General features: G+C 35.9%; 4 protein-coding genes across 5 annotated transcripts; all 4 read left to right on the plus strand.

Moving 5' to 3' along the window:
• Positions 1-10,178: 10,178 nt before the first annotated feature.
• LOC129255845 (filamin-C-like) lies at positions 10,179-52,404 on the plus strand. Its single transcript, XM_064096506.1, has 21 exons — positions 10,179-10,429; positions 11,822-11,919; positions 19,711-19,839; positions 22,685-22,897; positions 23,664-23,826; positions 24,443-24,637; positions 25,459-25,596; positions 29,827-30,093; positions 30,479-30,672; positions 31,028-31,285; positions 31,727-31,844; positions 33,154-33,396; positions 34,300-35,175; positions 37,422-37,598; positions 38,444-38,767; positions 39,575-39,745; positions 40,516-40,639; positions 42,175-42,331; positions 42,865-43,054; positions 47,014-47,118; positions 49,985-52,404. Exons 1-21 carry the CDS (start codon positions 10,255-10,257, stop codon positions 50,329-50,331), a joined length of 4,662 nt encoding a protein of 1,553 aa, XP_063952576.1. The 5' UTR covers positions 10,179-10,254; the 3' UTR covers positions 50,332-52,404.
• A 5,344-nt stretch (positions 52,405-57,748) lies between these two features.
• Positions 57,749-83,028, plus strand: LOC129257738 (filamin-A-like). Of its 2 annotated transcripts, none has more exons than XM_054896131.2 (18): positions 57,749-57,886; positions 65,203-65,350; positions 65,646-65,786; positions 66,291-66,419; positions 66,979-67,152; positions 67,424-67,576; positions 68,308-68,511; positions 69,006-69,158; positions 70,700-70,834; positions 71,337-71,501; positions 72,017-72,118; positions 73,511-73,648; positions 75,096-75,211; positions 75,747-75,879; positions 76,553-76,729; positions 77,517-77,735; positions 78,408-78,608; positions 80,543-83,028. In XM_054896131.2, the coding sequence occupies exons 2-18, from the start codon at positions 65,281-65,283 to the stop codon at positions 80,728-80,730; spliced, it is 2,598 nt and encodes an 865-aa protein (XP_054752106.1). In that variant the 5' UTR covers positions 57,749-57,886; positions 65,203-65,280; the 3' UTR covers positions 80,731-83,028. The 2 variants fall into 2 exon arrangements, with proteins under 2 accessions (XP_054752106.1, XP_054752107.1); XM_054896132.2 differs by having other exon boundaries at positions 57,763-58,069.
• Positions 83,029-86,191: 3,163 nt separating this feature from the next.
• LOC129257737 (uncharacterized) lies at positions 86,192-96,887 on the plus strand. The gene is made up of 5 exons (XM_054896129.2): positions 86,192-86,513; positions 88,585-88,718; positions 89,580-89,716; positions 91,320-91,624; positions 92,729-96,887. Exons 2-5 carry the CDS (start codon positions 88,622-88,624, stop codon positions 94,944-94,946), a joined length of 2,757 nt encoding a protein of 918 aa, XP_054752104.2. The 5' UTR covers positions 86,192-86,513; positions 88,585-88,621; the 3' UTR covers positions 94,947-96,887.
• A 3,749-nt stretch (positions 96,888-100,636) lies between these two features.
• On the plus strand, positions 100,637-111,796 carry LOC129257733 (uncharacterized). Its single transcript, XM_054896125.2, has 6 exons — positions 100,637-101,857; positions 106,058-106,388; positions 107,307-107,455; positions 108,093-108,173; positions 108,657-108,910; positions 109,780-111,796. Exons 1-6 carry the CDS (start codon positions 101,219-101,221, stop codon positions 109,856-109,858), a joined length of 1,533 nt encoding a protein of 510 aa, XP_054752100.2. The 5' UTR covers positions 100,637-101,218; the 3' UTR covers positions 109,859-111,796.
• Positions 111,797-121,328: the final 9,532 nt, after the last annotated feature.

Raw genomic sequence — 121,328 nt, forward strand, 5'->3', positions numbered from 1 at the left:
TTTCGTGCCTTGTGAAAGTTGCTTTTCAAACGGAAAATCACGGAAAACATATTTTTCCTCAAAATGCACAGAACACTCAGCAACAGAAATTACTCCAAAATCTCAACAATATATGAATAGTTACTAGCCACAAAACATCAACCCCTCTTTGCAATAATCATGACGTAGACATCATGACTGCACTCGACTCCATTCGATCGAATCGAAAACATTCACGAGCACAAGCTCAATTTTAGTGAAGTACCAACTAACATAGAAGGCAGCACACGACCGTGTGTTGCTGTCCTCTATGTTCGAAGATGTACAGCAAGATATCAAAATGGTGGATAGGCGAAAGACGCTGACTGCTCAGAACGATGTCCAAAAAGCCCCCAAATTATCGATAAAATTTCATCCAACCCTAAAATAATGCTAATAACGTGAAACGTGAGGATGTGTTTATGCTAAATATGTTTGTTAAAAAGATGTTCTGTAATCGTTTACATCCGATGAATGCGGATTTAAAGCATTCTTGGTAAAGTGGCAGATACAAATTTTGACCAATTAATGCGAGTTTGTGACATCGCTATTATGCATAAAAAATGCGTATTGAGTATGTTCTTTTTTTTATAGTTATCGATATCGGTAAGATATTTTTAGCGATATATCGACAGAGAATTTTCTAACAGCACTAACATAGGCCTACAAGTCTAGTGTCAGTGTTGCATTGTACGTTATATTCAAAGGGTTAAAGATGCATGCCAGACATGCATGGTAGCAATTTCAAAATGAGTTCATACAGATTCCAATAAAATGGCCACCCAAATGTCTCTTTGCATAAATAAAAAAAATCTATGTCAAAGGATTCTGAAAGAAATTGTGTAATTGCTGAGAAATTAGCAGAATAGACATGGATATTTCAAATCAAATATGAAGTATTATTCCAAACAATAATACACTGTCTCACATGTGCTTAGGCCTACATGTATCTGTGTTGTCGATCTACAATGTGATCATTTTTAATCTTTGATTTCAGGATTTCATAATGTGATCTTGATGATATAGACACAATGAATCTTGATTTTATAGACGTTCATGCCTTGGGATATTGGTGTTTCTGCAACTGCTTTCAATTTTCTTTATTAAATGAAATGTACTCGATACATGGTTGCAAATGCCTTGAAAATAATTAGCCTTTCCATAGATTTGAATACGAAATCATTCTACCTGTATGAATAAAAAAAAAAGTGGCATGATGATCAGTACCGAATCAACCTCTCAGTATATGAGTTGAAACGTTTTCAAATTTATTATCATAGATTATGAAAACCTATCATTGTATTGATCATGTTTGAGTCGAGATATTCTCAATGTCTTCAAAACTACAGATCCCTCCAAATGATGTAAAGGGACATTTTGACAAGCCCTTTGGGAAATGGGTATACTCAGGTTCATCTAACCTGTCATAGTACATGTAGGTCTATTCAGTGGCATACAGGGTAACCCGGAGAATGTAATTGGCTTTCATTGGACGAGAGGTGTACTTGGCCCCACCCACCCCTCACACAGGTCAGAGTTAAGGTCAAATATCAATGATACCCTTAGGAATTATGGGTCTGTCAGAAAATAGATCAACTGTGTTCTGAAACTGAACCAATTCCGAGAAAGCATTCCAAATCACAGGGGGGGGGGGGATAAGACTTGAATGGATACTATATGTAGGCTATCATATCAATATTTAATTTTTTTTATGCTTGCTTCAGTATCATATTGTCCGATCTAGATTTTCTTTCCAAGTGTAATCAATTAACATTGACTGTATATTTAGGGCCTATGTTCGGGTATACATCTATATGCTCTCATCATATTGTCTTTCATGTAAAAAGAGGTTCTTGGTCCAAGTTTTTGGTCAGTTTCACTACGAACTAGGGCCTACATGTGTCTTATATTGAATATTACATTCCTCTTTTTTTATAAGTTGTTATCAGTCTCAGGTTGCTTTCATCTCTGCAGAAGAATACATCCAGTAGACATGTTTGTTAGTATGGTTAGCAGGAAAATGAATGACTAATGTTGAACATATTGAATCAGAACATTCCATGCCGGTGTCATTTATCCTTGGGTTTGATGAGTGTACATAATCTAGACAATGGAACGATCAGAAAGTGTGAATGGTCTGGTAGAATGTTGATTAGGGGAAGACTCATCTGTAAGCTGTAATCATAACAAACATATTGGTTTGTAATTACTATGTCTTTCATACGACAATCCTCCTGAGTCCCCCTCCCCCAAAAAAACCTTAATCAAATCAAGGATCCAATCATGTCTTGGTATTGCTTTCTATCCTCAAGTGGTGGTGGTGATGGTGCCCTTGTAGAAAGTGTAGCTTGGGATGGGATTGTACTATTGGGGTAATTGATTTCATTATACTATGTATGATTTCTTCATTCATCATTTCTTCAAGGTATTTGGCCATCAAGATGTCTTATTTGTTATGCTGTTCGATTCTTTCTCTTTATGCTCTTGCTGATATTTGTTTTATTCTGTGCACTTTAAAGTTCTGTTGATAAACAAGGTTCTCTTGCTACTATATCCCCTAACGTGAAACTCTTCTACTCTTCTTATTTTCCTAATTTCCTATGTACCACTTCTAGAAATGATATTTTACTGTGTAGTCTTATTTGGAGTGGACGTAGTATACTCATCATGAATGAAACCAGTCCAAAAGTAGTGCTGTGTTGTGTGTAATTAACATAAGCTTTTCATAGTGCCTCACTGAAACGGTGATAAAGTACAGATTAATACAAATTTCAGTTTCATTTAGGACCTATTAAATCTATCCAGAGATGCAAAGTTCAAAGACTCAGCTATGCATGAGATTTACTGTAACTCTAAAGGCGGTGCTGCACCATCCCGAGTATGCTCAATCTCGAGATTTTAGCCCGATTGGCCCTCTTCGCGATTAATCTCGAGATTCAAGAAACCCCATCTCCACCATCGCAAGAAGAGCGATTCCTGCTCGAGCGAGGCATCGGTGCATTATGGTCTGACGCCGTGAATAAATAATCCCGAGTGCGTCTGCACCTACGAATTAGCGCGATAATTCGTAAAATAGCGCGCTATTTTGCAAATAATCCCAAGTTGACTTGGGATTGCAATCTCGAGATTAATCCTACGAACTAGCGCGATAATTGCGTCTCCATTGCAAATAATCTCGAGATTGTTCAGATCGGGATAATTTGCCAGATCAGAAATAGCGCGCTAATTTGAAAACTCGGGATGGTGCAGACGGCCCTTATGTGAGATCACGTTCATTGTGGTGATATGAGGGGATGAGCAAGAGTGTCCCCTAAGCATAAGACTTGGCATATCTGTCTATTATGAATTTATGGCATAACATTAAAAATGTAGGCCTAATAGTACCGTTGCAGGATCGGACTGTATAAAACCAAAGACCAAAGGTCCATGATTAAAGGCATACATATGTGATGCCACTTTATTCATGTAGGGAGATGAGATGGTGCAATAAATCACCCACCCCCCAACACGAGGCATAACAATATTATGGTACAAACAAATGTAAAAAACAAACAAACCCACAAATAAAACATCTAAATGATGATGTGTTCTAGATACTAATACCCTTCAATTTATCTTTACATGCAATTAATAATAGCATCAAGTTATTGGCCTAGCCCTCGAGACCACTAGAGGATTTATTGCCATCAGTATCCTGCTAATCCTCCAAGGAAGTACTTATTAGGCGGTGCTGCACCAGCCCGAGTTTGCCCAATCTCGAGATTTTAGCCCGATCGGCCCTCTTCGCGATTAATCTCGAGATTCAAGAAACCCCGTCTCCACCATCGCAAGAAGAGCGATTCCTGCTCGAGCGAGGCATCGATGCATTATGGACTGACGCTGTGAATAAATAATCCTGATTGTGTCTGCACGTACGAATTAGTGCGATAGTTCGTAAAATATCGCGCTATTTTGCAAATAATCCCAAGTTGACTTGGGATTGCAATCTCGAGATTAATCCTACGAACTAGCGCGATAATTGCGTCTCCATTGCAAATAATCTGGAGATTGTTCAGATAGGGATAATTTACCGGATCAGAAATAGCGCGCTAATTTGAAAACTCGGGATGGTGCAGACGGCCCTATTTACTCCTCTTTAGATCTAGATACCATTACCTCTATTCATGAGGGGCCAACTTGATTCAAGAAGCTCTGGTTGTATTTCAATATGTACAGATAACCATCAACGCAGATTAGCAGTGACAGCCACAGTTATATGCAAAGTGGTCCCAATGGAATGCTTACAGGATTTACTCCTGTGAAGTATTTAGAAACCATCAAAAGTCTCACCTAAATCCTTCAGCCATAAGTGAGATAACAGGTTTTGAAATTACTGCTATTGTCAGGAATTCTGAAAGGTTCACTACAATATTGTTCTGTTTACAAACAGAGTGTTCGACAGTGTTTACATGAAGATTTAGCATTAATCCAGGGTTATTATTAAAGTTCTGACTGTGTATAGGTCAATGTAGCATTTCTTTTTTTCTTTGGTAGAAGAATTAAAAAGTAGAACTACCAATACCAATTAGAAAACAGAGACTCCATTTTCATTACAATCTTTAAATTAGTTTAGTGGAAACTGGTTCAGGAAATCAGTTTGGAAGATCGCTTTGCTAGCATTCCCGTTTGATTGCCTTAAAGTGGTTTTCAAAACCACCTCATGTGTATATATATAAAGCAGTCCTGTTGCTATGGGAATGCTCTCAGTGGGGGCCGAGGTTTTGCACTAAATTTGAAACCTAGCATTGACATTCTACGCACAGTGTTGAGTAGCACACCTGACATATCCGATCGAGTTCACCGTCCCGAAGTTCGGGTAGGTGGAGCGTAGTGTAGCGGTAGTGAAGTGGAGTGGAGCCTGCACGAACATCGCTCGAGGTACCTCTAAACTAGCTTTAGGACTGTAATGAGAACAGGGTCATTGTTGTTTTAAATGGCAATTTTGGTGATGAAAGCATATTACATCTATAGATATTTTAAAAATTTACTTGAAATTTTTATGAACTTAAGAACCAAATAAAGGTTATTGCATTCTAAAAATAAACACAGATTTTTCAAGATATAAAAGAGGCAAGAATAACTCTTAAAGTTGTTATTATTTCTTTTGAAATGTGTTTGGGTATTCATAAATTGTGATGGGATTTTGTTCCAGAGGGTTTACAGCTACGTAGAGCATGCAGAGTATTTTAAGAGTTCGATGTGATTTAATGTTGTTAAAGCTTGTTGCTGTAGGCCTATATGTATTACAAAGTAATGTGAGTGGTAGTTACGGAAGTATATTCCCAATTTGATCTGTGAACAAGTAATGCAATTTAGAAAATACATTAAACTCCTGCCCTGGTTATTGGTTAATGAGGTGAGAAGTGATACCAAAGCCACAACAAATTTTTGACTTAAAAAGACAAATTAAGAGCAAAACAATAATAAGCTCAAAATATTTTTGTCATCTCCTGTTTACGGCTCCACAACCACCTTTTGACTTCCATTTCATACTTGATTTATTTTGTAAATGAGTATATTGTGGTTTTTTCATGTTATTTGTGAGTTTACTATCAACTGTCACTCTTGAATATTTTTAAGGTTCCAGTTAAACTGATCAAACATTATAATTACTACGTCGAAAATCGTATTTGCATTGATTGCATGGTTTCTTGGGCATCATCAAGTGTTATGTTCATTGATCAACTGAGGTTACAACATGTGAGCTGTTGTCATAAATGAGATATTAACTGAAGTGCTTGATCTAAATGACTTCCTTGCCGACGCACACGTCATGTTATAGACCCCTGACTCATGTACATGTAAACACCATCCATCCATCTTCATTTCTTGTGTTCCTTTCATAAACACAGCAACCATTCTAATATCAGAATCCTGTCAGGGCTCTCAGTCGATATTACTGCTGTGGTCTGTGGAAAATAAGTTCAAGAATTCAAATACATATATACATGTATGCATATACTATAGAGGACCATAGGCTAATAATGCACATGTGCAATATTGGCCTTGACTCAATTTTTGGTAGGCCTATTCCTTTCCGAGCCATCCAATATAATATGACTACGCATTAACATTGTTCCAGGTTCATTTGACCAATGCTTCCCCCCAAAATATAGAATAAAAGGAAGTCAAAGTTTGTGTTTTGGCTAACATTTGTATAAAAAAGTCACAAGCAAGAATAAACAAATGAGCAGAAGTTTTGAAATTTTTTATATGAAAAGTTAATTTTATGACGGATTCTGACAGTATATTTAGAAAACTCTACATTTTTCCACCACTAGATATGCTCAGCTCAAATATGGTTGCGTATCTATCTCAATAATCAAGTCTCACAGGATAGAAAGTGAAAGGTTGAATAAGAGTAGGGCAAATGGAAATAAATCTAAAGAGATATAAACAAAAAGAAGATATGTTTTATTCTGATTGTGGCTATTAAAACTTGACCCAGCCGAATAATACGAACAAAGCAGTGCATACAAGGTAAAAGTTAATGCGAACATAACAAACTAAATGTCAAAGGATATTGATGTTTCTGTAACTTGGGCAAAATATGAAAATGAATACATGAATTATTAATGCTAAAAACACATAAAAATGATTGGAATTTTATGATGACTAAAAACTGAACATATAATTTGATGAGAACTTAATTGATACTACCTAAGAGTCTAGCAGGCACTGTACTTTCATTGCCCTTTATACAGAGATTAAAGGGAAGTCTAGACCTTAGTTACATCCTTGCCTTGATAATCTAGATTAATCCGAGATTACTGAATATGAGGTGGATAGATCCAACTATAAGGCCTTATTTCTCTATTAAAATGACAATCTACTACAGGTGGCTGATTCTACTGCCTGTTTGAACATATAGGAACTAATTTTATGAAATCATGAATTAAAAAATAACCTTGAAAATTCCTTTGTCCCAAGTATAATGTTAAAATAAACATTTTTTTCAATAAATAATGATTTTTTTTCAATACATTGACAATAAATCAACAGTTGTTTCAAGGATTATATTGTGAACATAATACAAAGGATATAAAATCCAATGGTTTTATGAAATTATAAAATTATGGTAGAAAACAAATCGTGACTCTTTTATAACGGTATGTTTCAATATGCATGTGTGTATTGAAGCAAGGTTAAATTGAGTAATATGAAATAAACTTGATTCAGTAATGACATTGCAAAAATGTTAAAGAGAAGACATTGTAAACATACAGGGGAGAAAAAATATGCCTTATTATGAACATAAATATAGTAGGGCCTCGTCTGTTTCATGTATGAGCGAATCATAATTTTCTTACCTACAGAATGCATTAGGGATACCTGTATTAATTTATTTTGGTAGATCTGTCCCTTTTAACCTCTATGATGTGTCCTTGAAGGCAGATTATAATTTCAATGATTTTTTTGTTATGATTCCCCGCACCCTTTTCCTTGAGAGGTAATTTTCCTTTGAGAAGATGAATCCATGTACAAACAACGTGTTTGTATCTTGCTTATTATGGATTACCATTTAGATTGTAATTTTGCTTTGACCTCAAAGAAGATTTCTATTGAATACAGTTTTCTTTAATATAGGCATGCACTTTGGAACCAGGTTCTATTATGCCATTCAATCATGATCCACTTTCTGCCAGCAATCCTTGCGTCTAAATGCAGATCATTTCATTTATGAATAGATGGTGTCTTTGAACAGCTTTGCAAGGGCAGGTCGAGGTATAAGCGAAGGCACTTGCTTTCATATTGGTTGAAAGATCTCCTTTGAATTTAAATCCTGCTAGTATTGCATACTTTCATGGTGGTTGCCTGGTTGGGACACAATTTCACAATGATGCATTATTTACCTTTTCCGTGTTGATCATTTATCTATTTGACACGGAAGTTCATGGCAGAAAAGCAAGATATTGATTTTATAGAGGATTGTACTCTCATTTACAGTTTGTGATTTTGCATAAATTCAACATGAACATGAATGAATAAGGGTAACCACCATCAGATATCTGGTTTGCATGCAATATATGGTACTAAGAACTATGAATTACATGCTTGTAAAATCAGGTAGCCTTAAAATACTGCATACTCTGATGAAATGTCTCAGATTGTCAGTTTGATCTGAATTGTAAAACTAAAAAAAGAAGAAATCCTACTCTTTTATCCATATATGTAATGCATTCATCCATCTATTGCCTCCAGTAAAAGAAAAACGTTCTATTGTATATATACACTAAAGATACATGTATGCTCAGTTAAGTTTTGAGGGCCCAAAAGGGGCAGGGTTGCCGTTAAGGTTACCTGTAAAATCAGGTAGCCTTAAAATCCCACTCTGATGAAATGTCTTAGATTGTCAGTATGATCTGAATTGCACTACTGAAAAAAAAAACCTACTCTTTTATCCATAATGCATTCATCTATATGGTCATATAGTGTTCAATCTTGCATCCAGTAAAAGAAAAACGTTCGATTGTATATACACTGAAGATATGCTCAGCTAAGTTTTGAGGGCCCAAAAGGGGCTGGGTACCATAACCACATTACTCACCAGACATGGAAAAGAGGAAAAAAATACCCGGTAGATATTCCACCATATCATGTCATACATAGTTTTATGAAAATCTATATGCAATAATAAGGGAACAATTTTTAATCTGTGACATCATAATGTGAGCAAATGCCCCATAGGGAATGTTATTCACATTTTGTGATAGCTCTTGATGACTGAAAATACTCTACTTGTGAAAACAGACTGAAATGATATAACTGATGACATAATGAATGCAAAGAGGACTGCCAATTTTCTGTGAAAATGGCATTTTATGGAATTTAAGATCACATAACACATGGGGAGTTGCTCACATGTTTCTTCACATATTAGAAACTTGAAGAATCCCTATACCTCTGATAATCTTTGATGGGATGGACCCAACCTTCAACAATAATACCCCTTTCATAAACCCAATAAAACATATCCTCCAATTAGCCGCCTAAGAGTAATGCGGATAATTCAATAAAAATTGCGTTCACAAACTCCATAAATTATTTTTACGAGCGCCCGTCCTGAAAAAGGCGGATAATCGTCATGACAACTGGACACGCCCCCTCCAATGCGGTTGTGTTGGAAAAGGGTGACCTTGTGACCGCACCATGGCAATTATCCGCATTATTTGGAAATACGTTCATAAACTCAAAATCTTGTCCCGATGCCGCTATTATGCGGATAATAGTAGCATCAGAATAATGCGGATAACTCTTGTCCTCCTCTGATTTTACGACCAAATTATGCTGCTATTAGCCGCATAATTGTGTTTTATTGGGTTTATGAAAGGGGTATAAGTTTCTTTTCTTTTTTTACTTTCATTAAAACCAATTTCAGGGTGATGTTCCTCTTTAATATATGGTGCCCTTAGATGAAAAAGTGCAGTCACTTGAAGAATGAATTACAAACATCTCCACGGGATTCTCTTTCAGATCAATGCTCTAAGGCTTTGGTTGCAATTGACAGGAGCTTCGCATTTCATAGTCACGCATGGCAAACTAGACTAATGAACACATCAATGTCTTCCATGGTACCCATGCTCTGACCAATGTATGTTTTCTGAAGGACTGAAGTACCTTCTAGAAGAAATTTACTCACCTTTACAAGGTGTTAGTTTTATGTTGCAATGTTGAAGATGATTTTCCTTCTATCAATGAACAAAATGAGTGATGCCAAGTTTGTTGTAGGTGTTGAAAGCACTTATCAGACTGCTTACCCTAGCTCTAACACCTAATGGCAGTTTACAGAAATTATTCACATAATGGCACTGATTTGCTTATGTAATCGATGTTAATTCCAGCACCAGCTGCATTTTGAGTTTTGTGCTGTACTGATGTAAAAATTGGGATCTTAGAACACTAAAAACCATTAAGGGCATCACCAAACAACTTGAAATCACCAAAGTGTAAAGTAGAAATCCTTTGACAGAAAAAGGTAGGACAGTTTTACAGGGGTTCAAACTTAAAAAAATAAAACATTCTATTTGTTTGAAAAAAAAACACACACTTGTAAATCCCTACTGATTTTGAATGAACATGTTCTCTATTTCCATCTATCTTTGATTGAACCCAACAGACAGTACTGACATCGTTGATGGCAAGCTGAAGCTGATCCTTGGTCTGATATGGCTCCTCATCCTGCATTACTCCATCTCCATGCCGATGTGGGATGATGAGGGTGATATGGATACTGACAAGAAGAAGCAGTCACCCAAGGAGAAGCTGCTTGGATGGATCAATGGCAAGGTACCTGATAAGCCAATCAACAACTTCAACAAGGATTGGAAAAACGCCCAGGCCATCGGAGCACTTGTTGATGCTGTGGCTCCAGGTATGTCACTTCTTTCTGTTGTAGTCCAGGGGCCCCGTTTCATAAAGGACTTGCAACTGTTGTAACTTTGCCATTATGGCAACTACCATGGTAACCTTGATTCTGATTGGCTGCTGAGCCCTGTTACCATGGTAGTTGCCATTATGGCAAAGTTACAACAGTTGCAAGTGCTTTATGAAACGGGCCCCAGGAGATGGTAGACTTGTGAAGTGATAACTAAAATCCTTCCAGCTGCAAGTCGATGATGTCTTACTCTCTTTTGTCAACCAGAAATTTGGTATTATATATGTCATGTGCTTTGGTGATTTTTTTCTTCAGCAACAAATTCTCAAAATGCACCAACGTCAGTATCCCCCCTATATACAGGTGATGATAATGTGGGAAGAGAACAACTAACAAGGATATTTTTGTCAGAAGTGATATTCGGAGCACTCACACTGAAACGATCCATACCAAAACAATTATATCTCACCTGTACCTCAGCATTCATCTATAGTGGGATATCAACTGACATGTATCTTGCAATAAGGAAATCATCTGGTTGGATGAAATCAGGATGAATACTAATAGATGGGGTGTTAGTTTATCGTGGAGAAATGAAAAAGGTTATATAATTTGAGAGATCCCTTACAGTAATCTGTAAATCTTCTGGAACATATTGCCTAACAGAATTGTTTGGAACTTGAACAAAGCTTGTCGGAATTACAGAATTTGAAAGTCAACATGTTAGCATGATTTATTTCGTCGCTGAATCCACGAAGTGGCACAACGTCCCCAAATCACGTGAAAAGTAAATTTTGAGTATCTTTCTGTTTTAGTATTCAATTTTAAGTATCTTTCAGCTTTAGTATGCCTTGGCTATGGTCTATCATTTCACCGAAATTTTTGAACCAAATTCTCTGTAATTAATGAGATAATTAAAGTGAAAAAACGACACTAGCCTCAAAATCCGTTGTAAAATAATCCACGAAATGGCACGCACGTGCGCGCGGTTTCTACGCACGCTGAAGTAATATTTTCCACAAAACGACACTTGTCATGCTTGTGTTTGAATCACTGCTATGTCAAGATTTGATGTTCCTTCGATAAAATTTTTACATGGGAAGAAGGAGTAAATACCTGGCTAGTGGTATGTGCATTCTTTATTCTGTTAAACCTCACAATCCTATAGCAACTGGCAATTGAAAATGTAAAAATCTTTAATTGCGTTTATCTCGAAAAGTGATTTCGCGCCTCAACGGTCGCGTGTGCCACTTTGTGGAATCGGCAACGATTTGTTCAATATTCTTGACACTTAAATTGTATGGCTTTCTTTTATCTGAATATTCTGAATATTCAACAGAACTCTTTTTAGAGGAAGAATCTTAGCAAAGTTTTGTTTTATTCCTAAAGGTCTTTGTCCTGACTGGGAGGATTGGCAACCGAAGGATGCTCTCAAGAATGCCACAGAAGCAATGAAACTGGCTGAAGATTGGCTCGATGTACCTCAGGTAGGTTTATTCATCAAAATCTTCATTAAAAGATGCAACCCCTCCATCCTTTCCCAGTATATTACCAAAGACCTCTCCCAGAGGAGCCTTTCGAAGGAGCGTGGCAGATTGATTAATTTCAATTATGTAAACCATAAAAACAATCATATCATCTAAATATTATAAATATTCCTGCATTGTCCATGGTTCATTAGTATGATCATTCTGGTCAATGAAGGTATCAGTTCTCCTAGATAAAGAATTCAAATGCTGCCTGCTTTCCATAGCTGAGATTGATTGGATCAATAATGATAATACAGCCCAATGTCATTCATACAAGGAACATTACACTTGAGCCATAATTTGCAGGAGTCTAGCTGGATTGGTCAGAATGGCAATACTTCTATTCAACATGCAGGAGAGGATTTCATATTGCTATGATAGATTTTTACATTTTGCTCTGTGACTCCATGATAACAACTGACCATTAGCCATTTTTTTTCTAATCAACGATAATAGTAGTTTCTAATGAATTTAGAAATTTCATTTGAATTAAGAAAAAAAAAGTCAGGAAGCAAGTCTCAGTTACATTGTTTAACAGATCATTAGCCAGCTCTCGACAACATTTCCTGTAAAAAAAAATGGTGTTAGCCAAACAGGATGATAATATCATCTAACATAAATGTCTCCAACAACCATATTCACATACTGCAGTTGATACCAAAGTTAACAAACAATATAATTTTTAAAAACAAATTTTATTTTTCTTTTGGTGGGGGAGGGGATCCCAAAAGTGAGACAAGGCAAAAATTGAGTGATTTTATTTTAATCAAGAGGAACAAGAATCGATATTGGTTCTTACCTGACATGGTGGCTCAGTGGTAAAGCGCCTGCTTCATGGTTGGAAGGTGGTGGGTTTGAACCCCAGCCTAGTCATGCCAAAGACTTATAGAAATAGATCTGACATTTTTTGCCAGGTACTGCGTGTATGAGAGTAGAAATAGGAGAAGGGTAATAATGACATACTAATAGGGCTCAGGGAAGATAAGATCAGCTAATTTGGATGATTAGCTGAAGTGATCACCATGTGTAAATAAGAGTTATTAAAGAAAACAAAAATCTGCCAGTCATGTGGACAAGGATGACGTCTTGTTTTAAAATTAAAGTATATAACATCAATAGGAGATTTCTATGCTCGACTAATATGCATTGCTGTGGGATTTTATTGTTCATAAAATAATAAAGAGAGATATTGAATAAACTTGCCTATGTCAAATATTAATGCTGATTCTAGGGAGCAATTCAACACAATATCTCAATTTTTATATAAAGAATATTCATTTTGCTACTGAAACTTGAGACAAGCTTAAAAATCATTATAATTTTAATACAACATAGTAAAGGGGAATCCAACCCAAATAAAATTTTGTTTTTATAAGGAAAAGAAATATCAGAAAAGTTGATAGGTGAAAGTTTGAAAAATATTGGACAAACAACAAGAAAGTTGTGAATTTTTAAAAGTTGTAAATATTGGTAATCACTATACCCATGGAGACTACAAATTGGCCGCATATGGGATGTCATAGTGATGTAAGGCAAGGACTACTCTTCCATGTACTCCAATACATGTTATGGCTAAAATGTCATTTTTCCCAAAAGTTTTATTTCAAATTATATTTTTCTTTCATGAGGGCATGAAACAATATACTATCTGGGTTATATTTAGATAACTGCTTCAGGGGATTTGGGTACTTAGGAGAAAACCACAAATCCCTGATAATAAAGTACATGGCCTATGGGAAAATTGTCCTTTCCCCTTGTCATAATTAACTTTCCCAGTTGCCAATTTGAAATCTACATAGTATTAGTGATCTCAATTTTAAAGCAGCTATAACTTTCTTATTGCTTGTCTGATTCTTTCACACTTTCACCATTCTGTTTAATTTATTTTTCTACTTCCCTACACAACATTTTATGGCCAAGGCTGGATTCCCCTTTAATGACAAAAAGAGAATTAATCAACATATTTTATTCATTCATGGGGTTTGCAAAGGATGTTTTAGATGATGGCTGTGTAAGTATATTAACAGCGCCTTTTTTATTGAAGATTCTGCTGTTTTTAATTGATCTGTTTTTTGTACCTTTAACCATTTGATATCCTTGTTATGGGTGGGTGTGATCTGTTCTCATAGGAAACCGATTATCTCTTACACCTAGGCAGGATGCAGGCCCGCATCACCATGGCAACGATGAAACATCTGCTTCTCTGATTTCCTTGGAGATACAGAGAATGAAAAGACAGAGTTTGTTTCCTCCCAAGCATTCATGCCTTGTTTGGTCACATCATCTTATTGGTTTACGTTCATTTTTAACGTTGGTTTGCTATGAACTGGCTTCTATTCAATTCCCTGTATCCTCACAAAATATATCATGCAAATGATTGTTTATTCTGTTTGCTAGGGCTGGAATTCCAAAGGTTCACTAAATATTCAAAAACCTATATATTCATCTTAAATAATTTTTTAGTAATAAAAGCTGTCTGTGGTTATAGCAGCAAAGATGTTTAGAAGCACTCAAAAATTGTTTTGAAGACTGGAAAGTTTTTTAAAATCAAGATTGTACACCTATGATTTAGCTGATACCTTTCCAACAAATACAGTCATGCACATTTTGAATTATTTTGCATAACAGGTATTTTACATCAAATTCTTTGCAAAAGACATCATCCATAGCATGATATTGTGGCAAAATCAATAGTAGTAGTAGTGATAAAATGTGGGGGAATGGATTCAATTTGCCTATGTCAAATTCTAGAAACCATCTCTTCAATCTTGGCAAAATTCAACTGAGAAGATGCAAAATAACGTATTGTGTGGTTATTCTGGTCTGAAATATGGCTCTGACTTGGATGATTATTTGACTTATGGAAAGTAGACAAAGGCAGACCTAACTTTAGAAATAATAATCATTTGAGTAGGACTGGTTGTTTCTCCTGATCTTGTCAAGATTCAGTTGTGTGCTTTATCAAACGAGACATAAAATATGGGTTTTATGAGAAAACAAACACGATCAGAACCATAGGAGAACTACTGTGTTGAGCTCTACAAACTCACTTACATTCTTTCCCACCCCATTCAAATATGAAATATGATTCTTAAGGCCAGGTCGCCCTTTGCCTTTTTTATTGGCCTCCATTTTATTGGAAGTGTTATCCCCAGGGCACTGCTAGACGTGAACTCTTATTGTCAAGGTTTGTTAGCTAGTCTCATTCCAAGGGTATGTATGCTCTATATATGCAGAGCTATGACCAAGCAGTGAAAAATTATCAATCAAGACCAGCCTTAAGAGACGATAGGCAAGTGGTCTTTATGAAGTTTCCTGTCAGCACATGCTGAATTACTAAGGGAGAAAACAAAAACTGAACTCTAATCTTGTCGGTCTTAGCTTGGGGCTTCGAAAGAAATAAAAAACTTGAGCACTCTGCGAAATGGATATCCATGGGCACTAAATTCCTATGGACTTACAAACACACAAAATGTCACAGGATGAGTCAGGGGCATTGCTGTGTCAAAGTGTCAGTTGAAATGAAATTGTAAATGATTTTTTGGATTCCTATCATAAAAACACCCCAAATAAATTCATTGTATAGGTCTACAGATGATCCTTAAGATCAGAAAAGCAAGTTTGACTATACTTATTTTCATGCACACGAGTTCTTTAAATTGAAGTGATACTAAGTGATAACTTGCACATTTACATGTAGTTTTGATGACAATTGATCCTTAGACCTTAGGATGTTCGTGCACAATTACTGTAGCTGTGTGGTTATTATTGTAGTCTTCAGAAAGTTATTCAAAAACACGAGCTGGAAGAGAAAAAAAATCCCTGTAAGATAGAAATTATGAGAATAGTTGCCACAAAATGTTTACTTTAGTATGAGTGATTAGATATGGAAGGAATGGAACAGCCGATAATGAAAGTTGAAGTATACTCAAATCTCAATGTACTTTGCTCTTCATGATGTTGCTAACATAAGAACTTTGGGGTGGGCGTTAGGAACGTTTGGGGTCGGACTGTGTAGGTGTGGAAGTATGTTTGGGTACACATACTTTAAACTTTACAGAACCATAATTCACTGCGGGTGAGACAAAAGGTTCTGTCTCATAAAGTTGAAGTATGAAAAAAAAAACATGGCTGCCATGTGAGCCTGGCATGACTCTTGTATCCACTGAGTGGATGCATTTACAAGACAGAGAAGCTTGGATTTGGTCAGGATGTCACACTATATCTCGTCATAAAAATGATATACACATTTGAGACTGATGTTTTAACCCTATATTGTGGTATTAGGAATGTGAGGGTTAGTGTAAAAAGAAATTTTTGTTCATGTTTGAGATGGCAATACACGATATTCAAATTTTTGCAATTTATTTCTTAAAACACTATTCTTTATACCAACAAATTCAACTTCAGGTAAAACTCTATAATAGTAAGTTTATACGCATTGGTTTATCATGTCTCCAAAGTTTACTAGAATATTAATTGGTTATTGGACATTTCTTTCAAAAAATATTTGTTTACTTTCACTGTTGTTGCAGTTATGATTTACATCAAATATTTCACTGTTTATGTTTATATATTATGTTTTTACTTTGTAAATCTTTCTCAATTCAGCCACTGGCTGCGATGAAATGATAATAAAACCTTCAATTCAATTCAATTAAAAAACAATAATATAAGTAGCTTGGTAAAGGGCGTGAAGTTTGACTCAGGAGAAAATTTATATTATTTTTGTTGTGATTCATGTCATTTCATTCAGATAATGAAATGATTTAATAAATATCAGTCATACTCTGGTTTCGGACATTCTTTACTGATATTCATACGCCTTCATGAATGCTTGTCTTAGCATATTTCATAGATTATCATTTGAGTTACATTTAAAACACACAGAAAACACAAATTGTATTTCTAAATCAATACCACATCAGATATGTAAACTCCTACCACAGTTAATTGAATATTACATGTTATTAACCTACTATTAATGTCATAAAGACATAAACAAGTAGGTCTAATATTTATGCTTTCATATCTTCTTTGGAAGCTGTTTGATTTTAGCTGAAAATTCGCAGGTTTTGGGAAGTGCCAATATTATATTTTTCGTTGATAACAGAACCTACTATGCAAGTCAATAATGTGTGTTCATGAAAATTAATATGATATCCAACTTTCCAGTAAATGAATAATGTAAGGACAGTTTGGGTTTTGCCTGAAAACTTTGTTTAGAATTAGGCCCATATATATTCATGAATTATCCAGTTCAATTTGAACATAATCTGTAACAAATATAAAAAAGATTAGACAATTATATCACATTATGAAATTTTATGTGTCTCTATGGGCTGAAATGTTTCATGTTTCATCTGATATAACATTCTCATTTCACTGTGTTGCAGTTTAAAGTTATTAATGTTTGAAAGTCAAGAGGCAATGCTGTATTGTTACATTATATTTCTATATTAAAATTTTATATTCACATGGCCAATTTAGTTCCTTACCCCTATGGTCTGCCAAAGTGAAATAAGGAGGAATACGACAGTAAATACATGATGTCATACTATTCAAGGGGGGGATGGCAGTGGCACAATAGTGTACCCCACCCCAACCCTATAATTGATTAATCTCTAAAGAAAGGAGTTAATTTGTGTGGAAGGTATAGAGTGATGCGCAACATTCCAGAAATCTGATAATCACCTACACATATCAGACCAGGATATCCACACTCTATTTCTATCAAGTTGGGGCCTTACATAAATCAGGTTGGCCATCATCCTGACAAGTTACCATGGCAACATGATCATATCAACCTTGCATCAATCATATATCTTGGTTAGTGTCTTAGTAGCAAGTAAGCCTACAGGATCCTCTGCATGTTAATGTAGGGGATGTTCGGATATGTTAAAGTACTTGAAATACTCCTATATCCTCCTCCTCGTTCACCTATTGCACTGCAAGGTCAAAAGCAACTAGACGAGGATATGTTGTATTGCCATGACAATAACAAATCCAGCTAGACAAGGAACATTACCAATAATCCCAAGACAGCTTATAAAGCTGGCTGTAGGATTATATCCATAAAGGAAATCAAATTACATCTGTTTAAGTAGCGTGTACATTCTGTTTGATTATAACTTAATCTTTTTGACCTCCAATGGACCTATGCTCCGTGGATGTGCTATGAGACATAGCTTGAATGCCTTTCCTTAATGGGAGCACATACACACCAAGTACAATACGGTTGGAACATAACCTATGTAGTAATGGCTGCAGACTGGTACACTGTACTCTCCCATCCTGCAAAATATACATGATTACATTGTGGCAAGAGGAAAATTTAGCCCTCCAATTGGAAGGAAAATCAACCAAAAGTTGTGAAACCACCCCCAGTAAATTACTATTAACTCGCTTCATGGGCAGTTTTTAAATAGCAAAAGTAGAAGAAAGAAAAAAATCCCCATCCGGAAAATGTACCCCACTGCCCTCCCCCCAAGTTCACCCAGGTACTGTCATTTTTTATAACTTAGAAAGTCAAAAGGGGCCTAAGCTTTCGATCCTAGCAGAATCTTCGTCGGAGGCAAATTTTTTTTATAACTGTTAACACGGATAGTCTAGACCAATATAATCCATGCTGTGATATATTGCTTCATAGGATATGGGCAATTTTTATGGAAACCCACCAGGGATGACATCATCATTCCCCCTCTTTATTTTGGATCAAAGTATGTCTTCTTAACCTGTCTCTTGCATACATTCATATATCAGTGTGTGAATATTGTCATTAATAGGTTTAGATATAAAATTCCTCTTATTCCATATCTATACACTTCCTGTCAAAGCATCCAACGACAATATCCTTGGCACCAAGGTCCATGGTGTAGGTCCCCAAATATATTTTAGGCCAGATGGCATAATGAGCAAAACATTTTGAGGGGGCTAGGTATGGTGCATAAGCGAGCAAGCAAAAATTTCAACATTTTTATTACAGAAATCAAATTTTGTGACGGATTTTAATATAATAAATATTCAGAAAATATTAACATATTTCCCTCTTCTCTCTTTCTGTTTCTCTTTTTTTTTCTTGGTCGTGATTTTTTATTTATTAATTTTTTTTTTTTGGGGGGGGCAAGCACCCCAAGCCTCCCCATCTGTATTCCAGTGTTTTATGCCAACAAATTTTGTCCATATTGATTTGCATTTCCACAGAATTTATGAAGAACATACCACTTTGATGAGTATCAATCAGGCTATTAATTGATTGCAAATGTTGATTGCAAATTTTCAACTGGAAATTATTTTTGTGCATTCAGTTGATTTTCTTGGAATTTTGAAACAACACAAACACGATAGACAGTCACTGCATACTAGCGCTCTGATATTATTTCGGTTTTTCCATCAATTTCTGATTTACCCCCCCCCCCCAACACACTAGATAGTTTGACCCAAGAAGTGTAAATGATTGCTCTTTAGAAAAATGCCCTCACATTCCAAATAAAGCCCCCCCCCCAAAAAAAAAAAAAAAATGGCTGAAATGTAGGACCAAAATGCTGAACTCTTGTCTCATACATTTTTCTGTGCAAGGGCATAAATTCTATTTTGGTGATTCCAAAATCTTCCAGCACACAATCTTATTCCTGTGTACATTACAATTTCTTTTAGGCATGTTATCACAGAATTCAACACTATGGGCGTAACTAAACATCAATATCTTTAATGATTTGTTTTTTTATTTCTCATCTATCATATGTGCAGGTGTTGAGACCAGAGGACATGATCAACCCTGCTATTGATGATCTTAGTATGATGACCTACCTATCTGCCTTCCCTAAAGCCAAACTCAAACCAGGAGCACCACTCAGACCCAAGAGTAATGCCAAGAAGGTACAAAATGTATGTAAGAAACCCTTCATTGTTCGCATGAAGGTGTGACGTTTTTTCAGCTATATCAGCAGCATGGTGACGCGACCAGCTGACAGCACACAGGAATGACGAGTCAAAAAGGTTCCATTCTGTCATGTAATCAACTCTTTTGCTTGAGTTGGAGGGATATATAATGAAATCATCTTAAACATTGATTTAAAAGTCTGTCTTTGATGGGGAGGGTGGGGGGCATGAAAAGTGGTGGAATACAGTATTTGAAAGAAAGAAAAAAATTGAGAAAAACTAAATAGGATTTTTTCTTTAACAAATTTTCTTATTCATTTAATGATTTTCTTTTTGTTTGGGACATGAATGCACAGATAGGCAAGTGAAGAATATTCAAAACCCATCTTTGATATGAAATTTTGAATCGACCTTTTTTTTCCAGAAAATTTCAAATAAAATTATTTTAAGATAATGGGGATTACAAAGAATCTTTTTGACTCAAACCAAGCACAAGGATTGAAGCTGATGATGTAGAGATCATTTGAATATCAATAAATCATTCTAGGATTCGATAGTAAGAATGATTGCTGGCTGTAATTAACATAACTAATGCCTTCAGGCCCTCTGCTCAATTTGGTTTTTTGATATTGATGTGATTGGTGGGGATTTTTTCACCTGATTGCTAAGAAAGCATGAATGCTTGTAAGCAAGCAACCAGAGGACCGACGGCTTAAGGTCCTCTCCGAAGGACCTGGTAATGAGGATTAATGCCTATTTGGAAGAAAAAATAGAAAAACTGAAGATATTTGTAGTGTTTAATTTCCAAGGATCAGAGGATGGAATGGTAACATCTATGCAAGTGTAAATAGATGACCAACACATATTGACAGACTGACAGATATACACAGACAGATAAATGAATATCAATGTTTTGAATGACACAGAAAGAAACAAACTGGTAAGGCCATCAGGTTGGGTAACTAAAATGAAGGTCTCCTACCATAGTAGTAGTAGAAATCAAACTTTTCACTTAAGTTCCAATAAATGGTCAGGTCTGAAGTTGATATACACCATGATGTTTAATAACTAAACCTTTGTGGGACACCATTTTTGCTGAAGAGATAATTGGGAAGAAATTTGCCTAGTTTTAAATGAGACATGTTTTTTAGTTCTGGTATGTCACAAAAATGGACCTAAACTGATGGACTGATCCATATAAACGTAGGCAGATGAACAGATACGTTTAGATACATTACAAATGTCAAAATGATAAGATGAAAAAAAAGTGACAGAAAGATACTGTTAGCGACAGTGATGCACAGATAGAAGTAGTATGATAATCGAAGATGAACTGACATATACATGAGCAGATACTGACATACAATTTCACAGACGGCCAGGCAGATGGACGAGTGGTACATTTCAAGAAATTTCAAATCAATTTTTAATCATTTTAAGGTCGTAAAATCAAATAAAACTCGTTAAATTAATTTGCAAATGATTGCTGGTCTTCTTCTCATCAACAAGTAAAAATTGATTAATTATTTAAGTTAAAATCAATTTATCACTCGTGAATATGCTACTAAGATATTCAATTGATTATAAATATTTTCTTGCACACTCACACGTATACATGGCGCTACATGTAATAACAAATATGAACATTTTGTCTTTAAGTCAAATTGTTTTAAACATGAAGTGTCAATGATTTTAGTGGGTTAATAATGGTGTATGAAATTTCTGAAGAAATTATTGATTTAGACAAGTTGATACAAGATGACTACTGTAATTGTCTAATCAAATCTAATACAGTGTAAACTTAAATTAAAACAACCCCCCCCCAAAAAAAGGGCAATGTATCAATTAAAATTCACCTAGCTAGGTATCCTAAATGCCAATGTCTTTTGATGTGTTCCATTTGAAGGGAATGAATTTCACATCACATGGAAAATACGTATGTTATTGTCGTGTACACATTGTATGTGTTTTATATGCACTGCACCTGTTGTTATTGTATCAGTGTTGTATGTGTGTCGTTGCTTGTGTATTGATCTAGGCATGAAAAATTAAGAAAATATTCCAATATAGACATAATATCTCAATTTCATACTATATGACTCCATCTCATATAATTCAATTTAATGTTTCTAAGAGTAAGATATGATTGGATTTGATTGGATTGATTTTAACAGAGTGAGTAGCATGATATAATGTCAATATTTTACTCTCTTGCATTGTGCAGTGTAACACTTAGATACATGTAGAATTAGAGAGTTAGGGCTTAGATTTTTCATACATTACAATTTACATTTGAATTGACCAGAATGTTTTAAGAAATTAAAGAAAAAGATATAACATATTTCTGAAGATATACAACATTGAATTATCATCTAGATGATAGGTGATATTCTTGGTCTTTTTTAAATGTAGTATAGAGTAAGCAAATATTCATGTTGTTTTAGTACACTATAGGGTAGTGAGTGTGGGATATTTGACGCAATCAGCTTTATATTGAGTTTGATAGGAAAATAGATGAAGATGATGATGATTGAAACGTTATTTTTAGATACACAAAACAATGTGAAAACACATTTTTTTCAATTTTTATTCCTTTGTACTTTAAATTCATTTCGACACAGGTAGAAATATTCTAGGAAAATGAATTGATAACTTTATCTACGTAGGGGCATTTTTTCCTCTTTTATGATCAATTAGATTTGTAATTTCCTGAATTAGATATAGCTATGTGTGCTGTGTAGTTTTACCTGTCTTTGGAAATCTTTCTGATTTGGTTCTAACTTATTTCTGTCTATTTTTTCCCCTTTTTTGCGGGGGCTCTTTTTTTAAAAATCTGCTTTAGGTGCGTGCCTATGGCCCCGGTCTTGAGGATGGTAATGTCATTTCTAAGCCTACTGAATTCACCGTTGAAACATTCGGTGCAGGCAGTGGGAACGTGGAAGTGCTCATTAAAGATCCGAAAGGCAACAAAGTAGAAAACGCCATCAGAGCAAACAAGGACAAGAAACAAACATACACCGTAGAATACACTGCCAAAATTCATGGAAAACACACGGTGAGTAAAACACAAAAATGATGTGCTAATTAAAAGAGAAATCTGTCCTTTAATTGATATCCATAAGGATAAAGTGCAGCATTGAAGTTGAAGTTTCTGCTGAAGTAACTCCTGTAGGAACTCAGTTGCTGAGAGCTTTTCGCTGCATAACACCAAGCTAGTATAACCAATTACGTAGGAAAATTTTTACTAAGTCTAAGTTAATAGTCATAGTGGCTGACCTTACAGACAACAGAAATTACTCGGAGAGTCTTTCTTGGTTCAAGTGGAGAAAATGGCCAAGTGGGGATTCAAACTCAGGACCTCATGATCATGATTCCAACACTCTATCCACTGAAGTAACAATTAGCATTTATCCTTTTTGAAATTCATAAAGTATTCCTCATAAGATTTTACAGTAATTGCCAAACTTGGTTCCCTAGTCACATATTCATAGTAGTCATAGTATATATTGTCAAACTGACGATGGCGTATTATAGAACTAGAAAAGAAAAACTATCCATTTTAATGGAGAAATAAACATTTCTTTAGACTGGTATTTTGTTCCCTTTCTTGAAGTCAATCATGTTAAGAAGACCACTGCGGCAATCCAACTGTGTCTCATTCAGTGATTCCTTTTACAATTAAACACCTTGAGATATTTCATCTTTTATTTTTTTTTAAACTTTCCTTCAAATTTTTCATAATCAGATGAATGTCTGTCAAAGTTCAAACTCTCAATCAGAGGATCGGGTCTAAAGATCATTGATATCATTCTCTTTGTTAGATCACAATCACCTTCAAAGGAGTTGATATACCTAAGAGTCCTTACACTGTCAACATTGGTAATATCACATCTGATGCCAGTAAGTGCTCTGCTAAAGGACCTGGTCTGGAAGTAACCGGTGTCATCCTCAACCAGAAGACATATTTTGAGATCTTCACTGCTGGTAACCATTACCTTTTTAATTATCAATGTATCTATTTATCCATTGCTTTTTGCAATTTCTCTTTATGAATTGAATTATACATCTATTCATTGATTTACTTATATAGTGAATTATAATCTTATTTATTATTTGTTGATGTATGTATTAAGATTTTACTCATTCATTTTATTCTGTTGATTTCATAACCATTCATTTAGCATTTATTTGATTGTTTTTTCATTCATAAATTCATTCTTTATTTACTTAGATATAAAAAAATGACAGTGATTTGAATTTATCCATCAGTATAATCTGTGGATATTTAGAGGTCAAATTAACCAATTCCAATTATAAAACGGTCCACTGCTGTCCAGTAACTGACCCCCCCCCCATAACAAACAAGAAATAGCCTAGTATTTTGAAGACTTATTAGTGTAGATAACAAGTCATTGTTTTATGAGGAATACTATGAAATTAGATAGTTTGGATTCAGAAATTATGGGAAATTACACATTTTTGATATGTGTCATCTGTACCAGCGATACACAGTCAGATCAGGAGGGTCATATGAAATTCAAAGTCAGTTTATTTTACAGATCAGTATTTTAAAAGAAGATTCCTGATGTTACTTTTCTAGGTGCTGGAGCCGGAACACCAACAGTGATGATCTTGGGACCTGACGGTAAGGAAGTGAAAGCTACAATGACGGATAAAGGCAAGGGTGTGTATTACGTTGAATACACACCAACTACCGTGGGTAGCTACAAGGTAGAAGTCAAGTTTGCTGGTGCTCAGATCCCCGGAAGTGTCTTCAATGTTAAGATTGCTCATGGTGAGTTCTAGGCGTTACCTTTCACTTGACATTCAGTCTGTTGATAACCAATGAAAATGGTGTTTATTTATATATCAAGCTTCGATAGGATGTGCAAGAAGATTGGTCTTGAAACTGCTCCTAGATCTTTGCAATGTATCCTTCCTGGTTTAGTTCATAGTTTCTATTAGTATAAATTCACTGGAATGTAGAAATAAATACATTTTAATTTTGTATTTATTCATATCAAATAATTTTATTATTAGAGAACAAGTGGAAGTAATGAACATACTGTATGTTGTGTTTTATTTCTATTCTTACAAAGTTACTGTGTATTATAGATTGTTACACTTTTCAATTAGAAACAAAAAATACTATGTATCTTGCATATGTGCATTCCAATGCCTACAATAATAATTGAATAATAATGGTAATGATAATAATATATAATAACATATGCTAGTTACATAGAATATAAATTATGGACCTAGAATAATGTAATCATATATGAACATGGCATACCCATATGACTACCTATAAATTGTAGTATAAATAAAATAGAGACAGTATTGTTGTTAAATTTATGCAATAAGGCTGTAATGAACTAAACTATATAAAGCCTCTTGGAATCGGTATAATTCCATCCCACAACTTCAATTTAATAATTCTTGTATTGATAATGATGATGAAAAATAGTTTATTAAGACCCATAGTGGAAGAGAGCTAGTTTTCATAATGTCCACAGTACTCTGCTACTGCTCTTCAAATTGGCAACAATAATTGATTTTCTATTCAGAGTGAATAACACTTTTCATTTTCTTCTCTCACATTACTCTTTGCAGCCCTGAATTCAAGTAAAGCCTTTGCATATGGACGTGGTCTCCAACCCAAAGGACAGAGAGTCAAGGAGGAATGCATCTTTTTTGTCGACACTAAAGAGGCGGGAGAGGCAGAACTGAAAGTGCAGATCATTGGCCCTGGTGAGCTAGGCATTCTGGGATACCAAAATGGCTGCCAGTCAGGGTGGCTTTGTGATGGGTGTGATATGAATACCTGCATTGCAGTCAGTTAGATTACTTAATGATTAGTCCGGGTAGTACCTGTACAAAATAGTGGAGAAAGAAAGGGGAGAGTTTTTCATATAGATTCAAATCGATAGCAATAAAAATATGAATATACAGCCAATATGTTGGCAAATCTAAGCATTTTCCTGTTAATGTAGAATCCTCTTAAGTAGCAATATCATATACAAAGCCCCCAAATAATCTATATTGTAAATTATTCTGTAGCTTTTAGAGGGATGTAGACAACAGGGGGAAACACATGTGGGCTTGGCAATGGTGAAATTTGCAACACTGGCCCTTGCAATTGCTCAAGAGACTCTATTGCTCTTTAGCTCTATATCTTTTAAGATGAAATGAAAGAGAAAAGAACCCACACCCTGTCCTAATATTTCCCCTTGTAGGTCTACTCTTCCTGAGACTAAACAAAGAGAGAAGATTTTTCTTTCATGTCGCATTATAACTGAATCCTTATGAGTAGAGATGGATATTTAATAAGATAAAGATAGTAAACAATTGGGAATGATTTTTGATGGTGATGATGATATTGATGCTGATAATTATATTGATAATACTGATGGTGATTGTGATATGACAATGAAGATTATAATGGTGGTGATGATGATGATATGACGCTGCTAATGTGAGTGATAGTTGTGTGCAATTTTGATAAGATGGCAGTAATAATTAATTTGATATTACAGAATCTGATTTTTGTATCATATTTGCTGTTCTCCCCTATTCTGCAACTTTGCAAATTAAATGTCTGCTTTGACCTTTGGACCTAGTCAACGCATGTTTTTCAGTGATGACATTAATAAAATGTACATCACAATGCAAATAATAAGTGCATTGTGCTTTGTACATCATGGGGCATTGCGCATCTCGAGGCATTGTGTATTGTGAGGCATTGCACTTGATTTAGAGGGGTACTACAGGCCGAAAATGATATGGTTTGAGCAGGTACAGAAAAATCAAACAAAACACTGAAAATTTCATTGAAATCGGCAAGAAATAACAAAGTTATGACATTTTAAAGTTTGCACTCGAATTATAGTTTGATGGGGGTGCATGTGCCTCATGAAACCCTTAAATGGAGACGAGAACTGACTAAAAAACTAAAATAAAGGGGTTTTGGGAACTAAGAGTATACCGAGCAGTGTGAAAAACGGAACAGGATAAACTGAAGTCTTGCAATCGCCGACTCTGTATAGGTACGGTGCACTGTGAGCTAGGGGCGAGATGGAGTGAAGGGATTTGATATTTGTGAAGCCATGGGTGCTGCTAGTTTTGCGGGACAATTTTGGCAAGCCTGGGGAACGGAAGTGTTTCGTAACGGGTCTTAAGCGGGGCAGCGTGGCTACTGAACAGAACTTTTGTCATGCGTGTAATTATATAGAGAACGGGACTTGCCTGAAAAAGGGGCTCATCAAAGCAGCACGTCCTTGTACTACCAATGTTGCCCCCCCCCCCCCCCTCGGGGAGTCAGGGGGTCATTAGTGAATGTTATGTTACTGCCAATTGTGATCTGGAGCACAGACGTGAATGCAAGTGGTTTGGAATGGAGAATATACAGCAAGTGTGATACAAAATATCATGTATTATTAAGGTCCATGCAAGCTATATATATATATACATGTGCATGTGTCGATATTTTACCCCATACATTAGTGGCATTATCTTTTCCTCTCTATGAATGGAGTGTGAATATAAGATTGAGCATGGATTGGAGTGAAACTAATACTATTTCATTTTGTTTGTTAATTTGACAATGAAGATTTATAAAGTGCTTGCTATACTTACTTGTATTCTACATTTTATAAGTATACTGTTGTTGTTGAATAGAGGTTCCTATCTGTTTAGGTGCTACAGTATAAAGAAATCTTTTTTAATTAATGGTGCTTGTTTCACTTACACCTAATGAATATTAATTCAAATATATCATCTCTCACATACATTCTGGGTATATCTCTTTAGGAAGAGTTGTAATACTCATTGAAATGGATTTTGAATTCAAACTCAACGTTTATTGTGTATAGGTAGTTGACCAACTCATTTTTTTACAGGAAATAAGAAATGAATTTTTAAATATTCTCTTAAATGATGAAGACTTTGCCTATTTATACATCATAATTTAATAGATTAAAAAAGATAGTGTCATATTCTTTGTATCCTATAAAAGCATGGTGTGCATAATTCTGTTATCATAATCAGTTTATATGAGATAACAGATCTTACCCCAATGCCATATCATTTTATCAGTGATGAATTGGAGGAATTAAAGGAAAGGATTCTTATCATAAGTATAATGATATCATTGATAACAATTGAATTGAAGCAACTATGACATCAACAGGGATTATGACAATGTTACCACCAAAGAGTTTCTTCAAACCACTGTATCCATTAGGGATATTAAACTCATTCATTCATTTTAGGATACAAATGACTTATCCCTCTCAGTACTTTATAGGTTATTGGCGTCCATTCTCATTTTCGAATCATTAAAATTTTGAAACTTTTTCCTTGAATAAACATGCCAAATTAGTTTAGATTCATATCACATACACCATACAACCAGTTTGATCATGTTTATATTTCCAATGTGTCTTAGTTTACCATTTTTGTTGTCACGACGTACACATTAATTGTAAATTGAAATTAGTGTTCATATTTTATCAGATACTGTAATAAGGATACTTTAGTTTAGCACTGGTCTGTTTCATAGTAAGCTCCAATTATGTTGACTTTAAATGGTAACTAGCGGCGGAACCATTATTATGATTGGCTATTGAGCCCTGTTACCATGGATGTTTCGTTGTTTACCATAATAACAAAGTTACCATAATTGCAAGTTCTTCACGAATCTTAGTTGTATGTGTTCATGTTAGAGTAAATGTACATGTAAATACATTGTAACCAAGGGTTTCTAGTTGCTGACTGCATGTAGTCTTCATTCCAGTCTAACTAAGCCATCCTGTTCCGACTGACGTCCATTTTGTTGTGTTGATCCTGAATGCCCCTGAGACCAGCATCTGATGATCCGCTCTCTCAGTCTTGCTTCTGTGTAATAACTGGGAGAGAGGACCCCCAACTAACACCTCTCTCCCATACTATGTAATGTATAACATATGATACTAACAACATGGCATCGCTTTCTACTCAATAAACACATCTAGATTAATCATATTTTTAATCAGAAGTTGGTTTCAATTTCTAGCAAAGTCTCTCTTTCGGCACAAAATGAATGTGTATGTACATGTAGATATGTCGTTGTTTAGTTGATGACTCTGTTAACTGTTGGCATCAAACTTTGACACTTTTGTTTGTCTTATAAATCAAAAACTTTCCACACATACAAATCAGACGCTACAATCATTAAGATCTTGTAGAATCTTTCTTATACTTATAGTGATTATTAAGAATTTTTTTCAATACAATGATATTCGGCCACAAATTAATACTCAGAAAGTGATGAATTTTTGTTGGAAGGCAATGCCAAGAACGTGTATCAATGACTTGCTTTCGGTGTTTGATATTCTTTGTCACTCTCCATGTTACACGCTTGATGTTGCATGCAGGTGAAAAGGAAATATTATCGTTGAAAACTAGTCCATAAATAGTAGGTACCATTTCAAAGTGATATTGAGTCTATCAGATTGATGTAAAACTTTCTAGAACTACAACCATGGTTCATCTTTAATTTTAGTACAAACCTCTAAAGACATATATATCAATTCATCAAGTAAGTGGAATATTACTCTGCTTTATCTGTTGCTAATAAGTATCTTGTTGATAAAACTACCTTTGCCGGCTACCTGTCCCCCCCCCCCCTGGAAAGCTAATTTCCTAGTTATGATGATATGACCTAGAACATATACGAATGAGAAATGAACAATTATAACCTCTTCAAATTTTGATAATGCATAAAGTCTTTCTTGTTTAAGATATGGCATTCATATCATAAATTTATCATTAACAGATTGACATGTATCTGAATGTGTAGTACTAACCCATTTCTTGCTGTCTTTTTGTATCTCTAACATCACCCTTATATCTATCTTCCTGATCATCTATCTGATTTAAATGGTATGGTACTTGTATGTATACCATGCCTTTGTCCTCATGCTGAAATCACTTGCTATCTAGGTGGCATCGATGAACCTGTCAAGGTCACCTACAACAACGATGGTCTCTACACCTGCAAGTATTCTCCTTACAAACCTGGTCGCTACATTGTAAACATCAAGTATGGAGGACAGCCTATCCCCAAGGCTCCATTCACTGTCAACATTGGGGCTGAGCCTACTGGACCTATTACCTTTGTACGTGCCTTTGGACCTGGCCTTGAGAAGGGTATAGTCGGCAAACCCTGTGACTTCACCGTTGAAACCAATGGTGCTGTTGGAGCTCTTGGTAAGTCTGCTCAACCTGTCAAGGATCATCGGGCTATGGACTATGTTTTTCATAAATTTATCTATTATCAAGATGTTTCTAATTCTATTGAGTTCAGGATGTTTTCGATCTGCAAAGAATGTAATGTCACTTTGTGTACCTCATTCAAATCATAATTTACAGTGTTCATAAACACTTTAAAAGTGTGAATTAAGAAACTGCCGTATTAGTTTTTATGGAGATTCAGGTTTCACCTCAACTTACAATCTTGGTAAAAATAGGTTTATATCCCACCGCTGCCACCATAATGTATGACTGAAGCACCGGGATAAACTTAAGGCACCACTGATGAAGTCATGAGAAGAATATTGTTCACCTGTCGTTTGATTTTGTTGTCTCTCTACAGGATTTGCTATTGAGGGACCTTCGCAAGCTGAGATCAAATGCAAGGACAATGGAGATGGATCATGTGAAGTCTCCTACTTCCCAACTGTTGAAGGAGAGTACGCTATCCATGTTACCTATGAGGAAGAAGATATCCCTAACAGTCCTTTCATTGCCAAGGTTACACCCAATCCTGGTGGATTTGATGCAACGAAGGTATGCAGTGCAACCTATTTTCATGCTGTTAAAAGTGGAAGTTCACCCTGACGATAGTTGGTTTGAATAAAGGCAGAACAATTAGAGAAAATATTGGTTAAACTCTGATGAAAAGAATAAGAGTTATGACTTTTTAATTTTTTTTATTTGTGATGTCATATGTGAGCAACCTCTCTGCCAATCCATTTCATTATACTAGAATACTTAAAGAAATTCTGTCAAGCAAGTGAAATATCTAGCCCTGAAGAATGGGAAGAGTGGATGGTAACCTACCAAAAACTTTAAGACATGACTGTGATGATGTACTTAACAAAATTATTTTTCTCAATCATTTTCTGTGTTCAACTGTTTCTAGGTGAAGGCATTTGGCCCAGGCCTGAAACCAGACGGTATCGAGATCAAGAAGAGGACTGAATTCACTGTGGAAGTCAAGAACGCTGGCAAGGCTGAACTTGTCATCGATATCAAGGACCAATGGGGCAACAAGGTTGAAGCTGAGGTCAAGGACAACAAGAATGGAACCTTCACGGTCTACTACACTCCAGAACATCCTCTAAAACACACTGTGGCTATCACATGGGGAGGTGTTAGTATACCTGAGAGTCCCTTCAAGGTAACCACTTTACCGAATAGAATCCCCTAGAAATCCACCTGCCCAAACACCGGCATTAGCATTTTTGAACATTAATAAAATACATGTAAAACAATTCCACATTTTTGAGAAGCCATAAAATGATTTAGTAAAATAGCAGATTTTCGTTTGGTACCCCCAAGATATGCATCATGTGAGATCTGATCAAATCTGTCTATGGTACAGTGATGTCTTCTATTATTTCCTTTTCTTTTTACTATGTAATTTTAAATTTGCAGAACTGTGTGTAAATGGATAGGGAAAATAGTTCATAGATTTTAGTCAGTCATGAATTTTTAATTCAATATTAAGGTATTCTTTTATTATAGGCATGAAATATGTATTGAAGTAAGTAATGATTCAATTTTTCCTGATGTTTACAAACAGTTCTTTATTTAGTGATACTTATCCTTGTATTGTTAGGTGTCTGTTGGTGGTGGTCCGAGCAAGGTCAAGGTATTCGGACCTGGTGTAGAGCAAGGTATGGTGAAGGCAAAGACACCAACTCACTTCACTGTTGACTGTAAGGAGGCTGGAAAAGGTAATATTCTTTTGGATATTCATCTAAAATAAAAGGATTCTACTTTTTATTTGTATGTGTACTTTGAAATGCAACCAGTGTTCCTTAGCCATATGAACACCTCTCAACCTTTGTGAATTGAGTGGAAAGAATCTTTATTTTTTTTTACCATTCTGCACTCTATTTTAGATAAGCATCGTCGTGTAGCGGTTCTGATTCTTGCCTTGAAATCACGAGGGTCGTTTGTTTGAATCCCACCATGGCCTAGCTTCCTTTGGCAAGGCGTCAATCCACACTTTGCCACACTCACCCAGGTGCTAATTGGGTACCGGTAGGAAACGACCGTCATTGCGGTTGGTTTAGCAAGTGTGCACCTAACACGCTGCTAAAAAGCTATGAATCCAGTGACCTTGTAATAATTGTGAAGCGCTTTGAGTAGTCGTAGATTGATGTTACACTATATAAAAGCGAATTTTTGTTATTATTGTTATTAGATAGGAGTTTCCTCTTTTAACAGATTTTCACTGATGATGATGATCCACAGCATTTGTATTGCGACATATTATGTTAAAATTATTCATAGACACAAGCTCACCCAATTATGTTAATGACTACACATCTGCTGAGGCATGAGTTGAAGAGTTCAGTGCTATTGATTTCACGGCAAGAAGAAGAGAGGTAGTGCACTGCTATGAGTAAAACCATCCCTATTTTTCAATCAGAATGGGTTGGAAATCTGCTCATGTAGCAAAGTTTACCTGGAATAAGTTTGTAATGGTCACCAAGATCCCCTGGTGAATTCAAGAATAGGTGAAGGGGAGAATTTTTACCTAGCACTGTAGCCTGTAATTCACATCTGCTGCACCCAAGTGGTATGTGATGTGGAGACTTTATCTTGAAAAAAACCAAACACCTGGGTAATACTCTCTAGAAATTCATCATCACATATATGAAAGCTAATTGTGACATCACAAGAAATCCTCAGTGTCACAAGGAGTTTGCAGTATTATCTTTTGGAGAGTGTCATACCAGAATTTCGCTTGGGAGTCCATTCAGCAGAATAAAAGCATTCATACATGGGAGTCACTCTGTTAAAATCCTGGTTACACCCAAGAGATAGTTGGTGCTTCCTTTGTTGAAATATATGATTCAAATAATGCAGAGACAGTTCAGCAAACAGTTTTCAACATTCAACTGTCGATAGGGTGACAGCATTCCTAGCCTACATATACAAGATAATATTCTGTGTTGCTATTGCTCTTATGATTGGAATTTAAAAAAATGCTTTTTAAAGTGATTATCTTGATCTTTTCATATCTAAATCTTCCAGCTCCCATCACGGTGGGCATCAAGTCTAAGGCTGGAGTCAACGGTCCTAAAGAGAAGGAGATCCCTGTCCAGATCAAAGACAACAATGATGGAACCTATGCAGCAAACTACACCCCAGAGGCTCCTGGAGAATATGCTGTTGGAGTCAAGTACGGAGGCACCGAGATCCCTCAGAGTCCCATCACTGTCGGTGTCGTTCCTGATGTTGATGTCGGAAAGATCCAGATCACTGATCTTCAAGAAAGTAAGCTGTATGAACATCAGTTAGTTTTGCCGTGGATCTCTTGCATGGGTCATGCATGTGAAAGGTTTCTCAGAAATATTGTACTTCTTATTCAGACCCGAATGGTCACTTGGGCTTTCAAAATCAAAGTTTATAACATTGAAAAGAAGTAATTCTTTTTCTGTCTTCTGTCAAAATCTCAAAATGATGTACTGATGATAGTTTGAAATTGTAAACTTCAAACTCTTTCTTTCTGTGAAAATCTTCAATAATTCTCCTACAATGAATCAAGTAGTTAGATAGGTTTTGATTAATCATTTTAAAAGCATGCCAGATTTTTCAAACTGAACAAAAACTTCAAAATAATTGACCCATTTTGGGTTTTCGGCAGGGTTGACATATGCGACCTTTCCTTGAAATTTAGGAAAAATATAGCAGTTATTCTGGCTTATTTTTCACGTTTACACAGATGTACACATGTATGTTCTCAATGCATTTAGAAGACATCATGCCACTGCATTTATGTGTGTAATCTTACAATATAATCATCCCACTCAGGATCTTTAGAAATGAATTTTATCAAATTCAAATCAGAACATTTGGCTGTTGTCCGTCATATGAAGTTGAGACGAATAGAAGATATAATCATTGCCATACTATTTCCATTTTCATCTGTGCCATACAATGGTTGTTTGATGACATATCTATTTGAATGGAACCCCCTATCCCAACCAGTGTGATCCTCATGATAGAAATACATTGAAATTTTTGTCAGAACCATATATATCATTATATTCCAGAGTGAATTTCATTGAAGTCCCCTCCCCCTTGGTGTAACACGGCATGATGTGTGGCAGTACATGAATGTAGCTCTGACCATGCATGTTTGTTTCCTTAAACCCTTATTGCATGACTCCATTCCAGGCCTAGATGTAGGCAAAGAAAACTCCTTTCATGTCGATACTGGCAATGCTGGTGATGGAGAGCTGGAGGCTTTCCTCACGGGACCCGATGAGCAGATCGTCCCCGTTAAGGTCGTCCCGGTCGAGTCAGGTTTTGACGTCATGTTCACACCCACGGAAGAAGGTCCACACAAGCTGGATATGAAGTACGGCGGAGTCCCCATGCTGGATAAACCAATTTCCTTAGAAGCCGTTCCTAAAGCCGATGCCCAGAGGGTCTTGGCAGACGGCGATGGTCTCAAGAAAGGCTATGTTGGCAAACCCGCAGACTTCGTGATAGACATCCGCAACGCAGGACGCGGAGGATTGGGTGTTACCATTGAAGGACCAAGTGAGGCTGAAATCAATTGCGAAGACAACCGAGATGGAACATGCTCTGTCAACTACACACCAGACTCTCCAGGAATCTACACCATCAATATTCTCTTCGATGGAAATCACATCAAAGATTCTCCATTCTCTGCCAAGGTCGTTGATCCATCACGTGTGAAGACAAGCGGACCCGGTCTAACCAATGGGGCATTCATGGATTTCCCCTGCACCTTTCAGGTGGATTGTAGCGAGGCTGGCCCATACTTTGATGATGAATACGATGATGAACATGCCCTCCCAGTCAACGGTATGGTAGTTGGTCAGGATGGTGATATCCTAAAAGTGGATGTCAAACCGCTGGAAGAAGATGTTTACCAGGTTACATACTTCCCTGAGGAGGAAGGACCAGTCACTGTTGATACTATCTACTGTGATCGACGAATCCCTGATTTCCCCAAGAAAGTAGAGGTTCAGGAACCTATTGATTTTGACAAGATTCTTCTTGATGGAGCTGGATTGGAAAACGGTAAATCTGGTAACTCCAGCTGTTTATCAAGCTATGCTCACTTAATGCTCTTCATTGCATTTATATACTCATCATATATTCACCAATCTTCCTTTTACTTTTCTTGATCATCACTCATATTAAGGTGATCATGACTACTTTATTTTCTGCAGATTCTTCGATGTTTCTTCTGTCTTCAGCTTATTTTCTAAATATTTCAAGACTTATCTGATGATTTTCTTCTCCTTGTGATTTACCTATTCAACACACTCTTTGGATGACATTGTAATAAATCATATCAATGGAGGATTAGATCTTCCAGTCCAGTCATTGTTTTCTTTCGTTTTCAAAGTCTTTTTTAAAAACATCATCTCCTTCATTCATCGCCTTCCATGTCAGAATGTTTGAAGAACGTGTGTTCATTATTCTTCCCCACTCCTTAAATTTAACACTGCAGAATTTTCATAAATTTTCATCTTTGTAAATCACTTCCGAAACAAATATAAAATCATTTTTCCACCTAGCTATGAAGATGAATATTTACTGGGAAATTCTTATCTCTGTGGATGGAGGTTTGGCAAAATGATAGAATTCTTTATAACTTAAATATTGAGCTCAGTGAAGTCTTGGTTCACCATTGTAGTCTCTCTGAATTGGCACCTTTAAAAAATGCACAACACATAATATATTTAATGAAAAATAACTCTTTTTTGTGTGTGCGTGATCAAACTTACAATGAAAATGTGGTTGAAGTATTGAAAAGGCAATTCTGACAAATACATATTAATTGTTTCCAGGCATTAACATATATTGCAAATGTATGATAATTTTAATCAAGGAAGTCCTATATGGCTTAGAAAGAAAACACATTTTCTTTAATTTTAGCAGAAAAAAACATTAAAAAGGACTCACTATATATAAATATTTTAACCTCAGTGGGTTATGATTTTATTTGTTAATTTGGAATAATTCTGTTTGATTACTGTTGCAGAAAATTGTGTCAAATGTAGGTTAACCATCCATATCTGTTTTGTTATTCCTATTTCCTATTTACATAACTACATGTACTAACTCACTGGGTAATTCAAGTGTCTTATATGTATCCTTGTATCCATTTTATGTCTGTTTATGTACCTGCCTGAATTCACTATGAATCCCACTTAGTTGTCGTCATCATTCATCTTTACGGTTTTGTGGGACAAAATAACTGGTGTTTGCATGAAAATTTGTGAGCTTGTTATATTGCTTGGTATAATAAAAAAAATATATAGTTGTATTTGTATTTGTTCATTTATCTCAATAATTCTTCCTAACAATTCTTTCTAATTTTCCATTCATTATCTTATGTATATTACCGTTTAACCTTGTTCTAGATTGATGTTCGTAATTGCACAATGGAATTTTATTTTCAATTCCAAAATTTACACCTTAGTAGAGCAGGAATATTACAGAGCTGTACACAATATGATAATAGTCAAATATTTAATCAGCCATAATACTTAATGTTGTTTATATAAACATGAAACATTCTTGTCAAATAAACTGAGTAAAGCCATGGTGATTCCCATTATCAAAAGAGATTTTTTTCGTAGAGAAATGGAGAAATGAATTATAATGAAAAATGTGTTCCTATATTGAATCCTGCTTCTCAGTAATATGAGAATTCAATTTACATGGCTGTGGCTGTTTCATAAAGCTGTTCGTACGCTAAGAGTCACTTTAAGAACGACTGGTGATCCTTTCTTGAGGTAAATGATGTTCACCATTAAATGTTCATTGGTGATTATTTAGCATGTGAGAAAGGTTTACCAGTCTTTCTTTAAGTCGCTCTTAACATGAACAGCTTTATGAAACACCCACCTGTTCTTTGATTATTTTCAATATCTTGTGATATCAACCATCGATGTGAGGATAGCAGGCCCGCCAACTACTTCTATTTTCCAGGAGTTATCCCGTTATGAGATTTTTTATCAACCAAAATGAGGATCATTCCGTTTCGCCATTTATTCAAGAAAAAAATAAATCAGCCCATATAGTTATTTGTGTGTAGGGGTATGGATGTAAGAGTACTATAGTGTTTCAACACTTGTAATCTCTCAGAGTTTAGATTTAAGAAAGATTAACATGTTTTAATTTAAGAAAAGTGAGGGAGACACACCTGATATCAAGCATTTTCAAATGTTGGGAGGCCTGGGATAGAGAATGATTTTCTTTTTGTCGTCAACTACACCTATCATACAATGTATATTTCTTTATCTTTCTGACAGCTGTATTCCTTGAATGTCCAACTGACTTCAAGGTGGATGCCAAGGCCCTTGATAAACCAATCAACAAGGATCTCTTGAAGACAGAGGTCACCACTCCATCAGGAAAGAAGCTCAAACCAACTATCAAGGACAACCAAGACCAGACACTGACCTGTTCTTATACACCTGTAGAACAAGGTAAGATTATAAGCCATTTTGGAAGTACAATTTGCGCAGGGAGAGATGAAGGTTATTGGTATTTCACCGATATGAGCACGATTACTTATATTGAAATATGCTCGTTATCCCATTTAATGAACTGCAACAAAGTGTTCAGTCAGATTTGGTTATTTGGCAATGGGTCATATATGATGGCCAATTACCGGTTGATTCAAATGAACAGTGTAATCAAACCATTCCCATTTGTAAATTTAAAATACCTAAAAGTCGCTTCACCTGGTTTTCAAAGTGATTTCTTTATTAGAGTTGATTATCAAAGATTGGTATACCAAACAAGCTTACATATCATCTTCTATAGATTAAAAAAAGCAATTAATTGAGTATCTATCCAACTGACAAAGGTAATGTCATTGTGAAAAGTTGCTGGAGAGATCAATTTCAAAATGCCTAATTCAACAAGTCCGTTGAACATCAAGGCAATTTTTTTAAAACTTTAAACCAAACTCTAATCTTTTCATAGATATTTTATGTCTAAAAATTCAGATCTAGTTCTTATTTTGTCTGGACAGATTCCTTATTTTAGTAATGAAAGTTGTCTGGCATGCTATTTATACAAATTAAAAGATTGACGACATCATCACTGTCAGCATACATGTATTCTTACATGATGTAATCTTGTCACCTGAGCTATCGGGTGATCGTCAATGTCAGTATATGTCACTTTATGTTTCATCTGTATGTTTTGCTGTAAACTTCATGTATGGTGTTAATCACAATTTGGACACCCATTCTCTCTGGACATGCACATGTGTTATGAAACACTCAATTCAATGGCTTTCTTATCTCATTGTGTTGATAATAAGGACCTCATAAGGTTGATGTAGCCTTTGCTGGCCAACCCCTTGGTCAGTCACCTTACACTACTGAGGCTGTCCCAGGTCATGATGCTTCTAAGGTTAAAGCCTATGGTCCTGGACTTCAAGCTGGTGTTACCAAGAAGCCCGCTCAGTTCACCGTTGAGACCAAGAACGCTGGCAAAGGTGGATTAGGAATCCTGATTGAAGGACCATCAGAACCTAAGATGACATGTAAAGATAACAAGGATGGTACAGCTTCTGTTGAGTATCTTCCAGTAGAACCTGGTGACTACGCTGTCCATGTTACCTTCGCTGATGAAGCTATCCCAGGTAAAGCTTTCTTTCACAGTTGTGTTTTTGAGTGTGTAACATAATAGATATTTTACACTTTGTCATTTTATGTTATATTCTTTTTTTTTTTAGACTGGGTATTTACCCAGTTTTAAATTCTTTGAATGTTATATTCTGTATTTTTTGTAGCTCATGGTATGCTTTTGCTTATTTGCAATTGATATGTTATGTTAATTTTTAAAAAAAATTAGATTATGTATTATGAATATGTTTCAGGTTATGTATCAGCTAGATTATGTATATGTTTTGGAACTGAGTGATCAATAAAGACAACTAGAAAATATATATATATATTTTCCATCACAATGATTAAGATCAATTATAAATCAGTTATACTACATTTGTTTTTAAGGTCATCTACCACAATGCTCCCCCGATTAGAAAGCTTGTTTCCAAGATACCTCTATCAAAACTTTATTTTTTTTAAGTCCACCATGCTGAGATTAATGAAAAACTTTTGTGCACAAAATAGGACTTATGGGTATTGTAAGAAAAATGCAATCAATTGATTGTCAATGTTAGGTTTTAAAATTTCAGTTCAGTCGTGAAGTTAATTTCTGTTTGTTCATTTTTGAGGTTTTTTGAACACCTTTGACTTTGAAGGTAAAACTTTTACTCATGCGGAGTTGACTTCTGCATGGACTGTTTACAGTTAGTTTCATCTCTTGTCTAAAAATGATCATCTGCATTTTTAATGATGTGATTTAATTTAAAACATGTTTTTCCCCTTTTTCCTTCCAGTTCTATTTCCTTACCTTTTGATTGTATTTTTGTCTCTCTTTCCAGGAAGTCCATTCAGACCATCAATTCAGGACAGTATTGATGCTAGTAAGGTTAAGGCTCATGGACCAGGTCTATCCAAGGATGGTGTTAGGGCTAATGTACCAGCCAAATTCACTGTGGATGCAACCAAGGCTGGCAAAGCTCCACTCGATGTCACAGTCATCCAAGAAAAAGGTGAGACTGTCATCCCATTTTAGGCTTAAAAAATTGTCTGCCTTAACAGAGGGAAAAAATGTAGTTTCGATTGATCAGTATTTTTTTTAAAATTCAAGCTCAAATATTTTTGTTGGCCATGTGGTGGGACTTCTCACATCATGGAGACTTGTGGGCACATAACGATGCAATAATAATAATAATAATAATAATAATAGGCCTTTGTGTGGTGCCATCTATCTAGAAATAATCTACTCCGCGGCATACTATTATTACCCTTGGCTTTAGCTTTCAAGCGCTCAGTGCATTCAAGGAAGTATTCCTTCTGAATACCTATTCACCTCACCTGGGTTGAGTGCAGCACAAAGATGAGAATCATCATCACTAGATCAACCGATGGTTGGTCAAACCTAAGTGTCCTCTACCTAGGATATATGGACAATAATCTTTGGCACTATTCACCAGTTTGAATAACTTGTTTCTTCTTTTTTTAATTTAAAAACATGAGAATAAAAATGTGAAAACCAAGGACAGTCAGCACATTTTTATGTTTAATTTTTTATATGCTTTTTTTTTTTTTTTTTTTGGGGGGGGGAGATGAAGGATTTCCCTGGTTGGTCTGATTCCACCAAATAGAGAGTTTTTTTTTTTTTTTTGGGGGGGGGGGCTCAGATATTTGTGTTATCTAAGGATGTCCCAACCTTCATAAATGATCCCTAATGGCATAAAACCTGTAGTCAAATTGGCAGTATGAACTATCATCCAGTTTCATGTGTTTTCTAACATTGCAGGTGGTCCTGAGAAGGCTAAGATCGTAGACAACAAAGATGGAACCTTTGATGTCACCTATGTTCCAAAGACAGAGGGACGTTGTCAAGTTGACATCAAATATGATAACAAGAACATCCCAGACAGGTGAGGGAGAAACAGAGAGATGAAGGAAAGAGAAAAGACAAAATCAGTCTGAATGGAGGGAGATAAGGGGGTTATTTCATGAAGTTCGGAGTCTAACATCCAGTATACCTCGGCTTTCTGATATTATTTTTTGTAGTTCATATGAAGAGTTGTAATGCTCTCAAATTATCATGGCTAGAGTAGATTGTTATTAGTGAAATTAAATTGAAGTAGAATGGGGTCAGACATAAAAAAAAAGTTTATGATTATGGATTTTCCAAAAGGAGATTAAAAGAAGATGAGTAGATGACATTAGTGTCGAAAGATGACAGGAGGGCTGAGGGAAGAAAATAGAAAAGATGAAAGGAGAATGGGACAAAATAACTTTACAATGAGGAGAGAGATATTGATGATAATAATAATAATAGCCAATTTTTATAAAGCGCTTTTCCCAGAATGGCTCAAAGCGCGTTACAGCATATTATTACCCCGGTCATTGGATTCATTTCGATCCCGCATGAAAAGTGCACAATTTCCACTCCCTGGGGAGCATTCCTTGCATTCATCGCAGCCTCATTATGGAGCTGGCAAAATCAAACATACAATATCTTTCGCATCCTACTGGGTACCCATTTAGCACCTGGGTCGAGAGTGGCAAAGTGTGGATTAACGCCTTGCCAAAGGACGCTAGACCGCGGTGGGATTCGAACACACGACCCTCTGTTTACAAGGCGAGAGTCAGAACCACTACACCACGGCTCTTCCACATATTGATATGTGGAAGATATTGATATTAAATGATAGGAACTGAGGTTAGGGAAAGAGAAATATCAAGACAAGATGAGAATAGGTAAGATGAGATCAGAGGACAGAAAGAGGTTATGAAAGATAGTAAGGAGAGATAGATGGATAGACAGACAGACAGACAGTTTTAGTCTGTCTTGTTTATTTCCAAATCATTAATGGCAAAAGATTACAGTTTGACACCAAACTGAAAAGCAGTGGGAAGGAATTACTATGATATATTTACATATTTAGACCTCAGTTGATTATTTTGTACTATAGAATCAGATCACAGACATTTCTTTGCCAGAGCTGTGGGTTGGGAGATATAGTAAATGTATTATAAAAGACAAAGAAATAAATATGCATTGCAAACTTTACATACCATTCCGTTTATTTGAGAACACCTTTTTTTCTGAAAATTTTAAAAGAATCAAATGCGCCATGGAAGATGATTTCCAAGCATGGCTGTACACAGTTGCCCCCCCCCCCCCCCAAAAAAAAAAAAAAAAAAAAAAAATCTACATTTTTTACTAAAATTATCACAAAATTCACAAAAAGTTTGCACAAATTCTTAAATTTCACTGTTAATAGTGCAAAAGCGCCCCCTCGCTTTTCTGAAAAATTTTATGCATCCTACCTCCCTCGGAAAAAAAATTCTGGGTACAGCCTTGATGGCAAGCCGTTTTTAACTACTTGTTTCACTTTCGTTATAAGTGAGTGAAATGAATTTATAATGAAGTATTGAATCTGTTTCTTGTCTTTGCATACAGTCCCTTCAACACCAAAGTGCTTCCAAAGTCTGATGCATCCAAGGTCAAAGTAGCCGGTCCGGGAGTGCAGAAGACTGGAGTCTTAGCCAGTTTGCCTGTAGAATTCACTGTAGATACCAGGGAAGCTGGTGATGCTGAACTCATCATTTCTATCACTGTGAGTAGAATATGTCCTAAATTATTTGTTCGCCCGCAGATATACAAACGCTTTTGTGTTGATTGTGTGCCTCTTTAACTATATTGTCACAATGATTATGTTGTATTTAGCTTCCAACTCCTACATGTACTACAGGTTGTATGGAAAAAAATTATTTTTCCCTTTGCCCGTTTGGAAAGACGTTTTTCCATATTTGGAAAAAATGGCTACCTGGTACAAATGAATTGAACGTATGAGCACCTGAACACGGTTGCCATGTTAAAGCTGGGGTAATAACATGTAGCAAATAAAAACAATTTTAAGTGCTTTATAAATGCTGCATATTTGATGGAATTTCCTCAAACCGTCAATACTTTTTAAATTATTTTTCTACTTTTCAACAAACTTTCTGGAAGGGTGAACTTCCCCTTTAACTAGATAGCCTGGAAGGTCTCAATTTCGAGTGTACTTTGAAAAAATAAAGATTTTAAGTAAATACTAGATTTGTATGTAGTTTCAAGTATTGATTGATTTGATCATGTTTTATTTTCAAGGACAAGAATGGTAAACCAGTCAAACCTGACATCAAAGACAATGGTGACGGTACCTTCACTATCTCCTACGTACCAACTGACGTCGGCCAGTACACTGTCACCGTTACCTACGGTGGCAAGAACGTACCAGCTTCACCATTCAGTGTCAAGACAAGTCCTACAGGAGATGCCAGCAAGTGCAGTATCATGGGTAAGAATTCTCTTGTTTTACTGGTTTCTTGAGAAGCCCATGGGATGATTCACAATGAATGGAGTGTGACTTTAATATGGAACGTTGCAAGAAAGTTGATTTGCAATTATCAACTACATATTTGAGGACCTTAAGACCTATCCTAGATTGGTAATTGAACTCAAGTTTCTTCCAATGCCCAACTATACTTCATTTCCTCAGAAAATTTGAATTTTGAATTTTGGGATATTCAGTGCCCTCACCTTTTCATTGTTTTCACAAGGAATTGAGTGTGACTTTAATATGTGATTTTGCAAGAAAATTGATTTGCAATTGAACATAAAACAACTACATATTTTAGGAAGGACTTACCCTTGAATTGGGGAGTTACACTGGATTTATAATTGAACTCAAGTTTCTTGCAATGCCCAACTATACTTCATTTCCTCAAAAAATCTAAATTTTTAATTTTGGGATATTTCGTGCCCTCAATTGTTAATTGATTATAGTTTTATATAAAATTTTCATTTAAGCAATTATCCTAGAAAAATTTAATGATTTGATATCATAAAACAAATTTGTGGATATTTTATTTTGATTGAGAACCCAATCAAAATAATATTTCATGTGAAAATATTTGCCAGACACATTTTTACTCTATATCCTCCACCTTCAAACTGTTTTAGACCATTGATTTTCATAAAACTGATAATGAATTTAAATAGTGGCAGACACTTTTTGACGGGATTTAGCCAAAATTAAAATAGGCTGAAACCCTGACAGAGCATGTCACCCACATGGTAATCTACAATAGGAATTTTTCTTACAAATTTAATAACTAAATCAATTATTCATCTGTGATCCAGTATGGAGAATCATTGTAGCGTTTGAGGGAAAATTAAATATTCCATTCAACATTCACTTGTAATTGTTGATAAATTTGAAGTGAAATCTCTCTTTTGATTAAATAAACTGTCACCATATATTTTATTAAATACATATTTTATTAAATATGGTAAAAGTGATGATGATGTACTGACAATGTGCTGATGTTGAGTTTATGGTGTAAATTAAGCCTCATTTCTTAGTAGGAATTCTGCTGACTTTGTTTTCCTTACAATTTCCCCATTTCGGTATATAAAAAAAACCATTGGGAATGTGGGGAAAACCGCTATGAATGGCGCTGAGTGGAATTCCAACTAAAACAAACATGGCATAGACTTTTGTTATGTTGCCTAAGACTATTTGAATGCATATTGAGACTCGTGCTTTATTTGTCAAAAGTTTCATCGTTCTGACCCACGAGTACTTCAAGGCCCAATACCTTTTCCATACTGTCAACTTTCATTGACCATGGACATATTAGAGATGGACATTCATCCTTTAGTTAATAAATTCACCAACATGTAACAACCTTTGAATAACATTCTCTTCATATTTATCTATTTTGACCCTATTATGGTCGTCATCAATGAGGCCATGAGCTAACAAAAGCGTTTCGTGATTAGACATTAATATAGTACAAATTTTATGCAAAAAAAAAAAATCCTGTAAAATCGATATACAGTTCTGGTTTACCTTTGTAATCTTAGTTCCATGTGTTTTATTTGGGAAAATGCATGCCCATTTTAGGAAACAGGCGATATTATGATTGATTTGTTAAGGTTTTCGAAGTTTCCTCCTAATATTCCAGAGAAAGTTAGCGTGTAGAGATCGTGTATTTCTCATTGGTCTTGAGGTCTTTATTTGTGTGGGAACTTTGCAGATTGAATAATAACATATTTTATATCTGGAAACTTTGCAGATTTAATAATATATTTTATATCTAGAAAGTTTGCAGATTGAATAATAACATATTTTATATCTTAAAAGTAATCTGCTTCCCAATTTTACTGCTCCAAATTTGAGGCATGTCGATTGACGAGGCATATTCTGAGACAGGGCATCACCCAACAAAAATAAAAACCAGGAAAACACTTGTTTTGTAAATGATCAGATATACCTTGGCAATCGTTATTGTCAAAATATCTGTTCGGGCCACACAGAAAAATTGTTAGTGCTATCAGAGAACTAACAGTATAGGCCCCCTCACATCTTTCAGATTTTGATGTCAAACGGTGATGATAATAGTGCATTCTTGTCACATTAGGCATCATTGGGACATTATCGGTTGTACCAGATCAATGAGGTCTCAACGGCTGTTACTGTATGTTCTCATTAAGATGCATATGATCGTTAGGCATCAGATCTCGTCAATCATCTAAAGCATCTCATTGAATGTCCATCTCTAATAGGTCCTTGGGCATTGGTGTTGGCTTCAAATTACTGCAAATCGCAGTATTTTGAACTATTCATGACATGTTTTTCAAATATTATGAAAAAATAGTCTTATTGATTGTGTGGTAGTTACTTGTAGTGGTCTCATTCACTATGTTTTCCATCTTTATGTGTTTCATTTTGTGACATGGTTCATTGTCATCTGTGATTTAATCTGGCAATGTTAGGTAGGTAGTCACTATTACCCGTTACTAGTATTTGAATGAGAAATCAGCAGAGTATGAATGGAAAATGTGATTTATGAGAATTTAGAAAATATGCAGGGGAAAATATAAAAAAATAAAACCAACAGAGATGATGTTTTAATGTATGTTTCGAAAGCCGCTCTTTAGGTTACCTGGGGTTACCTGATGTGTTCTAGGCGTTTGTACCTATAACATGTGAACTTACATTCCTTTTTAATGGTGTATTTGGGTTAAATTTTAAATATTTTTCACTCAAAATTCAGCTTAACTAGAAGCAAACAATGATAGCTGTTCTAGGGATGAGTCTTTGCTGGCCTGAAGGTTACATTTTTGGGTATTGGTGTTGGCTTTAAGTCATGTTTACAAAATACTGGATAATTATCTGTCTAGTTGCCATGGTTTTTGAAGAGGGTCTTTTCTTTCACAAGTGCCTATATTTACAATGATTATTGAATTATTTATTTGCATGGTGTTCTGCATGTTAGCCATTATTATAAATAAAGGTTATACATACCAAAGAAATAGACAATACACAAATACCCAAATATATCATACTTGCATCTATTAAACTATTGAGAAGGAAAAGGACATTAAGTCAATGACTTTTGATGGCCTTTGTTTCTTTGACTGGCAAGAAGAACCCATGCATGGCAAGATTTATCTGCATCATGCTTCAAACTGCATAATGCATTCGAGTGCTCTTTTCAAATATAAACTTAATAATCATAATCATTAATTTTGATATTTTTTAACTAACTTAAACTCTCCCTATTATATCGTTTACCTTTTCCTAATTTAAATAATAATTTGATGCTCATTTTCTCTTTATTTGAAGAATATGTTAGGATTTTTTTCAAATTGGGGAGTAGGCTAGGTCGACGCAATTGTTTCTGAGAAAGTGTAAATAAAAAGATATGAAATTAATGATATAGAAGATAATAAATTGGTACTTATATAGCGCATAATCAATTGAAATTGCTCTATGCGCTTTGTACAAATTGCTCTCCAATATTATAGTTACACTACAACAAAAATAAATATAATTATCAGTATGAAAAAAAAAACTTCTCCATCTATTGTCAGCCTCATAAACTCAAGAAAATGTGCTCCCTTGCTCATTCTTGTGTTTTTCTTGCCATAACCTTCGGTTAAAAAAAGAAGATTGGGGCTAGAAGAATTCATTCAATTGCTTGATAACGTTCACAGTTCCATCTTGTTTTGTGTAAAACAATTTCTCTCAAACCACATTCCTTTGTTTGCTGTCTTCTCATATCATTGTTCAAAAATCGTTCTGTCGTAATACACATTCATTGTTATTATTTCAATACAACTATTTGTGACTACCTTGTTCCTTGTCAACAATCTTTGTTATATAATGCCTATGGATACATAGTCAATGTTTGGTAGATTTGAAAGTGAGCAAGATATGAAAGGGGCATGGTGTATCCCCCTCTCTAGGTTGTAAGAGCGGCAATTACGAGATTCCAGTTAGACGTGGTAGCCTAAAGAGCTCAGAGAGTACGACCACAACCCGTACCACTACCACACGAACCACTACCACAAGTAAGCTGTCCCATCTTTGCCTGTCTGGCTTCCAACTCCAGAGGGCAGCCTTCGTGTGTGTTTTGAAGTGCTGAAAGGCATGGTTTGATTTTTCTGTAGTCTAGTCTTGGATGTGAAACCCAGATGTGAACAACGTTATTCTAATCAACCGATCTGCAAGCTGAGAATCATTAAACAGGCATGTCAAGCACGCATACGAGAGTCAGATTTTGATATAGGCATGGCTGTTTTCAAAGGTCCACTGCCGATAAAAAGTTTAATGAATATGATTTAAAGAGGAGTCCAAAATGAAGGCAAAGTTATTTCAAAATAGTAAAAACAAAATTTAGAGATTCTTTTTTCATGTTTTTTTTGGCAACTTTAGAAATCTAATACTTAGTTTTAAAGTTTATTTTCTTGAAAACATGAAGCAGAGATATCAGCTGATTTGAAATTTGTTACTGGTGTTGCCAAACTTTGTCATGTTTTCCTGTTTTTGAAGAGGGCACGTGCACCTCAAAATACTATGCAGTACTATTTACAAGTTTGGCATTCCTGGTTAAGTAAAGAAAAAAAATTGTGGATGACATTATTATTTTTTTATTGTCATGCTTGAATGCATGAAATAGAATATTAGTGGGATTTAACAGCATGGTTTATTTCACACCACTTGAGATGTGCCTATACATATGTTTTTTTTTCCATATCAATGACTCACACAGAATTTGATTTTTAAGACTCACATTGGGAATGAGTCTTCAATTATTCTTTGTTCCGGACATACCTTTCAGTTAGACTATCATAAGAATATGAATCTCATTGACAGTTAATCTAATTGTTAAAATTCAATATTTTTTGCATTCATTTTGATCATGAAGAGGGTACCTGATTGCTGAAAGTATTTCCAAATATCATGAACGATTGATTCCCAGGAAAATTTTTATTTTCCACTTAAAAGTAATGTATCTGACAACTTTTGTTGCTTGATCATAGCTTTTCAACAAAATTTTGAGTATGGTTTAAAATGTAAACATAGTCACCAAGCTGTATTGTTAACTAAGGTTTCCATGGCGAAGGAGAATAGTGTTGTAGTAGGTTTCACGGTACACAATATATCTTTCTTGGGCAAGTGTTGATCCTTTTCAGGACCAACACTTGCCCAAGAAAGATACACGGTGTACCGTGGAACCTACTACACTGTATTGTTAAATTGAAAATAAATTCCCTCAATTCCATCATCGGTTCAGTCATTCTTGTATCTGGTCAATAATATACTGTAATCTGCCATATTTCTTAGCTTGTCAACAACACTTTTGGAATTATAATGATTAACTGCCATTGCCAATGCTGTCATAAATCATCACCATTTTCACAAATTTCCAAGAATTGGGGAGAAATTTAGAGATAACCAGATATAAAGTAACTTAGTGTCTTTTTCATTGTGTTGCTATTTTTGAGGATGAACATTTTGTGATTTAATTCTATTTCTGATACAAGGTAATACAATATCTTTAGAAGGAAAGGGTCTCACAATTTTAAGAGAAAATGCATTTGATGGTCTAGTTCATATCTGAAAAAAATAACTTAATTGCACTTTCATTGATTTGAGATTGTACTGTGTGAAAAAGATTGATTGAGCATTGGTTGCCCCCTTAATATATACTCTATGAAGTTAAACAGCATGTAACTGTCTAATAGATGACCATGTATAGTGTTTGTATGTAGTTTTCATTACTGGAGCTGCAAGCTACATGTATACGTGGATTGCATTTTGATGGATTCTTAAATCTTACTAGTTTGGTAGTTGGAAATTTGGAATGATTTTCATATGTGATATGGTTTTTTCCTTCAAACTAACTAGTCATTTTCATCTATTTGTGTTTCCTTTCTCATAAAGGAAAGAGGATTTGTTGTTTTTTAATTGTATGGTGTGTGAATGATGTAACATTATCTTATATGAAACGAATGAGACATGCATATTGATATATCTTAACATATATTTTTGATTCATACTTTTATTGTCTGCAAGAGCTTGGATAGCTGCTCATAAGTAGACTTGGTTGATTTTTTCTAACCAACTTTATAAAGGTGTCCAATGCCAATATTGAAATATGTCAAAGAATATTTAAGACCCTGTTTTAATCTACTTTCTTAAACCAGTTTAGTGGAAACCAGTTTAACATGTAATGGCAAGGCATGAACGGGTCTTGGAAGCGATCTGAAATGGTGTGTGGTTTTCAAGACTAGTTTGCCTTGTTAGACTGGTTTAAGTATTGGTGAGGATACATTCAGTCTTTGTGAAGTGATCTTCACACAGAAGTACAATTGTGTGTGCATGTTGGGTACGCTGCTCAGTGCTCAGTATACATGTACACATGGTGTGTAGATGAATAAAACTATGATGCGGTTTCAAATTTGCGTGAAACATGTGACCTCACCGAGAGCATTGCCATAGCAACAAGACCTCTTTAAATCAAGTGGTTCTAGAAACCAGTTCAGGAGATGGTTATGAGAATGCTAACAAAGCAACCTTCTGAACTGGTGTTTCAAAGTTGTTCAAGAGGAACCAGTTCAGGAAAGTAGATGAGAACATGGTCTAAGGTGTCAATTTGGAAGCTTCACAAGTTTCAGAATCAATATGAAAGCATATTTTAGTTTCCTAAAAGATAAGTTTAGTGGCCATGGAATGCTATAATCTGCCTCAAGACAAAGCAGATGGATTCTTAGATTCATTACAGAAAATATGATTTCCTAAAACTCGCCTTACATTATCAAATTTGGCCTTTTGTTTCACTAGTGAAACTAGTTCACTAGGTAGTGAACATTGTATTCTCTTCAGTTATTTATGTTGGTCACTGAGCATGGTATATTTTATTTCATTGAGCAGAAGAGACCATCACCAAGACTGTGGTCGTTGAGGAAGAGACTGTTATCAAGGTCAACTCAAGGGATGCAGGTAAAGGTCGTGTGACCTGTACAATTACTGGTCCTAATGGTCAAGAGATCCCTGATGTGAAGGTCATTGAGAACCCTGATGGAACCTTTGATATCATCTGGACATGCCCTGCGGCAGGAAACTATGAAGTAGATCTGAGGTTTGGTGGTGTTTCTCTGACCGGTGGACCCATTACAATCTTTGTGAGTAGAATAAATTCATTAATCCCTCACATCCATCACATTTCCTCCAGCAAAAGTTGCTCCTGTAGAAAAAGTTGTGTGTATTGTACCATTTGAGACAAATAATTAACTTACAATTCTGTCGTAGAAGTCATCAAACGGGTTAAAAATATTCCCTTTGTGGGAATTTCATCATTGTATTTCCAAAGCTGGTCCAGAAAAGACAAAATATTTGACAAGATGGAGGATGGGGGGGGGGGGCATGCATGGCCTCCTATCTGGACCATACCTCACATGCAAGAGTCCACCCCCCCCCCATGAAATGTCATTTAGACCACATTTTAATATTTTATAATAAGTTCAGATACATGATATCAAAAAGTGCATTCACATATGCAGAGTGATGAAAGTAATCTGGATGTAATGCACATTCCCAGAATTGTTATGGTAAAGGAATACACAACATCTCGTCACTTTAAAGGTAGTTCATGTAACCAATATATGTTAGACTGTTCTTGCATGCTCTATTTTACCTTTAACATTATTAGTCCATGTTTTGTTATTTCATTCTCTTATTTATTATTTCTTATTCAGCTTTTTCATCTTTGCATTCTTTTATTGTAAACTTTCCTCTTTTTTCCATAAAATGTATTAACAAATATCAAAATTTTAGTGTGGTAATTTGAACCTATGGCTTAGATATCCAATTAGATATACATGTACAAGTTACCAAATGTCAAATGTGAATCAAATCTCTATAACCCCTACATCTCACTTTATGTATTCTCTGCAGTCAAATAGAGGAAGAAAAATATAAAATTTGATCTGAAATTTTTAACTTGAAAAAAAAAAACATATCACACACCATTAAAAGGCCTATTCCAACCCAATAAACCATTACACTGAAAATTTCATCAAAATCTGTTATGAGAAAGTTATATTTTCAATTTCTCTGTATTTTGACAAATGGTTATACATACAATACAGAGAGAACCAATTATTTCACACTCTTTCTATTGTATATGAAATATAAATGTTTGAATTTTGGCCGATTTGAGAATTATAAAGCATGTTAATTGGTCACAATAATTTGCAACAATGGCAATCCCAGACATTCAAATGAAACTTGTAAATGTCATAACTTTCTTATATTACATCTGCATTTGATTAAATGTTCAGCCTTATGATTTGTTGCATTTGTTTCTTTTTATTCAAAAAATTTTTTGTCGGGTATACTTGCACTTTAAAGTTCTAACTTAGTAGTCATATAATACAATAGTTGAAATTTGTTACTACTAGTAAAAAAAAATCTGCTTGACTGTGTATAGAAACAATTTTTATTCCTTATGATAGTGATGCTACAGAATAGACAGAGCTTTCACATGTGGATTGTTAACCCACAGATAAGAAAACTATCAATCTTTTGATTTCATCTGACTAGTTATCTAGACATAGTGCTTACAATTGTTTGTTTGGTCTGGTCTTCTCTGGTACTGTGAAGGACAAAGTAAGGTGTTCGATCTGGGCGATAAAATGGTACCTTGCCAGAAGCAAAAGCGTTCGTAAGTCAGAACAGCTCTGTATTATAACACATAAACCCTTCTCTGAGTGGCTGTTCGATCTGGGCGCTAAAATGGTACCTCGACAGAACCAAAAGCGTTCGCAAGCTTGATATTTTTAGGTCTGCCTATTGGTATTTCGCCAACCCCTTCACCTATTATTTGAAGTATATCCCTTCTGGTGAGGAGAGTTTTGCAGTATTGCCATTTGTTCAGTTTTTAACTGAATTGTCCATTTCTTAAAGTTTTCATTTCCCTAAAAAACTGAACGTTCAGATTTGGGGATTTTGGGACATTTGGCTATCCATATTTGCATAGTGTGTCAATTATTGATATTATGATTGTTTTTAGAATATAAATCAATTTCTGTATTTTGGTTCAACAAATCATAACACACCCAAATACAGTAATTCTTGAGGCTGAATCTTCTCTCAAGGTATGCACCAGATTGCACAATTATAAATTCAAAAATGCAAAAGCTCCCTAGTGGGGTGTCCCCCTTCCCACACCCACTCGCCCTCGGTCGTTCCGCTCCCTCGCAATAAATGGTTCAGTTTGCTGCGTTTAATGTTGGCAAGTCTGGTTTTGACCTTCATTGTAATATGAAGAGAGAAACAAAAACATGGTTATCAAATTTAAACAAGAAAAAATACAAAATGGGACAAACCAAAAATTAATCATTTATCAAATTAGAAAATATAGTGGTAGGTCAATTCATTGAATTTTGAGAGTTTATTAATTAACAATCGGGTAGATGCATCCAATCATCTCGTAAATAAAATCGGGTAAGGTTGTTATGATTTTTGTGATTAATTTCTTTTTGACAGTGTTTCCATATATTTCCTGAGCTCTGTGCGTGTTGTACATGTATATCATGTTTTCTATTAAGTATGATGTTGTTAAAATGTCAAGTTAACATCACAAAGCAGATGGTTTTTGTGAAATCCCAGCTGTAGCTCATCTCTGTTGTTAAGTCCTTCTCAATCCTGTTTCGATACAAACTCATCATTTTGTTTACCATAAATCCTTGCTAACTATGAAGAGCCAAACTAGAGTAACAATGCACATCAGTTGTTGCAGACAATCCAAAAAGATATAGTCTTTTATTGCATATATATAAGGAATACAAAATTTAATTTTTATTTGTAAATATGAGAGGATATAAATGATTTTAGCTCCTAAAAATTCATGTCCTTCGACTTCAATAATACTTTTAGTCTCTATTTATATAGTTATTCTGTTGCTCTGTAATAAAATAGAGAATATAATCCTTGAATGTAACAACTCGTACTATGACTGAGCTCTGTTAATACTATTAAAGCATAGAGCTCCCGCCTACAGTTAGGTCATCACTTAGTAGGGAGATTGTTGAATTAATAAATGACCCAAATGTGTACCCTATAATGCCCATCCTAATCTTAGTATATCTAGTTTCAGAATCTGCTGTGATCATTAGCAGCAGATTGATTGGCTAAGGCAAACGTCAAGGCTGTTAAGATCTAATGAAACTCATTAATGGCAGTCCATTAGTTAGTGCTAGGGTGTAAACATATTTTGTCTGGCGTGAAGCCGATCGCCTCGGTGCTGTCAAGCCAAGCGATATCTACTCACGTACAGACGGTTTGCAACAGTTGGGCCGAGATGAAGGGGTAGGGAGGGTGTGTGCCAGCGCTGTTTAATAGTGGCTGCATACATGTGCACCAGTCACTTCAACCTTATGTTTGATGCATAGGCATGCTAGCTATGTAGTGTAGGGCACGTCACTAAGTCCATTTTAGGGCATGCATCCTTAGCAACTGGTCCAATAGTGAGAGGCAAACTGCCAGCATATAAAAATTGATGATTTATAATTCAATTCCAATCTAACCCAAAAGATACAAGAAATGCTATGACTGTGACTGAGTGTTTGTCTCCACCGGGGTAAGCCAGTCAATTTAAGCAGAAAATGATCTCAATCTTATGTGGAAGGGAAGAGGGGGAAGGATTATTGTCTGAAGGTTTTCATCTATCTGCTATGAGTGATTGGTGGATGATGAGGGGCATGCTGCCAACCAATGAGCTTGTCTTCAATCTCTCTTAGGATCACATCTATCACTCGTCTACACCCCTACCCCTACCTATCTAAAAGATACTTCACAATCATTTAAAGACAAGCCCATGTAGACAGCGACCCCTCCCCCACCCCTCTCCTTCTACCCCCTCCTCATTCTTGCTCCTCCTAAGTGTACTATTACAGTTGATTGAGCTACGTGTGTTACCTTCAACCTCCTGGTTACCCTGGCCTTGACTGCCATGCCACTTTCCTTTCTGACTTCAAAACGAATATGATGTTATTGTTTTGACATATATTATATGTTTGTTCAGGGCTTCGTCGCATCGAGAGTTGTGATTGATGCGATCATCCCCAAGTATGGAAAACCATCAATATCATAATTATTCATTAGGATATGTACACATGGTTCCTTTGGAAACTCAAGAGAGGTTGTTGGCTTTCCATAGTTTTGATTAACCAGATCAGTCGTAACTCTTTTGTAAGAAGGGATCCTGAGAATAATGAAATTCGAATAATGTGAGGGTTATTAACAATATTTTCATATTAGTAAGGATGTAGAAAAATGTTTTTTTTTCTTTATAATGATTGTTTGAAGTATTATATAAACACACCATTTGAAATGAATAACTTAAGCAGATTATTATGATTATTACATTGCTATCATCTTTTATCTCTTTGGTAGTACCATACAGTAAGAAAGAAAATAATTTCACTGTTAATTTTTCAAATAAATCGCAATCACAATATTTCAATTTCAATATTTCATACAACTTATCTATCCATGCTGTTTTTGTTTTACTTGCTATGTTCTGTCGATCATTCATCCAGAACTTTGAACTTAAGATTTAGTTTATCAGAGAGTTCATGATTTGGTGTAATCTAACGTTGATGTGAAAGTATTTCATATTACCACTTATCTCTTGAGAATGACATAAAATAGATAGAATTTGATTGATGGGAGACAACTGCTTCTCATATGATGAGTTGTGTATGAATGTTGAGATATTGACTTATTGATGTGATCCCGATGTCACTTCAACATTCATCACAAGTTTGAATTGTCTACAGATTTCGAAATGAATCCCTAGTGCAACGCATTCCCATGGGTTAGGGGCCCCCAGGAAGGATTGTATGCTTCCAGTCAATGCCTGACTTGTAAACACAGATGTTTGATATTAGATGCATTTGATCTGTTTATATCTCAATGGCCAATGTATTCTAATTCTATCTGTGTAGGGTGTTCACCTATTCTATCAACATCAAGATTAGATATAACATGAGGGGATAGGCTGGTGAAGTTGGTTCCTACCAGTCGAAATTGCCTAACTTGTATGATTTGTGTCCTTATTGCATATGTGATAGATTGTTACTAAGTCTTTAAGTCAGTGAATTCATACATGCAATTGTCAAAAAAAAAGAGCTTTGATTTTTTTCATTTGTAATAAGGCAAAAGATACATTAGTGCATTTAACTGAGTTTCAGTTTCAGATGAATTTAGTTGGTGAAATTGATGGACCAATTGTCTTGTTATGGAACGAGTTGTTTTTAGATGTAACTAAAAAAAATGAATGGGAGTCCTAGATGTGCCATTTAAATTGTTTGGAAATGAATTTATATTTGGAGTTGCATTAGATTGTGACCCTCTCTGCAATGACCAATTCCTTGTTCTATCATCGTGAAAAATACATTGAAGTAATGAAGATGTATAATATTTAAAGTAGGCAACTTTATTATAAAAGCTCAAAGGTAAGAGAAACATATTTCCAAAGTCTTTGCTAAAATCCATCAAAGGGTAACAGAGTTGTGGATTGTTATGTTAATCACAGGTATGTTTGAATACACACTAATTGTCAGCCCGTCATATTCACCTGCTAAGAGCTGTAATATGCAGTGAAAGATTCTTTGATGATATTCCATCTAAACATGAAAAGAAATTTATAACCAGCAGTGATTTTATCCATCTCTCCGACTCTCCCCCAACTTCCATTTGTCTTTACTTTTAATATAATTTTGATTATTAATTGTCTTTGAAGATAATTTACTAATTTTCAATACTGAATTGAACACTTAATGGTATGCCATGGTGGTTTATTTGCCATGAATAATTGTATGGATCATAATGATGGTGAAGATTGGTGATATTGCCATATTCTATTCATTCTATGCATAAAAGGAAGAAGAAACCAATCATCTAACTCCTACGGGGTAAAAATCCTGTTTATTCTCCTTCATACACATTACACATGAGGGGGTACTTGAACGTATATACAGTGCATCCCACAAAAAAGGAAACCGTTTTTTTTTAGAGATGCAATTATTAAAAAGGTTTTTACTATAAATTTGATACTCCTGTTAAGATTGGAATCTAATCTCTAATTTGAAACCAACAGCTTAGCAAATCGTTTACGCATGGCAGATAACAAACAATAAATATTGAGAAATATCAGAAACAATCTGTGCAGAAACTTGTATGAATCTGAATCCATTCTCATTTGAGGAGAGGGATTAGTGAGAGAATCTTGACAAAGAATACAAAAATGCTATTGAACCAATCGTTGAATAAGCACGGTCGTCGTATCACGAACCAATCTTCAAATTCCTGGTTTTGACATTAAAATTTCAAACTCATTTTTCTCATTACTGCTTGAAGTGTTCGTCTCATATTAGGTATCAAAATAAAGAAGAATAATTGAATTATATGATTATGTAAATGAAATATAATTCATTTGCCTTTGAACATTAAAGACATGGGAATCCCAGTTTCCTTTTTCTGGGACGGACTGTATATCACCTTCAGTTGGTCAAGGGTAAATGTCTTGGATTGTATCTACGAAGAAACATGCTAAGATCTTAATGAGTGTCTTGATCAAACCAACTCGTATGGTAATCAATGGATGTGGTCTTCCATCCGGAGTAATTTGGGAGCAATGCTCAAGTTTGTGACCACAATTCATTCAGGGTTCATCCACAAAGCTCCCATTTACACTAGATATTAAAGGTAATTTCACTAAGGCTAAGACCAGATGGGCAAGAGGCCAAGACTGGCTTCAGGCTGATATCCATGCCGGTTCACCCTTTTTACAGCTTGTTGCTTCTTCATTGATGCTTTAAATTGGGATTGATACATTAAGATTAGTCATAATGAAAATATGAAAGGAATTTCACCTTGGCTATAGAACAGACATAGTTGATGAGATGAACATGTAAACTAAGAAATCACTGGCATCATACAGTTTCCTTGCTTCTGACATCCATGTTTTTTCTTCATATAGATGTTAATTCTACTTTCAATTTTTCTATAGAACAGGTAAATACATTTGGAATTTAAATAAAACAATACATTGATGATCAGTTTACCCAAGACTTGTATGGATTACAGGAGATACAGGCTGCTTGCTATAAGCTGGACTGCATTCCTTAGGAAGCCAAGACCTCACTGGTATAACAATATTTGTTTTAAATTAAATGTTGATAGAGACTGCACTCAGTTTGATCAAGCGTTGACAGAATGCAACTAAGGTCTAATCATCTTTGTACAGCCTTCTCTATATCATCTACTTATACTGGACCATCATTGCAAACCAACAGTTGAAATTAAATTCCCCCAGCTGCTCCCATCCCCCTCCTCTAATTGACTTTTGACTCACACAGAATGATGATGCTGATGATAAACATAGTGGTGGGGCCTCGTTTGCACACTACTTCAACCTCAGGTTCAAAGGAGTGATTGTCCGGAGCATGGATGGAATTCCTACTCGGTCTTGAATTACCAGCTGGCTGGATAACGCCCCCAAGTGGCCACTAAGGCACCTTATTGGCTGAGGACTTATATGGAGCTGGCTGCTATGCGCTGTTATAGGACGTGACATTTGGCAGCCTTTGTTATAGTAAGGCACAAAAAGGAGGAAGGAGGCAAATATATGAAATAAAAATAGAATTGGAGAGAGAGAGATGGGCAGGGACTGGTGTTGGTCATGTATGAGTGAATATGTAAACAGAGGATCACTTGTGGCAAAGAACTACTAACGTTGGTAGATTCAAGGAGGTACCCCCTGTTCAGGTAATCGTCATTGATACGTACATAGTTGCATCACACCTCTACGTATCTTGTTACAATCGACAGATTTCTATTCTTTGTGGTGGCGACATAGCTTCAGGTCAGCCATTTTTAACCATTCCACCGCTGCTTATCCTACTCAGTCATTTTTGTGGATTATATTGGTATTTTGGATTTTCATTCCAGGTATGATTCTTTCTTTCGTATATTATTTTCCTTCTTGTCTGTGTCACTGCAAAATGACAATTGTGTCATTGAGACACTGACCTTGTCTCGCTATGCAGATCTGTGTTCTTTTGTTTCAGCTGACATTGTAATGCAAGGCCTGGTTTATTTAAGAACATTGTCTCTGCAAACAAGGTCAGTATTACAAGTGGCCATGTAAGACGCTTTGCTTCAACAAAGGATCTACCTTTTCCCCTGCTGAGGGATTGGCATATGACTTTCTACTTCACATATTTTATTTTTTGCATTGATTTTTCAAATTTCCTTAGGCTAATTAGGACTTTTTTATTTATTGAAAGTTCTATTCAGTTTATTTTTGTTTGATGTACTTTAGTGTACTTTCTGTATAATGCTCTCAGATTTACTATAGACACTGACATATTCGCCTGTTTTAATATTTCTTTTGATTTCTTTTTTTGCTTCCATACTTTTTAGAGCCCATTTTGCTTTTCACCATATTTCAGTAATGCAACCTTTGTTATATTTGTCCTATCTGTCAGTAAAATAAAATCACTGAAAGGGCATGATTCAAATGACCTATTTCTTTTTACATTCTTGACAAATACCTTTACTAGACTTGTATTTTTATTCTTGAATAACTTCTTCTCAAATATATTACATCGTTTCAAAAGAAACCAATACCACTTTTGTTTTCATTCAAAAATTGAAAGAATGTTGTTATCAGCTAAAGATATGAAAACATCAACCTTAAAATGTTAATCTATCCACTCCCCTATTGCTCTCACTCTGTTTTGTTCCCTACTTCTTCTGCCATTTTAATGTTTTGTTTGCACCCACATATCGTCCCTCCATGTTCTTCTTTCCCCTTCCCATTCCATCTTTCTATTTTGCCATCAGTCCCTTGCCCTCAATCCTCCTCTCTCTCCATTTGGTCCTCCCTTCTCTATCTATTTGTCCCACTCCTTCACATTCTCCACCTTTCTTTTTCCATCTCCCCTATCAATTTTAAAGCTCTCAGTCCTTCACCCCAGTTACACTCTAGTGTCCACTGTGAATTTCTATCCCTCTTCCTCCCTTTTTTTTCTTTCTTTTTCTCTCTGTCCCTCCATCCATAATTAATTTTCTCCCTCTTTTTCTTGCCTCTCATTCTCCCCTCTCTCTCTCTCTCTCTTTCTATCCCATCCATAACTCCCTCTCCAGATCACCTTTTATGTTTTGCTGTCAGCTGTAGATATGAACATACCATCTACAATATTTCAAGCTGCATGTAATCATATTCACCAACTTTTCTTTCTTTACTTAACCACTCCCATTCTCATTGCAAAAATAAGTTGGCTGCAGAGAATCTCCTTGCCTTTAAGAAAACAAATGACATTCTTCCCTTAAAAAAGGATGAAATTCTTCTGGAACACTGCCAGTTCCTGTAATGCTTACCAAGACCTATTAATAGGTATATATGTTTACACCCACCAATCTTCTGCATCCATAATGAGAGACGATGATGATGTTTTCTCGTTAGCTGCCTGTCAGGGGATCAGATATCCATGGTCTATTAAGAAGTCATGGTCTCTTTCATTCGTATTCGTCTGTGTTGACTGCATATATATTCTAAATGGGAATTGTCTTGACAGTATTTACTTGCATCTCCCAGTCTGCATTCCTATCATATATGAGTGCTATATATCACAGCATGAGATATCAGCTAGTGGTCCACCCAGGTCCCTTGCAGACACACTAATTTCACATGCCTAGACTTCTTGTGATATAGTCATACCAGTTATGTGAGGATTGGCATGTAATCAGTGCTATTAAAAGATTCCAGGTGATTTACGTCTTTGTTTTGACGAGGTGAAGTAATGGTGCCGAGTTTCTTGTCTTGTTGCCTCGTAAAAAGTAATTAGAAATCGTATGTCGTGAAGTAGACATCATAAATATCCAAAAGATTAACATTTCTATACAATGTTTTAACAAAATCATAATATTTTCTTTGAAAATAGTCTTTTACTATTTAAGGAAATGAAATTTATATCTTTTTCCAAAGAGGGCGGGGGGGGGGGGGGATCTGGATGGGTAACTCATTCATATTTGTGTTGGATTTCTTGTTAGTATCATTGCATAGGCAAAAACTACAATCCGGATTTATTATACAAATGATGTTCAAATGTGATTGAATAACGGGCAGAATGTAAAGTTCAACACACAGAACAAGACTTGCATTGTAAACATGATTTGTAATAACCATTTTATTATATCGGTAAAAGTGTAAGTAATTATCTTGTCTCCATTGTTAATAAATTGAGCTCTTGGGAAAGGACTAGAGAAAAAGTTAAAAGGTACAAAAAATGCAATGATAAGTACTACTTCTCTGTGGTAGTAGCATTGAGATCATCAACAGAATAAACTAAGTCACCTTTTACATCAAATCTCCTTTGCCTCTACGCAATCCATTTGGTGTGGTGATGATAGATGGATCCTCTCTAGCCTTAGGTTAAAAAGACCACCGTTTATACCTCTGGGAGAGAGATTGTTGCATCAGTTGCTTCAATTTGCATGCTTCAAGCAGATTGGCAGTGACAAATGTGGATTTGTTACCTGCAAACATTTAAAATAAAAAACAGGCGGACATGGTAGTCTCTCAACGTACTGACCTTTCTCCCAGTATCTGTGTTGGTGTAGAAGGGCAGAGTATGTGCTTGATTGGTTTTAGAGAATTCATAGACCTTTTGGTATTCTACCTACTACATGTGCATCATTCTGACGGCTTTCACTTTTTATTATTGTCTTTGCATTACTCCTGCTTTTATTGGTGTGGTATTTTCTGAACAACATCGTTAAATTAACCCAGACTTCAGTGACCACCAACATTCCTGTATCAGAGTGCTTTTTGACAGACACTGACTTATTGTTCAAACATGTATTATATGTAATTTGTTTTTGTTATTGTTCTGCCCTGAAGTGCCTTGAGCATTTAATCAAGATAGAAGCACACTATACAAGTCTTATGTATTATTATTATTAAATTACCCTGTTTTAATATAGTGACCAATACTGATTTATTGGTTGACTTTAGTTGTATTGTTTTAATTGGTTGAGCTTTGAATTTTCAACAAAGTTATTTTATTTGCCTTGACTTGTTTCTGTGATGATGAAGAAACCTTGGCACTGTGAACAAGAATCCCCGTGACATCAATCTCTATGCAATATTTTGTTAATTCAATGATCCACAACATTCAAACATTAATCCATTAGGTTAAGAATTACTGTATCCACCTTTTAATGAAGTAAGTGACCTATAACAATTTGACCAAGGATCCCTTAAATTATGCTTTTCTTGTATCCCCCTGTTAACGGGGTGACATGTAACATTTAGAGCAAGGATCCCTTATCTTGTATCCCCCTGTTAATGGAGTGACCTGTAACAATTGGAGCAAGGATTCCTTAAGTTACCTTTTTGCTTGTATCCCCCTGTTAATGGAGTGACCTGTAACAATTTGAGCAAGGATCCCTGAAAGGACAAGTCCACCCCAACAAAAAGTTGATTTGCATAAAAAGAGAAAAATCCAACAAGCAGAACACTGAAAATTTAATCAAAAATGGATGTAAAATAAGAAATCTATGGCATTTTTAAGTTTCACTTAATTTCACAAAACAGTTATATTCACATCTTGGTCATTATGCAAATGAGGGGACTGATGACATCACTCACTCACTATTTCTTTTGTATTTTATTATATGAAATATTCAGATTTTCTCCCTGTTGTCCTGTGAAACAAAGTTTTACTCCCAGAACATGTGATATTACCATTATTTTAACATTTTATGGTTCAGTCAAGTTGTTCCTTATTGTCAGATCTGTAAAAATTGAAATATTTTATAATTTAAACGATTAATAAAAAGATATAGTGAGTGAGGGACATCATCGACTGTCATTTGCATGTCACTGAGTTGTGAGTTTGTGAAAGATACATAAGCAAAAATTTAAATTGTCGTAAATTCTTAATTTTCATCCGATTATAATGAAATTTTCAGCGTTATGCTTGTTTGATTTTTCTCTGATTAAAATCAGCATTTTTCTGGGGTTGACTTGACCTTTAAGTTACGCTTTTCTTGTATCCCCCTGTTAATGGAGTGTCCTGTAACAGTTAGAGCAAGGATCCAGTAAGTTAACTATCTCGTTGTATCCCCCTGTTAATGGAGAAGACCTGTAACAATTTGAGCAAGGATCCCTGAAGTTACCCTTTTCTTGTATCCCCCTGTTAATGGAGTGACCTGTAACAATTGGAGCAAGGATTCCTTAAGTTACCCTTTTCTTGTATCCCCTGTTAATGGAGTGACCTGTAACAATTTGAGCAAGGATTCCTTAAGTTACCCTTTTCTTGTATCCCCCTGTGAATGGAGTGTCCTGTGACAGAGCAAGGATCCCTAAGTTATCTTTTTCTTGTATCCCCCTGTTAATGGACTGACCTGAATTAATTTGGAAAAAGATCTGTCAAGTTACATTTTCTTGTATCCCTTGATATTGGACAATGAATAATGAAGACAGTAGTATAAAGTGAATAAAATGTGGGTGTGCATTCAGTAAATTTTCCAAGTGAATCATGTTCATAGTGTTAGGTTTTACACCTGGTATCAACATAACCCCCTTTTCTGGTAAGGTTATATATTTATGGGATATACAGTAACCGATATCCACTCTCTGGTATTCTTTTTCATGAGGTAGTCAATTACTGACTCATCATATGACATAAATAACATACCCGGCAAGCCCTTGGACGACATCATCCAATTTAAGATGAAAGCATTCTGGACAAGTGTCCTCAGAGAGTGCAAATTGATCACAGTGTCTCATTGGCTCACTTCATTGTCAATTAATTCAAATTTTCAAAGCGTTGGCTCCTATTAATTTGTCAGAATTATTCTATTGAATTGATATGACCTCTTTCCATCTTCACTGCTTCAGTATTGACTTGTCATTGGCAGGTGATACAGTGAGAGGCAGCATGATCACAATAAGATATGTTTTGTAGATCCCAAAGACCTCTCCGTTTCCCAAATGGTTTCTGTCAATAAATTGAAATGTAATCTCAGCATTTGCAGCTGCCAAATAAATAAGTGCAGGCATACTAGAATAATATATTGTCTTTGATGCAAATATGATTAATGAAATTGCATTCTTAATGGTGTATCATTTATGTCTCTTTGAAGACTAGCCTAGTTTAGTGCTTGACTGATTGGCGTTGAATATTGCTTTAGAAAGATTGTTTGTTAAAGATATGAGAAGATTGGATTTTTTCAAATCAGTGAGCTATATGAAATGGATTAATGCTAGATAATACTCATACACAATGGTATGGGTACTGTCAAATCATTGGGACTGCATTCTTTATTTTCCCCTTACGCAATCGGACCCATTTGATTTTTACATAATTTGACGTTTGAGGGTTGGTTTTGTTTGTTGAATTGTTATGTGAGCATGAAGGTGCTTGGTACGATGTGGAATTCATAATGACCTATATCTGTCACCCTGAGAATTTCTTTTATGAATATGTCAAAGAATCTTGTCTGATTGTAAATTGGACATGGTTTTGTTCTGCAGTATCGGATGTGTATGGATCAAATCCTTAACATTTTTCTCTGATAGAAAGCTTTGAGTAGTCAAGACTCGCAAATAAGTTTATATTTTATTCAAAGACACAGACTGGACCAAAAATGAAATTGACAAATTCAAAAGTTTATGAAATACTAAGCACGGCAATGCAAGCTTTTTGCAGTATTTTCTTGTACCAGCTGAGTATTTTGCTTAAGTTCTTAAATTCTCAGCTGGTAAGTGGTAAAAATGTGAAATGCTTGCATTGTTCTAATTATCTGGCTTCAAAATTAGGCGTTCTTATGCTTTTCACCTGCCTCAAAACTGTGAAGTTGTGTTGTGTTAGAAGCGCTGGGATTCCATAGGTTTATACACAGAAAAACTGGGTGGTTCTTCTGCTTTTCAGATCATACTTTTTATTTTCTTCACTTCTATAACATAGAGACATAAATATCTTTTCCTGCAAGTTTGAATTGATGAAATCTACAGCTTTTAGAAAGTTATTGCCATATTTATTTCCTGCTTTCCAATTCTATCTGCATTCAGGTTATGTGTGACACTTTTCCTTACATAAGACTTTAGGCCCAATAAGAGCCAAATGAAGAGATCACCAAAAACCTAGTGAAGAGTTGTAGATTTCTATTATTTTGAACTCTAATTAATTGTCATTGCTATTTTCTTATGCATATTGAAAAAAAAATGGAATTCATAATCTGAAAAGCAGATAGATCACCAGGTTATTCAGTGTAAATACCTATAGAGTCACGATGTATCTGACACAACATGACGTCATGGTCTTGAGGCTGGCGAAAAGCGCAAAATAGCCTATTGTCCAAACCCATCAATTTGAGTTTCTCTTAAGCACAATACTCAAATCTCCAGTTGTGAATATGCATAAAACTTCCATTGTTGTACTATATTGCTTATATATTTCGCATTTGTCCATTTCACTTTTAGCTGTGGTCTGGGTCTTTAAAATTTCATCTTGATGCAGTATTGAAGTTTTTAGTGATGAACAAGTCAGATACAATGAAAAAGATAAAAATATGTTTCAAAGAGAAAAAAAAATTAGTACCAAAACTTTTTGTGTGTATGATTGTTGCCAAATGTATTGCCTGAAACAGTAAAATATGTTTTATTATCTGAATTATCATCAGATGGCATGACAAGTTTGAGAGGATATACTAATCATTTTTAAATGTATTTATTGCAAAGGATATCGATTTTGTATTCTTTTAGTTTCTTCAAAGTGTCAACATTTGTTATCGAGCAGTTTCTCTGGTTGCACTGCAAGCAGGATTTCACTGCATATATCCCAAATCCATGATTGGTTTGTTGATGCAGAGAGTGGAAGGTTAGAAGAGAACTGATTCAAGTGCTGCAAGATGTTGCTCAGGCATTAGTTAATGTGCCTAGCTAAAAGAGATGAGCTTATCACCAAATATACCTTTTTTATCAAAAATAGGACAACTTGAAATTAAGGTGTCTAACTCAAAGAAGGATTTGAATTTATCCACTGAATATTGTATTCTATTTATCCAAACAGGCACAACCAGGACCACCTGAAGACTTGATCCAACCAGATACCATCCAGCAAGTCCAAGCAGCTCCATTACAGTCCGCTATGCCTCAGGATTGTAGACCTCTTGATCTGGTCATTCCTGTGATCGGTGCAGGATTAGGATGCATCTCAGGTAAGACAATCTCATAACTATCATCTGTCACCGTCCAAGACTGAGAATTAGTCTGCCAAATTGAATAATAGTTTCAATAAAAAAGCTTCTAATGTTAAGTGATATTTTTTTATCAACACTCGGGTAATTTCTTTATTTTTCTTATTTTAAAATTTTTACTCAACATTTTTTCAAAAGCACTTAACAAGGGAAACGCACAAAGAAGCTGATCTGAAAAGGATTCAAACAATTTATCATTCCAGATAAGTTTTATGACCCCACACAATTTTCTTGAAATCCCAATTGAATTCTGTAGGTGAGGTCAAGACACCAAGTGGCCGAAAGGAGACTCCAGTCATTATAGAGAACAAAGATGGCACCATCACTGTCAAGTATTCACCATCAGAGACTGGACGTCATGAGCTAGCTATCAAGTACAATGGAAAGGATGTACCAGGTATGACTACCTTCAAGGGCTCTAAATATTTATTTACTAATTATTTTTTTTTTTTACAGGGTAGCCCCATCAGTATTAAAATTCTGTTTTTTCTTAGAGGCCCTGTATAACCTAGAATGAAACAAAATACAAACATACATTTTACAAAGGAGCAAACATTATTAATCAAACAGATCGTGAATAATTTTGAGTGTGACACTATTCTATTGTACTTTATTGTGTAATGCCATTCATGTACTGTTTTGCTATGTTGTTTATGAAATGTGGAAATAAATGAATGGTCCAATCAATCAATCTGAAAATAATCAATATGACTTAATTATGTAATTCATACTTCATTTCATCTGAGTTTATGATGTGATATTATTGTCGCAAATGATACAAATGCACCATTGGTGTTGTAATTCATCAAATTATGGTTTTATAAGTTTTGTCAAAACTAGGTTACAAGTATTTCTCTACTGTACTGTGAACCTCAATGTTTTTTATCCATCTGACTCACAGGAAGTCCATTCCACTTCCATGTTGATGAATTGAAGAGCGGTAATGTTACAGCCTATGGCACTGGTCTAACTCATGGTATCAGCAACGAACCTTGTCATTTTATCATCAACACCAAGGATGCTGGTGCAGGTTAGTAACCTATTATTATTATTATTATTTATTTGACCAATATAAAATGTACATACACATTACATTAGAATAAAAAAATTACAGTACATGAAAATGCAAAGAAATGCGGGAACGGCATGTGGGTCATTAGATACTGAATTCTGTCATTCCCATAGCCTTTGAACATGGACTGCCCGTTTCCAGTAGGCACATGCTAAAGTAGCAACTTATACACATAAATCCTATTCCAATTGCATGTTCACAGTTCATTCATTAAGGCCACACCAAGTTTTTAAAGCTCATTTGGTTGCATAATATTCTATAAGTTGGCAACAATAACTTTCAATTCAATACTTCATTCTTAGAAAGAATTTAAATGGTTTAAAGTTGTCAAAATAGTTGTAAATGGCAACTTTTGATTAGACTCTGTTGCCAATCTTTTTAGAGTTTTGAAATATTAAGTTTTAACCCCTGCCATACAATTCCTTTCATCGGTCTAAACTAGTTTCAGTTTTTGTAATGATACATTCTAATAACGCTCGTCAGCTCGTAACTGATTTTTGTTTTGTTTTCTTTGCAGGTGGTTTGGCCCTTGCCATTGAGGGTCCATCAAAGGCTGAGATCAAATGTGTAGATAACAAGGATGGCACATGCAGCGTAACCTACTTCCCTACCAAACCTGGACAGTATGATATTGTTGTCAAGTTTGCTGATAAACACATCCCAGGAAGTCCTTTCTCTGCTCAGATTGTTGGTAAGTCTACTCTATCCAAACATTGTTGTCATTTGAATATCTTGCAAATATTTATTTTGTTTTCATGTTATAGATATACAATTTACCTAAGAATCTTTATTGGCCAATTGAATTTATATTGACTGATTTGAAATGTTATTGACTAATTGTGAAATGTATATTGACTGGTTGAACTAAATACTGACTGATTTGATTTTTACTGAACGGAATAGATATTAACTGATATTGATTAATTTGAATTGATATTGAATGATCTATTTTGCTTTGACAGATAAGTCTGGTAGTAGGATGTCTATTGGCACACCCAGTGATGTTCCTCTTAAGATCACCGAATCAAATCTCAATGAACTCACAGCTACTATCCGTACACCTTCCAAACATGAAGAACCATGCGCACTAAAACGTCTTAATAATGGCAACATTGGTAAGAAAACCTTCATTAAACAATTCCATCATTCATAGTGTCTATGTCTTACAGACAAATGTTTTTTGCAAAGCTGATAAGTGTTTGTCTGGATATTTGACAGAATCCTAAGATGTCAAGTAATTTAGGAGAAGAATGTTTATAAAACCTGGGATATTTAATGATGATGTAAGATGATTTTTGATGATGTTCATCCAAGAAAGTTTGGAAAAGGCAAATTCAACCACAAAGAACATTATTCAGCTTCTTAAATAAGATAAGTGGTTTCACATATTTTTTAGCTTCCTTAGAAAGCAGCTACATTAAAAGTGTTTATAAGGATCCTTATATTTGAAAGCAACCATTTTAAAAGTATGTTATTCTTCACCATCTATTACAAAGGTAAAAAAATCATCAGTAAGTTACAAAATAGTCCTTGTAATATACATTCCTGCTCTGCTGGAACTTAAAGTGTAAAGCATCTTTAAAAGTCTAAACCATATTTGGTCGCATCTTTCTGCAGGTTTCCAACTCATTATATTTCCTTTTACAATCTTCAGCATAGACAAAACATTTCAGAATTGGAAGTGATAATGAAATCCTGCAGAAAAGCCATTCAAGGGCGATGGTTATTTTTTTTGTTACCCATTTGGAAATAAACAGGTGGGAATTAAGCTTTTTACATAGAATTTATCATTTATCTGAAAATGTGTATGATATAATAAGAAGAGATTGTTTCTTGTCTTGTTTAGGTATCACCTTCACCCCTAAAGAGATTGGTGAACATCTAGTGAGTGTTAAGAAGAGGGGTCAAAACATCCCTAACAGCCCCTTCAAGATTATTGTGGGAGCTCAAGAGGTGGGTGATGCTTCCAAGGTCAAGGTCACAGGTCGCGGTATCAAAGAGGCAGAAGCAGGTCAAACGGCTCAATTCCTGGTCGATACAAGGAATGCTGGTAAGCTATTATTTACTTAATAATAAATAGATATTCTTGTATTGATATTTACCATGTATATCAATTCTTTCAAAATACAATACAATGAGGGTAATCCTTTAGTGCAGTGATGTCATATTAGCCATCCCTTGTGGATGTGACCTTGATAAACCTCCTACAATGTCCCCAAAAAGAACTGAGAGCTGTGGGTCCTCTGAGCTCTTGAAGGAATGATGGTTGGTAGAGCAGGGGTTTCGGATTCCTGTGACCCGGGTGCGATCCCCACTTGGTATGCCAGTGCCCTTTGATGAGTCATTTATCTTCATCACCAGGTCCCTTGGAGAGGACCTTAAGCCTTTGGTCCTCTGATTGCTTCCTTACATGCATTCATGCTTTCTTAGCAATAGGTTGAAAAAAATATCATAATAAATCCATCCCTTGTATGAATACTCATTTGCATTCTCGAAAGATTATGAATAAGAAAAGATAAACAAGTTTCCGATATTATCCCACAGGCTATGGAGGTCTTGGTGTATCCATTGAAGGACCAAGCAAAGCAGATATTAACTGTGAAGATAACGGTGATGGTACCTGTCTTGTCACATTCACGCCAACTGAACCAGGCACTTACAATGTCAATGTACACTATGCTGATCAATTGGTTCCAGGTAAGGAGAACTCCAACTCAATCAAAATGATTTTTGTCTCTTTATACCATTTCTGGTCTTCTTGTTCATATATCAAAACCAAAATAAGCCACATTTATTACAATATCCCTTTTTCAAAATGAAAAAAAATACACTCTCTTATACAATAATTTGAATTGACATATTAGAAAAAAAAACAGATTAAATACAAAGATAACAACATATCAAAAAGGATTTACAGTAATCCGAGGACCCTTTTCCACAAATCAATATTAATATCTTTGTTTTACTTCTGTACTTTTCTAGGGACAAATAATTTTTCAAAATATCATGTGTCGCCCTTTTTAATTGATTTGTATAATTAAGGCTTTATAAACAGAAAAAAAATTGCGTAGTTAATTAACAATCTCAGATCATTCATATTTTTTGTCTTTGTACCTAATTTAATTTGGCATACTGTGGTGAAAACACAAAGTTCTTTCATGTTACGTATTACTATTCCTACAGTATTCCGATATGACTTTACTGTATCACAAAAGAAAAGTACATGCATTAAATCTCCCTTTTGGTCACAATGATTAAAAATTTGAGATTCCTTCCATTTCCATATAAACAATTTGGATGGTACTGGCAAAATAATATACATAAACTTGAAATTAAATTGTATGAGTGCATTATCACAAACATATTTCAATTTATATAACCATAGCGATTTCTATTTCATAGCAGGATTCGGAATAAAAATTTCATTCCAAAAACAAATTGATCTAGAAGTCTTCTGTTTTAATGTTAATGCATCAGCATAAATTTGTTTTAATTTAACACACTCTATCCCTACTTTGTTTTAACTAGTTTCACAGTAGAGTATGTAAACAGTGTCTGTCTATTCAAATTCTCTTCATTTGTTCATTTTCCTTTATGCATTTGATCCATTGTTGATGTTAATCAATAGCTGCTCCCACTTTAGCATATTCACTTAACAATCTACCATCTTTATATAGAAGTTTGGCTTTTATTTCGTTGTTGTTTAGGAAATGGTTGTTACTGACTACATCTCCAATAAATAATATGTTGGATCTTATCCAATATCTGAATAAAAATACATTTCCTTTAAAAGTAATATAATTATTGAACCATAACATTTCTTTTAAACACTCCTTTAGAAGGAAGTTGTTTTTCTTTTAAAATTTACTGTTTGTTTGAAAGTGAACCAATCATAAAGAAACTCATAATAACAGTCAGGTATTTTACCTTTTACAAATCTTAAATGTTTTGGTGAACAATTACAATTCATTACAACATCAATGCCAATATCATCAATTATATTGATGATGATGGTGATGGTGGATGTGGTATTGGTGGTGGTGGTGGTGATGAAGATGGTAATGATGAACATAATAGTGATCATGCACCATTTATCATTGTACTGTTCAAAGGTTCCTGACTTTAAATACTGCAATCGAATCTATATTATACACCATGAACATCTTTATTGAAACCCAAAGTGATTTTCATTTTTTCCATCAATCGTGATAACTTGCTATATTTTGTCATTTGTGCAGGGAGTCCGTTCCAGGTTGCAGTTGGTGGGGATTCCTCAGAACTACCATTGATCAGTGAGACACTGGTTAGACCTACTAGTGCTACTCCAGTCTCTCAAGTCAATAGTGAATGTGAACTCACCGTCAAGATCCCGGGTAACTATTCATTCTTTAGTCTACATACCTTGTATTGACTCAATGAAAGGCACCATCATCAGTTACAGATTGGCAAAATGTGCCGTCATGTATACAGGCTCTGCCGTCAGTGCCCTAAGCTGTTATCAAGTTTTTTTCTTTCTTCTAGATTTTTTTATTTTGAAGTTTTGATTCTCCTATTGTTTTGTATTCACCATATCCAGGTCCATATTGTGGTTATGATGCATCAGTAGAGTTAAATTTTCAAAACTTTATTTTCATGATTGTGTCACAATTTTAATAACATATTAAGACATTCATCATATACAGTTTTGTATATATTTGAGTAGATGAATGAAGAAATTAAAAGTCTGGTCATTATGCTTGGCTAATGCCGTTTGAAATATTTAATTTCTCATTTTTCAACTTGTTAATTTTTGGATGACTTTATATTGAGAGAGGGTTATGAACTGATGATTGACTGTGTCTGTCTATCTCTCTCTCTCACTGTCTCTGATCTTAGGCACTGATCCACTGGATATGACTGCCCAGGTAACCAACCCTGCCGGCCGTACAGTGGACGCTGAGATCATTGACAGACCAGACTGTAAATACTGTGTCAAGTTTGTACCTTCCATGGTCGGTGTACATACAGTCAGTGTCAAGAACAAGGGCTTGCATGTCCCAGGTAAGTGACCTTCTCATCATTAAATTATCTTGTGAGGAAAGGGGGTTTCACAAACATTTAGACCTAAAATCATGCATACTAATTTGCAGTTCCCACAAATGGCATCTATCCTCCAATTGTTGATATTACAATTCTTGGAACTACCATAGTACCAGGGTTGAGCTTTCAATCACATTAGTGGTTACCAGAATGGCAAGGTTACCATGATAATAAGTTCATTATAAAATGTGCCCAGGTGTCTTTTTATTTGAATGTAGAAAAAAAATTGTTTATTCCTACAAAAACAAACAATATAGCCACCACCAGCTTGCTATTTGATAATTTTTCACAATCGTCAATCATTACCTTGAAAAAATATTGAAACTAGGTTACCTCAGCTCTAGAGATTAGTGTTGTGTTTGTATGTATTTAAAGCTCTAATGTGATTTAGGGTGCTTCAATCTAATTACTCTTAGATGTTAAGGACTAGGCCTTTCTCTGTGCAATATTTAAGTTGTTGTGTTTGTCCTTTGTAGGAAGTCCATTCATGTTTACTGTTGGTCCATTTGGTGAGGGTGGAGCACATAAGGTCCATGCTGGTGGTCCAGGACTTGAGCGAGGAGAGGTCAAACAACCAGGTAAGACCAAGTCCTATGAGAAGACCCGTAACACAAAACTCAGCAATGATCATTGAACATTTTTCTACGACTGATTCCATCGACAACACTACAATCAATCGTGAAAATCAAGCGTACGATCAATCGCTAACCTTTGTGTTACAGAAGCCAGGTCCATGTTTTCATTTTAAGTTGTGAATGATGAATTACAATACAGGGAGAATAGCTGGGCCTCTTAGACAATAGAATTCAAGGATTTCCAAGATGTAATCGAGAATGCTCTATAGATGTGGTATTGGTTCAACTTAGCTTGTAATTCTATAAAAATCAGTTGAAAAAAAAAAATATATTTAATATGAAAGTAATCATTTTTTTAACGTCATGGAATGCAGGATATATTTCAGAGGATAAGGTCCCACTGATTTGGAAATTTTTCTTTCTTGTGTTAGATCTACCAGATATATATTTTTTTTAATAGATCAATTTGCTGTTTCCTATGTAGAGTATTATGGCCCAGTGGATTACTCATCTGACTTTGAAAAGGGTCGTAGTTTTGAATCCCTGCCATGGCCTAATTTCCATTGGCAAGAAATTCATTCACGTTGTGCTGCACTCAACCCAGGAGAGGTAAATGGGTACCTGGCAGGAATTTATTCCTTGAAATGCTTTCGTGCTATGGGGCTTAAAGGGATGGTCCAGGCTGAAAGTATTTATAGCTTAATAAATAGAGTAGAATTCACTGAGCAAAATGCCAAAAATTTCATCAAAATCGGATAACAAATAAAGTTATTGAATTTTAAAGTTAAGCAATATTTTGTGAAAACAGTCTTCATGAATATTCATTAGGTGGGCTGATGATGTCACATCCCCACTTGTTCTTTTGTATTTTATTATATGAAATTAAGTTTATTCAAATTTTTTCCTCCAAGAACTAGAAAAATTGGATTGACAACTGATTTAGTGCATTAGATATTTATTGCTGCAACTTATTTCATTATAAGGGAGACATATTATTCACACAAGTATGAAATAATGAAAAAATTATGATTTTATGTAATAACATAAGAAAACGGAAAGTGCAGATGTGACATCATCAGCCCACCTAATGAATATTCATGACGACTGTTTTCACAAAATATTGCTGAACTTTAAACTTCAATAACTTTATTATTTGTCATCCGATTCTTGATGAAATTTCCGGCATTTTGCTCAGTGAATTCTACTCTATGTAGTAAGATATAAATATTTTCAGCCCGGACCATCCCTTTAATCTTTGGAAGCATACTGTGACTTTATGTCATAATGTTATATACGCTGTACAGGAACTGCATTGTTATTATTATGATTGTGTAACAGCCAGTTACTTACCGGTCCCCGTTTATGATTACCATTTTGTCTTCATCTAACTTGCAGCCGAGTTCCAGGTCTGGACTCGTGAAGCCGGCCCAGGAAAGTTGGGCATAACAGTATCCGGTCCAGCCAAGGCTCCGATCAACTTTGTAGATAACAAGGATGGATCATACATGGTCTCATATGTACCTAGTGTACCAGGTAAGTCCCGTTGTTACTAAAAGGAGAATGAAACCCTTGAAACCAGCTGAATCCATATCAAAGAGAAAAATCAAAGAAACATATTGTTGAAAGTTTGAGGAAGATTGAATGAATAATAAGAAAGTTATGAGCATTTGAATATTGAGATCACTAGTGCCATGTAGATCCTCCCATCGGCAATGCGACCAAGATCTGTGATATCACACACGTACAACTCCCTCATTACTTTAGTACTTATTTCACTTATATTCTCACTTTTATAGAGTCTATCACAAGGTGAGGTGTTCTCTTTATAAGATGACAAGTACAGAGGTTTCACAACATTATATCATTGATGAATCGTTTGTCATATGATTAGAATGAGCAAAAAGAGATGTTTTGGGGTATATTTTCAGTGTCCAAATGGGAGAGTTGTACGTGTGTGACATCACAGATCTTGGTTGCATTGCCAATAGGAGGATCTCCATAGCATTAGTGATCTCGACATTCAAATGCTCATAACTCTTTTATTGCTAGTCCTATTTTACTCAAAGTTTTGTTGATCTTATTCTTTGATTTTTCTGCTTTCACATAAGCTAACTTGCTCCAAGAGTTTCATTCTCCTTTAAACCCGGTGGCCCATATACAAATGTATGGGGCACTCTTGTGTATTGGTGTACACATGTGTATTCAGGGGATTTAAAAATGCCCCCTCAACAGATTTAATACTTTGATGGAAAGAAAAATGCCCCTTAACAATTCAGGATTTTGCATGGTTTCTTGTGTAAGTGCCCCCCTTATGGGGGGTTAGATTGAAGTTGAAGGAATATTTCTGATAAGCACCCCATTTTAGTCTCGCCTGCATAGCAGAGCCAGAATAAAGGCGCCACTTTCCGCGACATCTTCAAAATTGAAATCTTAACCAAGGTAAAGTTTTTGAAATGTCATAACTTACAAAGTATATGGACCTAGTTCATGATACTCATAAGAGTAATCAAGTATCCATGAATAGCCTGCATGAGTTTCAGGTCACATTACTAAGGTTTAAATTCATTTAAGGTCAATGAACTTTGGCTATGTTGAGGATATTTGTTGAATTGCGATCATATCTTTTTATCAAGTTTATCCATGAAACGTGGATAGAAGGGTAATCAGGTATCACTTATCATCTTGCACAGGTCCTTTTAACAGGGTGTAAAGCCTTTGGTTTTTTGCCTACGATTAGTCATGATTCATTTGAAGGCACTTGACATTTTAGTAAAGAATAGTTTGATGTTGTAGTGCTTCAAAGCAACGTCTTGAGAACTTTCACCTGTCATGGCATTCTGGCCTACTTGCAAAAGATGTACGGCCTTCCTCGGTATCATTCCAGTGAGAGCTACGAAGCTCAAATTACTGAATAGTACATAATACCTCGTTGGAAGTAGAAAAGCGTGATGACCATTTTGACTTTCCTCTTGTGTTCTAGGTGAATACCAGGTTGATATTAAGTTCAACGACAAGGCAATCCCAGATAGTCCTTACAAGCCATTTGTTGTTCCACCCCTGGGTGACGCTAGGAGATGCAGTGTGTCCAGTCTACAGGTCAGTTTAACACCACTTTAGTATTTGGCAGTAAACACTGCTATCATGAGGAAATCTGTAAACAAAATTTAATTGTCATTATATCACTAATTGGCATTATATCATTGTGTATCTTAATCTGATACAGTGACATAAACTAAACTTTGTTAAATCATGAAATCTTAGCTGATGAGCACACATTGGAAAATGTATTATTATTGCTTGGAAAAATACATTTTGCTCAATCCTATTTAGCTAATTTTATCAACAATGACACAGTTTCTCCCAGAATCTGATATTTCATTTATTGAAACAGGAACTTGGGTGTTATATTTTTTTATATCTTTTCATGGGGATACTTTAAGATCTTACAGAAACATTTACTGTGATCTGGTAATTTATCCAATTTAATTATCCACATATTTGAATGCACCAAGCACCTTTAGCAGCTGGAGCTAAATCCGGGGTAATATATACATGTAGTGCCCCATCGAAAACGCAACCTGATAATCGGCGCCTTGTAAATATATATTATTGTTATTTTATGTTTGAATAGGAGCATGGTATCAAGGCTAATCACCCGTGTTCATTCGTTATTCAACTCAATGGTGCTAAGGGTCATTTGAAAGCCAAGTGTAAGTCTCCCTCTGGTGCTGAGATCGATTGCATGGTCACAGAGATTGATGAAGGTGAGTAGACCTACATGGCAAGGTTTCACAAGACGTTAAGTCTGACTAAAATAACATATGCTTAAATGTGTTAAGTGATTTTACTCTGTAATGGTGTCTTTGACATCTTTTATGTACATGTACGAATGTGGAAATAAAACTTTATGAACTTTATGATACGTGCCAATTCACACATGATACATAATGTGTAATCTAAGTTGAAAGACTCCTCGAGTGACATCTGTTACTGTGGTCATACCACACACGCTGACTTGGAATTAACTTTTAGGCCCCCCCCCCTCCCCCCCCCCCGTGTAATAAAGAATTTATCAAGGTTATGATATCATACTCATTTCATTATGAACTTTGCAGGATGTAATTGGTATTGGATTATTTGGAGGCAAATTTGGGTCTGACGTGCAAGTATGAATTATTGTGTAAATTTTGAAGCTATTGCGTATTTCATTTGAGTGAAATCCATTCAAAAAGTGTGTCGAAATTCAGTTTCGATTGCTTTGCATTCAGTGGACTTATGACATGAAGTGTAGGAGGTATCCCAAAAGCCCATTGCATGTATACAGTTAGGTTTATCGTAATTAAATCTATTTGAAAACATACCACATATCCATAGCACTGATACCAAAAAAGAGGTTAATACAGCACTACAATATCATCTGGTGATTTCTCTTGGCAGAAAACTATGCTGTGCGCTTCCTACCGACGGAGAATGGTATTCACAGTGTAGAGGTGTTCTTCAAAGAATCACCAATCCCTGGTAGTCCATTCAGGATTAGAGTTGGAACGGTTGAAGAGGTTGGTGATCCAGGTCATGTCCATGCGTATGGAGAAGGATTGGAGAGAGGAAAGACAGGTTAGTTTTACTCTTATGTCATTTATTCTTGATCAATTTAATGAAATACTATTATCAACGCTGGCTAGTTTCTGTCTGCCTTTGTCGACAATCCACATGCACAAATTATATGGTTTTATTTCCACTATGTTGACACCATTTACATTATAGTCCTTTGCTGTACTTGTTTCAATAAGTTATTAATTTAATTTCATATTGCCTAAAACTTTGCAATCCCATCATCGGTAAGATACTGTTTATCTCTTGGGCCTTTATAACAAAACAAAACAAAAAATACATACATACAAAATGAAAACCTTGACTAACAAATTGGTATTTTCAGGTATACCAGACTTGGGATGTATTTTCAATAATTCATCTTCAAGAAAGAACTTTGGAAAAGATAAAACATTTTTTTTTTTTAAATCATGTTATTTATCATTAGGAAGAATATAGGTCCCATCAGCTCTGTTTTGCATATCCCCTCACATTCATTGCTGCATTCAACATAGAAACAACTGAAATTTTTGGGCAGAATATTTTTGTGTAGTCCCATATATGTTTTTTTCTGATTGTACCCTATACTTTGTATATTATGACTAATATTTCCTTATTATCTGAGGCAGTTTCTATCTCTAGCTAACATGACAATTTTATCAACTGTAGTTACAGAAATCAATGGATATACTATGCAGATTATACCAAACTATTGCTACCAACCACAATGAATGTGATGACACTGTAAGAGTAATATCGATTTACAGTACAATATGAAGTGAGCTTATACTCCATATCGTTTGTTCATTAGGAGAGAAGTGTGAGTTCATCGTCAATACCTGTGGAGCAGGAGCCGGTACCTTGGGTATCCAGATTGATGGTCCATCCAAGGTTAAGTTGGATGTCACAGAGATTGGTGAAGGTTATAAGTGTGTCTATGTCCCTACCCATCCTGGAGAGTATATGATCACCATCAAGTACGGTGGACCCACCCACATCACAGGCAGTCCCTTCAAGGCTAAGATCACCGGTAAGAAATCCCAACCTTTTCAATCATTCAGCTGATCGATTCTTATTCAGTTTATTTATTAAAAAAAACGCCGAGTTTCCCTTTGATATTGCTTATAAGTGTGGTTTCATTTTGGAAAGAAAGCACGATGACAATGAATAATATGCTTTGCTTTACTTCCAACTGCCATTCCGATACTGCTAAGAGTTGCCCCCGAACTTTAGACCTTTACCCCTAATAACAATTGAGACCCCTGCCTGGTATACAAGACACTGAATTACTCCACTTTTTGTTTGTGTCTTGCTAAGATAATGACAGTGCATCCAATTCAGATTAAAACATTAATTTCCATTTAACATATTTTTGAATTAATGACACATTCACACAATTCCAGGCAAACGCAGACACTGTAATCCACCACAGTGAACAAATTAATGTAAAACAGAAAAAACGTTGTTTTGGAGTTCTTTCATGTGCTAAACCATATGGAGAATTTAAATGGCCAAAATTTGCCATTTTCAAGCCTTTTTTTTTAAACGGTTAAACATGGCTGTAAATAAGGGAAAGAAAAAGGATGCAAAATAACAAGTTGCTCACTGTACATTTTCTCATGTCAAATTTTGCCTGATTTATCTCTGAAATGACAGTCAGTGCTAGCTCAATAACTTTTTCAAATCCCTTTTATCCGTCTAGGATCTGCAAAGGGAGGCAAGGCAGGTAGCGTTGAGTCAGCCCAAGTGATGGTTGAAACAATTGTCAAGACAACCACCACCACTGGGTTCCAAGCTCCAGTCTTTACTTCCGATGCTAGCAAGGTGGTTTCAAGTGGAATGGGCCTCAAGAAATCATTCTTGAACAAGAAGAGTCAGTTCCAGGTCAACTGCTCAGATGCAGGTTAGTTCTGTAGGGTCTGTTTTTGGCAGAGGAGGGGGATTTGTAGCCCAGGTAGTAGTAGAAGTAGAAGGGATGGACAGATTCACCTTGCACTCACAGATATCACTCTCACTTTCTCCCTTCACTTTACTCTGATCAGTGCATCCTCCTCCGTCAACCCAACCCTCCTACTCTCCTCCACCACTTGCTTCTTCCATGTCTTCTTTGATCACCCCCTTCCTCTGACCATTCTCCTCCCTCATCCCAACCCTCCTACTCTCCTCCATCACTTGTTTCTTCCATGTCTTCTTTGATCACCCCCTTCCTCTGACCATTCTCCTCCCTCATCCCAACCCTCCTACTCTCCTCCATCACTTCTTTCTTCCATGTCTTCTTTGATCACCCCCTTCCTCTGACCATTCTCCTCCCTCATCCCAACCCTCCTCCACCACTTGCTTCTTCCATGTCTTCTTTGGTCACCCCCTTCCTCTGACCATTCTCCTCCCTCATCCCAACCCTCCTACTCTCCTCCATCACTTGCTTCTTCCATGTCTTCTTTGATCACCCCCTTCCCCTTTGACCATCCTCCTTCCTCAGCCCAACCCTCCTACTCTCCTCCACCACTTGCTTCTTCCATGTCTTCTTTGATCACCCCCTTCCTCTGATCATTCGCCTCCCTCATCCCAACCCTCCTACTCTCCTCCACCACTTGCTTCTTCCATGTCTTCTTTGATCACCCCCTTCCTCTGACCATTCTCCTCCCTCATCCCAACCCTCCTACTCTCCTCCACCACTTGCTTCTTCCATGTCTTCTTTGATCACCCCCTTCCTCTGACCATTCTCCTCCCTCATCCCAACCCTCCTACTCTCCTCCACCACTTGCTTCTTCCATGTCTTCTTTGATCACCCCCTTCCTCTGACCATCCTCCTCCCTCAACCCAACCCTCCTACTCTCCTCCATCACTTGCTTCCATGTCTTCTTTGGTCACCCCCTTCCCCTCTGACCATCCTCCTGCCTCATCCCAACCCTCCTACTCTCCTCCATCACTTGCTTCCATGTCTTTTTTTGGTCACCCCCTTCCCCTCTTACCAGCTACCCCCCTCATCCCAACCCTCCTACTCTCCTTCATCACTTGCTTCTTCCATGTCTTGTTTGGTCACCCCCTTCCCATCTGACCATCCTCCTCCCTCATCCCAACCCTCCTACTCTCCTTCATCACTTGTTTCTTCCATGTCTTCTTTGATCACCCCCTTCCTCTGACCATTCTCCTCCCTCATCCCAACCCTCCTACTCTCCTCCATCACTTGTTTCTTCCATGTCTTCTTTGGTCACCCCCTTCCTCTGACCATTCTCCTCCCTCATCCCAACCCTCCTACTCTCCTCCACCACTTGCTTCTTCCATGTCTTCTTTGATCACCCCCTTCCTCTGACCATTCTCCTCCCCCATCCCAACCCTCCTACTCTCCTCCACCACTTGCTTCTTCCATGTCTTCTTTGGTCACCCCCTTCCTCTGACCATTCTCCTCCCTCATCCCAACCCTCCTACTCTCCTCCACCACTTGCTTCTTCCATGTCTTCTTTGATCACCCCCTTCCTCTGACCATCCTCCTCCGTCAACCCAACCCTCCTACTCTCCTCCATCACTTGCTTCTTCCATGTCTTCTTTGATCACCCCCTTCCTCTGACCATTCTCCTCCCTCATCCCAACCCTCCTACTCTCCTCCACCACTTGCTTCTTCCACGTCGTCTTTGATCACCCTCTTACCCTTGCTCTGACCAGCAACTTCAAACTCAAGTGCCCTTCTCAAAACATAATCACCATCCCTCCTCAATAGAAGGAGCAAGGAACATGCTAATTGGAATGTAAGTGTTTTTGTTGGACTTATGTCTGTAAAATTCCCCCAGAAAAAAGAAAGATGATTATTTAATTATTTTTCTGTTGTTTGTATATCAGGAAACAACATGCTGATTGTTGGTATCGCAGGGCCAAAGACACCTTGTGAAGAAATCCACGTAAAGCACACCTTTGGACATCGCTACACTGTAACCTATCTACTTAAAGAGAAGGGTAACTATGTCTTGATGGTCAAGTGGGGAGATGAGCACATACCAGGCAGTCCATTCAACATCCAATGTGCTTAGATGCTCTTGGTATATAACCAGAGCAACATATGGGATGGCGTCTCGGCTCGGGGGTCCTCCCGGGTGTGAAGACATCGTTAAATTCTTCCTTGCGATATATATGCAAAACTGCAATGGCGTTGAGGCTTGACATACGTATGTGTCCGAAGACATTTTTATAAAGCTCCAGTTTGGATGGATCATTATTATCAAGAAGAAATAAAAGGAATACTGCCAGTCATTCTGTGTTCTTGTTAATGTGATGGATCTAATTGTTCTTTTCTTTCCACCGTAATTTGTGTTATATATGTGAATGATATCATGAGTTGTGGACAAGCAAGTGTGAGCAATTGCGTATGGTCATGTTTCAAAATTGATTTTATTTTTCTTCCAGCTCATTTTAAATAAAGTAGCTTCCAACATGGAATGTCGATTGAGTGAATGATATTATATAACCTTGTTTAGTTCAAACAAACATATATGAATTAAAAATATGTTTATTGCCACTATGTGTACAAGGATTAGCATAAGCTGTCTAATTTCTAATACATTGATCTACTTATCAGCTCTCTCAAAAATGTATCTACTTATAAAAAAAGGGAATGGTCGGAATAAATTAAACAAGAGGTGTATGATTTATGAAGTTTAAGTGACTGATAACCTGACTCATTCAGAAGACTAATGTAGATAATATGCAAATGTAAAAAGGATTTTGTTTGCAGAGTGAAGTAGTAGTCTTTCAGGAGAGTGTTTTGAAATAGTCTAACCATGCACATAGCCAAACTTGGTCTTTTTTAGGAACTGGACGATAAATCATGGCCCTATATGTAGACATATTCAATGATTGCCTTCATATAAGTGAGATTGTTAACTGTATTACCAAAGTTTGCAGCTCGCTTTGAAAATGAAATTGAAAGAAAGAAATTTCCAACTTGTATTATATATTCAGTTTTGTTGGTACGGCCACCATTGCCTGGAGATTGTATAGAAAATGCAAAATTAATCATTTTTTATGACACACTGCTAAGCAGGAAAAAATGTATTTTTCAATATTCTGAATTACACTTTAAAAAATAATATTATCGCTGATATTGTATTCTTGTATTCATATTTGGTAAAATTTTGATAAACAGTGTTTCAATAGAACAACAGTAGTATAACTCATCTCATTGATAATTTATTTATTGTAAGCTATTCAATCATAAATGTGGTTTAGGGAATAATTTCAATGATAATAATCTACTTATGACAAGAACAAATTTAGCAATTATTATTATGAAGCTAATTTATACAAATTTAGATATAGTAGAAGCTGAAGAAAGAATTTGCAAATTATTTTGTATATATATATAAATGCGAGTCAGACTTGCAAAAAGTTTGTATTTGCTAAGAAGCATTTAATAAGAATGTTATTTTAATGACTTATATTGGAATTGATGTATCGTATGATGTGTTATATATTTTTGTGGTACATGCATTCTACATGTTCTTTTTCAATGTTTTTTCACTTTTTTAAGTTTCTTTTTTTTTTTTTATAATTTGGGACTATGGTTTGGAATTCAGTACTACCTGTGTAAGTAGCACTTACTTCCTTGGGATCAGGTAAGGGGGGGCATTTATCTCGTAGAAATGATAGCTTAGAAGAAACAAAAGCAATAAGAAATTAGACTCATTTATATTCTATGTGTGACTAATGTCAATTATATGTGAGGTATTATTTTCAAAAGGATCGCATCTCGTAAAACAAAATATTGTGCAAAATATTGACAAATTGTTATATCGTTTTTGTTTAGTAGCATAGATGGCTGAAAAGAGTGATTACTTGCTATTTTGTGTAGATTTTTTTTTTACTGTGAATATATATTAAAACAGCATTAAAATTATTGAATTTTATTATAAAGCATAGCTTCTTTTTTTGTTATGTAATTGTTATTTTGTAGAACAAAATGCAATGCTTGTTTAGATTTCATGCAATTCAAAGAAATCAAATAATGTATAACCTTAAGATCTTTACGCTTGAATTGTCATATAATATAGTGAAGCTTTACTAATGTAGTTATACCAAAAAAAAATAGATTATTATTTAGCTTATTTGTAGAATTTATGTGAAACTACATATTCTGATTATTGCAGTAAGATATTATTTGCCACATTGTTCACAATGAAATAGATAACTATTGGGAATATGTAAGATGGGAAATCTGGTTATGTAATGGGTTTGAGATCAGTAATCGGTGGTGATAAAATGGAATAGCCCAGCAACAGAAAAAACAAAAAACTTTTGCATTAAAAGGGATTATGGAGCATTGAAATTGTAAATCTGTCTATTTCTGTATTTTTTCAAACATTGTCGTGAATGAAAGATGTTGGAAGTGATCATGTTTATCTACTCCTCTGTTTAACCCTGTATATATCCTGGGCTATTTGGAATGTACATAGTCCACTGGTGAGGGGGGGGGAAAGGCTTTTTTGCCCCCTCAGATCTCGGTCGTTGATTAGACCACTGATTTATTCTATGGTGAATTAAAACTCTAAGGCCCATATTCTGAAGTCAGGTTTAACTTAGACCATGGTCTAACTCTGTACTAAAATTATGGGGAGCCAAAATTTCAAAATTTTCTATTTATATTGTACATTTTTTATGTTTATTACTTTGTTTCATTTTGGTTTCATAACAAAGAAAAATACTTCAGTTCTCTTTCCCAGACAATTATGAACAATTCGGGTGCCACATGAGTTAATAAATTGAATGTGTACTGTATCGGATTTGTGCCCCAATTGGCTCTCCATAGTTAAACCACAACCTTAACCAGGGTTGAATTTAAACCCGAGTTCAGAATACGGGTCTAAAAGTTTGTAAGGTCAGAGAGAGGGTGGTTGATAAAGTCAGTGGGGTCAACAAGAATAAATGTTTTTAATTTGGATCAAACTATTAGCACAGTATGACCCATTGATTTGAGAGAGAGTGTGTGAAAAGAGTGGGATAGAGGGGGACATGGAGTAGAGAGAGAGAGAGAGATGGGAAGAGATTTGAGGAGGTAGTTAGTGAATATAGAATGGAAAGAAGCAAAAGAGTTGGGAAGAAAAGGGATAAGAGAGATGGAGAGAGAGAGACCTAGATGGGAGACAATGCATAGGACTTAAGTGTAGGGATTGAGGAGGAAGAAGAGAGAGAGAATGGAAGAAGGGTCATCGGAGATGGGTAAGAAATCACTGATTTGTACGAACAGAAATCTCTAGTTATGCATATCAACTGGGATAAATATAGTCTTGGACTGTGCTATAGAAAAGTTGGATGGAGAGAAGGGCTAGAGGTGCTTAGGGAAGAAGAGATTTACGATGTATTAAGCGACAGAGAAACGGAAACAAACCGTGAAAGGATTTGTAAAAAGACATTGATTTTTAGGCCGAGGGCTTCCCTAGTTTGCATGTTGAAAAATGAATTGAAGACAGATGAAGCCAGCTAGTCCCCCACAAAAAAAAACGAGCAAACAAAACGCGATATGACTTCTATTAATGTGGATTGTAATGATTGTGAATATTCTAATAACAAAAAAAATTATTGTATATCGCTTAGTACAAACATCAATCAATGCAGAACAAATGGACTGAGCACGAAAAGGTTTTTTAATCAATTCATGGCCGCCGATATTCCGTTATTTTTCTTCTTGAAGTTGTCCAAGCTTGTCAGACATCGCAACGATTTATGAATGAATGAATGAATTTATTTGTTATCCAATGCAATGATACCAATTTACAAGTTTACAGACAATCAGTTATGAATACATAGAAAAGCAAGGATAATAGGAACCAGAAAATAGCATGAATGCTAGTCAAGTCTGACCCCTCATTCTAGTCTAGATAGATAGAAACATTTTAACTTATGTTAACTCATGTGGTTAAAGTATGGATCCAATCCGTATCGTGCTTTCATAGCATGTGAATTAGATTACATTAGCATCATAGTATGACCGATCCTGTATCAGATGCATTAATATCAATAATTTTGATGCTCCTCCCCAGGCCCCCAAATCAACATCACAGTTATAGAGGTCCTTCGCTTTTTCTTCGCATCTTAACTATATGACAACAGATGCTAGCTGTCCACCAAATTGGAAGGCATTTTTTTGGTGTTTTTTTTTGTTGTTGAAAAAAAAGGATCTTAGAGGACACATTTGGGGAAGATAATCATTGTGTAAACTGTAAATAAAACGAAAATGAACACAAACGCATACAACAGATTAAAGATTGACCCCAGTGATCATTTTTTTCACCCATGAAGTCGAAATTAATATCACAAATTTGAAAAAGAAAAGTACTCCAGACATGGGCGGAAATCCCAGGGGGACGTGTCCCCCCTACTCAAAATAGTAGGGGGACACAATATCAAATGTCCCCCTACTATTTGTGGTCTCTTATGATGGTAAGAAATACATCATTCAAAATCGAAATAAAACATGTATTTTAAGGACGAGATGACATTGATTTTGGGATGATAACTTTTTTTTTTTTTTTTGCTTGTCAAATTTTCCAGCCCCTTGTCCCCCCTACCTTTTGGGAGAGATTTCCGCCCCTGACTCCAGACTTATGATGAATTGAAAAACACCCAAAACATACCAAAAGTACCTTCTTTAAAGAAGAAATGAAGAAGAATGTGATGATTATTGGACTATTTGAATAAAGAACGCAGATTCGATCGAAAGTCAAATTGCAAGAATTTCGAGAATACGTTTGCTCATTTGCCTTCTAATAACGTCGTCTGCTGGTTAAACTACATCTGTTTTCTCACAGAGAGGGTTGCAGAAGGAGTGGCTGTCGTAAAGGGATGAAAGAACAATCGTTTTTAGTTGCTTTAACATTGGGAATTATGAAAATGTGGGGAAACTATGTATGGGGAAAAGTAATAGCCTGCACTCCTTCGTTCTCAGTCCATTTGTAGTTGGGATAATATTCAGAAGTATGAAAGATTTATCCTGGAAGGATTGTTCTTCAATCGGTCGTGTTTATTGGAATGAGTGAATAGTATCCATTTCAATTTAGAAACTGCCCACCCCCGTTTAAAGGGTGTCAAAAAAGATACATTGAGTTGGTAGGGAAAAAGAAACACCTATGAATGTTCTAGGATTGGTTGTAAAGTTGGAGAAACAGAAAAGTGACAGTCTAGCCATAATAATACCGGTATATAATTTGCAATTTTTTAAAGAATAGATTTTGATACTTAAATGAAAGTTAGCAAAATATGGTATGATTATATGACATGAATAAAAAATATATATATATAATTAAAGGAAGCAGTCCGGGAATATGTCATCTGATGTACCACCAGCTCATCTACAGTCTCATTCTGATGTGTATGGGGAGAAAGCGCTACCTGCATGATATTCGGTATGCCTATATACTCAAGTTCAACTTTAATTTTATTCCACAGCGTACCATAAAATCAAAAGCACGTTACATAACACCCATCCACTCCCCCATCTCCAGACTACGCCTAGACAATGGATTTAAACCCTCTCCAGACGGTTTCCCTGAAAGCTACATACAAGAAACGGATTAAGATGGTCAGCTTATTTGCATATTATAAGAACTTGTAAGTGTCTGCTGTCGTTCGGACCACTGAGCAGGACAAAGAATAGCATTGACCGCCAGGGTACCGGTGTAGTCATGCTTCAATGGTCCAAGCCTTGGTAGATCCCATCATGTCACTGGCGGAGAAGAACTGGAAATGAACTTGAATTTCAAGGATAAATAGGCAGAAAATAGCTAGATATCGACACCTCATCAATTGTTCAATTTTCGTTTTGGTAAGTATACTTATTTATACCATTAAAACTTATTTTCCGTAATTTTAAGAATATGAAATAGACTTTGCAAGGGCATATCTTACAGTTCCTGTGCCGGTCTTAGATGTGAGAAGTAGAAAGGATTAATTTAGATGTCTGGATCTTTGTCTGGTTCTGTGCTATATAGTGTAATGTGTACTGTTCTGACAACGCACGAATATAGTTTTACGTTGTGATATATTGTAATATGCTACGTATCAGTGTATATTTTTCTGAGATATGTATATTAATTTTACTTAATTTTATTAAGTTCATCCATGGACCTTGATATTTCAGACATTACATTAAGTTATTGTCAAATCGCAATAAAAGGTATATACATGTTATACATTCTAAATACTTGATAAACGCTATGACGACTATATATAAAACAGTAACATTCCTGTACTTTACCATGTATTTCACAGATATAAACTATTAATGAATTGCATTCCTTCTGATTTCCTTGTATACACGCGAAAATTATGCGAATATTTATATATTTATTTATTTTTTATTTATCTATTTATTTATTTATTAGTCTTCCTGCAGTGATGTGAATCCCTCAGTAATTGTTAACCCTTAATTTGCGCTTACCTTTAGAATACAACGCAACTCTTAACAAAAACAAATGTTTAAAATTAATATTCTTAAAAACATTATAGTATGACATGTAAAATGAAAATACACTATGAGTTTGGTTTTTATTATTCTTTTGGGGAATATATGGGAATTGTGATATTGACGTTTATACATTAGTAATAGTATAATCAAGTCAATTAATTTGGATCCTATCAATTGTGATTACTTTTATTTCATTGGGTGTCTATCATACATGTAGTTTGCAAACATGTTTACGGGGCGAGTTTTTAGATACGTTGTAGTTTGACAAGTTAATATGGAGTGAGTGAATTAAGCGAGCTAAAATTGTTGAGAATCTTTTAATTGTAAATTTGTATTGACAGGAATTTCGATGGAAGGATACTTCGTAAGGACTTGACATTTTTGAAAATTGACATGAAAATGACTAAAATTAGCCATTTTGAAAAGTCTTGTCGGTTTTCCTAGTCAATTTCCTTTCATACAGTCTTTTAAATTTAAATTCTCATTTTTTATATGTTCTCCACTTAAATTTTACATCGTGAATCTGAATGAAGAAAACTAACAAAAATGAAGTAATTTATCCCAATATGAATGTCCCCTTAGGTACGTTTAAAAAATCGTTAAATTTAAGTTATCAGCACATATTTCTCACAATTTTAAAATTATATAATATACTACAAGTACATGTTGACAGGCTTCTTCCAAAATATTTGAATGTTAGCAGAGACCATTTAATCGAAATTTGAATCTATGTAGATAAAGGTTTGTTACACTCTTCCTGCACTATATTCTATACAATAACTCAAATTGAAACTCTCTCAATTACCTATCTACATTTGTAATAGCAATCTGTTCACTTCCTCAATTGTAATATAGATGATAGAGGGTTATTGGTTATATGACTACATTCTTTTTATTTGACCTCTTTATTTTTGCACTATTTATTGGTATTTATTAAGTTTGTTTGCAAACACAATGTCATATGTCTAATCTGAGATCTCAGTGGATGCACTTTGGTGTTGCAGTCTTAACGTTCTTCTCCATTTAAGAGGAATGATTGAATATATTGTCTGAATTTTGCAATGTAGTTTTCCCCTAAAAGCAAGAGCGAGAATAATACATCATGCTTCAATTAACCTTCATTGTCATCACAGCTAGTAGAGTCGAAACATATTTTTCTAAAACCATTTTCATAAAATAGAGTGGGCTGACGGCTGAATATACCTTTACAACCTCCTTCTACTTATTATTTAGTGTTCGTCCATTTGTCCAGTAAACATCGATAAAGGATGGCAACTTGATCCTCATATTTTATTTCCAATAATTGGGCCGTGTTGCGAACCAATTCAAAGGTGATTTCCAATTATTTTATGATTAATCGTACAATTTCATGACCAATATTATTTGTTTAAATTCATGATAAGATAATTATTTATTTCATTTAATTCAGGCAAGAGGATTTAGATGGTGGATTGTTCGAATTCATCATGGATGTCGATCATGGATCCCCTCTCATAATGGAGACACATAGATCAGGTGGTCTCAAGAGATCACGTGACGAGCAGATGGGACCAGGAGCAAAAGGTAAAAAAATCAAAATTATAGTGATAATGATGTTGATAATAATTATTAAAATATGCAAGAATAAATCAAATAATAATTATGTAAGGAGAGGTCAGGCAAAAATTATGGAGAAGAAGATGAGGAAGAGGAGAAGAAGGAGGGTGAGGAGGAGGACGAGGAGGAGAAGAAGAAGAAGAAGAAGAAGAAGAAGGAAGAAGGAAGAAGGAAGAAAAAGAAAAATAAGAAGGAAAAAAAAAGAAGAAGAAGAAGAAGAAGAAACATGATTATCAATATTTCATTTATTCTTTGATGGCTTTGTTGATTATGTTTTATTGATATTAACAAAAATAACTCAGTTACTTTCAATTCAAACTTTTCAATCGGATACTTAGGATGAACAAACATCTTAATGATATAGGCTTGTCTGAATCTATTTTTTTTTACATTCGTTTGGGACGGCTCTGCAATTCATTTTTTTTCTCCAAACTTCTTTTCCTCTTTTTTAATTCCATTCATCATAAACAAAACAAACAAAACAAGTTACAAAAATGCATTTGAATAAGTATGTGTTTGGTTGCCAAGACGGTCAATAGTCTACTGTAAATCATTCTATTCTCCATGTTAAATATTTTATACATGTACCATCGATATGTTGTAAGGGAGATCGGTTATCTTGTAGTTCCTTAAAGAATATATTAAATGTTTTTTGTGTAATTGAGCGGGTTCTTCGTCAAGATAATACCATTGTAAAGCTGTTCTAAACATGATTGCTTCTTCATCATTTCTGTAAAATGAATGTTTTTCGTGTTTGATTGTGACTGAAATCTTTCAATTACATGTACCACCCCCCCCCCCTCTCTCTCTCTCTCTCTCTCACTCTAGAACGCCGAACACGTACTATATTCAACTCTGCTCAGATAGAGGCTTTAGAACGTATTTTCATGGATGTTGAATACCCTGATGGTGATTTGAAAGCTAAGTTAGCACATCGTCTTGAGGTCGATGAGAGTACTGTACAGGTGAGCTCAATTCAAATAAAGATGTCTTAAATCAGGACCATGATGTAAAACAGCTGTGCTGATCATGTTTTTATCCTGTATAAATAAATTCAAATAAATAAATAAATGTTAACTGTGGATTGACTTTTGACAAATCGTCATATGAATGAAAAAAAAAACATGATATACGATCAATTTTTAGCTGTCGATGTAGCTCACAGAGCCACGGCCCGTGTACATTCATGATAAATCTTAACCTTAATAAGACGGGGGGGGGGGGGGGCTGAGTCTTACGCTACTTTTGAGACCGAATTTGCGAACCCTTGGGTACATGGTTCCGGAATTACGCAACATTTTGTAAGTGCTCGCAGACCCTAAATTGCTCAAAAAACGTGAGTTCGTATTAAAATCCGATGCAAATTGTGTTTTTAGCCAAAATTCAAAAATTTATCATTAAAGCCTTTAATGACGAGACTCAATAAATTTTATCTTGTTTATGGACAGAATAAATTCGCCGACGATTTCCACTGAAAAACTATTTTTAAAAAGTCGAAATACAGAGACATACATAATGAATTAAAAGAAAAAAACAACAGATAAGACAAAATTGTGATATTGATATTTTTAAAATTACATATGATCGGAATCCTACAAAGAGTCTGTAATTGAAAAAAAACAGTTTGAGGCCTATCGTAGTTAATAAGAACAAAATTTTTGTTTTAGTAATGAGATTTTTCGAGGAATTTGATCTAACAGTTTTGGAAATTATGCCATAATGCGCGTGCCGATTTCCGTCCTGATCGTAATATCGGCAGCCGAGATTATGGGGGGGGGGGGGGGGCTTCTCCCTCTCTGGACAGAGTATGCGTACAGACGAGATGTGACGTAATAATAATATATAATTTTTATGGAGATCGTGATTCCTCCTTTTTATTTTTTTTTCTACTTATTATTTGGACAGAGTATGCGTACAGACGAGATGTGACGTAATAATAATATATAATAATATATAATTTTTATGGAGATCGTGATTCCTCCTTTTTATTTTTTTTTCTACTTATTATTTTTTTATGCTGTCGCCTCATCATTTGGGTTCATCATCAGCTCACTAAAACGGAAAATTTACCCGTTTTATTTCTTTAAAGCGGTGTATGAACCGTTTGATTTCTGATCCAATTGTTACACTGCTTAATAGTGGGTGAGTTTTTTTTCTTGGGGGTGGGTCCTCTTTCGGTCACACATACGATATATTCTAGAAAAATATATGCTTTATTGTCCCGGTTTCAAAAAGGGTTTTTTGTTACTCATTTTCGCGTCGTTTAGGTCGTGCCAATTAGTGATAAATTTTGGGGGTTGCTAGGACGATTATTGGTTTGGTAATTAATGTGCGTGGGTCTTTGAATGTTCTTTAATTTTCCGTTCACTTTTATGTTTATTTGTTGTTTCATTGTAAATTCCTTGTATGTAATGCTCTTTGTACCTTGCCAATAAAAGGCGCTATAGAAATGGAATGATTATTATCAATATTATTATTATTATTATTATACACGCCCAAATGTAAGTTGGCTCTTTCGTGATATCAAAGCGTGTCTTAAACATATTTTTATTTTTTTGTCCGTTACAGATTTGGTTTCAAAATCGAAGGGCAAAAAAGAAGAGACTGCAAAGAGGAGTTCCAGGGCTCAATTCCCAAGGGACATACCGTCCCCATCATGGCGTGTCCCATCTCGGACATCTCCTACCTATTTCCGATCGACAAAACTATATGTGGAGCACCGCAGAGGGCGTTGCCCCCTACCCATCAGCAATTCATTCAGTCACAAGATCAAGTCAGTGCTATTCTGTTCACGGTACTGAGATGGGAAATCAAAATCTTCCGATCACCTGGACCGACAAGACGAATTTCAGCAGTATAGAACATGACCCCAGGTAAAGTGATAAAAAAAACCCAGATGCAAGAAATTCCCGGATATAATAAGCAAAACCAATGCTCTTAACAAATTGGTGGCATAGGCCTAGAAGGACGCTGGAAGCAATTCTGAATGTTACCATTGGGGGGGGGGGGGGGGGTTGCAACTAGGGCTGTTCCGCAGAATTTTTAAGGGGATGACGCGTTGGTATAATATTTTTTTTCTAGAAACATGGCAGCGAGAAGCAAAGTAAGTGCGAGAGAACTATGACATCTAAAATAGTGAAAAGTAAGCATCTAGTGCCCACTTTCTGTGAGTTTTAAATGAATTTGAGCAAAAAGTGTGATTTTTCATAATTAGGGGATGGCATATGCCCATTACCCCTACCAATTCTAAATACATACGTGTGGATGAATCCACGTTTACGTAACATTTGGTAACATTTGAATAAAGGTGGAATCTTACATGCATCCAACACTGCAAATAGGGGAAGGGCCGAAAAAATATCCACATTTTCCTCCTCTAATTTTTGTTTTGGTTTATTTTACGCCACTAACGGGGAACGCGGTCGCTTCGTCAAGGTTTTTATACATAGGACAGCTGCACATCCACTTCCAGAGGCTTCTCGATTGACTTACTATAGCTTAAATGGCTGTAGCATGCGAAAAGCTACAACAGAGATGCTTCATAATGGAAGGCGATTTGAGATAATGCGTGGATTTCTTTCATTTTTTTAAATATAGATCTTTCAAACAGTTTGAGTTAGTAAAAACAACCCCCTTATTTGATAGGTATTACTTGAATATGTTTTAATCGCATGTGAAAGATTTTGCACGCTTATAATCTTGTTTGACGTCAGAATTTTAGTCCAAAGTTATCAGCTCTTCGGCTAAAGCATGCTTTTTAAATATTTCATTTGACCATGAACCTTAACATCAATAACCAATGACCTAGTGTGACCTAGTGAAACGCCACTTTCATAACTGAATATCCAGATATAATCTGAAGTATTCCATCTTTATGGTATGATATCATTTCAATGTTTGGATCAATATCATGTCCTAAGATCAATGACAAATAATTTATGCCAGTTATTATTTTGATTGTTTTATCTCCCCCTCAGATATTCTCTTCAATCGCAAGAATCACATGTCGCTTCCATCGAAGAAAACAGTTCTTCAGCAGACCCTATCATGAGTTCATCTAGTCTTCCAACACCCACGAGTCCTGTCATATCACCAGCTGGCTCCGAAGGGGGAACAATTGACCAAATCAGAAAGTGGCCCGTCAAAGAAACTCCAACTTCAAGAAGTGCCTTTGGAAAATTAGACTTTCCCAAACTTCCACGTGTATGCATCAGGCATGACATGGTTCAAATGAGAAATTCTCCTAATGGCGTTTTTGGAGCATCTTCACCTGTGACCTCTAAAGTTGGTAAAAGGGACATCGTGGAGTTGCGCATGAACGTTTTGAAGAAGGATCCACCGAAATCGCCACCTCCAAACCAGACGTGTGCTGCTATTCCCCGCTCTCAACGGAATGAACTCGAATTGGCTCTCGTGAAACATGGGTTGGTAGAGGAAACGAGTCCAAATGGACCAAGTGGGTCTATTTCTGGCCATCGTGGAGGGTACATATCTGAGGACTGGTCGTCGAGTTCTGAAGAATCTTCCGACTCGGAAGGATTAGCACCCCCTCGCCGGAGAAGAAAAGTATTTCGTAATATACAGAAACCACCACCGAATGCAAGCTGTGCTTCTGTCCCTCTTCACGATCGCACGCTTCCTTACTTAAGCAAGATACCTCAGTATAGTTCTGAACAAGTTCCAAAGGGTCAAGCAGTTGGAACTTCAATTAATTCGTCTAGTTCAATGCCGCTCCAATCATTTGATCAATCAGTACATAATGAAAACTTATCCGATTGGGATACTGATAGCGACGATTCCACATGGGCATACTTTGACCAAGGGCCAAAGAAAGAAACAGACAAATCAAAAGCAAGTCAAAAATCACCTCATGATGCTAAGACTGGGCAGTTAGGACCTCAAAGTGCACCACCTGCCCTTGTGCCTGAAGAAGGTTCCGACGTTAATTCCATGAGCGCTAATAAACACAGCGAACGTGAGGGAAATGTTGGGGATTGTAATGATGATGACTTTTCAGAGATTTTACTAGCCCGAGAGTTCGCAGAAATGTTGCCATCACCTCTAGGAACTTATTTGCCGATATACCACGAGGAACCCTCTCAAAGCAGTAAGGGATGTGAGCCATACAGACGTCCTCGTATTCTAAGTGACTCGGCTCTGGTAACGCCACGTCTTAGTGATTACCGGCCTCAGCCCCCACTAGACATCAATCCAAGGACATCTCCCGTCTCAACTCGGTCTTCGGACTCTTCTCTCAGTGGACTTTCATCTCTCTTCAACATCCCAGTGTCTCCAAGTGAGTTGGTGAAGCACCTTACAGACGATGTTGTGGGGACAGACCAGAGCACAGTCTTGGAAATCCCTGCTAGTTCCTGCACCACAGAGTCGACGAGGCACCTTCCTGAAACGTTGCTCAAAGACATTCACGATGAAGGTATGGTTCAAAACTTCCAACAGCCAATGGCTAATGATAATAACCGTGACCAATTCGAAGAGCAAAATCAGACAGGGTCCTTCTTTATGAATGATTCCCAAGGAAACCACAATGAAGCACACTTTAGGACGTCAGCGTGCAAGACCATTGACGGAGGAAAACTGCAAAAACCAAATAGTAGAATCAACATACCAAGTCAAGGTATCATCAGACCGATTCCAACCCGTCCACATCAAGTAGCCACATCAACATCTGATCATGTGATGGTACATGCTAGTCAATCCGGTACCCACAAGAACAATATGATGCATTACCAAAATAATTCATCCAACCAAGAGGCAAATCTTCAGCAGGGTGCCGCCTATGGCCAACTTCAGGCACACGGACATCCTTATCAGATACATTCAGGTCCGGGCTTCCAGGACCATGTCCAACCTTGTCCTGGACACTTCAGAGTAAATGACCAACCTCAAGGCGTAGTTCATCATCAGCCCCCTTCTATGTCGACTTCACAATATCCATCACGATTTCCAGGTGATGCTTATAAAGCACGCTTTCCTCGACATGCGGCAGATGCCCCTCCCAAAAATGTATCCCTCCCCATTATGCCTCCTCAGCGGTCTGTTCTAGGTGCGTCTGTTCCGTCTGACGATAACCTTCCTCCAAATCAGGTATGTACGGTAGTACCTGATGCGGTGTCGTCTCAAGGACTCATGGCACGTTATCTGGCTTGGACACAAGGAAGATCTCTTCATGCCTAACGATAAATACTTACTGACCAATCGTCATCACATCTTTTATAGATAAGTCGACACCATTTTAGACTGAAGACAATCCAGAAGAGGCAGTGATGGCAATATGTTTGCCTTACCCCAATCGGTAAAACTACACGTCGTCCCCTGCTTTGCGAACCATTAATGTATTCGTTATTTATGTATTTCAGTCTACCAGGGGAGCCCCTTCGGTTACGTAAACTGATTTACAAGAGGGTCCTAGGAACGATTAACATGTTAAGACTTTCCAACCATGTTAAAACTTTCTAAATTTCGTCCCCACCAAAATTTTGGGACATAACCATCTCTCTGTGTCATATCTGCATAACTGCGTCAAAATGTTAGGGGAGGTGTGTTCTTGCTCAAGCGTTCCTCCATTTGACGGATATACTTGATATGAATGTATTCACTTAGTAAGATGGATTTTGTTTGGTAGGGAGGACTGTTTTTTTTTCTTGTATTTATGTTTCGTAGAAGAAGTTTCTGTTGTATCTTGTCTAGGTGACCTTATTATTATAATTTTATTCTTGTGGATTATCATTCTCGTGTTAAAAGATCAAATCCTTTTCCTGAAACAATAATTATGATTGACAATCTTTTCCTTGTAATCATCGAAGCAAAAAACAACAACATTGATTTCACATCATACGACAAAGATTTTTTAGTTTGTTATATTAGTTTTAAAAGATCAAACCCTATTTCTGAAATGAACAATTTTCTCCCCGCAACAATCGAAATCACATATTTACATCAATTTTTTATAAGAGTGTCCCAATGAAAAATGAATAATGGTTCCTCGAACCTTTTATTTTATTTTTTATAATTGTTTCCATGAAGGAATCTTATCACGACAATTGCACGACAGCGTGATACAGATTTGAGACTCGGCAGTTGCTCCCCCCCCAAAAAAAAGAGAGAAATAGTTAGAATACTGAGAAAAAATAGAAACATTAAAAGGAATTGAAATAAAAGTCGAAAGTGTAAATTATGGAATTATTTTTAGATATTATATCATAAAATTAGATTTTCATAAAAACAGGTTATATTTGAAAGACGATTTTCCTTTCCACTATGTTCGCTACCGCCTCAATATTTCAACACATTGCGCAACTGGCTAATGGTATTTTAAGATTAGATAATCAAGAAGTTATCAAACTGATCTCCTAGCTAAGTTATCTTAGTTTTAAAGATGTATCAGATATACATGACTTTTGGTAATATGATAATGATACTCATGGCCCTGGGAAGCGGGGGTGAGGTATCCCCCAACATTCTTTCTGGAGGTGTTGCATACGTTATACACCAAAGGTATCACCCCCTGGAAACCAGATTGGTATGATAAAACGTAGAAATAAGACCACAATCATCTTCATATTGTTTTTTTTTTTTTTTTGTTCGTCAAAATTTTCTGACCAAAATCATCTTCATTTTTGAGCGGAAACCCTGTTTTTTGCATGTCACTTTTATTTCAAAACAAACACCCTCTCCTCTTAAATGATTCCCAGGACCCTGATGATAATACAAGGCGACTGAAGTATCACGAACTTTCATAAAGTTTGCCATCTTCTTACAAAATTCATTCTGATTCTATTCTTTGGCAAATCGTATCCATATTATCATGCAATATGATGTTTTCTAATCATGTACTTTACCTGTATACTAGCTGAGGCATAAACGTTTTACAAGCATACATGAATTTTGACAATACAACCAGTAATTGATAGACGTACCATTTTATCGACTTTACCTCAAATAGTCAGTGCCATGATGTAAATGTATGTATTATATATAGTTTATTACCTGTCATAGACTAATGTTGTTATAGTGTTTTGTCCATTGTTTAATTATTACATGTTTGAGAAAACGCGGGTAGACAAATGGTGCTTATAATATATACGATATAGTTATTAATAAATGTCTTGAAAACTACCCCCTCGCGGCCCTTGCATTGATTCTTGAAATATTCAATTCAATTTTATTTGCTACAATAGCACAATCAAGATGTTACAAAGTAAAAGAAAAAAACATATCAATGATCCAGGACCTAAAAGAAGCCTGTGCTTGTATTTGAGACCATGAATATCAGGGCCCCGTCTTACAAAGAGTTATGATTGATCCAATCAAAGGCGTAACTCTATGGAAATCCATCAGTGTCATAATTTTTTCTACAGGAAATTTTCGAAATGTCCTTTGTAAACAAAGGAGATCACACCAAATTATCAAGAAATAAATGAATTTATGGATATACATTCATATCTATATATTTTTAAAACAAACATGCATTTTATATGTTGACTTTGCTGGCTTTCCATAGTTGCGATTGATCGAATCAATCGCAACTCTTTGTAAGACGGGCCCCATTTTTCATGATGTAGGTGTATATACCGTATGTTTTCTAGCGTGGTAGGAATGTTTTTTGAGTAAATGATGGCGTGGTGTTATGTATATCTTGGATGATGAATATTCTTTCCCATATTGTGGTCCTATTAATGTGATGAGGCAAATATGTGATGTGTATATGTGCGTTCTTCGTGATTATATAGGGGGCTATAGGGGTGATTTGGGGGGGATTTTGATTGGGGACCCAAAGATTTTGAATAAAAAAAAGAGGGATATTACTAAGTTACGCAACCAATATATCTATTTTCAATATTTTTTTCTCATTTATTCTTTTCTTTACCCTATCCTTTCCCATTTTTTTCATGTGGAAGTGTCATATGGATAGTCGCCCCTTGCCTATATTTACGAAGATGTATTCATAACAGCGGGGAGGTAACACTTTTTTTTTTATTTGGTTTTGATCAAGATGTGCCGCTAAAAAATGAAATTCTTTTTTTATTTCGGTTGAAAAATATCCCTATCATAGCAGAACAATTAAGGCCCAAAATATTGATTGCGTGCACATAATAATAAGACATGCATTGTGATTACATACTGGAGGTGTTTTATCATGAGAAAGTCGCTCGGTACATTCCCACATACGCTGCTTGAATTAAGTAAAAGGGGGCTTTTATATTATACGCAGCGGGGAATAAAGATGAACATTCTTTACTCAAGGAAATTCAATGGGAAACTGTTGAGTTGGTTTCTAGCTCATGCAGGTATAAAGAATGGGGAATATAATTTCATTTCACTTTTCAAATAATAATAAATAATAATAATAATAACAACAACAACAACAACAATACTACTAATAATAATAATAACAACAACAACACTAAAATAATAATAATATGTCCATTTACATGGCGAATATATTCTCAATTGCGACATGGTATCAAATTATTACCCTGGCTGTAGCTGAGCTGCCATGTCGGCACTAAAGTGTAAAGGAATAAATCCTACCGGGTACCCATTCACATCACCTGGGTCGAGTGCAGCACATATTTCTCGCTGAAGGAAAACACACTATGGCTGGGATTCGAACCCACGTCCCTCTGAATGAAAGACGAAAGTCGTAACAATAGACCACGACTCCCCCGCAAAAAGAAATGCAAAAGAAAAAAGGAGAAAGAGAGAGAGTGAGAGCGGGGGGGGGGATGGGGAGGAATGGAGGGAATAAAATAGGTCTTCACTGAAAAGGCACATATTTTCGTCTCCACTGAATAAAGGAGAGACGGGGGGGGGGGGTACTATACAGTGGTACTCAAAAGTTAGTGAACCCCACCAGAAAATGAACATAAAGTGTTCAAGTTCTGCCATTGTTTTGGATATCTAATTTTGAAGTCAGGTGATAAAATATTACATTCAATAAAGTTTGTTTCTCTGGGCTCGCCGAACATTGTGGTGTTGCTGTTTACATTCATCACTCAGCATGAAGGAGTGCATTTTGTGGTGGGGTTTACTAACTTTTGAGCACAACTGTATATCTCGTAGTAATACTTGCGTACAAATTCTACCCAGAGCCCTTTATTACAGAGTTTGGTCAATTCACTTTCTATGGGTTACCCCGGGTTACCGATGTGACGCATAATGCTTTGTTAGGCAAGCCTAAATCAAAAGAACTTGCGCCATGTTGGAACTCATTGAAAGCGAAATGGCCAAACTCGGTAAATAAAGGGCTCTGATTTTGCCCTTATTCCTCCTCAATCCGCGCCTCGTGGTCACGTAGCTTTGCCCATCCCGAAGCTTCCTGGGACCCGTTTCGGAAAACCATGGATAAATTAGTCATATATTTATCCACCAACCACGGAGTTAGCTCCAATCTTACTAAACCCGTTCCTCAAAAGGTTTCCTAACTAAACTCTCTTGATATCGATACTATTGTCAGAAAGAGCAGACGAGATTTCATACTTTTTAAAAAGCAAAACTGTGATAAAATTTGACCTGTTAGCTTTATTTCTACAACAAGACTTGGTAATAATTCGAGCGCGAATCGCGAGCTGAATATTTTGAAAATTGACCTGCTATTGACACATTTTACAGAGTTTTGTCGGTTTTCGTGGTTACTTCACTTGTATGCACTCTTAAGTTAAAATTCTCTTTTGTGTACGTTCTTAAAGCTTACATCATGAACCTGAATAAAAAAAAACTAACAAAAATTAATTGATACTCAGAACCCCAGGAAAGATAGATTTTTAAAAGGTAATGTCATACATAAACATAAACATGTTATTCTGTTTCATCCTTGGATATTTTTCTATCTCCATCCATCTGTTTTCAACAATATTTTAAAGGAATGGTTTCATTCCATATTCAATAAATATCAGAAAATTGCGAGATTAAAAATCGATGGTCATCGTGCGAATATACTGCAATCATTTTTTTTATCTTTCGTCCTGTACTTCGTTCTAAAAAACGAATAACCTGGACTTATTTTCATTGTATGTTACTTCTCTTTGTTTTATATTGAATACAGGTGATACATATTTGCTTTATCTTGAATAAAGGTGACATGCCTAATTCAGACATGTCTAATTCCATACTGACTCTCTACTGACATGGTTACCCCCCCCCACCAAGACGCGTTTGCCACTTAAAGGACAAGTCCACCCCAACAAACTGTTTATTTAAATAAAAAGAAAAAAATCCAACAAGCACAACACTGAAAACTTCATCAAAATCGGATGTAAAATAAGAAAGTTATGACATTTTAAAGTTTCGCTTATTTTCACAAAACAGTTATATGCACATCCTGGTCGGTATGCAAATGAGGAGACTGATGATGTCATCCACTCACTATTTCTTTTGTATTTTATTATATGAAATGTGAAATATCATAATTTTCTCCTCAATGCCGAGTGAAATTACGATTAATTTTTCCCTGTACAGGTGGAATTAGCATTGTTTAATACTATATGGTTCAGTCAAGTTGGTCCTTATTGTCAAATATGTAAAAAATGAAATATTGTATAATTCAAACAATAAAAAACAAAAGAAATAGTGAGTGAGGGACATCATCGTCTGTCTTGTTTGCATGTCACTATAAGTTGTGCGTATCACTGTTTTGTGAAAAATAAGCGAAACTTTAAATTGTCATAACTTTCTTATTTTACATCCGATTTTGATGAAATTTTCAGCATTCTTCTCCTTTGATTTTCTCTATTTATTCAAAGAAACACTTTTCTGGGGTGGACTAGACCTTTAATGTACCCCATACCCAGCCCCACAACATTACATACACCACTGAACATATCAAGTATTGCTGGTCATGAATGTTACTTTGCTTGAACACCGCATTTTCAAGCGATCAAGCGAAACAGATAGCCTCTTTTTTGGCGCGAAATCTGATTTGACATTCCATTCGCTTGTATGAAAGCTGTGAAGCTTCACCATAGCCGCCAATGCTACGAGCAATTTGAACTACATGCTCCCCGTTTCAAAAGTACGGATCGGAGGACTATTCTCGTAAGATCAAGTGAGATTAGTTGTCAAAGTTAGGTGAAGTATAGATGATTTCTTATGAAGTACTATAGTAATTCAAATCATCCTTTAATAATTTAGAGGGTAAGATGAACGACTGAAACAGTACTCTCTTAACCGGGTCTCTATGAATGGAACAATTTCCTTGTTAAGGTATCAACAAAAGACAACGCACATGTTTTGAATAACTCATGACAATCAATGCATTGTAAATATCGGAATTCAATCACCATAGTATGTGAATACATTAACAACTCGTCTCTTTGCGCAATGATACTTCTTAGAATCTAAAGGCCGTTTGCGAGCTGTGCTTTTGTAAGAACGCCTATACGTGCTTATGTGTGAACACCGATTAGTTGTAAGCTAAAAAGTGGACGAGACAACACAGCACTTGCATCATGTCGTCATCACCCACTACAACTCCGACATCGCCTCGCTCGAGAATGGAGGCAACGAAGACAGGTATCCATGGTCGATTGTATCGCATCAAGAAAACATGCGCACGTGTTCGGCTACTAGATCTCGACAACGAGGAAGCTCGGGTCGACATCGCCATCCTCCGTCGGATCTTAGGCTTAGGCATCAACGATCTCCGCGATGTTCTTCGCCGCAGCGCCCACGTCCACGTTGACTTGATGCCGATGAAGGCAGCCCCTCGTATCTTTCAGCGGAGCAGTGCGCCGTGGAACGTGGTCAACATCCGACTCGCAAATGGTGAACCGGTGGATAAAGCAGCAGCCGTCTTTGCCAACCCAGCCGCCTATTTCATTGGGAAACGAAACATGCAAATTCCTTTCAAGCGATCACGGCCGTGTATCAGGCCAGAGATGACGGGGATCGTTGTGGAGGCGATCTGGAGTATCTTCACTGAGATGGATGTTGCAAGTATCGATGTCAAGGATATGCTGGAGAAACTGAAGGGTCGTTTCAACAAGAATGAGCTACCGGTGATTCATGGGGAGAGTCAAACTCTATATCAGAGATTCCGGAGATGGTTTATGACTCTTCCTCTCTACTTCACACTAAGATGGGGCAAGGTAACTAATAATTTCCCATTTTCATTCCACAATAATAGCTTGGTGCTTTCCTTTTCTGTTGCAAATTTATTATGGATGTTTTCGTTTAAGTGTAACCTCTCCATTCCCGATTGAATATGGATATTAAGAAGACTTAAAGGATAAAATAGGGCCTACTTTTTACATTATTCAAATAGAAATGTGACAGGATGATATATGATTATTAATTTACCATTACTGTTGCAAAAGTGTTATAAGAATGACAGTTATTTAAATGAACTTAATCTACAAGAACCTACTCCCATGGGCGAATGCATAATGATTTCAAAATGGAATGGGCGCATAAAATGTTTCAATATGATATCCACAGCAAAAGGACAATGTTTTTATTAATCAAAATGAACGCTTTTACTTTTATGTGAATACATTAACAACTCGTCTCTTTGCGCAATGACACAATGACATTCCAATTAACATGTGTCATTGCTTTCCTTCGATCTCTCAATCGCCAGTCCACAGCACTAAGGAATAAAAACAAATTACATGTGAAGGAAATTGCTGAAAGCTGTGAATATATTTGTTTTCTTTTTTGTTTTCCCTTGTTACGTAATTCACTTTGTATGGATATTTTATTTAATGTATTTTGTCTTTGTTGTTATTTATGTCACGTGCACTCGTCACAAGCACTGCTTACAGAGTTGCTGCCTCCATTGTTATTGTTAATTTTTTGAAATTGTATCAATGCTTTTGTTAAATTGAATTGAATGCAGGAGCAAGTGCACATTATGGGTATATTCAATTATCAATAACAAACACAACGTAACCCCCCCCCCTCCCATGCACCCCGACCTTCTTTTGATCTTCGCCTTTCGTTCCTCAACATTAGGGACACGTTTAGATACACCCAACAAATAGGACCCTTTCCATTATTTCTGACCAAGGAGGAATTTTAAAGATCTTTTTACATGGGCGTGTACCAACTGAGTGAATATTCATCATCATTTCACGGTTCAATGAACATTTTATGAAAATAAATGCCATTTTCAAATTTCATAGGCAAGCATTGTTTCTTTTTTAGCACTGAAATTATCTCATAAACTTTTATTTCGTTATGTTCATGACCAATTAACATGCTTCAATGATCTTAAGGCATTTAATTAAACATTCACGCTTCAATGAACATGTGAAATGTGAAAAGTTCTTTTTACGTTTTTGGAATAAATTGCAACTGCTTTACTATGGATATCTGTCACAGACCTGCTTCCATAGTTTTGATTTTTATGAAAATCCTGATGTGTTTTGTTTCATTGAGCACACATTGGCCCCACTCTGCCGTATCGAATGATTATTTTGGTAAACGCGCCTGAAGCCATGTGCGAAGTCATTTTAAAAGTCGTCTCTCATAGAGATTGTGTACAATAAATTATGGGTACATAATAATGAGTAAGCGACTCCGTAATCAATATGGTGGAACTTTTTTTTTCTTCAAAAATGTCTTTAGCAATATCATTTGGCAGTAATGTTTATCAAGCTATTGGTGGAATTCTGAGCAAAATGAAATTTATTTGTTGATTTATGGATGATTAGATTGAGCATGCATCAGTGGGAAAGTCACCATGCAGACCCTTTTTGAGGGGTTTTTTAACGAAAATTGGGGGCAAATTCCTTTTCACCTGTATCTTATGCTACGGTCACAAAAACTATTTATTGCTACGTATGAAAATCGTTCGTAAAGGTATTTGTGACCGTTGCACTAATTGCACCTGTTTTTGTCTCACCTGCATAGCAGAGTGAGACTATAGGCGCCGCTTTTCCGACGGCGACGGCGGCGGCGGCGTCAACACCAAATCTTAACCTGAGGTTAAGTTTTTGAAATGACAGCATAACTTAGAAAGTATATGGACCTAGTTCATGAAACTTGGCCATAAGGTTAATCAAGTATTACTGAACATCCTGCCTGAGTTTCATGTCACATGACCAAGGTCAAAGGTCATTTAGGGTCAATGAACTTAGACCATGTTGGGGGAATCAACATCAAAATCTTAACCTAAGGTTAAGTTTTTGAAATGTCATCATAACTTAGAAAATATATGGACCTAGTTCATGAAACTTATACATAAGGTTAATCAAGTATCACTGAACATCCTGCATGAGTTTCACATCACATGACCAAGGTCAAAGGTCATTTAGGGTCAATGAACTTTGGCCGAATTGGGGGTATCTGTTGAATTACCATCATAACTTTGAAAGTTTATGGATCTGATTCATGAAACTTGGACATAATAGTAATCAAGTAGTACTGAACATCCTGTGCAAGTTTCAGGTCACATGATCAAGGTCAAAGGTCATTTAGGGTCAATGAACTTTGGCCAAATTGGGGTATTTGTTGAATTAGCATCATAACTTTGAAAGTGTGTCGGTCTAGTTCATAAAACTTGGACATAATAGTAATCAAGTATCACTGAACATCCTGTGCGAGTTTCAGGTCACATGATCAAGGTCAAAGGTCATGTAAGGTCAAAGAACTTTGGCCACGTTGGGGGTATTTGTTGAATTGCCATCATATCTCTATAAGTGTATTGGTCTAGTTCATAAAACGTGGAAATAAGAGTAACCAAGTGTCACTGAACATCTTGTGCGAGTTATAGTAGTTTTCAAAATCAGCACTGCTGCTATATTGAATCGCGTGATGCAGGTGAGACGGCCAGAGGCATTCCACTTGTTTTATCATTCATCATTATTATCACCACAAACGCTATCTCCGAACTTTTTAAAAACATTTTCGTGGTTGAGCGAGCAAACTTCAACGTTTCAGAAAGAACACTGTTCATATTGCATAAATCAATTCTTTACTAACAATTTCTCAGGGTCAGTTTGATTTTTATACAAATCAATGGTGGATTCATGAGTTGAAAATGGGGGGGGGGGGAGATCTGAAAAGTAGGGACGGGGAGCCACCTCGGGTTCCCTAAAAAATAATAAAAAAGTAGTGTGGGACCAAACTCCAACACCCGTTCCCTGTTGTTTATGAGAGTCGTGCAAGCTGAACAGTGGCGGATCTACTGGAGGGGGGGGGGTAGGATGCATTACGTCCCAGCTCATCGTTTTTTTTTTTTTTTTGGGGGGGGTTGGGGGTGGGTCAAACCAACTTGTCAAACCCCCTTAACAAAAAGCTAGATCCGCCACTGATGCCATCATATTCTAAATTATATCCATGGATCTATTTCATGAAACGTGGACAAGGTTAAGTATCAAGGTCGTCTTAACGATTCCTAGGTCACATGATCAAGGTCAAATGTCATTTATGGTCAATGAACCTAGTATTATTATATAAATGTTGTTTTCGTGAGTAGTTTATTCATCTTAGGTGTTTTCAAAGTCACTGCTGATATAATGAATTGCGTGATGCAGGCGAGACTGCCAGAGGCGTTCCAATTGTTCGGGTTGTTAGTCTGTTAAGAAAATTTTGACAAGTAAAAAAAAAGACAGAAAAATAAACGAAAGAAGGATTTTCACTCCAAAATCAGTTGATTTTTTGTCAAGAAAAAAAATGACAAGTGAAAGAAAAATAAAACGACACAAAAAGGTTATCACTCCCAAATGAAGGTGATTTGGGTCAAAGCACTTCATAATTGCATACCAACCAAATCTTGGGGTCGCTTCAGCATACCCATCACCTCCGCCTCACAGGGACACGTCTCCACACCGTGATGAATTTTCATATCGATATTTCTGGTTGTGTTTAGGAGCGCCGAACATCGTCAATTTCCCCCAAAATTGTCCCTTACAAACACGATAATGGGACCAACTTGAGCATAAGTAGGAAAAAAGGTCCCAATAATTACTCTGGTGATTTCCATATTTCCTTCAATTTTATGTTCATTCATGCATGGTCGTAAGTATCAATTTTTTTTCCACAGAACATAGTAAATTAGAGTAGGAAATCTTTGACCATGTCAAATTTCTTGAAAGCTTAAAGTTAGGTCTTTATTGTTTAGGACAACATTTTGTGTATTTTTATGTCCATGGATAGGCCTGTCTCAAAGCATGCATTTAAATATATCTTTATTCGAGGAGTTTAAAAAGAAAAAAAAAAGAATTATATATTATTTGGAAAAAACAGACCATTTGAAGTTATAATGCCATCATTGTAATGGAGTACGTCAGATTTTCTATTGAAGTCAGCGAATTAAAAACCTTTCATTTTCTTATATCTTAAAGGAGGACGGAGCGACCATGATATCTCTCCATCCAGGGTTCGTTGAAGCTGACATCCAGAAGGAGATACGACGTCGAGCTCTTCTTCTCTTCAAGCGACGCAGTAGGAACGGACGAAGGCGTAATCGTAGTCGTAGTCTTAGCATTGGCAGTGAACACAGCGATGGGGATGTGTCTATTCTTGAAGAACAGACACCAATCCGTGCTAGCACTGCCCGAGTCCCGGTCATCAACGAATCTGCTAAGTGCTCCGTGGTTGTCGATACATTGTTCAAAGATTCGGCTAAAGCTGGGATGCTTGTCATCAGCTTCGATTGCAAAGGACCCATTACAGGTAATGAAACACTCGGTCCAGATATTACCACCTGTATCCCAACTTTCTTTGTATACCCCTTTTTATCATAATTTTCTGTAATTTCTTGTAATTAATTATCAGAAGAGGACTCTTGCTCAAAATTAAGTGAAAATAAAAACGATTTATAATTGATGTGTATACTTTCTTTTTATAAGATTATTAAGTACATGTAATTCATTTATTAGTTATGAAAACGCAAAACATTAATTTTTTTCTTTTCAAATTCAGTGAAATTCAAAAAGGGAAATCTCAGAGAAAACAATGTTCTAAATCAAGCTATAGAAAGAGTTGGGATTTAACTAAAATTCAATCAATTTTTCCCCTTTTTTCCATTAACAAAAAAAATAATTTGGTAATTTTTTTTCGGTAGACTGTCATTCGTCTATTGTCAATTTGTCCATTTATTACTAAGTATACCTTCATTTTATTCTAATGCCATTCCGTCCATCAACATTCCGTCTAAACCATTTGGTCCGATAATCACTTCGTCTAATCACCAGTTCGTCTATGACCATTTCGTCTCATAACCAGTTGGACTAATACATTTTCTTTTCATTCATTTTCCCTCAACACTTGAAACCAATTAGACCAATTGGTTTATGGACTAAATGGCTATTGGACCAACTGGTTATTAGATGAAATGGTAAGTGGACGAAATGGCAATTAGACCCTGTGGATAGTGGATGAACTGATGGTAGACCACTTGATAGACTCTGAACTAAAAACTAAAACTATGAACATCAAATGCAGTAGCGTGTCATTTCATGACGTAATCAACATAGATGATTTTGATTTTTTTTTTGGTAAAAATAATACTATTGTCATGCTTGTTATTAACCAGTCACTTATCAGAGATGTTCATAGTTCAAATAAATCTTTGATATGTTATATTTTCAGAAGATGAAAAGATGGATATAACCCTCGTCCAACTGTCAACCATTGATGGTGAAGTATGGATATTTGACGTAACCGAGAAAGAGGGAAAGACATCTTTGATGAAAGAAGGACGCCTTAAAGAACTACTGGAAGCGGATCGCGTCATGAAAGTATGTAACCTCTCCCGTCCCCCCAACCCCATCCAGAGTCCCGACCGTTCCACAGAAGTTTTTTTTTAACTTAAGTTAAAATCATCACGAGTAATGTTCAAGTACACACAAGAGGATTTTATCAAATGCTATTCAACTATTGAGCTATATTACTCTATCAAACGCTTTTATGATTAAAAAAGTTAGAAAGATCTCATATAACAGAGCAAATATATTTCGTCAGTCACAGGAAAATGTCACAATTCATTGTCTCAACCACCTGTAGTTGTATATTTCTATGGTTACCTCACATTGCTGTAAGGTTGACAATAACAATGATAAACGTTGTACGGCCATTGCTCCTTAATGTATTCAACTAACCTCTCTTCAATTCACCTACTGAGAATCTTGCTGAGGGATTGGACTAAAGTTAATCACGTGATAGTTTCGCTGTTCACTTTAGCCCCTCCCCCTTGGCACCAACCCTGATGAATATTTATGAAGGCAGACGTGTGACCTGGGCGATGCCTGTAACCATTTCTAGTATTTCATTAAACACGGATCACCCTCCGTGTTTTATTTGTATTAAACCATGATTTGATACCATAAATGCAAACTTTTGTTTTATTTTCGCATTTATTACAACTCTGGATTTCAGGTCATGCATGATTGTCAGAAAACTGCCTCTAATCTCTACCGTCAGTTTGGGGTCAAGTTGGCTAACGTTTTTGATACAACGGTATGTATTCCGTGATGAAAAAAATAGAATAATCATTTGAAACATTCAGATTCAAACCTAGACATGTAAGAAGTTGGTTTCACTGGGTAATCACGTTCTACGAAAAACATTATTTATCATAAATGCCATGAAAGTTAGCTATTTTTCCTGTAAGGAAACGTAAATATTGATTATGAGATTCCCTCGATGCAAAAAAAAACACTGTTTTGCAATATTGCCGATCTGCGATTCGATTGTCTACATGAAATCCAATGATTAAATTCATTAAGCATATTTGCCATAACATGTTTACCTGGGCATTTTATTATAAAAATTCAAACCTTCTACCTGTAATAATGATAAAATCCAATCAAATCGAATAAATCCCTAAGTATTAGAATTTGATTCCTGTTTCAGATAAGTCTTTGGCTTTTAGTGAGTCTTTAGCGTCAAATAAATATTATGAATCATCGTCAGCATAGTATCGGTTTTTTTCCTTTTAAGTTGGCTTATGAGACATTGCTCAATCAGTGTAACATCTTCCCGGTCGAGCGTGAGGTTGCCCGACATCGCATTGATCTAGGCTCTCTGTGTGAGATGGTAGGAGAGAAATATACAGGCGAAGATGATAAGATGTCTGAGATTCTAAAGAACAACCCTCACATGTGGCAGGACCGTCCTCTATCTGAAGATTTGGTGAAGAATGCTGCTGGAACCGTCAGAGCCTTGGTACCTCGAGTCTTCAACAAACTCGATCGGTAAGCCCCTTACTATTAGGATCCCTCATAAAACAGTTTGTCTTTTAAAGGAGAATGAAACTCTTGGAGCAAGTTAGCTTTTGTGAAAGCAGAAAAATCAAAGAATAAGATCAACAAAAGTTTGAGTAAAATAGGACTAGCAATAGAAGAGTTATGAGCATTTGAATGTCGAGATCACTAATGCTATGGAGATCCTCCAGTTGGCAATGCGACCAAGATATATGATGTCAACTCTCCCCTTTTGGACACTGAAAATATACCCCAAAACATCTCTTTTTGCTCATTCTAATCATATGACAATCGAGTCATCAATGATATAATGTTGTGAAACCTCTGTACTTGTCCTCTCATAAAGAGAACACCTCACCTTGTGATAGACTCTATAAAAGTGAGAATATAAGTGAAATAAGTACTAAAGTAATGAGGGAGTTGTACGTGTGTGACATCACAGATCTTGGTCGCATTGCCAATGGGAGGATCTACATGGCATTAGTGATCTCAATATTCAAATGCTCATAACTTTCTTATTATTCATTCAATCTTCCTCAAACTTTCAACAATATGTTTCTTTGATTTTTCTCTTTGATATGGATTCAGCTGGTTTCAAGGGTTTAATGTATTTTTTGAAGGGGAGAAGGGTCCCCCAAAAGTTATACTGTACTCAATTCATGATCCCACACACACAAAAAAACTTGTCTATTAAGATTTTTCAGCTGTTGAGGGGGAAGAAGCATTCTGGATACAGTTTTGATTTTGTTTTAATCCTAAAAAAACGATAAAAACAAGTGATAATTGTAGCATTAAAATATGTTCTCCCTTTTATGGAATAATTTCATCATATTCTAAGAAATTTCCTTTACTTTTGTTAGCCTCATACATCCTGCCTGGCAGCAGTATTTTGATTGGATGTGTGAAGAAACCCTTCGGCAGGCCCAACCTACCAACTAGAAGGATGAGAATACTACCGCTGAATCGGTCGATCAGACATGTGTCTCATACAACGATGGCATGACAAGATTGAAAAAAGAACGCTCTTTCATAACTATTTAGTTAGTTGTTCGTAGTTGGACAATAAAGATTAAAGTCCTGTGTTGAGATTTAGCGAGCCAAAGAACGCAGTGGTCATGACAAAAACCATGTAATTGGTAGATCCAAGAAGCTCTCTATTAATTATTTCGGATAATTTATGGTAGACATGGTACCTGTGATACTTATGTAGATTTTAAGAGTATTGAGATGACCTTAAAAAGAGCTTCCATGAAGTAGTTGGACGAACTGACTTATATTGTTTAAATGATAGGATGAGTACCCATTGTTTTGAAAGTTCATTTTACTCTTTTAAAGGAAAAATACATCCACGATTGTTGCAGCCTTCTATCGAAAGAGTGAATAGGGGTTCAGAACCCATATCTTTGCAAAATTATTGGATAGTTTGATGTAACTGTATTGATTTGTATGAAGATGTTTCAATGACTATACTGCAGTGGAATTCTGTAGGCCTAAAGTAGCGTAAACTTTTCGAAAAATATCTAAATAAAGACCAGTAGGCGTATATCCTTGGTAAATGAGAAAATGTGATTATAACAATAGAATTTCTTTGAACATCTTTGATTAAATGTTTCCGAGATAAGGTAACTCCTCACTAATAGGCTTGAATACGATACGACCGTGCATATTGTTTTCATAACCAACACTTTGTATGTTGGGAAAGAAAATTAAGATCTAGGAATTATATCATGTGAACTGACTAATAACGGAATAAAAAATAAAAATCATTGATAATATCTGTACAAGATTTTTCTCTTGTGTATTCTTGATGGAGGGTACCCAAGAGTGATGATGATCTAATTTGGGCGATACAAATATGATTTTGATGATGTCAAATGGTGGTATAAAGTTTGTTTATCTTAGGCGAGTTTATGTCAAAATGTAACCGTGTCCAGCCATACTATATTGTCAAATTTTGATTTGTTAAAATGCAGACTTGTTTGCTTAAAGGAAAAGACCACCCCAAAAAACAAATTATTTGAATAAAAAGAGAAAAATCCAACAAGCATAACACTGACAATTTTATCAAAATCGGATGCAAAATAAGAAAGTTATGACATTTTTACGTCTCGCTTAATTTCACAAAACAGTTACATGCACATCCTGGTCGGCGTGCAATTGAGGGAACTGATGACATCACTCACTATTTCTTTTGTATTTTATTTCATGAAATATGAAATATCCTAATTTTCCCCTCATTGTCCTGTAAAACAAAGTTTTCTTTCTGCCTTAACATGTGGAATTACAATTGTTTAATATTTTATGGATCAGTAGAGTTTATTATTTTCAAAACTGTAAAAATTGAAATATTGCTTAATTCAAACATTAAAAAACAAAAGAAATAGTGAGCGAGGGACATCATAGATTCTCTCATTTGCATGTGACTAAATTGTGCATATAACTACTTTGTGAAAAAATAAGCGAAACTTTAAAATATCATAACTTCCTTATTTTACATCCGCTTTAATGAAATTATCAGCATTATGGTTGTCTGATTTTTTTAATATATTAATTCAAAACATCATTTTGCTGAGGTGGACTTGACCTTTAAAAAGCAGTTTTGTGATTCATTTTCATTCCTCATAAACTTCATTAGTCACACTAATTGACTCCCATTTTGATATTGTTAATTTAGATTTAAACCAATATATTTTCCTTTTTTTCTTCCTCAGGATTGTTTTATATTGAAAGTTTTTCATTACATTGATTATCCATGAAAGTGTTAAAAGAAAGGTTGATGCCGATTGACGTTCCTTATAGTAGTGTGAATGTTATCGTCATTCGGTTGTTAATCCAACGATAAAGGAGTATTGCCTTTAATATGTTTTTTGTTTTGGATTTTATATTTATTTAAAAGAGATTATTTCAAATGAAGATTTCTTGTTTATTAACATTACGTTTTGTTATGTTTTCCGTTCTAAACTCTGGAATAATGAGTATAAAATAAAACGACTGTGTTGGAAAAAGATTAATGTGATGTTTTGTTTTTCATTATATACTAAGAGTTTTCAAACAATCTTTCAAACATTATAATGTGGCTATTGCATATCATACCCCCCATTGCATATCATAATCAAGTAAATTTCAAGTAATCTAAAATACTACATCGATGCTGACAGTCTTATGGTGGGGGTTCTATCATCCTCGCCAATATTATTTCAGTGACTGTCGGCCTCGGCTAATTCAAATTTTAGAGATGGAACGAAAAACAAATTTGGCGACTGCCTGCATGGCCGCACCGGCGCGGCGTACAGATAGGGGAGGGGGCTTGGGACCATGGTCCTTAAAGTTTCTCGACCAAGAAAATAGGAGAAAGAAGGCAATGAAAATGTTAGATCTCCCATTCTATCCAAAATTTGATCTGTCCCAATCTATTCCAAAATTCGATCTGTATATTTATCAGGCCAAAATTTATGCTCACTCGCAACTTTGTAGAAATCCCTTCCCATTCCTCTTGCTAAGTGCGAGATGAGACAAAAGGGACAATTTAATTACTAAATATGGCCTGAAAACTGGACATTTCAAGCACTTTTTTCATTATAAATAGGATGCATTTAACCATTAATGCGAGCGCAGTAGTTTTTTGTATAATCAATATCATAGGTGGATCCAGGGGGGCAGAGGGGCCCGGGGCCCCCTATTGGCGGAGCAAAAAAAAGAAAAAAGGGGGAAAGAAAAAAAAAAAAGAAAGGGAAAAGAGAGGAGATAAAAGAAGGGGAAACATAAGAGGAGGAAGGCGAGTGAATAAAATAAGATGAGGGGAAGACTTGGAAAATAATCTTTAAAATCTTTCATGCCACTCTACAGTATTTTTTTTTTGCAGGAGTTTCTGCATTTATTGTAAAGTCAAAATAAATTTACAATACATAAACATAATTGTAGTATGACATGAAAGTACATTGTAATGTGACAAATTTATAGTAGTGTCATAACAAAATTTAGACATGAATACAATTTAATGATAAGACAAAGTAGTGAAAAAACAAATGCAGTGGCAAACTATATAAGCAAAATAAATGCTTGAGTAATAGCAGCCAAAGGGGGAAAGGGGCTACATGGAAACCAATTATTCTATAGGTCTAGGTCTGGAAGAAAATCTTACGTCACAAATCATCAGAAAAGGAAAAAGAAGAAAAATGAAGAAATTAAGTGTGCGTGTGTGTTTGTGTGCAAGTGGGTGAACGTGCAGGTGTGATATTTAACAATACTTCGATAAAAGATATTTTTTCAATGAAGCTTTAAAAGAAAAGATAGATACATTTTCTTTTCTTAGCAGAAGTATCCGATTAGCATAACAATGCTTGCGTGAGGAGTGTCTGAATTCCTAAACGATTCGGAATTCACTGACCGAGTTCGACACAGCACAGTACGGACGTCTCTTTATCAACGCTTCTTCCACGTGTTAAACTCTATAGGCCTTATCGTAATAGATCTACGTTTGGATTCAGCATCAGCATCAGCAATATACGGAAGAGAAGGTAGTCCTGTAAGTCTTCCGGTCGCTTCTTCTTAAGGAAATACAGACGATACAGCTTTGAGGGTACACTAAAGAGTTGGATCACGTGCTACATAGTGAAGATTGGACCAATGAATGTCCAGTTTTCTTTTAAATGAATTAAGACTTGGTGCAGTGACCACTGACTCGATTCGATGTTAAATATAAAATAATGGCGAATCAAGAAATTAACCTCGGGTTAGGCCACAAATTAAAGGCAGTTTCAGAAAATTCTACTCAATAATCTGGAGTCCCTTCGCCTTCTTGTAAGCAATGCTACAAAGGAAGCATTGGCTCGTTTAAAGATTGGGCTGGCTGTTTGATTATGTTGATTCTTGATACATTGCCCGGGTCAGCGGAGCTTCTACAACTAAAAAAGGGCGTCGGAGATGTCTTTCGAAAGGTAATAAGGTACAATATGAATATAATTCTAGACGCCCGGGAGTTGGATAAGAAATTGGCCTTATTAGAGTAAGGTAAGCAGCGGGCGCGGCTAGCCCTTGCTTTGCTGAAGGAAGGTATTGCAGATATAACAAAAAGGAAGAAACATATCAGAAAAGCAGATGAATCTGAAGCAGGTTAGTGAGATAAAGATGAATGAAAATTCCAAACTAGGCTATTGCTTTTGAAATTTATGAACGGTTGTACATAATAGATATGGCCTAATGTTGTTAATGGAAGCTGTTCGTTTTTCAGCGGAATTACTTTATATGACTTAATTATGGGAGATTAATCAAATAAATATAAAGAGATAATTTTTATATTTTAGGTTGGTCCGCAGTGGATGAATACTTGAGTGTTTTAATTAATAACATGCGACTCTGATGAGGGAGAAAAGAATGAGGCAAGCTCAGGCTTGTGTAAATAGAAAGCGCAAGGTATTTCGTTCAACAAACAAGGGTTATATTGGGCAAGAATGTTGAAAATTTTCAAGGTTCTCAAGAAATCGATATTCGCTTGGCAGTGTTGCCAACTTATATGTACAAAATAGTTGGCGCGGGTATGCAAGTGGCTTCAGACCACCGACGAATGTTTTGCCTGTGGTAGACACGGGCAGTGGAGAAGTTGCCCAGGTATCAGGAAGCAAGATTCATCCTTCAGAGATAACAATGCTCAACAGAGTTAAAGGATCCATTGATCATGGTCAAACTGAGCAAGGTAAATGTCAGTTTTGTTCTGTATTTGACGAAGTGTGGTATTTGAAAACTAAAGAGTAGAATGATCAGAAGCGCGTAGCAAAGCAATCTATTCTTGATCCTACCCAGTCCATAATTATATGTTAAGAAAAGATGTGTTATTTTGGTTAAATTCCACCTTTAACTAATGAACCTAGACATAGATATGACACAGATCAAACAATCTGGAATGTATTGACTACTCCTGGTCCGTCAGCGGGCCCTTCTAAATTAAGAAATACAGAAACAGAGCATTGTTGAATTTGTTTCGGTTGGGAAACATCGAGTAACGTTAACTTATTGTTGATTTGACAAGATGTGCAGGGTAGGAGGAAGAATTTTATTTGAGAAATTATGAGTATGATCAATGAAATTCAGAACCTTTGGTTAAAGGTAGATTGAATGCTTCCTTACAATTTGGAAATCAACTGATGCATCTCAAATTGCTGTAGATGTCACTGAACACGGTTACAAGTGTACCTTATAATAAGATGATAAGTCAGCATTGACATCGATCCCGATTTCGTTTCTGAAGCCATTAACGAATTATTATTAAAAAGGGTTTGGTTGTTGAATCCACCACTGCGCCCCATGATGTTAACCCCCTTTCAGATTCAATTCAGAGTTCAGATATAAAAAGAGACTGATTCTTGGTTTACGTTATGTCAACTAACACTTGTGGAAGAACACTATTATGGAATGTAGTCATGTCTTATTTAAAAAAGGGAGATTTTATGCTTTCCTTTGAACTTAAGCAAGGTTATCATCATTATTACATTTTTCAAGTGCATGGACAATTGTAGGATTTAGTTGGGATTTTGGTAGTGGTACAAGGTTTTTCTCTTTTTAGGTTTTGCCATTGGGTTGGCAACAGCTACCTTTGTTTTCATTACATGATTCAAGCCTATTGTTAATCATTGGCGTAGAAATTGTATTTTCATTGCTTTGTATATAGATGATTGGGTCGTGCTGCTTCCTTTGATTCATATGATACTATGGTCAAGACGGTGAAAAATGACATACTTGAAGCAGGTTTGATACCAAATGTTGAGAAATATCTCAATGGACTCCTGTCCAGTGTTTGGATTGGTTAGAATACCACGGGAAAGCAGAGTAGCTTATATAAAGATTACTGAAAGAAGGATGAAGAATCTTGAATTATGTTTAGATTCATTTCAAGCAGAATTGCCTGAGGTTTCAGCACGAAAGATCGTAGTTATAGTTGGAAAGATACATTGTATCCAGTGTTTGGCACAGTTACTCAATTTAAAACCAGATTTATGCATCACGAAATCATCCGGAGGGTACATTGGGATAGGACATAATGTGATCAATAGTGATGATTTAATATTCGTGTTCTTCTTCTGGAGAAGAATGTGCATATTCTTAACGTAAACATTATTTCTGCTTATTCAGTTCCACAGACTTTCATCTATTCTGATGCAAGTCCATCAGGCTGCGGGGCCTGGGTTTCTGAGTGCGCAGGCATGAAATGGGATGAGATTGGATTGAGTTTGAAATGGTTAAAAGCTCCACTTGGAGAGAACTCAAGTCAGTAAGTATGGTACTTCGAACATTTGCATCTCACTTGAGACATAAAACTGTCAAGGTCTTCTGTGATAATAAAGGAGTAGAATCGATTGTAAATTAAGGAAATATGATTGCAGAATTGCATGAGATGAGTTTACACATCTTTGATTTGTGTAAAAGAAACCACATTAGTCTTCACGTTCATTGGGTTCCCAGAGAGGAGAACCGTTTTGCAGATGCACTAAGTCACATCATAGATTTTGATGATTGGGGTGTGTCAGATGAATTTTTCGGATTTTTGGACAAAATCTGGGGCCCTCACACTGTGGAAAGATTTGCGGACGATTTTAATTTCAAAATTAAGAAGTTCAATTCTAAATATTGGTGTCCCCTAACAGGTCATGTTGATTCCTTCTCATGTGATTGGTCGGGCGAGAATAATTGGTTGGTTCCACCTATCGAATGTATAGGACAAGTACTTAAGCATCTGAAGGTTCGTTCTGCTAGGGGGACTTTGGTTGTTCCCTTCTGGCCGTCTGCACCCTTCTGGCCGATTCTTTTCTCTGAACAAAGTGATTTTCGTTCCTTAATCTCTGAATACTTCAAAATTGATAATCCTCAAGGAATTTTCGTTCAAGGCAGAAATAAACAACAAAAAAATCCATTTTTGGGACAAAGAAATTCCAAAGCCCGGTCTTATGTCTACGCCTTAACGGTTTGTGAGAGATGGCTGACATGAATGTTGGTATGTAATAAATCCATTTGATGGAGTTTAATTCAAAATTATACTGTTGGAATGCAACATGTAATTTTTACACGGCCGCATGGCAGATAGCTGCATAGCTAGGATCCACTTATGCTGCAGAGCAAAGAAGTGGTGATGAAAATTGGAGAATGTTGTGATTATGTAAAAGGATAACCATCGTAAAGGTTGATAAGGAATTGATATGAGATTTCATTCTCAAATTAGTTATAATTTACTGGCAGCGGAGCTCAGAATGAAGAAATTGGTGATGATTGAAAACATTCAAAGTCTCAAAATTACATAATTCTTGAGAATAAAATGTTTCAGAAAGTTTTTTGCGAGTGTTTTTAAGGCAAAAATAAATATTTTCGCAAAGGAAATGAATCCCAAAGCTATTGATTTGCTAAGCCTTCAAGACGATTGGAACTAATTCTGATATGGAATTGTGATCTAATGAATTTCATACTGAAATTTTAGTGAAAATATAAAACCATCTGGTTTGAGGATAGCTGCATAGCTAATATTTAATTTTGCTGTCATGGCTGTAAAACGTATTAGAAGTGATTAAATTTTGAGAATTTGATAAGAATGACTGAACTTAAGAATTTATCACAAATTGAATATATTGTATTGAGATAAATATATATACAAGCTTAAGTTTTGTTTAATTTTTCTTAAATCCAGAAATTCTCTTCATGAAGGATATGATATAACTTTGAACAAGGTCTTGACAGCTTCGATAGCTGATACACTATGAGTAAATACAACAGAGCGTTGAATATCTGGAGAGATTGGTGTAAGCAAAATAAGGTAAATTCTGACACAGCAGAACCAGAAGATATTAGTCGCTATCTTATTCATTTGTATCAAAGAGAAGCTCCTTATTCGAGGATAGAGTCGGCTTTTTTACGCCATTAAGTGGCATTTTGACTGCAAGTCAAGGATGAATGTTAATCCCTGTGATCGCAAGTTCATACATATTGTTTTACAAGGTTTAAATAAATTACTAAACAAACCGATCGTTAAGAAAGAAGTTATAACCCCAGACATTTTGAAAGCAGTTGTTGAGAAGTATGGATCTTCAACGAGTCTATTAGATATTCGATTATGTGCTATGATTTTGATTTCCTACGCAGGCTTTCTACGATTTGATGAAATGATACATATTCATAGATGTGATTTAGACTTGTATTTGTCTCATGTGAATATTTTCATCATGAAAAGTAAAACCGATATTTACGGGCAAGGAGCATGGGTTTCTATAGGTGCTACAGATTCCCCCACCTGCCCAGTATTAGCTTTGAGGAAATATTTGATTGCAGCGGGGCTTAACGATGCCTCTGATGAAGAATTTCATTTTAGGCCTCTAAATTACTGTAAATCCAGTAATAGTTACAAGTTAAGACGTGGACAGTTGTCTTATACTAGATGTTTATAATTATTGAGAGAGGCGTTGGCGAAAGTAGGGTTGAATCCACAGATTTTTTGCATGCATAGCCTCCGAAGTGGCGGAGCCACAGCAGCAGCGAACTTTGGTGTTCCAGACAGGTTGTTTAAGAAACATGGTAGGTGGAGGTCGGAGACTGCTAAGGATGGATATATGAAAGACAATATGACGGATCGTCTTTCAGTTTCTATGACTTTGGGGCTTTAGAATTATTTTTATACCGGGTAAATTAGCCTCAGTATGATTATACGTATAACTTTGTTAAAGATGGATTGTAGGTGTTCGATGAGATTGTTGAATGAGACATGTATTATTCTCATTATACTTTAAAAGTTGGTTAAATTGAAATTATTGCGTTGTGTAACTAATTTTCTTGTTTACCCGTTCTTTGATTGACTGAGAGGGGGAGCTATATGTTTGGCTTGTCTTGCCGTCGAAGCTTGGTGCTCCCCTCGAAACAGGTATGTTTTTTGTAAAGTATATATAAATGTTTTCTATTTCAGGTGTTGATGTTGTTGCACTGGTTGTGCTTAAGGATAGTGAGGCGTGACTGAAAATAATTTATTCACGATTGAGAGTCGGAATTAGGGAATAAATACATTTTCTTTTCTTAGCAGAAGTATCCGATTAGCATAACAATGCTTGCGTGAGGAGTGTCTGAATTCCTAAACGATTCGGAATTCACTGACCGAGTTCGACACAGCACAGTACGGACGTCTTATTCGGGATGGATATGTGGACGATTGACTGGATGCAAGAAGATAGAACAAAGAGAATTCTGATGGATGGATAGGCCTTACAGCATATACAGTACATTGATGAGTTCTACGAGATCTGAACTCAGTGGGAGGCCTCAGAGTGAGCAAGTACATTCGTCAGTAAGTACCGTTCGTGCTGTCTTGCCGTCGAAGCTTGGTGCTCCCCTCGAAACAGGTATGTTTTTGTAAAGTATATATAAATGTTTTCTATTTCAGGTGTTGATGTTGTTGCACTGGTTGTGCTTAATAGTCCGGGTTATAATTGAGCAAGGTGCCACAAGAAAAAGGAGAAATTTTCATATAGTGCTTCTAGACCAGTTTTTTACGCTGAATATGAATATATGAGGTAACCAGGCTGTATCCTGAAAATTAACCAGTGAGGGCGCTTTTTTCAAAATGGCCGCCAAATTTTCAGAACATTTGAATTTTCGTACATAGATTTTGACATAAATATTCCATTGCCACAAAATTAGTGTCATATGAAAGGCAAATAAATTTTCTACAATTTGGTACTATTTATAGGGGATAAGTAGGTCATTTGGCTGAGATTTTAAGTAGAAAACTGCATTTTTTGTCATTTTTTCCCAAAAATTGAAAATTTAGCAAATACATGATTTTACATAATTCTGAGAAAAATGAATGAATTACCTTGAAATGTTCCAGAAAACTTTATTGACATACTATTATCATGTGGATGAAATTCCAACTCTGTATCATTCTTCTTAGCAAATTTATAAGGTATCAAACTTGAATACTTCAATTTCAGAAATGTCGCTTTTTGTATGCATTTCCATAGACTAATACGTATAACATGTACTGTACATGTATAATATGTATAATGTATAGTTTAATAAAATTTAAATGCAATTATCTCCGCTTTTTAACCACTTGGAGAGTTAAGAGTAGGCTTTTCTCTATCAGCTACATAAAACAAAATGTTGGCACATCAAGGCCTGACCCTCTCATGGGGTGGGGGTGTCGAAGTCACCCCCCCCCTTGCCCTTGGCTATATCATGTTGTTGTATATTGCCTATTAGTTGTAAAAATCTCTGTTTTTTGGAGCACCCATTGAAGCAAAAACAGGCATTTCTGCTATACAGTACAGTCACTTTGATTGGTTTGAAACCACTTGGAGAGGAAAGAGTATATAGGCTTTGTTCTACCAGCTACATACAAAGTGGCACATCGAAGCCTACCCCTCTCGGGGGGGGGGGGGGGGGGGTTGCTTAATATTGCCAATTTATTTGAAAATTCACAATTTTGGACCCAACATTGAGGCCAAAAATCGTTTGTGCTTTGTTGTACACCCCATTTTATTGATTTGAAACCACTTAGAGAGGAAAGAGTAGAGTTTGTTCTACCAGCTACATATAAATAAGCACTGGCACATTGAACCCTAGCCCTCTCATGGGCTGTCTAAGTCACCCCCCCTCCCCCTCTATATCATGTATATTGCCGATTTATTGGATATTTCACCATTTTGGATCACCCATTCAGGCAAAAGCGCGTTCCTACTATATAGTACAGCCAATTTTATTTTCTTGCAATGACTTGGAGAGGAAAGATTAGGCTTTGCTCTATCAGCTACATATCAAGAAGTGTTGGCAAATCAAAGCCTATCCCCTTCAGAATGTTCAGGGGGCTGTAGAATTTACCCCACCAATTTTCGGTAATTGACTATCTATTGGACAGTCACAATTTGCATCACCCATTGAGGCAAAGGGCGTTTCTACTATATAGTACAGCAAATTTCTTTTCTAGCAATGACTTGGAGAGGAAAGAGTAGGCTTTGCTCTATCAGCTACATATAAAGAAGTGTTGGCAAATCAAAGCGTATCTCCTTCAAGCGGCTGTAGAAGTTACCCCACTAATTTTCGGTTTTGGGCTATTTGTTGAAAAGTCACCATTTTGGAGCCCCCATTGAAGCAAAAAGGCGTCTCTGATATATAGTTCTGCCACTTTTATTGCCTTGAAACCACTTAGAGAGGAAAGAATGGGCTTTGCTCTATCAGCTACATAATTTTGTGCTGGCAAATAAAAGCCTACCCCCTTCTGCGGGCTGTCGAAATCACCCCCTCACCCCTTTGCGTTATTACCTATTTATTGGAAATTCACCTTTTTTGAGCCCCCATTGAGGTAAAAAGACATCGCTGATATAAAGTTCTGCCACTTTTATTGCCTTGAAACCAATTAAGGAGGAAAGAATATGCTTTGCTCTAC

This window comes from Lytechinus pictus, chromosome 3, assembly GCF_037042905.1.
Source record: "Lytechinus pictus isolate F3 Inbred chromosome 3, Lp3.0, whole genome shotgun sequence".
NCBI classification, from domain to species: domain Eukaryota; kingdom Metazoa; phylum Echinodermata; class Echinoidea; order Temnopleuroida; family Toxopneustidae; genus Lytechinus; species Lytechinus pictus.

What these genes read in the sequence shown, in the direction of transcription:
- LOC129257738 (XM_054896131.2), top strand. Translation starts at nt 65,281, where the DNA reads ATGCCTCAGGATTGTAGACCTCTTGATCTGGTCATTCCTGTGATCGGT. An exon ending in CAATGGAAAGGATGTACCAG is followed by an intron (nt 65,787 to 66,290) that starts GTATGACTACCT and finishes TCTGACTCACAG; the next exon opens with GAAGTCCATTCCACTTCCAT. An exon ending in TGCTGATCAATTGGTTCCAG is followed by an intron (nt 69,159 to 70,699) that starts GTAAGGAGAACT and finishes TCATTTGTGCAG; the next exon opens with GGAGTCCGTTCCAGGTTGCA.
- LOC129257737 (XM_054896129.2), top strand. Translation starts at nt 88,622, where the DNA reads ATGGATGTCGATCATGGATCCCCTCTCATAATGGAGACACATAGATCA. An exon ending in GATGGGACCAGGAGCAAAAG is followed by an intron (nt 88,719 to 89,579) that starts GTAAAAAAATCA and finishes CTCTCACTCTAG; the next exon opens with AACGCCGAACACGTACTATA. An exon ending in AGTATAGAACATGACCCCAG is followed by an intron (nt 91,625 to 92,728) that starts GTAAAGTGATAA and finishes TCTCCCCCTCAG; the next exon opens with ATATTCTCTTCAATCGCAAG.
- LOC129255845 (XM_064096506.1), top strand. Translation starts at nt 10,255, where the DNA reads ATGCCGATGTGGGATGATGAGGGTGATATGGATACTGACAAGAAGAAG. An exon ending in AAATTCATGGAAAACACACG is followed by an intron (nt 22,898 to 23,663) that starts GTGAGTAAAACA and finishes TCTCTTTGTTAG; the next exon opens with ATCACAATCACCTTCAAAGG. An exon ending in CTGTAAGGAGGCTGGAAAAG is followed by an intron (nt 31,845 to 33,153) that starts GTAATATTCTTT and finishes TAAATCTTCCAG; the next exon opens with CTCCCATCACGGTGGGCATC.
- LOC129257733 (XM_054896125.2), top strand. Translation starts at nt 101,219, where the DNA reads ATGTCGTCATCACCCACTACAACTCCGACATCGCCTCGCTCGAGAATG. An exon ending in CTAACGTTTTTGATACAACG is followed by an intron (nt 108,174 to 108,656) that starts GTATGTATTCCG and finishes TTTCCTTTTAAG; the next exon opens with TTGGCTTATGAGACATTGCT. An exon ending in GTCTTCAACAAACTCGATCG is followed by an intron (nt 108,911 to 109,779) that starts GTAAGCCCCTTA and finishes TACTTTTGTTAG; the next exon opens with CCTCATACATCCTGCCTGGC.